The sequence below is a fragment of the Martes martes genome (assembly GCF_963455335.1).
Source record: "Martes martes genome assembly, chromosome: 5".
Taxonomy (NCBI): Eukaryota; Metazoa; Chordata; class Mammalia; order Carnivora; family Mustelidae; genus Martes; species Martes martes.
The window spans coordinates 12,692,009-12,836,187 of NC_137892.1; the positions used below are offsets into that span (position 1 = coordinate 12,692,009).

At 37.0% G+C, this 144,179-nt stretch overlaps 3 protein-coding genes and 2 pseudogenes across 5 annotated transcripts; 2 read left to right on the forward strand and 3 right to left on the reverse strand.

Moving 5' to 3' along the window:
- The first annotated feature begins 13,778 nt into the window (after positions 1 to 13,778).
- On the forward strand, positions 13,779 to 14,631 carry LOC308342687 (proline-rich nuclear receptor coactivator 1-like; annotated as a pseudogene). The gene has a single exon. The product of its transcript is annotated as a proline-rich nuclear receptor coactivator 1-like (transcript).
- Positions 14,632 to 46,347: 31,716 nt separating this feature from the next.
- LOC308342688 (olfactory receptor 2G3-like) lies at positions 46,348 to 47,289 on the reverse strand (the record flags this gene model as incomplete). Its single annotated transcript, XM_080803257.1, has 1 exon — positions 46,348 to 47,289. The coding sequence occupies one exon, from the start codon at positions 47,287 to 47,289 to the stop codon at positions 46,348 to 46,350; it is 942 nt and encodes a 313-aa protein (XP_080659383.1).
- Positions 47,290 to 53,949: 6,660 nt separating this feature from the next.
- Positions 53,950 to 116,487, reverse strand: GCSAML (germinal center associated signaling and motility like; the record flags this gene model as incomplete). The annotated part of the gene is made up of 4 exons (XM_080803258.1): positions 53,950 to 54,186; positions 55,109 to 55,137; positions 87,611 to 87,660; positions 116,459 to 116,487. 4 exons carry the CDS (start codon positions 116,485 to 116,487, stop codon positions 53,950 to 53,952), a joined length of 345 nt encoding a protein of 114 aa, XP_080659384.1.
- On the reverse strand, positions 56,518 to 57,338 carry LOC308343479 (small ribosomal subunit protein uS2B-like; annotated as a pseudogene). The gene has a single exon. The product of its transcript is annotated as a small ribosomal subunit protein uS2B-like (transcript).
- Positions 116,488 to 135,056: 18,569 nt separating the features above from the next.
- LOC308343474 (olfactory receptor 2C3) lies at positions 135,057 to 136,019 on the forward strand (the record flags this gene model as incomplete). The annotated part of the gene is made up of 1 exon (XM_080804495.1): positions 135,057 to 136,019. The coding sequence occupies one exon, from the start codon at positions 135,057 to 135,059 to the stop codon at positions 136,017 to 136,019; it is 963 nt and encodes a 320-aa protein (XP_080660621.1).
- Between the last annotated feature and the right edge of the window lie 8,160 nt (positions 136,020 to 144,179).

Sequence of the window (144,179 nt, forward strand, 5' to 3'; positions counted from 1 at the left end):
GTGTTAGGACTGTAGGAGATGGCAGCTCAACAATACCTGGGCTAGAGTTGAGCATGAAGACTCATAAATAGTGTATTCAGTGTGTGGATCAGGATATTAAATGTAAGTCCTTTATATAGCTTATAAGCCCGTCAATATTTGCCTAAACCTAGCTTCCCAACTTTTGATGCCTCCTTCCAAGCCACAGAAGGAAATACTTCCAGTTCTCCAAACTCAGAGTATGGTCTTCCATTATTAGGTTCTGTCATTGGCTGTGATTTTCATAGCATTCACTCATGGCATCTGCTCAGACATTTTTATGCATCCTTTAAGACTTGGTTCAAATAACACTTTCTGGGAATCTTTATAGAAAAGTCACCTTTTACAGTTCATTTCCACATCGCTCTGTAGGTATTTCTATATACATTGTAGAATTAAAGGATATTGAATGCTATATCTCACTTATCTTGATGACCTTAAATGTAGCATAGTCTCCAAAAAATGATTGTGAAATCAATATGTATATAATATGTGTATAAATAAATGAAAATAAAAATGAAGATTTTTTCACTTATTTCATTATATATGTCTTTTATCTTCCAACATGAATACTGATCTTTTACCTTTATCATGGATTTCATTAAAAATACAATATACAACTAATAATATAATATATAAAATATATTATAATAATAGAATATATAAGAAATCCATGATAAAAATGAAATATCTATAAAAAAGTATGATATGCAGTCATGTGCACATATTTTATTTAAATACATATTAATATATAGCCATATGTACATTATATTATATTAAAATAAATGTAATGAATATATAATATGTATTTTATATATAGTAAAATAAACGATAAAAATAACAGATAATAGATGTAGAGAAATAAAACTTTGGAAATAGCTAAAGAGAAGAGGTTAAAATAGAGAATATAAGGATAAAATAAAATAACACATTTAGGTTAAGGTCTTCCCTACTTTTTCATCACTGTCAAATGTATTTATATATAATTTATATATACATATATATGTATGTAAAATTATATGTGATTGGCCTACACCACTCTATCCTCTGTGGGAGGACGTGTTTTTCCATCTTTTCAACAACAGGTTTTAAGGTACATTATAGATATTAGATGGATAACTATAACTTAACTATTTCCCATTGGACAGTTTGTCAATTAATGTATCCATCAGTATTTATTGGATACATACGGTGTTCCAGGACCTCTGATGGGTATCAGGCATATGATATTAGAAGGGCATGAATTTTGGGGTGCCTGGTTAGCTCAGTCAGTTAAGCATTCAGACTTGATTTCAACTCAGGTCATGATCTCAGGGTCATGAGACTGGAGCCCTACATGAGGTTCCACACCCAGTGTGGAGCCTGCTTGGGTTTCTCCCTCTCCCTCTGCCTCTCCCCCTGCTCATGCACACTCTCTAAAAACAAAATAAAAAGGCATGAATTTTGCTATCAAGAACCTTCTTGGCTATCCAAAACAGAAGGAAACTAAAAATATATAAGCACAATAGTAAGTTTTAAGTGCAACTAAATGGCAAATCTTATTCCATTCTACAATGACTAATAGAAGGGAGAAAAAAGGAGATTAAAGAAAGGCCTCAGAAAGCAGATTTGAGTTTTTAAGATTATGAAGTGTTCTTGAGTTGGACAAGGTTGTCCCAGGAGGAAAAAGCAGTCTTACTGATGATGCAAAGTCTTAAAATAATTGGGCATCATCTTCCATTACTCGTGGAGGTTGTGTGTGCTGCTGGAACTGAGATTATAAGGGATGGAGAGGAAAAAGGGAAGACTAAAACCAACTAAGATTGATATTAGGTCATGCTCTTTAGGACTAGAAATCCAAACAACATTTTACAATGAAAACTATACAGAAAATTTTACCAAAAGGAATGTTACGAAATGACTTTAAAGACATCAGTGGCTGAGTGAGACTAATGGGATCTGAAATAACAGGATGGGAAGGATATGGATATAGGGACTATTGACCTCCAGTTTCATTTCTCACTGTCTCTGACCCAGTGTATGTCTTTTTCTAAAAATAAATGCATCTCATTGCTGCTTTTGAACAGGACATTCTGATATGAGAATTCTGAGTGGGTTTTCTGTTTATCTACCAATATGAACGTCTAGCTCTCCCAACCACATGTAAATAAAATATTAGCCAAGGATGTCACTCTTCAGAAGTTCTAGTAGGAAGGTAATTAGGTGTAAAACAGCCTCGGGTCATTTCTATGAATGCTCCCTGCACCATAGTCACACACAGACAAGTAAAGAAGTATGCAGGAAGGAGAATAAAATTAGGGGGAAAAAGGTACTAGACATAAGGCAAACAATAAAAATGTAACAATGGTTTAACAGGTATCATCAATAGCAGTACAGAGAGAAGAACATATGATACATTTCTGAGAGTTAAACCATAATTTATGCAGTTGTTCTTAAACTTTTTAGGGCTCTTCAAGATACCATAACTAGAAAGCTCAGATTAACAGTTTTTCCCAGCTGTGTACATCAATGTTTGTCTGCATTCCCTACCTAACTCAAATACCCTGTTACATTTTCCTCCTTGCTGGAAGAACATGTGAGTTTATCCAGGGGAGTGCTACCAATTGGGTACAACCCATATCCATTTGGAAAGTGACCTGAAAGCGAAGGGACAGCCTGGTCTGTGTCTGAGGGAAGCAGTCAATAGCATATCCCTCTGAAGTCTGAGGCATGGAGAGAACCTCCAGGGCAAACGTCCAAGTCTAACTGCAAATCAGGCACTCAGAAATAAGCCCAGCACTGCATGTTATATGCCTAATGAGTCAATGACTTCATCAAAAATTAATGAGGTACTATATGTTTGCTAATTGAATTTAAATTTAAAAGAAGAAGAAACCCATTGGTGCACCTCACATTGCTGAACATTTTCCCTCTGCATAACAATGCAGTTTCCATGCTTTGCTGCAGAAATTTTCCACCAGCTTTTACGTTTCTTTTGGGACAGAAGAAAGGTGTTCTGGACTGTTAATGCTGTATTTATCCTGAGAGAATGCTGGGACTACAATCTGTGCTGCTGCCCAGGGATTCACTAAATGAATGATGAGCCATGAATCCATGCTAAGGTTGATTACTGACTCCCTCATTAACCTTGGGAAAGGATTTCATGTCCCTAAAACTAAGTATCTCCCTATGTAAAGCAAGGATAGTAACATCGGTTTCTGCAAGCACTTAAGACATGTTGTCATGAAGAATGATAAATACCTGAGCATCTGCATTGAGAGTCAACAGTCTGGCCCTGAGCTCATGGTGATGTGGTATTAGGCACACTTACAGAGGGCTCAGTCTTCACCTCAGATTCTGCTCCAAGGACCTATCTTCTATGAACCCACTGAATCTCTCCACAATGAAAGTGGGGGTGTTACTATTCCTATCAACACAGATGAGGGAACTAAGACTCTGAGTGACGTTGACTTTACAGGCAAAGCCAGAATCTGAGCCCAGGTGCTTGCATTCCCAAGCCCCTTGCACTTTTCTGGCCTCCTAGATTCCTGCTGAGATGGAAGAAATGGACATACTTATAAATGCTGTGCAAGAACCAGTACCTTCTAAATCATCTCTTTGTCATGCTATTCATAGTACTTTGCTTCCCCGTAAGCTATTTGTTTCAGTGAATGATAGTTCTGATTTGAATTACAGCTTTGAGCTTCCAAGGTTGTGCTGGTCACTTAGAGAGCTCTCAGATATTTCATGTTTAAACACTTGTCATTTATACAGCAAGACTGCAGACAGGACACAGTGTCTCCTTGGTGACGTAGCAATTCTCATTTAAAATACGCATATCCAAATGTGCTGTTTTGGGTTACAGAGAGAAAGAAAGATTATAAAAGAATATATGGAAAAGGCCAGTGACAGCAGAAAAGGAACTAAGGGCATAAGAAATATAATCTTGAAATAACTGGCAGATATAGTTTGCATCTTCTGGAGCTGAAGATACTTGCCTAATCAGCTGAGGAATTCTGGCATGAATAAGGCTTATGTTTAGGGTTTAATCTCAAGGTGTGTATTTAGGTTCAGAAGTGTGCATCACAGGACAATGCTTGGAGAGGGGTGGCAGTCCAAAAAATGTTTCTGTTGTTCCACACAATGGACCCTAATCACAATGTCTAAGCATATTTTACTCAAATTAATATATAATGGGGTTATATGGTTAGATTTTGCAAAATACTTAAACATTACTTATGGGAGAAAGCGGTATTGGAAAAATCAGCAAAGTCAACTCTTGAAACCTAATGATAAAAGACTTCATGTAGGGGCACCTGGGTGGCTCAGTTGGTTAAGCGACTGCCTTTGGCTCAGGTCATGATCCTGGAGTCCTGGGATCGAGTCCCGCATCGGGCTCCCTGCTCGGCAGGGAGTCTGCTTCTCCCTCTGACCCTCTCCCCTCTCATGCTCTCTCACTCTCTCTCTCCTCTCTCAAGTAAATAAATAAAATCTTAAAAAAAAAAAAAAAGACTTCATGTATAATTGTTTCTCTGAGCTTCCCAGTGTGAAGCTCATAGCTGACCCTTGCTGTGATAGGAGACTCTCATCATTCCTGCCAGAAACATTTGGTCTAATCTTAGTAACTAGTTTTCTTCTTTTTTCTTTCTTTCTTTCTTTTTTTTTTTTTTGACCACCCCCCCCTTCTTTCCTTAAGTAGAAAAAAAGAATAGAGAATAAAATTGTGCGAGGACTGAGTTATAAAAATTTAATTCTTTAAACTGATGGTCACCAGAACAGAGGTGAGTGGGCTGGATGCGTTAAATGGGTGAGGGGCATTAGGGAGGGCACCTGTTGTGATGAGCACTGGGTGCTGTACGTAAGTGTAGAATGACTAAATTCTACGCCTGAAACTAATATTACACTGTACGTTAACTAACTGGAACTTAATAAAAATGAAAAACAAAAACCTCAAAAAAAGAAAAAAAGAAAAATTTAATTCCTATCAGAACCCAAACCTAAGCATTCGCCAGGGCAGAAGGAATCTTTGCTACTATCTCATCTAAATGGTATACATTACTATAAAGGACATACAATTTAAAACACAATGTTTTGGAGCACCTGGGTGGCTCAATCAGTTGAGTGTCTGCCTTGGGCTTAGGTTATGATCCTACAGTCCTGGGATCAAGCCCTGCATCAGGCTCCTTGCTCAGCGAGGAGCCTGTTTCTCCCTCTCTTCCCACCTGTGCTCTCTGTCACTCTCTCTTTCTCTCTCTCAAATAAAACCTAAATCAATCAATCAATAAAATACAGTGTTTTAAGCCCACAAAACATAAGAAGAGGACTTTATATTTTCATAAGTTTACCAAGGGAATGGGACTGTGGAAGCCATTCAGTAGGCAGTCTCTCACAAACCTGCTGGCATTTTTCCATTGGAAATGCATTACCCAGTTACCTTTTCTCTGCTCCATGGCAACGTGAATCCAAACAATCTGCCACCAACTCATTGTAGATTCTTAGACTCCTAGTTTCAACTCTCTATGCTTCTGTTTTCAACTCTGGAAAAAGAAAATGAAAATTAAAACAATTTCTGCATATGCTTTAAAGAAAAACTAAAATCATTTCATTTTTAAAACTGCAAAGTTATTGTAACTCAATGAACTACACATTATATATAAATTTATGGGTCACAAATGGAGATTCTGCAAATGCTTTAGAAAGCTGTCTCTGAAGCAATAAAGTTATGATCATAATTTGGTTGCAATTTAATGAACTCCCTCACGTTATCCGACTCTAAAAACATGAAACTTTCCCTTTGGTCAGCACGGTAGTCCAACCAGAAAAATTCTAAGAAACATACTTAAAAGCTATCCTTTCAGATGACATAATACCTAATTTTGAAGAATTTCAAAAAAATGCTACTTTTAGAATAATCCATCTTCAGAGCAGTACAACACTTGTAGTAGGTAATGGTGTCCTTCCTCCTTGATGTTCAGAGGATAGACAAAATTTATTCTGAAAATGTCAATTTCCCTGAAGTGTGGATTCTTGCATACTCTAAAGAGAGGTCATGGGTTGGTCTTCTGGGTACCAGGAACCATTACAGCCTAGGAAATTTCAGTAGTATTTCTGGAAGTGCTCAAAACAATTTAAACACAGGCAGTCTTGCATGCACCCAGCCAGCCAGCTAGCCAATGAGCCCTCTGTCCATCTTGTCATGTTAACATTTCATTTAATGATTTCTCATTAGATTCTAAAATATGCCAAAGGGTTTTTGTTTGTTTGTGTTTGTTTTTGTTTTTGTTTTTTACTTTTGTTGTTGTTGTTTCAAGTTTTTATTTAAACTCTAGCTAGGTGTGGTACCTGGATGGCTCAGTCAGTTAGGTATATGCCTTTAGTTCAGGTCATGACCTTGAGGTCCAGGGATTGAGCCCCACATCAGACTCTCTGCTCAGTGGGGAGTCTGTTTCTCCCTCTCCCTCTGTGCTTGTATGCTCTCTCTCACTCTCTCTCTCACCTGAAGAAATAAAATATATATATACTTTTTTATTCTAGTTAGTTAACATATAGGAGACTATTGGTTTCAGGTGTAGAATTTAGTGATTCATCATTTCCATACAACTCCTATTGCTCAACACAACAGGAGAATACTTTAAAACCTATCACCTATTTAACCTATCCCCACCTCCCACCTACTTCCCCTCCAGCAGCCCTCAGTTTGTTCTCTATTGTCAAAGGTCTCTTATGGTTTGCCTCCCAAAGTTCTGTTTGTTAATAGCTAATGGGAAACAATGCAAATAACCAATAAGACTTCATATTTCTATACAACAAAATATCATTTAACAAATAAAAAGGGAAAAATTATGGATACATCTTAACACAGTACAGGGCCCAGCATGATTTGTCTTAGCTTGCTTACTCAACTCCATTTGCCGGTGTTTTGTGTTGCTTTGTTTTGTTTTACATTTCTCACATTTTAATTTGTTCCTTATTTTAGAACATTTTTAACTGCACTTACTTAACACAAAAATGTTTTTCTCAGTCTATCTATTCTTTACACTTTATTCCTTACATACTTTTTCCATAGTACCAATCTGAAACAAATCTCTTTTTTGTCATGCTCTTTATTTTTTTTAGAGCATCTAAAACAATTAGAAAATTGCCCAACCTGTTTTTTTAAATTCCTGGCTATGATCCTAGATTCTGAACTTTGATATGGTGTCTTAATAATTGTAAAAAAAAAATGCACTAGCATTTAATTGACTGTTTGACACATAGCAGTTGTGCAAAAAATACTCTTAAATGGGATAATCATTTTAATTTACCTTTCTATACTTGCATAATTTCCATCAAAATTTACTTCACATTTGAAATAATTTTATGTAAGCATATATACTTAATAATCATATATACCTTATGTTATTAAAGACAGGTATCATGTCTTACTAATCTTTTAAACTTTCTATAGTAATAAATGCATACTGAATTAAATTGAGTAGCAAATGAATGAAACTGATTCAGGTGTTATGAAGCAAGATTTCATTCCATGGTTATTTCTTGAGTATCTATCTTTTAGTCTCTGCACCAAAAAATGAATATGTAGCAATGAACATGCTCTCAGGCATATCATGGGATAGCAGAAGAAAGATTATATCTATTGTAGAAAGCCAATACAATGTCATATTATCATGTTAAAAAAAAAAAGAACAAAAATTTAATCTAGACTCTAAAAAGACAAAAGAGCTATTTGAAATAGGAATGTTCACTCTGAGTTTGAAAAAAGAAGCAATCCAAAGATATGAGGAAAGAAAGTGAGGAACTGTGCAAGAAAAATATACAGAATGGACAAAATCTCAGAAAAAAAATTAGTTTTCTGCTAGTAGCTTTGCAAGATCAGGGATAAAGGGGCCAGAAAGATAGTGTATGTATAGAAATGTGGATAAATACACAGGACTATAGGAAAACATGACAGATTAAGAGAATAAATTTATCACCCACTTTCCATGATAGTAATTAAGACATTTTAAAATTTTAACCAAAAAGCTCAAGGAGAAGGGAGAAAAAATTTTAGATTTAATATAAAATATAACAAGTTTTATTTTTATTTATTTATTTTTTAAGATTTTATTTATTTATTTGACAGAGAGAGAGAGATCACAAGTAGGCAGAGCAGCAGGCAGAGAGAGGGGGAAGCAGGCTCCCTGCTGAGCAGAGAGCCCAAAGTGGGGCTCGATCCCAGGACCCTGAGATCATGACCTGAGCTGAAGGCAGGGGATTAACCCACTGAGCCACCCAGGCGCCCCTAACAAGTTTTATTGACACATGACAAGGTAATTCTAAAAGTTATATGGGAATTCAGTAGGATGGAAAAAGTCAAGAAATTTTTGAAAACACAGAACAATTCATTCACAAAAAAGAAATTCATTCTACCATATTACTAAGACCTCTTAAAATAGTAATCAAGAGTTTGCAATATCAGAGCACTGATAACTAAATAGGTCAACAGAAGGAAGAAAAAACTTAGACACAAGAACATGCATCCACGATATGTTAAGTGCACAATGGAGATCAGTAAGGGATTTTTTTTTATCCTTTGAATGAATAGTTCTAGTCCCATTGGATACATAAATAATAATGAAATTGCTAAAAAGTTTGTTTGGAATGATGAAAAAGTCTGGAAAAGGATGGAGATAATGGTTGCACAACATTGTGATTTTTCTTAGTATCACTAAATTATACACTTATAAATGTACATTTCTTATTTATATATACTTTACCTCAAAAATTTTATTTTGTAAATTTTACCTTCATAAAAATAAAATTGCACAGCTATCAACAGTATGCCTAAAATACCCTATATAGCTATAAATCTGAGAGAAAATGCAATAAATACAACAAATACTAGAATTTATTATTACATTTTATTTATTAAGATTTTAAAAAATAATAAATAAACTGAGATTGAGACATTTAATGACAGGACAATCAAGAAATTCTGCTCATTAAAAAAGTTAAAGGAAAGCTATTTGACTTGATATTTATAACATAAATACACAGCAAATGACTTGTATCCAGCATACATAAACACATCCTAGAAATCAACACAAACATAAAATCCATAGGAAATATGTTCCAAATAATTAAATGTGTACTTTGTAAAATAAATCAATCAATAAAATAAAGGTCTTCAAGGGAAATATCATTTAAAATAGGAACATGATCTATCTATAATATCTATCTAAAATATCTATCTAAAATAGGAACATGATCTATCTATAATATTTACCAAAAGTTAAAAGACTGACAACATGAGGGGCAGACAACAATGTGGAGCATCCATCAAAAATGTGATATAATGATACTGAGACTTACTATGGCCATTTAGGAATCATTTAGGCATTTTCTAGTATAGTTGAACATTGGTAAACATGATTGCCCAGGAATTCTATATCTAAGAGTCCTAGAAAAATGTGGCCACATATGCACAAGAATACACATGGACACATTTATAGCAGGATTGTTCAAAACCATTAAAAACTGGAAAAGCCAGTTGTTTATCAAAAGTTGAAGGGATAGGAGCTCTGATTCAAGATGAAAATTAAGAAGGTCCTGAACTCACCTCCTCCCACAGACATACCAAATCTGTCACTACACATGAAACAATTTCCTGTAATATAAATCTAAGAACTAGCTAAGTGATGCTTACACATTGGGCAAAAGAAAGAAAACTCACATCACAGATGGTAGGAAAGGCTGAAACAAAGTCATAAATCTCATCCTTGCCCTGGTGACCCACAGTTGGGGTGAAATTCACAACATCTAGGTTTTTCCTGATGACTGAAGGGTTTTAACCTCACATCAGACACCCCAAATTTTAAGACATGCATCCAAAAGATGGACTTCTAAAACATCTACCTTTGAAAGCCAATAGGGTTTGCATCCATGAGATCCACAAGGTTTTAGTAAACAGAGAAGCATTTCTTAAAGCATTGCAGCAGACTCACCCTGGCCAACCTCTCAGGACACAGCACAGAGGCAGCTGCATGTAGTTTTCCTGTGAAAGGGACTCTTTGCTTATCTCAAAAGTTTTGGCATAACAGACAAGCATGTAATTTAACACATATCTAGAGACCAACTGAAATATTTTCTAAAGACTGCAAAGCCCAACAGAACCATGTTCATACTTTCCCTCTGTCTTGCTCCAGGTCACATGTGTTTCATAGTTGTGGCCGGAGAGACGGGTTTCTAATTAAGCACACATCTAAAGGCCAAGGGTAATCCTCTCCAGAGACTTTGGAGGACAGATACCATCTTCACATTCTTCTTCTGCCTCACCACAGGGTACCAGTATTTCCCAGAAAGGAGCTTATACACATTCCAGAGTCCTAGTGTCTGCAGCTGCCACCCAAGGAGTACCCATTAATTGCCTGACTCTAGTGGCCAATGAAGCTTTTGTTTATGGTCCCTCAAGACTGAAACAAACAGAATAACACATCTTAACCAGCTACTACCTCAGGGCACAGCACAGAGGCAGCAGAAGAAATGGGGTCTTCCCATTTCTTACCTTCATAGCTGTACCTTCATAGCTGTAGTTTGAGCAGGAGGATTCTAATTAAACACACATCTAGGGATTAAACATATATTAATTAAACACACATCCAGAAACTGGGAAGGCCAGTAGACACCATCTTCATGTTCTCTTTCTGCTCTGCCTCAGGTTACCAGTGTCTTCAAGAAAGGAGTTTGTGTGGACAGTGGGTGACACAGTTTTTGTGGGTGCCTCCCAGAGGACACATCCTTTAATAGCCTGGTTCAGATGGTTAGTGGGGCCTGTGTTCACATGTTTAACAAGATGGTAGCAAACAAATAGTTCATAACTGGCTATCACCTCAGAAATTAGTGCAGAAGAGAGAGGAAAACATCCTTCTTAAGTCTTTCTTTGAAAGAATATTTGCATACCTTAAAAGACAATGCATGAGGGTCCAGTTTTCAGTTAGCCTGAAGCAAGGTTCTCACTGAGATTCTCTCCTTTGGCACACCGAGTAGTCTTCGCATATCCCCAGCTACTGAGAGCCAGTAAATCAAAGTAAACTGCTTGGACAATTACAGTGGTTTGAGAGACAACCAAAGTTAGGGCAAGGTTGAATATTAAGATTCACCTTCTACATGAGGCCATTCCTCATAAGACTACGGAAAAGGGCTGCTTTATCTAGTACACAGAAACAAACACAGATATTAAATAAAAATGAAAAACAATATAAAAGAATATGTTCCCAAAAAAGATTTTAAAAACCTCAGAAAATACCTTAATGAAATGGAGATAACTAATAAACCTGATAAGGGAGTTCATAAAGATCCTCAGAGGCCAGATGAACAATCACTTTGATTCAATGAACTGAAAAATTCGATTCAAGACAAAGTGAGAATTTCAATAAAGAGATAGAGAATATGAAGAAGTACCAAACAGAAATCATAAAGTTGAAGAATAGAATAACTGCACTGAAAGAATACAATAGAGGGTTTCAAGAGCAGTCTAGATGAAGCTGAAGAAAAGAGTAATGAGTTTGAAAACATGGCAGTGGAACTCATTCAATCAGAGCAGAAAGAGAACAAAAAAAAAGATTAAGAGGGGCGCCTGGGTGGCTCAGTGGGTTAAAGCCACTGCCTTTGGCTCAGGTCATGATCCCAGTGTCCTGGGATCGAGCCCCGCATCGGGCTGTCTGCTCAGCAGGGAGCCTGCTTCCTCCCTTCTCTCTCTGCCTGCCTCTCTGCCTACTTGTGATCTGTCAAATAAATAAATAAAATCTTAAAAAAAAAAAAGATTAAGAAAGAGTTAAAATAGCTTAAAGGATTTATGGAACAACATGAAGAAAGCCAACATTTACTTTATAGGGATTCCCAAAAGGAAAAGAGAAAGACAAAATGGGCAGAAAACTTATTTGAAGAAATAATATCTTAAACTTCCCAATGTGAGGAAGGAAACTGACATCCAGATCCAGGAAGTTCAGAGTTCTAAATAAGATAAACCCAAAAAGGCTCTCACAAAGACATTGTGCTTAAATTGCCAAGAGTTAAAGGCCGAGAATCTTAAAAACAGCAAGAGAAAAATAATTTGTGGTAAGGAAACCCCCAAAAGACTATAGGTTGACTTTTTAGCAGAAACTTGACATGCCCCCAAAGAGTAGCATAATATACTCAAAGTGCAAGGAAAAAAAGAAAAATTTCCAACAAAAAATACTCTATCCAGAAATGTTGTCCTTCAGAATTGAAGGAGATATAAAAAGTATCTTCAAGTGAAAGTGGAAAAAATTATCTTTGAAGGAGATACAAAAAGTATCCTCAAGCGAAAGTGGAAAAAAATTATCATCACTAGACTGGCCTTACAATAAATTATATACAGACTATTTAAGCTGAAAGAAGGATTATAATTTGTAACAAAAGAAAAAAAATGTAAGTGTAAATGTCACTAGGAAAGGTTACTATATAGAAAAAATAGTGAATTAATCACTTGTAAGTCAAGTATGAAGTTTAAATGAAAAATGTAGCGAGAATAACTAGAACTACATACTTTGTTGAGAAATATGCAAGGTAAAAGGATGTAAAGGGTAACATCAAAAACAAAAAAATATGGAGGAATAAACCAAATATAGAGATTCAGAATATATTCAAATTTATGTTGTTATTAACTTATGTAGTCTGTTATACATACCAGTTGTTACAGGTAAGACTCATTGTAACATCAAAGCAAAATCCTAAAAGATAGAAAGGACTCTAAGTATACCACTAACTAAATAAAAATATCAAACCACAAAGAGAGAGCAGAACAATAAAACAAGAGTTAGAAAGTACAAAACATCCAGAAAACAATTAACAAAAAAGCAGTAAGTACAGGCTTATTAGTGATTATTTAAATGCAAATGGAGTAAATTGGACTTTAGAAAGACAAACAGTGGCTAAATGGGATAAAAAAAAAAAAAAAGATGCTGTTTATAAGAGCCTTAGAGTGGAAGATACTCCATACAAAGGGAAAACAAATGAAAGCTGGGAAATGTTTATAGCAGACAAACAGATTTTGGAAACAAGGACTGTAGAAACAGATTTGCCTCTCCCCCAGTGCCAGAACTGCGGTCTGCCCTCCCCTTGGGCTCTCTTAGCAGCCCTGCTGGGGGTGGTCTCAGACTTCGCCTCTCCCTTCTCTCCCTGCTGAGCTTTCTCCTGGAGCTAGTGATGAAGTTCTAGAATATAGGTTGGGTTCGGTGGGGTGAGGTCCGATGACCAAGAAAGAATACTGGAGACATCTTTGGTGCAAAATGGTGGTTTATTAAAGCAGAGGGACAGGACTCCTGGGCAGGACGAGCTGCTGCCTGGGGTTGTGAGAGGTAGCAGGTTTTGTACCATGGGGGTGGGGGAAGTAAGGAAAAGGGAGGTTTCAATAGAACTTTCATATGCTAAAGAGGACCTGCAAGATACTGGATATGAGAGGCCTTTCCAATACCAAAGTCCTTTTGCCCTCTAGCAAGGTATTAACATTAAGATGGGTGGGAGATTCCTAAAGAACGTCACATATGTCCCACCCAGGAGTGGCTGGGTAGGGGGTGGGGGATGGGGGGTTGAAAGGTATCAGCTTTCGCTTTGTTCTCAGCCAGCCTTCTGTCCCCTCATCACTAGGACTGTCATCTCTGTCCTGCAGCACAGTGGGAGCTGCTTGTCTGGGTGGCTGCCTGGTGTCCCTGGCCTTTCCCACCCATGGTTACTTCGGGGCCCTCCTGATGGTGGCCATGGACCCGCCACCAGGACCCTGAATCCTGGACCTCTGGTCACTGCCCGGCACCCTTTACCTCTCTCGCTTCCTAGGGTGAGATGGTCCCGGGCTGACCCCACAGTCTCGTGCCCCTGCAGCTCTGTCCAGCTGTATTCTAGCTCCAGTGGGAGGTACGCCTCAGGCAGCGCAAAAGAAGCGGTGGAAGAAGAGGGTTGGGGCCAGCCGCTTCCATCAGTACCATGGGCACTGGCCAGTCCTGGAGGGTGGGCAGAGCCCCTCAACCGGCCTAGCGCAGCACAGGAAGTCCCACACCAGCTGGCCAATTTAGCCCCCGGTCCAGTCCTACAGCAGCAACCCAAATTGAGGAAGTGAGCCCTTTTCCCTGGGCAGCTGCTGCCCGCCGCGCCCAGCCAACCCTCGTTTAGAAGAGAGGTTTTACATTAAAAAATGGGAAAATTGGATAAAATTGCCATTCCCTATGTCCAGTTTGTTCATGGTATACACTTGTGTGAACAGCCAAAGATAAGCAGACAGAAAAGCAAATATAACTTACCACTAACCAAAATCACTATTCAAAAAGAAATGAAAATAACTTTTGGCAGGATTCTGCTTCATCTGACAACTCCAGAAGCAGGAAAAAAAGAAAGCCTTTTAAAAATACTGAGAACATTAAAAATACACATTTGAGGAAATCAGCATTTCTAACTGAAGTGAACCAAAAGGAAAATTATGCTGGGGCAAAATTTAGTGATCAGACTTCTCCTAGTTTTCTTCCAAAGGCTCCCAGTCACTGGATGGGAAACACTATTGGAAATTCTAACCAAAATAGGGAGTTGATGGCCGTATACTTAAAAATGCTCCTAAAGGGGTGCCTGGGTGACTCAGTGGGTTAAAGCCTCTGCCTTCTTCTCTGGTAATGATCTCAGGGTCCTGGGATAATGATCTCAGGGTCCTGGGATCGAGCCCCGCATGGGGCTCTCTGCTCAGCAGAGGGACTGCTTCCCCCTTCTCTCTCTGCCTGACTCTCTGCCTACTTGTGATCTCTGTTTTTCAAATAAATAAATAAAATCTTTAAAAAATGCTCCTAAAAGTTCACACTTAGATCTCAGATCACAGTATGTCCTGTAAAACAGTTTTTTCAAAATCTCTGGACTCTTGAAAATTGGTACAGAAATGGAAATTTGCGGGGCACCCGGTTGGCTCAGTGGGTTAGAGCCTCTGCCTTCGGCTCAGGTCATGATCCTGGGGGCCTTGGATCAAGCCCCGCATCGGGCTCTCTGCTCCGTGGAGAGCCTGCTTTCTCCTCTCTCTCTGCCTACTTGTGATCTCTGTCAAAAAAAAAAAAAAAAAAAAAAAAAAAACAACTTCCCTTCTTTAAAAAAAAAAAAAAAAAAAAGAAAGAAATGGAAATTTGCCTTGTAACATACAAGTGCAAAAGATGAGTTTAAAAAATTGTAAACAAGTTGTATTACATTTTATATTTTGTAAATACTGTATACCATGTATTATGGGTATATTGTTCATACTTGAGAGATATATTATAGTTTTGTTATGAAAGTATGTATTTTGTCCTACCAATTGGTAAGTGTTTTGTATATATACAATGAAGAAATTTTAAGTGTGCCAAGGTACATGGAAGATTGACTTATTTGCATAAGGTATGGAGTTTTGTTTTGTTTTCTTTTATTTTTTAAGAAACAGCTATCTAATTGATGTCGGAAACAAAGGCAGAAGAAAAGTTATTAAATTCCTTACTATCTAGAGCCCACTGAGAAGTCCTTGAAACAGGCAGAGTGACATTCCTTTAGCGACTCACCTGCCTCTACCTTAATACTTTGCTAAGGGCAAAAGGCAATCTTAGCCTGACTGCCCTTCACCCCCAACCAGGATCCTGTAAGTCTACTTTAACATACAAAAATTCCTTTGGAAACTTACTTTATCTCTAAACCCTCCAAGATACACGCTGGCAATCATCCCTAAGCATAGGGCCCACCGATATATATCTGAAGGGTCTCATGACTAAAGTTTTATTAGACAGCAATAAATGGCATTTTCCCAACAACAGCTAGCCCCTCAAGGTTCTGGAAACCTTGCTTCCAAAATTCCTTAGAGATCTATGCTATTCCTAACCCCCCCCCCCAACTTGCAAGTATATAATGGATCACTTCTCACAAACCTGGGGTGGCAGCGGCAGCAGCAGCAGCGGCAGCAGCAGCAGCAGCTCTCTCTGCCCATGGGTCCTGTCCCTGTGCTTTAATAAACCACCATTTTGTACCAAAGGTGTCTCAAGAATTCTTCCCTGGTCATGGGCTCTGGACCTAACCCCACCAAACCTCACCTATATTCTAAAACTTCACCATAATCTCAAGATGAAAATCTAAATGTGAAAAGTTTACTAATACACTACTGAATTTTAAATCTGTGGCACAATCATTGTAAACATGGGGTTTGTCTGTGTTTCTCTAAATTGATTTCTGGCTTCTAATCTGTAATTACTGGAAAACTAGTCCCATTTTTACCAAACTTAATTTCTGGTTTTTGGTTTATCCATTCAAATTTAAAGTAACCTCTAATTTTAATGCCAACAAAATTGGTTGTAACCATATTTTTAAGTAATAATATAATAATTTGCCCCCCTTTAAAAAAAAAACAGATAAAGAAGGGTATTGTATGATGTTAAACAGGCCAATCCAAGAAGATACAACAAATGTATATATATATATATATATATATATATATATATATATGCACCAAACATAGGAAATCTTAAATATAGAAAGCAAATCTTTACAGACCTAAAAAAAGAAATAGATAGCAATACAGTAATAGTAGGAGACTTCGATACCATACTTACATTAATGAATAGATGTTCCAGAGAGAAAATCAATAAAGAAACATGGCAGGGAAGGAGCTTGGGAAGATGGCAGATGATCTCACCTGGTCTTATGTTCACAATGAACTATCATCCACATCCAAGTCAAAAAACCAGAGAGTGACCCAAAGACTGGCCAAACAAAACCCTTTCTCTAAATAAATGAAGCTGCCTCTGAAAGGCAAGGAAGGTCAGAAAGGCAGAGGAAGTTGCATGCATGCAGAGGGCAAAGAAAACATCCCTTGCACCAGACAGCCCACACATGGAAGACTGATCCCCATAATATTTGGCTTTAAAAACCAGAGGGGCTGAATTCCATGAGTTTGTAAAACCAGTGGGACTTGGAACCTGGAGCATTAAAAATAACTTGACTTAGCACTGGGTCACCCAGGAGGGTCAGTGATAGGTGGGTCACTGCCCTTAAAGACATAGTAGCCTGCCCAAAGAGAAAACATGAAAGTGACAGTTTGCAAAACATCAAGGGTAAACAGGAAATGGATCTGTTATACTGATTTTAGAGGATGTTGGGGGAATTCTTTGAAAATGAGGGAGCTGGAAGACTCTGTTTTCCTCCATTGTCAACAACACAAACACAGAGACACCTTCTAGAGATGAGTGTACAGACACTTACTACAGACCTGCTAGAAGTGTTTCACACCCATGAATTCTCCTGAGGACTTGCCCACTCCAAACCTGCTAGCCTGGGACTTGGGTTCAGTACAAATTTTGTTAAAACTGTGTGTGCACACCATGAAGATGCTGGGTCCATAGCTGTCCCTGTGTGCTGTACACATCTGCTGTGCAGGGCTCAGGTATGTGTCCCCAGCCATCACTGCACAATGCACACACCTTACAGGTACACAGCTGCTGGTGTGTGCCATGCCCAGCTGACCTGCCAGACCAACCCACTGCATAGAGCTCAGTCATGGGCCATCAAACAATGTCGTGCAACAGGTGCAACAATACCCAGCCATCATTTTATGCTGTGCCAAGCTTCATGCCCTCATCTACCCCAACATGTAGCCCCCAGCTGACACAGAGATTCAGAGGATCCTGCATAGGACTAGTGGCCCCAAGGAAATTTTTTTAACACCACTGCCTTGCATCCAGCTTCCACAGCAGTCTTGCCTTGTCTGCCTCCTACAGAGAACAAAAATATCCCATGACAAGCAAAAAATCAGTGCAAAAAACCACACTGAAAGTAAAAGAGAAACAAACAAAATAGCACAACATTCACAGCACTTGTAGGATATTCTCCAAAAGTGTCGGGTTCTGTCAAAGAGGGGAAACTGTACTGCAGGGCAATCCAGTACCTCTTCATCATAAAATCACTAAATTCAGGAAAATAAGACAAAGCTCACTTTCTTTTTTGCTTTCTTTTTCAAATTTTTGTTTAAATTTTGTTTAAATTCTACTCAGTTAACGTATAAGTAACAGTTAACATACAAGTCAGTTAACATACAAGTAGAATTTAACAATACTTCACTTACATATAACATCCAGTGTTCAACGCATGTGCCCTCCTTAATACCCATCCCCCATTTAGCCCATCTCCCACTTAGCCCATCCCCCACCTGCCTTCCTTCCATCAACCCTCAGTTTGGTCACTATAGTTAAGAGAATGTTTCTTAGTTTACTTTCTCCTCCGCCCCCCCTTTCCTTATGTTCATCTGTTTTGTTTCTTAAATTCCACATTATGAGTGGATTGCATGGTATTTTTCTTTCTCTGACTGATTTATTTCACTTATTTCACTTATTTATTTTAATATCCACTAGCTCTATCTACGTCCTCACAAATGACAAGATTTCATCCTTTTTGATGGCTGAAATTATATATATATGTATATATATACACACATATATATGTATACATATAATTATATATATACACACATACGTATAATTATATATATACACATATACATATATACACACATATACATATATATACACATATACATATATATGTGTGTGTGTGTATGTATACATACACACATACTCATACATACTCAGAAGACGTGGTGTACACCATAGTACACTACACCTTCTTTATCCATTCATCAGTCAATGGACATCTGGCCTCTTTCCATATTTGAAAAAACATAGCATCCATTCTTGGTAAAAATTTCAACAAAGCAGGGATGGAGGGAACATACCTCAACATCACAAAGGCCATATATGGAAGACCCACAGGTAATAAGATCCTCAATGGGGAAAAACAGAGCTTTTCCTCTATGGTCAGGAACAAGACAGGGATGTCCACTTTTATCACTGTTATTTAACAGTGGAAACTCTAGCCTCAGCAATCAGACAACAAAAAAAAAGTAAAAGACATCCAAACTGGCAAAAAAGAAGTCAAACTTTCAGTCAAAACCTGAAAGACTCCATCAAAAAATTACTAGAACTAACACATGAATTCAGCAGAGTATAAATATAAAATCAACACTGACTTTCTACCTGCAGAAACACACAAAGGCAGAAATTTAAGCAGACAGAGAAATTTACCCCAAATAAAAGAAAAGGACAAGGTCACAGCCAGAAATCTAAGTGAAACAGATATAAGTAACATGCCTGATAGAGAATTTAAAGCAATGATCATAAGGATACTCACTAGACTTGAGACAAGAGTAGAAGACATAATTGACACTTAACACAAAGATATCAATAACATGGCATATATAAAGTGCACAATAAATGATATGAGAAACCCACTTGATGGAATGATGAGAAGTCTGGAAGAAGCAGAGTAGTGAACTAGTGACCTAGAAAACAGATTAATGGAAAATGAACAAGCTGAATAAAAGAGAAAGAAAAGAGTTAAGCAGAATGAGAGTAGACTTAGGAAGCTCAGTGACTCAGATGTAATATAATTCGTATTCTAGGAATCCTAGAAGGAGAGAAAAGAGTAGAACATTTATTTGAAGAAATGATAGCTGAAACATCCCATATCTGGGGAAGGAAGCAGACATCCAGAACTAGGAGGCACAGAGAACTCTTGCTAAAATTAACAATACCAAACCAACACCAAGACATATTGTAATTAAATTTGCCAAATATATTGATGTAGAAAAAAAATCTTAAAAGCAGCTAGAGTTGTGTAATAGTTAAGATGGCAAAGTAGTAGGGGAACACTATGCTTGTACTTTCCCTTGAATACAGCTAGATAATATCAAATCACTCTGAGAACCCCAAGAAGTTGATCTGAGAACTGAGAGAACAAACTACACAACTAGAGAAATAAAAGAGGCCACATGATGGAAGGTAGGAGGTGCAGAGAGGTGATTGGGGGGAGAAAAAAAAATGAGTGCTTCGGAGGGAAAGAAACCTGGATCAGGGGATAAGAGAGAGAAAAAGAGGGAGAGAGATTAACATCCTGGGGATTGCACAAGAAAAACACTTCCCCAAAGCCATTGACAGGGAAAATAAGTAAAGCTGATTATTCCAAGTTTTTATAAGTGCCAGAGGTCAAAGTTCAAAGTTTAGAAGTCTGCACTGCTGGGGTGTGCCCCGGCAGGCACAGCAGTACTCCTATGGAAAAGGAGGACAGGTCCCAAGGAGAAGACAGTGTTGTCTGAGTCCTCTTCAGAGTGTGTGGGTAATTTTAACTAAGTGTGTTTTGGTCTGCTTGTTTAAAGAGGCTAGATCCCATTTCCACTAGAGCTGAAGTTGAGCAGGACTCTATGACAGTAGACATGGTGCATGTGTGTGTAGGGGGTGGTGGTGGTTTCTGATGGTCTTCTGGAGAAGGGGTCTCTTGCTGTTTTGGCTCTCAGGCTGAGTTTCCCTAGTTAAAAAGCACTTGCAGAGTGAAGGGGATAGGGCTTGGTATAAGCAGCTCAAGCCTCCATTATGGGCACTGTACTGGTCATTGAAGTCGGTCTGTACTGACTGGCAGGGAATAAAAATGGTATTAGCCTGTTCTATCATCCCTGGAGAGGGGAATTTGCATCCACTGCTGTTCAGGAAGCCCTCAGAGAAGAGTGAACTATCTCCCCTTGTGTGTTCCAGGTATCCCTCGTATCCCTGCCTTCATCCTGTCTTTATCCAAGCTATCTGACCACCTGGTGGTGCTGTGTCCCTGTGTTTTATGTCATGTGTGCTGGCTATGTTTCAAAACCCTAAATTTTAGGGACCCAGCATGGTGTGGACCTGCACTGATCCTCTGGGCAAGGGTCTCTCCCTTCTCTGGTGGGTGCTAGTTTGTCCCAGAGTGGCAGCAGCACGAATGCTCAGGGGCTTGGAGTTTATAGTGAAACACACCAAAAAGCCAGCATCCAGGCTAGTTGTCCTTAGCAGTGCCTCTGAGACTATGCTAATGAGTGGGTTAGGTCAATGGCACTCAGTAGCCTTCTTGTCCCCTGAGAGGCAGTGCCACCCCTCCTAAATGCCCTCCAAGAAGGGGAACTGTTTCTCCCGAAGTGACCCAGACTATTGTACAACTTCAGCTCTAGGGGAAATTTTGTCTACCCTCTTTTAACACGCAGACCAAAACACACCTAGTTAAAATCCCCCCCCCCCCACTCTAGACAAGGTCCACACACTTCCCACTGTGGGCAAGGAAAACTCTGAAGAGGACTAATCTGACGGCTAGAACACCCAAAACATAACAGCAGAGAACACAGAGCATATACCAGAAACACATTCTTATGCCAGACCTTTATCAGTATATGACATCTTTGTAATATAGACATTATGCTCAAGAGTAAGAAATACAGACTCTCTTAACACACAGAAAACAGACCTAGGCAAAATGCCAAGACAGAAGAATTCATCCCAAATGAAAGAATAAGAAAGGGCACAGCCAGGGATCTAATCAAGATATAAGTAATATGCCTGAACCAGAATTAAAAGAACAACCATAAGGTTACTAACTGGGCTTAAGAAAGGCAAAAAGACACCAAGGAATCACTTAGCACAGAAATAAAAAGACATAAAAACTAATGAAGCTGAAATAAAAAGTGCTATAACCGAGATGTGAAATTGATTGCATGTAATGACCACAAAAATGGAAGAAGAAGAAGAGGAATTAATGTGATACAGAAGATAAAATTATGGAAAATAATGAGGCTGTAAAGGAGAAGGTAAGAAAAATATTAGCTCATGAAAGTGGACTTAGGGAACTAAGCAACGCCATAATGCATAATAACATTCATACCATATAGTCCCAGAAGAAAAAGATAGGAAAAAGGTTTGCGTGAGCAAATTTTAGCTAAAAATTTTGCTAACCGGGGAAGGAAAGAAACATCCAAATCCAGGAGGCAGAGAAGACTCCCATCAAAATCAACAAAATCAGGCCAACACCAAGACATACTGTAGTAAAATTTGCAAAATACTGACATAAGAAAAACATCCTGAGACAGCAAAGGAAAAGAAATCCCTAAGTTACAAGGGAAAACACATCAGGTTATCATCAGATTTATCCAGAGAAACTTGGCAAGCCAGAGAGAGTGGCATGATGTATACAATGTGCAGAATGGGAAAAATATGCAGTCAAGAATACTTAATCCAACAAGGCTATCATTCAGAAAGAAGGAAATATAAAGAGTTTCCCAAAGAAAAACTAAAGGAATTTGTGGCCACTAAACAATCCCTACAAGAAATATTAACGGGGACTCTTTGAGAGTGTGTGTGTGGTTGGGGGGGGCAGTCAGTAGCCAAAAGCAACAAAGACTAGAAGGGAACAGGGAAAATCTCCAGAAACAATGAATTTACAGGTAATACAATGGCACTAAATTCATACTTACCAATAATCACTCTGAATGTAAATGGACCAAGTACTTCAATTGAAGACTTGGGTGCCAGAATGGACAAAAAACAAGACCCATCAATATTCTGGATATAAAAGACTCATTTAGGGACACCTGGGTGGCTCAGTAGGTTAAGCGGCTGCCTTTGGCTCAGGTCATGATCCCGGTGTCCAGGAATTGAGTCCCACATCGGGCTCCTTGCTCGGCAGGGAGCCTGCTTCTCCCTCTGCCTCTGCTGCCACTCTGCCTGCCTGTGCGCTCTCTCTCTCTCTCTCTGACAAACAAATAAATAAAATCTTAAAAAAAATAAATAAAATAAATAAAAAGACTCATTTAGACCTAAAGTCACCTGCAGATTGAAAGTGAAGGGATAGACAAATATTTACCATGGTCATATATGTCAAAAGAAAGAAGAGTAGCCATCCTTATATCAGACAAATTAGATTTTAGACCGAAGATGTAACAAGAGATGAAGAAGGACACTACATCACAATAAAGGGGACAATCCAACAAGAAGATGTGACAATTATAAATATTTATGTCCCAAACTTTGGAGCACCCAAATGCATAAATCAATTAATAACAAACGCAAAGAAATTCATTGCTAATAATACCATAATAGTGGGGGACTTTAACATCCTAGTTACACCAATGGACAGATCATCTAAACAGAAAATCCATTAGGAAACAATGGGTTTGAGTGACACACTAAACCAGATGGAATTAACAGATATATTCAAAACATTTCATCCTAACGCAGCAGGCTACACATTTTTTTCAAATATACATAGCATATACTCCAGAATAGATCACAAACTGAGTCACAAACTAGTCCTTAACAAATACAAAAAGATTTAGATCATAACATGCATATTTCAAGACCATAATACTACGAAACTAGAGTCAACCATAAAAAAAATTTTTGGAAGGACTATAGCACATGGAGTTTGAAGAACATACTACTATAGAATGAATGATTTAACCAGACAATTAAAGAAAAAATAAAGAAATACATGGAAACAAATAAAAATGAAAATCCTACTGTCCAAAACATTTGGGATGTAGCAAAAGTGGTCCTAAGAGGGAATCAAATAGTAATACAGGACTCAAGAAGCAAGGAAAATCTCAAATAAACAGCCTAACCTTATACCTAAAGGAGAAAAGGAAAAGCAAATAAAGCCTAAAGCCAGCAGAAGGGAAATACTGAAAATTAGAGCCAAAATAAATGATATAGAGATGACAACAACAACAACAACAACAAAACAGTGAATCAGATCCATGGAACTAGGAACTGATTCTTTGACAGAATTAATAAGAAAGGTAAATCCCGGGGCGCCTGGGTGGCTCAGTGGGTTAAAGCCTCTGCTTTCGGCTCAGGTCATGATCCCAAGGTCCTGGGATCGAGCCCCGCATTGGGCTCTCTGCTCACTGGAGAGCCTGCTTTCTCCTCTCTCTCTGCCTGCCTCTCTGCCTTCTTGTGATCTCTCTCTGTCAAATAAATAAATAAAATCTTTAAAAAAAAAAAAAAAGGTAAATCCCTGCCAGATTTATCAAAAAGAAAAGAGAAGGACCTAAATAAATAAAATCACGAATGAAAAAGGAGAGATTACAACCAAAACCACAGAAATACAATTATTAGAAAACATTATAGAAATTTTATGTCTGGGAGAAATGGATGAATTCCTAGAAACATATTAATTATCAAAACTGAAACAGGAAGAAATGGAAAATTTAAATAGACATAGCCAGCAAAGAAATTGAATCAGTAATCAAAACAACAAACAAAAGTCCAGAGCCAGATGGCTTCCCAGGGGAATTCTACCAAATATTTAAAGAAAAGTTAATATCCTATTTTTAGCTTCTTGAGGAACCTCCATTGTTGCATGTCCACCAACAATGTAAGAGGGTTCCCCTTTCTCCACATCTTCATCAACATTTGCTGTTTCCTGGCCAAATTGGCTGCTGTGAGGTGGTATCTTAGTGTGGTTTTGATTTGTATTTCCCTGATGTCAAGTGATATGGAGCATTTTTTTTCATGTGTCTGTTGGCCATTTGTATGTCTTCTTTGCAGAAATGTCTGCTCATGTTTTCTGCCCATTTCTTGACTGGGTTACTTATTTTTCAGGTGTTGAGTTTGGGAAGTTCTTTATAGATCTTAGATACCAGTCCTTTATCTATAGTGTCATTTGCAAATATCTTCTTCCATTCCATAGGTTCCCTTTTAGTTTTGTTTAAGGTTTCCTTTGCTGTGCAGAAGCTTTTTATCTTGACAAATTCCCAATAGTTCATTTTTGCTTTTGTTTCCCTTGCTTTTGGAGATGTATCTAGTGAGAAGTTGCTGCACCTGAGGTTGAGGAGGTTGTTGCCTGTGTCCACTTCTAGGATTTTGATGGATGTCTGTCTCTCATTTAGATCCTTCATCCATTTTGAGAGTATTTCTGTATATGGTGTAAAGGAATGGTCTGGTCTCATTCTTCTGCATGTGGCTGTCCAATTTTCTCAGGAACATTTATTGAAGAAACTGTCTTTTTTCCATTGGATATTCTTTCCTGCTTTGTTGCAATGGAATATAACTCTTACCATGTGCATCGACATGGATGTAACTGGAGGGTATTATGCTGAGTGAAATAAGTCAATCAGAGAAAGACAATTATCATATGGTCTCATGAGAGAATATAAGAAATAGCACAGAAGATCATAGGAGAAGGGAGGGAAAACTGAATGGGAAGTCAACAGAGAGGGAGAAAAACCATGAGAGACTCTTAACTATAGGAAAAAACTGAGGGTTCCTGGAGGGGAGGTGGATTGGGGGATGGGGTAAATGGATGATGGACATTAAGGAGGGCACATGATGTGATGAGCAGGAGGTGTCATATGAACTGACGAATTATGGAACTCTACTTTGAAACTAGCCAACTAATACGTTGGCTAATTGAATTTAAATTTTAAAAGTGAAACAAGGAAGAAAAAAAGAAGAGTTAATACCTATTATTCTCAAGTGTTCTGAAAAATAAAAATGAAAGGAAAATTTCCAAATTCAATCTACAAGGCCGGCATTATCTTGATGCCAAAACCAAAGAGCCCAATAAAAAGAATTACAGGTCAATATCCCTGATGAACATGGATGCAAAATTCACAAGATACTAGCAAATCAAATCCAACAGTACATTAAAAGAATTATTTGGGGTCAAGTGGGGTTTATTACTGGGCTTTAGGGATGTTTAATATTCAACAAAATACTTAACATGATACACCACATTAACAACAACAAAAAAGGATAAAAGCTAAATGATCCTCTCAATAGATGCAGAAAAAGGTTTTGACAAATTACAACAGCCATTCTTCATAATAAGCCTCAACAAAGTAGAGATGGAACAAACCTTAACATCATAAAGACCATACATGAAAGACCCATGGCTAATATCATCCTCAATGGGGAAAAACTGAGAAATTTTCCTCTATAGTCAGGAATAAGATAGGGATGTCCTCTCTCATCACTGTTATTTAACATAGTACCAAAGTCTTAGCCTTAGCAAGTAGAAAACAAGAAATAAAAAGTACCCAAACTGGCAAGGAAGAAGTCAAGTTTTCACTATTTGTTGACAACATGATATATATACAAAACCCAAAAGACTCCATCAAAAATTGCTAGAACTTGGGGTGCCTGGATGGCTCGGCCAGTTGTGTCTACCTTCTACTCAGCTCATGATTCCAGGGGTCCTGGAATCAAGCCCCACATCAGGCTCCCTGCTTGGCCCCTCTGTCTGCCACTGCCCCTGTTTTTGTGCTCTTTCTCTGTGTCAAATAAATAAATAAAATCTTTTTTAAAGAAATTGCTTAAAATGGATATAAAATCAACATACAGAAATCAATTGCATTTCTATATACCAAATATGAAGCAACAGAGAAAGAAATCAAGGAATCAATCTCATTTACAATTCCACCAAAAACCATAAAGATACCTGGTAATAAACATAACCAAAGATATAAAAAAATCTGTACTCTGAAAACTACAGAATACTTATGAAAGAAACTGAAGATGACACAAAGAAAAAGGAAAACATTCCATGCTCATAGATTGAAAAAAAAAATTTTGTTAAAATATCTATACTACCCAAAGCAATCTACACATTTAATGCTTTCCCTATCAAAATATGACCAGCACTTTTCACAGAGCTAGAACAATCCCAAAATTTGCATGGAGCCACAAAATACCCCAAATAACCAAAGTAATATTGGAAAAACAAAGCAAAGCTGGAGGCATCATGTTTCTGGACTTCAAGTTCTACTACAAAGCTACAGTGATCAAGACAGTACAGCTTGGGCACAAAAACAGGCACATAAAACAATGGAACAGAATATAAAACCCAGAAAGGGACCCACAACTATAGGTCAACTAATCCTGGACAAAGGAGTAAAGAATATCCAATGGGAAACAGTCTCTTCAGCAAATGGTTTTGGGAAAGCGGGAAAGCAATATGCAGAAGAATGAAACAGGACCATTTTCTTATTCTATTCACAGAAATAAATTAAAAATGGATGAAAGACCTAAATGTAAGACAGGAAACCACCAAAATCCTAGAGGAGAACACAGGCAGCACTCTCTTTGACCTCATTTGTACCAGCTTCTTACTACACACTTTTCCAGAGTCAAAGGAAACAAAAGCAAAAATGAAGTATTTGGACTTTATCTAGATAAAAAGGAAACTATCAGTATAATTAAAGCCATCAGATAGGATGAATACCTATCATTTGCATTGACATGGATGGAACAGGAGGGCATTATGCTAACTGAAATAAGTCAAGCGGAGAGAGACAATTATCATACGTGGAGCATAGGAAATAATGCAGAGGACCATAGGGGAAGGGAGGGAAAACTGAATGGGAGGAAATCAGAGAGGGAGACAAACCATGAGAGACTCTGGACTCCAGGAAACAAATTGGGGGTTACAGAATGGGGGGGCGGGGGTGGGAGGATGAGGTAACAGGGTGATGAATATTAAGGAGGGCACATGTTGTGATGAGCCCTGGGTGTTTCACTATATGTAGCCTAATTGAACTTAATCATAAAAATTTTTTTAAAAGAACACCATTAAAATAATATAATGTTGTCTGGAACATAGTAGATTAATACTTATTGATCATCTTAATATAATAAAATATAAAATATGCTTCTAAAGTACTGATTTGAAGGGACACATGCATCTTGATAGTAGCATTATGGCAATAGCCAAATGATGGAAGAAGCCTAAATGTCCACCAACTGATGAATGGATAAAGAAGATGTGGTATATATACAGAATGGAATATTACTCAGAAATCAAAACTGATGTAATCCTGCCATTCACAATGACATACATGGAGCTGGATTGTACAATGCTAAGCAAAATAAGTCAGTCAAAGACAAATATGATTTCAGTTATATGTGTAATTGAAGAAACAAAACAGATGAACAAAGGGGAAAGAAAAATAACGAGAGGGAGACAAACCATAAGAGACTCTTAACTACAATGAGCAAACTGAGGGTTGAGAGAGGGCGGTGGGATAAATGGGTGAAGGATATTAAGGACAGTACTTGTGATGAGTACTGGGTGTTATATGTAAGTGAGGAATCACTAAATTCTACTCCTGAAACTAATATTACACTATATTTTAACTAACTAAAATTTTAAAAAAACCTTGAAATATTGGTAAGAAAAATAAAGCATAAACATTAGATCACTTATGTGATAAATATTAAAATCATAGGTCTGGGTCACCTGGGTGGTTCATTCAGTTAAGTGTCTGCCTTTGGCTAATATCATGATCCCAGGGTCCAAGGATTGAGCCCCACATCGGGCTCCCTGCTCTGTGGGGATTCTGCTTCTCCTTCTGTCTCTGCTCCTGCTTGTGCTCTCTGTCCCTCTCTCAAATTAAAAAAAAAAAAAAATCTTATTTTTTCCCCTTTACCTTTAATCTTTGACATTTTAATTATTATGTCATTGTTTGGATTTCCTTGAGTTTATGGTACTTGGAACTCACTGCACTTCCTAAATTTGGATGTCTCTTTCCTTTTCCAGGTTAGGGACATTTTCAGCTATAATTTATTCAAATCTCTTTGGTACTTCTTTCTCTCTTCTTCTGTGACCCCTATAATGTGAATGTTTTTTTACTTGATATCATCCAAATGTTTCTTGGCCTAGTCTCATTTTTATTTTTTATTATTATTTTTTTTCATTTTGCTGTTCTGCTTGGGTGTTATTACCATGTCTTCCAGATCACTGACCTATTCTGCATCTTGATCTGCTGATGAATCCTTCTAGTGTATTTTTCATTTCAGTTATTGTGTTCAACTCTGTTTTTCTCATATTTTTAATTTCTTCTTTAAAGTTCTCACTGAGTCCTTTCAGTCTTCTTTCCAGTCTAGGGAACGTCTTTATGATCATTTATAATCATACATCTTCACCTCGCATACTGTTCATCTCTAATTCACTTAGTTATATTTCTGAGGTTTTATCTTGTTCTTTCATTTGGAGCATATGTTTCTATCTCCTCATTTTGCTTGCCTTTCTGTCTTTGTTTTTTCATGAATAAGGTGATACTGCTATTTCTTCTAGACTTGGAGAAAATGGGGTCTATAGTCACCCCCTGCTTAGACTGTGCCTGGGGACTTTGGTTGGCTAAATGGAGCTGTGTCTGATATGAGCTGGGGTTCCTGGGGTTCCCAGGACACTCTATGTCAGAGTTGCCATGGTAGGGTGGCCAGAGGTAAAGTGGGCATAGGCCAGTGTGGTTGCTGGGCTGTCCATGCAGAATACAACCTAGCAAAACAGCTAAAGCTTGTGCAGATGCAAGCGGGGGAACCCAAGGATCTGTACAGAGGGTACCTGGCAAGATAGCTGAAGGAAATGTGGGTAACAGCTGTAGTTCCTCGATTGTTCCATATAGGGAACATATGGAGATTCACTGGGGCTGAAGCATGATGTGGGCTAGGGCATCATGAGATGCTCTTTGGGTGGGGAACCCTGCCAGGGTGGTTGGATTCGAGATGGATTAATGTCCTGGGGGTCCCAGTACACTCCACATAGGGGGGTGCCCTGTGGACAGCACTTTACCAAGTGGGTGGAAGCAGGGGTGGTCCCAGGTCTCTTCACACGAGGACACCCTGGAAAAATAGCTCACGTTGAAGTGCATGCACACTGTGTTCAGTGCAGTGAGCACCCTGGCATTGTGGCTGGTACTGGAATTGGTGTGGGCTGAATGCATGTGTGGTGCTGGGGGCACCCTGGTATTGTGGCTAAAGCTGAGATGGACAAAGGTTGGAAATATGTGGGGTGCTCTGAACATTGTCTAGAGCTGAAGCAGGCATAAGCTGGGAATACCCTGAGTGCTCTGAGGAAGGGATGCCTTAGAAAGATATCTGGAGCCTAACTGGTGCAGGCCTGGAGTGTTTCAGGGTGCTTTGCACATTTGTCACCTTGGCAAGAGGGTTGGAGCTATAGTAGGAACTGACCAAGTGTGTCCCTGTATGCACTATGCTAAGGATGGCTGGGTCTGGTATGGGGTAGTATTCTGAGGCTTACTGAGGTTGTAGGTGAAATAGAGCATCTGGACTCTGCTCCCATCCATGCTGTCAAAATCATAGGAGAATGTAAATCATACCACTCACTGGTTCCTCTGACCCAGAGTGAGTTCCAGCCACTCCCCTGCCATTTGTCAGAGTTTGGGGCTGGTTCCTTCATAGTGTAGTTGTTCTTTTAATCCATGGCTTTCTCTTTCTGTCTTCCAAGGCATCTGAGGCTGCTATGGTCTAGAAGCCTAGAGTTTGCTTACATGGCATGCTGCCCATAGCATCCAGATCCTGCTCCTGTCTGCACTGTCAGTATGGAAGGGGAACATAAACCATCATACTCACCAGCTTCTCTGACCCAGAGAGAGTTTAAGTAACTCCTCTACCATTTGGCAGAAATCTGGAGCTGGGTCTTTTTGTTGTTGTTGTTCAATTGTTCTTTTAAACCATGGCTGTTTTCTGTGTCTCAGGGGAGATGAATCTGCTCCTATTCTATCAGTACTATCACTCCCCACTGTAGTTTGCAGCAGGCGTGAGCATTCCCTTTGTTCCTGTGTCTCCATCTCTCCTCCTATTCCTTATGCAGTCTCTATCTCTTTTGTTGAGCAGCTGTTCAGTTGATTGGTTCTTCTTCAGGAGGAATTGTTCTATAAATAGGTGTATATTTGATGTTTCCACAGATGATGTTAATTCAGAGTTTTCCTACATCACCATCTTGGATCAGGATATTTGTTTGTTTGTTTGTTTGTTTTTCAATCAAAGTACATAGTTTATAATATCATTTGCTCTTGGTATTGAATTTTGACAAATATATAATAACATTCATCACCATTATAATATTCTGCATAATAGTTTGCAACCCCCCAAAATATCATGTTTCACGTATACATCCCCCTGTCTCCTTACCCCTGGAAACTACTGATATTTCATTGCCTGAATATTTTTCCATAGTATCATGAAATTAGAATCACAGTAGTGTAGCCATTACAGACTGGCTTCTTTACGTTGTAATACACATTTAAAATTCATCCATGGTTTTCATGATTCGATAGTCATCTAATTTTAGCACTGAATAATATGCCACTGTCTAGATAAACCAGTTATATATCTTTTCACTTACTTGAGGACATGTTGGTTATTTCCATATTTGCACTACTAAGAACAAAGTGGTTATAAACATTTCTGTGAAGGTTATTCTGAGGACATGTTTTCAACTCCTTGGGTAAATATCAAGCAGCATGATTGCTGGGCTGTATGGTAAGAGTATGTTTACTCTTGTAAGAAACTGCCAAATTGTCTCTCAAAGTGGCTATGTCATTCTGAACTTTTATCAGCAACAAATTAGAGTTCCTGTTACTCTACATATTCTCACAAGCATTTTGTATCATCCATATTTTGGATTTTGCCATTCTAGTAAGTTTGTAGTGGTACTCATTGGTGTTTTAATTTGCAATTATCTAATAATACATCTAATGATGTTGAGCATCTACCCCTATATTTTCTATCTAAATGCGTGTCTCTTTTTTTTTTAAGATTTTATTTATTTATTCCAGACAGAGAGTACGAGAGATAGAGAACATGAGTGGTGGGGGAAAGGACAGAAAGAGAAGCAGAAAGCAGATTCCTTGCTAAGCAGGGTCTCTATCCCAGGAATCTGGGATCATGACCTTGATTGGGGAAAAACTATACTCTAAAATGGCTGACCAAACAAGCAAGGGAATTCTAGTCCCTGTCTCAAAGCCCTTCCAGGTTCTTCTTTCCTACCCCTTTTCCCTGCGCTTGCCAAAATACCAAGTATGTGGAAGTAGAAGGGTATAAATCCCCCTCCCTACTTGTGCTCGGGGCTCAGACCTTTGGAGAACAACCTCGTCTGAGCCCACTGGTGTTAAATAAACCAGTGATCCTCCAATACTCCAAAGTCTCCAAGTACCACTTGGTTCTTCGGCCAGCATCCAGTCCAGGTTCTGCAACAACCTGAGTCAAAGACAGACGCTTAACTGACTAAGGCACCCAGATACCCCTATGTACATGCATGTCTTCTCTAGTGAGATGTTTGTTCAGATCTTTTACTCACTTTTTTTATTTGTCCAAGTTTTTATTTTAATTCCAGTTTGTTAACATACAGTGTAATATTAGTTTCAGGTGTAAAATTTAGTAATTTAACACTTTCATACAACACCTGGTGCTCATCACAAGTGCACTCCTTAATCCCCATCTCCCATTTAACCCATCCTGTCATCCCCCACCCCTCTTGTAACCCTCAGTTTGTTCTATATAATTGAGACTGTTTCTTAATTTATGTCTCTCTCTCTCTCTTCTCCATGTTCATTTGTTTTTTCTTAAATTCCACATATGAGTGAAATCCTATGGTATTTGTCTTTGTCTGTTTGACTTATTTCACTTAGTATAATATTCTCTCACTCATGCACATCATTGCAAATGGCAAGATTTCATTTTTTATGACTAATATTCCATTGTATATACCACATCTTTATCCATTCATCAGTCAATGAACATTTGGGTTCTTTCCATAATTTGCTATTGTTGAAAGTGCTGCTATAAACACTAGGGTTCTGCTTATTATTTTTTTAATTAGGTTGTTCATTGTTTCATTTTGAAAGTTAATGGGATGCCTTGGTGGATCAGTTAGTTAAGCATCTGCTTTGGCTCAGGTAATGATCCCAGGATTCTGGGATCAAGCCCTGTATCAAACTCTCTGCTCAGTGTGGTGTCTGCTTCTCTCTCTATTTATGCCTGTCACTCTCCTGATTGCACTCACACACACACACTCTCTCTCAAATAAATAAATCTTTAAAAAAAAGAAAGAAAGTTAAGAATTGTGTGTGTGTGTGTGTGTGTGTGTGTGTGTGTTTTAGAAAGCAGTGCTTTCTTTACCAGATTTGTATTTTGGAATATTTAGAATATTGGCCTCTGGCTTATGCCCCCATACTCTTGAAATTACCTCTTACAAAAGACAAGTTTTTAGCTGCAATGCCAATCATTTTTTTTTATTCAGAAATCGTGACTTGTTATTTTACCTAAAATGTCATGGATAACCCAAAGTCATCTAAATTTTTTGCCATGTTAAACTCAAGGAGTTTTATAGTTCTGCATTTAATATTTAGATCTATGATCTGTTTTGAGTTAATTTTTATAACAAGTATTTCAGTCTACATTATTCTTTTTACATATAGATAACCAGTTCTTCCAGCACTATTTGTGGAAATGACTATCAGTTTCCATTGATTTAGCTATATTTGTATGGGTCTATTTCTGAACTATCTTCTGCTCAATTTATCTATTTTACCTATTCTTTAACCAACACCCAACACCACACAATAACTCTTTATTACTATAACTCTATATTATGTCTTAAAGTTTTATAATGTGAGTCTGCCAGCTTTTTCTTTTTCCTTCGAGATTTGTGACCTTCCTGGGTCTTTTGCTTCTCAATATCAACTTTAATCAGTTTGTTGATATCCATAAAACAATGTGGTGAGATTTTTATTTAGATTGCTTTTAATATATATACCAATTTGGTAAGAACTGACATCTTGATGGGCTGGTTCAACCTTTTAAAAATCAACTAATACAATGCATCATATCAAGAAGCAAAAGAAAAAAAGTCAAAAAATTACATAAAATGATGCAGGAAGGGGCACCTGGGTGGCTCAGTGGGTTAAAGCCACTGCCTTCGGCTCAGGTCATGATCCCAGCGTCTTGGGATCGAGCCCCACATCAGGCTCTCTGCTCAGCGGGGAGCCTGCTTCCTCCCTTCTCTCTCTGCCTGCCTCTCTGCCTACTTGTGATCTGTCTGTCAAATAAATAAATAAAATCTTTAAAAAAAAATGATGCAGGAAATAAAAATACACTTGACAAAACCAAACACCCATTCCTAATAAAAACTCTCAGTATACAAGGGATACAGGAAAAGTTTCATTACTTTATAAATAAAATCTATGGATTAAGAGTCTCTTAATCTCAGGAAACATATTGAAGGTTGCTGGAGGGGAGGGGGATGGGAGACATAGGGTGACTGGGTGATGGACATTGGGGAGGGTATGGTCTATGGTGAGTGCTGTGAATTGTGTAAGACTGATGATTCACAGACCTGTAGCACTGAAACAAATCATACAGTATATGTTAATTTTTTTAAAAAGTATATATGGAAAATCTACAGCTAACAGTCTACTTAATAGGTAGAAACAAGAAACTTTCCTACTAAAATTGGGAACAAAACTCTGTTTAAACATTGTACTGGCAATCCTAGGTGATGCAATAAGGCAAGAAAAGGGAATAAGAGATGTAAGCCTTAGAAAGGAAGAAATAAAACTTTCTTTGTTTGTAAATGACTTAACATCTACCTAAAAAATCCAAACAAATTAACAATAAGAAAAAATATTCAAAAAGAAAAAACATCCCCCTGGAACAAATAAGTGAGTAGAGCAATGTTATAATACGCAGGCTAATATACAAGTCAAACACTTTCCCCTAAACCGGCAATGAAGAAATATAATTTAAAATTCAAAAGACAATCCCATTTATATTAATACCCCACAAAATGAAATACTTAAGTATAAATATAAGAAAATATATACAAGATTTATATTTGGAAAAGTTCATTAATAAAAATTTGTTTTAAGTGTATTAAAAATGTAAGTGGGGGTGCCTGGTGGTGCAGTTGGTTAAATGTCTGACTGTTAGTTTCTGCTCCAGTCATGATCTCAGGGTCATTAGATTGAGCCCTGCATAGGACTCCACTTAGCACAGTCTGCCTAAGTTTCTCTCTGTCTCCCACTGACCTTCCCCCCACTCTCTTTCTAAGATAAAAATAAATAAATCTTTTAAAACGTAAATATAAGATCTAAAACCATAAAACTACTCAAAGAAAACATAGGGAGGAATTTCCTTGATATCAATCTTGACAATTACTTTTTGGATATGGCTCCAAAAGCACAAGCAAGAAAAACAAATTAAACAAGTGGGACAATGCCAAAGTAAAAAGTTTCTACATAGCAAAAGAAACAATTAACAAAATTAAAAGGCAATCTACAGAATTGGGGGAAAATTTGTAAACCATGTATCTTATAAGTGGTTAATATCAAAATGTATAAGGAAATTATAGAACTACATGATGAAATAAAGAACTCATTTAAAAAATGGTCAGAAGACCTGAATAGATATTTTTTTTTTCTCAAAGAAGTCATCCAAATGGCATATAGGTATATGAATATTTGCTCAACATAATTAATCATCAGGGAAAGCCAATCAAAATCATGAGATACGACCTGACACCTGTTAGTATTTCTATCATCATGAAGAATAGAGATAATTGTTGACAAGAATGTGGAGAAAAAGGAAACTTGATGTCCTGTCAGTGGAAATGTAAACTGGTGCAGCCACTATGGAAAATAGTATGGATATTGTTTAAAAAAAAAAATAGAACCACCTATGATCCAGCAATCCTATGTCTAGGTATTTATCTGGAGGAAATCAAATCATTATCTCAAAGAGTTCTGTACACTCCTAACAAATAGATCATATATTATATATTTTATATATATAAATATATATATAATATATATAATATATAAATAATATATAATATATAAAATAATATATAATATATAATAAATAATATAATAATATAATATATATATATAAATAAATACAGAACTCTCAAAGAGTTCTGTACACTCCTAACAAATAGATCATATATTATATATTCTATATATATAAATATATATAATATAGAATATATATTATATATTCTATATATATACTATTCCATTGTATATATGCAATACATGTTTTGTGTGTGCATGTGTATATGTATATATATATGTGTATATATATATGTATATGTATGTGTATATATATATACAAAATATATATTATATATAAAATATATTTTATATATATTTTATATATATACTTATATATATAAAATATATAATATATGATCTATTTGTTAGGAGTGTACAGAACTCTTTGAGATAATGATTTGATTTCCTAAATTTATATATATATTATCATATAATAAATATATATTCATATATTCATATATATTCATATATTATATATATTTATTATATTGTATATATAATATATATGGACACACACACCCACACACACACATATATATATACATATACACATGCACACACAAAACATGTATTGCATATATACAATGGAATAGTATTCCACCATAAGGACAAAGGACATCATGCCATTTGTGACAATATGGATGACAATATGGATGAACCTTTAGGGCATTATGCCAAATAAGTCAGAAAAAGATGAATACTATATGATCTCACTTATTTGTGGAATTTTAGAAATCCGATATCAGAGTCTTAGTTTAAATATTTCACTAAATCAATATAGAAAGGAACCTGGGAACTTGAGTGGGAGGACCCTGAGCTCAACCTGTCCCACATTTATAAGTAGATATCCATATCCAAATCAAGGAACCAGAAAGTAATCTGAAGACTGGAAGTACAAACTCCACAACTAAATATAAAGAAGAAGCTGCATTTAAAAGGTAAGGAAGATTGGGGAGCCTAGGTGGCTCAGGCAGTTAAGTGTCTGCCTTCTGTTCAGGTCATGATCCCAGGGTCCTGGGATCAGGTCCTGCATCGGAATCCCTACAGAGGGAGCCTGCTTCTCCCTCTGTTCTCTCTCTCTTTCTGTCTCTCATAAATAAATAAATAAAATCTTTTAAAAAAAAGCGTTAGAAAGGTCAGAAAGACAAAGGGAGAATGCTTGAAGGAGGGAGGGAGCTGCATGCATGGAAAGAGCAGAGAAATGGGCCCTCACACCAGGGAGCTCACTTGGAGAGGACTAATTCCATAAGATAAGACTTCAGAAGCCAGAGGGGCTGAATTCCATGATTTTGTATATCCAGTGGGACATGGAGCCTGGAGCTTTCAGTGTCAGCTGACTCAGCAGTGGGCAAGCAGAGAGGGTGAATGAGAGCTAAGTTACCATTCTTAAAAAGATAGCAGCCTGCGCAAGGAGGTAACGTGCAAACAGCAATTTACACACTATTGGGAGCAAATGAGAGACAAATCTGTCTTACTGATTTTAGAGCTTGTTGAGGTCTGCTCCAAAAATGAGGGAGAAGGAAGGCATCATTTTGCTTCCCTGCCCCCAGCATAAACACAAGACCATAAGTAGTAAATGGTACTGGACAGACTCTTGCTACCTATCCTGCTAGCACTATGTCACATCCACAAGTGTTCCTAGGAACTCAAATACTCCAAGCTTGATAGCCTTGGGCATGGGCTGAGGACAAATTTTGTTAAAGATATGTATACAGCCCAGCTGCCAGGTATACTGCTGTCACCACATGCCACACCAAGACTCCTGTGCCAGGCCACCTAGTGTGTAGCTCCCAGCCACTGCAGCACCTCAGGGGATCCAGCATAGTACTGATGCCCCAACACAAATTTTGTTAACATTGAAGGCCTTCTTAAAAGTTCCCCAGCAGGCACACCCTCCAAGAGTAGATATAACTGGGTCCCATTAACATCACAAAGGGCAAACAGAGACTGAAACAAGCAAAGAATCAGTGCAGATTACTGCTCTGAAAGAAGAAATGACTCAGACACAGCAGCAGGGTGTAAACAACACACATAGCATACTTTTCTGAAGAGCTAGTTTCTGATAAACAGGAGCCACTGCACTACAAAGCACTCCATGACCTCTTCTGCATAAAATCTGAACTTTCAAGGCAGAAGACACAGTTGAATTTCTTAACACAGACAAAGACACAGAGAGGCAGATAAAATAAGGAGACAAATTTATCTTAAATGAAAGAATAAGACAAGGCCATGAGAGATCTAAGCAAAACAGATATAAGTAACTAGCCTGACAGAGAATTTAAACCAATGGTCATCAGGATACTCAAAGGACTTGAGGAAAGTGGAAGACATGAGTGAGACCCTTACCACAAAGATAAGGAATAATGTAACAGAGATAAAGAGCTCAATAAACAAACTGAGAAATAAACTTGATGGAATGAGTAGTAGGCTGGAAGAAGCAGAGATTTGTGGTCTAGAATATAGAACAATGGATAGTAATCAAGCTGAAAAGAAGAAAGAAAGAGAAAAACAATTTGTAAAACAAAAATAGAGAACTCAGTGACTCCACCAAGTATAATAACATCCATACTATAGGAGTCCCAGAAGAAGAGAGAGAAAAGGAGGCAGAACATTTATTTAAATAAATGTTTCATGAAAACTTCCATAATCTGGAGAAGAAACTGATATCTAGGTCCAGGAGCCACAGAGAACTCCCATCAAAATCAACAAAAGCAGATTCACACAAAGATATATTACAATGGCAAAATGTAGCAATAAAGAAAAAGTTTTAAAGCAGCAAGACAAAAGAAGATAGTAACTTAGAAGAGAAAACCCATAAGGTTAGCTGGAGGTTTCTCAACACAAACTTTGAAAGCCAGAAGGGAGTGGCATGATGCATTCAAAATGCTGAATGGGAAAAATTTCCAGCCAAGAATATTCTATCCAACAAGCACATAATTCAAAACAGAAGGAGAGATAAAGAGTTTCCCAGCAAACAGAAACTAAAGGAGTTCATGACCACTAGACCAGACCAGCAAGAAATATTAAAGGGGAGTCTTTGAATAGAAAGGAGAGTCCAAAAATGACAGAATAAAATTAGGAAACACAAAAGAAGTAAAAAGAAATACTTCTGTAAAAAATCAGTCAAGGAACTTATGAAATAAAAGAACATAAAAATAAATGTAAATTAAAATGTTTTAAAAATTATAAAATATAATAACATAAAATGTGAGAGGAAGAGTAAAGAATGAGTTCCAATTTAAATGACTATCAACTTAGTATAGACTAATAAAGGCAGAAAAGTTTATGTACAAACCTAATGGTTACCATATATCAAAAACTACTCATAAAATACAAAGAATAAAGAGAAAAAAAATCAAAATATATCACTAAAGGAAATCGCCAAATATGAAAGATAGAAAGACAAAAAAGAATCAGATAAAATCTTCAAAACAACCACAAAACAAATACGAAAATGAGAATAAATGCATATCTATCAATAATTACTTTTAATGTAAATTGACTAAATACTCCAATCAAAAGAAATAAGGTGGCAGAATAGATAGAAGAAGAAGAAGAAGAAGAAGAAGAAGAAGAAGAAGAAGAAGAAGAAACAAACAAGGCCCATCTATATGTTGCTTACAAGAGACTCATTTTAGACCTAAAGACATCTGGATATTGAAAATGAGGAAATGGAGAAACATTTATCATGAAAATGTACATAAAAAGAAAGCCAGAGTAGAAATACTTATATTGAACAAAATAGACTTTAAAACAAAGACTGTAACAAGAGAAAAGAAGGACACTATAAAATAATAAAGGGGACAATCAAACACGAAGATATAGCAACTGTAAATATTCACACACCCAACATAAGAGCACCCAAATATGTAAAACATTTAATAACAAACATAAAGGAACTAACCAATAGAGTGTTAGGAATTTCAACATCTCACTTACATTGATGGACAGATCATCTAAACAGAAAATCAACAATGAAACAATGGCTTTGCATAACCAATTAGACAAAATGGACTTAACAGATATATTTGGAACATTCCATCCTAAAGCAGCAGAATACACATTATTTTCAAGTGCACACAGAACATTCTCCAGAATAGATCACATATTAGCCTGAAAAACCAGCCTCAACAAATTCAAAATCAAAGTCATCTCATGAATCTTTTCTGATCATAACACATTGAAACTAGAAGAAAAACCACAAAAAAAAATCTGGAAGAACAATAAATAAATGGAGGTTAAGTATCATACTACTAAACAATGAATGAGTCAACCAGGATATAAAAGAAAAAGTTAAAAAGCACAATGGTCCCAAAACTTTGGGATGCAACAAAAGTGGCTCTAAGAGGGAAGTACATAGCAATATCAGTCTACCTTGAGAGAGAAGAAAAATCACATGTAACAATCTAATCTTGTACCTAAAGCAGCTAGAAAAATATTAACAAACAAAACCCCAAACCAGTATAAGGAAGGAAATAAAGATTAGAGCAGAAATAAATTATACAGAACTTTTTTTAAAAAATCAACGAAACCAGGAGGTGGTTCTTTGAAAAAATTAATAAAATTGATAAGCCTGTAGCAAGATGTATCAAGAAAAAACGAGAAAGAATTTGATTACACATGACAATATGCTAACAAATTGGACAACTTAAAAGAAATGGATAAACTCCTAGGAATGTATAAACTACCAAAACTGAAACAGGAAGAAATAGAAAACATGAACAGATCAATAACTAGCAAAGAAAATGAATGAGTACTCAAAAATATCCCCAACAAACAAAAACCCAGAACCAGATATCTTCACAGGAGAATTCTATCAAACATTTAAAGAAGAGTTAATACCTATTATTCTCAAACTGTTCCAAAGAATAGAAAAGGAAGGAAAACCTCCAAATTCATTCTATGGGCTAGCATTACCCTGATACCAAAACTGACAAAGACTCCACAAAACAAACAACAAACAAACAAAAACTACGGGCTGATAATCCTGATGAACATAGACACAAAATTTCTCAAAAAAAAAACTGGCAAATCAAGCCCAACAATACATTAAAAACATCATTCACAATGATCAAGTGGTATTTATTCCTGGGTTGCAGAGGTGGTTCAATATTTGCAAATCAATCAATGTAATATATCACATCAGTAAGAGAAAGATAAGAACCACCTGATCATTTCTATAGAGTAGAAAAAGCACTTTACAAAGTATACCATCCATTTATGATTTAAAAAAAAACTCAAAAAAGTAGATTTAGAGGAAACATACATCAACATAATAAAGGCCATTTGTGAAAACCCACAGCTAATATCCTCAATGTGAAAGGAATGAGAGCTTTTCCCCTAAGATCAGGAAAAATGCAAAGACATCCACTCTCACACTTATATTCAACATAATAGTGGAAGTTCTAGCTCCAGGAATCAGACAAATACATAAATAAAAGGCATCTGAAACAGTAAGGGAGAAGTAAAACTCACTTTTTGCAGATGACATATGATATATGACACTATATAGAAAACCTGAAATTTTCCACCAAAAAACTGCTAGAACTGATTAAAAAATTCAGTAAAGTTGCAGGATATAAAATCAATGTACAGAAATATGTTGTGTTTCTATACACCAATAATGAAGCAGCAGAAAGAAAAAATAAGAAAACAATGCTATTTGCAATTGCACCCAAAATAATAAGATACCTAAGAATAATCCTAACCAAAGAGATGAAAGACCTGTACTCTGAAAGGTAAAAAAAATTGATGAAAGAAATTAAAGATGACACAATGGAAAGACTTTCCATGCTTATAGATTGGAAGAAAAAAATTTTAAAAATTCTATATTAGCCAAAGAAATCTACACACTTAATGCAATCTCTAACAAAATATCACCAGCATTTTTTCCACAGAACTGGAACAAACAATTCTCTAAGTTGTATGGAACAACAAAAGACTCCAAATAGCCAGAACAACCTCAAAAAAGAAAAGCAAAGCTGGAGACATCACAATTCTAGACTTAAAGGTATATACAAAGCTGTAGTAATCAAGATAGTATGGTACTGGCACAAAAATAGACACATAGATCAATAGAACAGAATTTAAAAAAAAAACAGAAAGAAACACACAACTATATGGCCAATTAATCTTCAACAAAGCAGGAAAGAATAACAAAAGGAAAATAGTTTCTTCAACAAGTGGCGTTGGGAAAACTGGAAAGCAACCTGCAAAAGAATGAAACTGGATGACTTTCTAATACCATACACAAAAATAAATTCAAAATGAATGAAAGACCTAAAACCATTGAAATCCCTGAAGAGAATACAGGCAGTAACTTCTTTGACATTGGCTGTAGCAACTTCTTTCTAGATATGCCTCCTGACACAAGGGAAGAAAAGGAAAATAAAACTATTGGGGCTTCATCAAAATAAAAAGCTTCTGCATAGTGAAGGAAACAACAAAACTTAAAGTCAACCTATGGAATGGGAGAAGAAATTTGCAAATGACTTATCTGAGAAAGGGTCAGTGTCTAAAATACAGAAAGAACTTATACAACTCAATACCCAAAAGCCAAATAACCCAATTTAAAAATGAGCAGAAATATGAACAAACATTTCTCCAAAAACATACAGACACCTGAAAAGATGTTCACCATCACTTTCCATCTGGGAAATGCAAATTTGCAAATGCAAATTTGATGCAAATCAAAACCACAATGAGATAACACTTTATATCTGTCAGAATTACGAGAATCAAAAAGACAAGAAAAAACAAGTGTTGGGGAAGATGGGAAGAAAAAGGAATCCTCATACACTGTTGGTGGAAATGCCAGATTGGTGGGCCACTGTGGAAAACTGTTTTTCCACTTGGCCTTATGTCATTTATCTTCCTTTCTTTAATCTCTCCTCTCTGCTAGGGAAATGCCGCTTCCAGTCGGTGAATGGGAGAAGAATGAGGCACAAACAAGTCAGCTGCAAGACAAAGAGAGCAGGGGACAACAGTCGAAAAGACAGTTGCCCCGAGCCACTCCTCAGTCTCGCTTTTATTAGACAGAAACAATAACCAACAGAAGAGCTGATGAAGGTCAAACATTAGTCATATGCCTTGTAGACAAACAAGAAGGAGGGCAAAATATGTCTGTACAAGAGGTATAAAGTTTATAGTTGAACAAGCACATTCAAAGAACTTATCTAAGTAGCCACAGGTGCTTTTGGGAGGAGAAAGGGGAGATAACAAACAAAAAAAAACAACCAAAAAAAAAAAAAAAAAACGCCCCCCACCCCTGAGCAGGCCAGGCTTTCCCAGCTGCTCAGCTTCAAGGCTGTATATTGTGCTCTCCCCCAAAGGCCTGTTGCCAGTATGTGTTTTTCTTAAGGCTGTATCTAAATGTGCTTGGTAACTAGTAAAATTTCTCAGGGGTTATATTTTAAGTAATACATTGTTCTGAGGGGCAGTTGCAGGAAAGCTGATCCCTATGGACTGTATCTCAGATTTACCTTCTTACTGACTTCTATTTGGAGCTCCTGAATCTAAGCAATTCAAAGCACTAGGAAGACATGAACAAATTTAGAAGGAAAGCCTTCAGGATAATTTCTCCCGACTCTGTCTCTGTTTAAATGCATCTCTGAGAGTGGCAACATTCCTACAGCATGCTCAAAGCAGCTCCATCCACAATTCTCAGTAGCCCTCTACATGGATGACTCTTTCTCCCTCCATTTGTCTTTCAGACATTATGGACCATGCTTCCCCCTGAGCCTAATTTCTTGATCCCTTATCATCCCTTTTCTATTCCCAGATTCCCACTCAAATTTGTAGGTATATCTTCATTGGACATTAGATTCATTTTATCTAAACCATCCAGGATGATTTATCTTATATGTAAAGTCCCTCTCCCCTCCATACTTAAATGATTTCTAATGATATCATTGAGCCACCAACCTTCCAGACTACTTTTTTTTGCCTAAGAAACATAGCCCATCTGACATTTAAGCTGTAATTGCACAGATTTCCTCTTCCTTGCACCAAAACTCACTCCATTGTCCTATACAGGTTTTATATTAAATGCAACTTCTCTGGGAATAAGTTCCTCTCAATACTGTCAGTTTTGCATTGCCTGTAAACCCCCATTGTAATCTCTCTCTCTCTCATTTGAATTGTCTTCAGAAATAGATTGTTCTTGGTATTCTTCACTGATCATCAAAATTGTATTTCAGAATAATAACAAGCACTTATTAACACTGAAAATTTATGAAAACATAAATAAAATATTTATGAATCGAGGTAAACATTTTTAAATTATTATCAAATAGAGTTTATACAAGCTTTCCAAAGATGAGTCATTCACAGTAAATATAAGAATATAAAGCAGGGAAAAGCATCTGGTAGAGTTCAACAGCAACATGTGATTTTTTTTAAATCTCAGAGAACCAAAATTGAAAAGGAAATTCTTATATCTATTAAGAATTCTATGCCAAAACCAGCTTTTAATAATATATTTATTGGAAAAAACTTGAATGCGTTAAAGACTTAAAAAAAAATTACCTGCCATTACTGCTCCCTACAAAGGCCCAGGTCAATATAAGATAAAGAAAAACATGGTTAATACACAATTCAAAATTATGAAATAATTGAGTTTTACCCTTAACTTTTTATTGCTGACATATAAGGAGGAGTGTGTTTAACATAGCACTGTTATATAGATGATTATTTATGTTTAATATAGCATTGTTACCTAAGCAATTTATTGAAGCTAAACATTATTTATTTGAATCATTCAATTATTCAGCAAGTATTTGTACAGCCTATTGTAAGCAAATGACACTCTTTTAAGTTAGACTAGATATGATGGTAAACTAATTTGAGGAGCAATAAGGAGACATATCCATGGATATAATGGTTGATTGGATATGGAAAGTGGGAAAAGAGAGGACTCACAGATGTCTCATATGTTTCCAATTGAGGCAGCCAAGCGGAAGAAAATTTCAAGTGTTTTTTCTTGCTTTATTGTGTATTTTACAGGGACGTAATATAATGGTTTCTATACTGAGAAAGAATACTTGGTGGGAAAGTGACAAAAGGACTTCAGTAATATGTGTAGTCTTCAGAGTTATGAACAGTTCTGAAAGTACTATTTCTATGGAGTAGGGGTATAATTTATAATGGCCACTGCTTATTCTTAGTGGATGTGGCAGATTACTGTCTGTCAATGATATTACAGCCATTTTACTTTCTACAGAAACAGAGAGGAATGCCTATACGAATTAAGAAAGTAACCTCACAGTTTTTAAATCAGGTTGGCTTTTAGCAAAATATATTCATGGAATGTAAAATACAAATTCAGCCTGCCCTACTATGTCCATATAAATCAACTTGATCAAAAAGTTGATTTGTTGAAGCAGATTTTTCAAAAATTTTAATTAAATTTAAATATAAATACTAGGATTATGAGAAGAGTTGGCATCATGATACCAAAGAAATAGTTTAAATGATTATGCATTCATTGAAAGAAGTTTTATACCAAGTGCAGACAATCCCTGACTTACACTGATTTGACTTACAAATTCTTGAATTTACAATGGTGCCAGAGTGATTCATAGAAACCATATTTCAAAATATTTCACATTTCAAAACCCATCACCAAGGACACATACAGCTGACCAACACAGTCACCAAAGCTTATTGGTATTTATCAGGATAACAACATGTGGTACATTAGCCTCATGATGCTGGGCAGAACAAGAAGTCAAGGCATAGCTTGTGGCATAGAAGCCAGTCAGCCTTGTGATCATGAAGGTAAAGAACTGATACACTCACAACTGTTCTGTACCCATATAATCATTCTGTTTTTCACTTTCAGTGTAGTATCAAATAAACTACATGAGATATTTAACACCTTATTATAAAATGGGCTTTACGTTAGATGATTTCACCCAGTTGTAGGCTATTGTAAGTGTTCTGAGTGTGCTTAAGGAATGTTAGGCTAAGTTATGATGTCCAATAGTGTCCAATACGTTAAATGCATAAAGTGCATTTTTTACTTAAAATATTTTCAGTTTATAATGGATTTATTGGGGTGTAAGCCCATCATAAATTGAGGAAGATTTGTGGTTTATTCCATATGTTGAAAATGTTTAGGTAAAGGGAAGATTATATTTTCAAGAGATTTTTTTTTTTTCTGGCTTTGCTAGCCAAAGGCCAAATCAATAAGATTGAATTCGTAAAAAGGCAAATATCAAGCTTAATCTAATTAAAAAAAAAAAAAACACCTTAATGAGTATATATTTCAAACTGTGGGTTATATACCTTGGATAAAACAGATTTTGTGGGAATATTGAAACAAACTTGAATGACCACTACTCAAAAGCATTTGACAGGGATTTTTATACTAGATAAAGCCAGATATACTCTAAGGCCCCTACCAACTTGAAGATTGTATACTTTTAAATAAACTATCTAAAACTAACAGTAATCCCTCCAAATTTTATGTAAGATAACTTGTGTTTTATATTTTCAGGTTATAAAACATTACTTTGTCTAACTCCATCTTCAAAATAGACTCTCAACTCAATAGGATGGGTATTTTCATACCCATTAAAAATAATAATGACAATAAAAGAAATTACAAGTTGAGCATTTTTATGTAGCTAGTAGATAGTAGAGTGAAGGTAGATGTAGCTAAACTCATTTACCTATTCCTTGTAAATAAACTGTAAAAATACAACATTATAAAATGCATTCTGATACAGGAGTTTGGCTAATCAGAAATAAAATAAACTTGGTCATTTCTTCAGAATTAAAAACATCTCATGAATCATTTGCATTAAGCAATTCTCCAGTTTCCATCATTTCTTTCACACTCTTTTTAAAAAATCCTCCCCTATCATCTTCATTAGTGCCTCTTTCACATCTTTGTTACGTAGTGTGTAGATGAAGGGATTTAGAGTTGGCGTGACAATTCCATAGAGTAAGGCCATGAACTTGCCCTGGTTCTGGAAGCTATCTGCAGTGGGCTGCAGGTAAGTGGCCATAGCAGTGCCATAGAAGAGAAACACCACCACCAGATGGGAAGAGCAAGTCCCTAGGGCTTTTTGGCGACCTTCAGCAGACTCGATCTTCCACACAGCCTGGGCAATGCAGCTGTAGGAAATAAGAATGAGAGTGAGAGGCACCAAAAGTAAAAGTGCACTGACCAGGAAGAGTTCCACCTGATTAAATGTGGTATCCACACAAGCGAGTTTGAGGAGAACTGGTACTTCACAGAAGACATGGTCTATGATGTTCCTTCCACAAAGGGGAACCTGTGTGGTGAGCACAGTCTGTACCAGTGAGCTAACCAAGCCAGTCAGCCAAGTGGTGGCTGCCAGTTGCCAGCAGAGGTGTGGATGCATGAGAACAGTGTAGTGCAAAGGCCGGCATACTGCCACATAGCGGTCTACAGCCATGACTGCGAGGAGGATGCATTCTGTGGAACCCATCGCCAAGGACACATACAGCTGACCAACACAGCCACCATAGCTTATTGTCTTTTCTGGGCCCTGCAGGTTAAACAGCAGCTGCGGGACTGTGCTGGTGGTATAGCAGAGGTCCATTAAAGACAAGTGGGTGAGGAAAAAATACATTGGGGTGTGGAGCCGGGGATCCAGATGAGCCAGTATAATGATGGCCATATTGCCAAGCAGAGTCAGCAAGTAGAAAACCAGAATGATAGCAAAAAGGGTCATCTCTAGCAGAGGCTGCTCAGAGAAGCCCAACAGGAAAAATCCACCAAAGGAGCTGGCATTAGGAATAACCATTACTTTTCATTGCATCTATGAGACTGAATAGAAATCTATACCATCATCATCTTTCCTGGGTGCCAACCTAAAACATGCAAAGAGAGCACATTCCTTTCTGAACCATAAATAATCACTTAAAATTTAAACCCTCACCCTTCTCTTATGCCTACATTAATATTTTCTTCCTGCCTTCTTTAGAATTTTCACCATTTGCTTATTTAATATATTTCCATTGTCTGGAAGCTTGACTACTCCCATTTTTGTTACCTCTACCTTCAAACATGCATCTATCTCCCCTATTTTGAAAATTGAGAACAGAAATTTTCATTCTGAACCGAGATAATGACTTCATACATGTTGTAGCATGCTTGGAGCTTTGTCGGAAGGTTCCATCTGTCAGATCCTTACTGCCAAAGAAATTCCTTAAGCATGATCATAATATAGAATAGGCAGGAGAATGAAAGTGCATTTGGCCACTTTAAAATGTATTGTGTTGGTATACTCACAATGAACATCATCCATATTTTAATTTCCTAATTTTTTTAATTGGCTTATACTTTCTGAAAATTTAATTGAACTATGTGTTGTATGACACATTTTGTCTACATAATAACATTCATATACTGGAAAAGGACAGAATTATTGAAAATATTTACATGAAATTCAAGTAACATTGTTTTCAAGTTAGCACTTCCTCCATGACAGAGAGTGAACAAATTGGTAGTTTTGGATCTATGTGCAAATAATTCATTCAATTAACAGACATAAGAGAAACATATATCTGTCTAGTAAAATACTGAAAAATAATCATATTAGCTTCCCTTAAATCTAATAAACAACAGAAAACTTTATTCAATTATGTATTTATTACAAAAGAGCCATAAAAAATATTGCTTTATATTCCATAGAGCCTCTTGTTGCAAGATCAATGGACACATACATATGAAGAGAAATAAGGGCATTGTTATTGACACTGTTACCTGAGGTCAAAAAGCAGACACCAGCAAAGAGAAAATGAGTCTACTCCTGGAGTCTACTCCAGTAGACTCTCCTTTGTTTCTAAAATGAGAATATAAGGAAGTAAGGAAGAGGGATATATAGTATTGTTTACTTGGCTGAGGTCACAGGGGCAAAGAACCCCAAGGAAGTAATTAAGATATGTGCTCAGTAGTGTATAGTTCATCAGGAATCGCTTGGGGAAAAGGATGCCTGTAGGATAGAAATTTTTGTCAGTCTAATCTTACTACTTAGCAATGTATTATTGGATTATGGATTATTTGCAGTTTTCAGCATCCAAATAAGTGACCAACTTATTTCACTCTGCACTATAATTTCTAGAGCTATCATGTTGTTGCAAATTGCAAGATTTCATTCTTTTTTATGGATTTTATATATATATATGTATATATGTATATATCATATATACCATATGTGTATATATACATATACACATATATACACATACACATATATACATACACTGTATATATACATATACATATACACATATACATACATGTATATACATACATGCGTGTATATATCATATACATGCATGTATGTATATATGTATATATACACATATGATATATGATATACACATATACATATATGTATATATGTATATGTGTGTATCATATATATACACATATGATATATATGATATATACATATATATATATCATATTTATCCATTCATTTATTGATGGATGGACGCTTGGGCTGCTTATATAATTTGGCTATTAAAAAAAATGTAATAAACATAAGGGTGCACATATCTTTTCAAATTAGTGTTTTTCCACTGGGTAAATACCCAGTAGTGGAATTACTGGATCATATGGTATTATATTTTTAGTATTTGAGGAAACTCTATACTGTTTTTCACACTGGCTACACCAATTTCCATTCCCACTGACAATACATGAGATTTCTTTTTTCTTCACATCCTAAACACTTGATTCCTTTGTGTGTGTGTATCTGTGTGTGTGTTTTAGCCATTCTGATAGGTGTGTAGTTTTAATTTACATTTCTCTGATGATGACTGATGTTGATCATCTTTTCATGGTGCCTGTTGACCATCTGTACATCTTCTTTGGAGAAATGCTTTTAATGTCTCTATCAAACACCCTGTCTGTTAATTGGAGCACTTAGTTCACTTAGATTCAAAGTAATTATCAGTAGATATGTACTTATTGTAATTTTATTTCTGGTTTTGTGGTTGTTTTGTAATTCTTCCCTGTTCTTTATGTTGCCTTGCTATTGTCTCTTCTGGTTTAATGGCTTTCTTTAGTGATGTGCTTGGAATCCTTTAATTTTTTTTGTATTAAAGATTTTATTTATTTATTTGACAGACAGAGATCACAAGTAGGCAGAGAGGCAGGCAGAGAGAGAGGAGGAAGCAGGCTCCCTGCTGAGCAGAGGACCCCCCCCCCCCAATGCGGGGCTTGATCCCAGGACCCTGAGATCATGACCCGAGCCGAAGACAGAGGCTTTAACCCACTGAATCACCCAGGCGCCCCTAAGAATCCTTTAAAATTTTTATGTATCTGTTATAGGTTTTTTTTTTTTTTTATTTTTGTTTACCATTATGTTCACATGTAACATCTTATGATGATAGCAGTCTATGCTATGTTGATGGTCACTTAAGTTTGGACTAATTTTAAAAGCATTAAATTTTTACTCCCTTCCCCATCTTCTATAAATATAATCTCATAGTTTATGTTCTTTATTTTGTGCATCCTTGACTGATTTTGTATTTATAATTGATTTTACTGTCTTTGTGTTTTAACCACCTACTGATTTTATAATCATTAGTCTACTACTGTTTTTTATATGTCTGCATAACTTTTTAAATATTTTCCTTTTATAATACTCTTACTCCTGGTTATGGTCTTTTCTTTCTACTTAAATAATCCACATTAATTTTTTTGTGATTCTGGTTTAGTGGTGATAAACCCCTTTAACTTTTGTTTGTCTGGGGAACTTTATGTCCCCTTCTACTCTCATAATGACTTTGCTGGGACTTCTTGGATGCAAGTTTTTTCTTTTACTGTTTTCTTGGGGGGGGGGGCACTTTGAACCTATATGCCACATTCTTTTTGCTATAAAATTTTTGTTAAAAGATCAGTTGATAACCTTATGGGTTTTCCCTTGTTTGTAGCTTTTCTCTGTTGCTTTTAGAGTTCTCTATCACTACTTTTTAAAAAAGGTTTTATTTATGTATTTATTTGTCAGAGACAGAGAGCACAAGCAAGGGGAGTGGCAGGCAGAGGGATAATCCCAGAACCCAATGTGGGGCTCAATCCCAGGACCCTGGGATCATGACCTGACCTGAAGGCAGATACTTAACCAACTGGACACCCAGGTGTCCTCTATCACTACTCTTTACTAGTTTAATTGTTACATGTCTTGGTGTGGGCCTCCTTGGGTTGATTTTGTTGGAGGCTCTCTGTGCCTCCTGGATGTGGGTATCTGTTTCCTTCTCCGGGTTAGGGAAACTTTTAGCTATTATTTATTTAAATAAATTTTTTGTCCCCATATCTCTGTCTTCTCCTTCTAGGATGCTAATGTTATTAGGTTTGATGATGTCACCTAGCTCCCTTAAAATTTTTTTTTTAGTATTTTTTTTTTCTATTTGCTATTCAGCTTTATTACTTTCCATTACACTGCTTTCCAGATCACCAATTTGCTCTTTTGCTTCCTCTAATGTTTTGTTGATCCCCTTTAATGTACTTCTCAAAAAAAATTTCAGTTATCATATTCTTCAATTCTAGTTCATTTTCATATATTCTTATTGAAGATTTCACTAAGATTCTCCACTCTTAAGTGAGTGAGTACCTTTCTGACCATTACTTTGAATTATTTATCAGGTATATCCTATTTCATTTTGCTCTTTTGTTGTGGCTTTGCCCTGTTCTTTTATTTGAGAAATATTCTTGTTTCTTCATTTTGTCTAACTCTCTGTTTGTTTCTACGTATTAGGAAAGTCAGCTATGTTCCAGATCTTGAAAATGGTGGCCTTATAAAGAAGAGATCCTATGGTGCCCTGTCATACAACATCCCCTATTCACCAGACTAACCATTCAAGGTGTGTCTCCTATGTTGTATGTGCCTAACTCTTGTGGCTGAGCCATGTTTATTTTATTTATTTATTTAGCCACTCTTGTGGCTGAGCCATGTTTATTTCAGTCCAGTTGGCTGCAATGGCCTGACACACTAAGCAGTGTTTTGTTCCTGTTCTGTTAATGGGCCTGTCTGGAGCCACCATGAGCTTGTGGTTGCCATGTCACCTGTCAGAGCTGATGCCTGTCTCAGCCTGTTTGCTGGGACTGCAGTCACACTGAACTGCAGGACTCTCTCACTATGCCGCCCCCTAAGAGACTTTTGTTGCTGGGCTAATCTGGCCATTAGACCAGATGCCTACTCCCAGTCCATCTATTGGGACTGCAGTCACACCATCTTGAAGATTGCCTTTCCTGATATTGTGGCCTGAAATTCTTTCATTGCTGGGTGGAACCAGTCAGACCAGATGCCTGCCCCCAGTTCATCCACCAGGGCTGCAACTGCACGGATTAGCAGTATGCTCTCTCTGTGCAGCCAGCTATAAGATTCAGCTGCTTGGACTGCTGGTGCACTGGTCTGATTATCTTTCCCTCTCCCCAGGGCAGGAGTCCCTTCCAAATGGTGCTGGTCCCTGTTGGGGTTGCTTCCAGGGTATGTTGTGGCAGTAGTCACTTTGGAGGGAGGCCTACAGAGTGGGGTGGGTTGAATGGAGTGCATCTACAGGGGAAAATGTGGGTAAGGTGCATGGTGTTAGCAAGGTAGGTGGAGAGCATTCCTGTTGATCCTCAGAAATGTCTGGCTATCTAGAATATGATGCCTTTTTGTTCCTGGAGAAGTATTTATTTACTGGAGATTAGAAAATAAATATCCTCTTGTGTATTCCAGGCACTTTTCAACCTGCTGCTTCTATGCTGTATCTCAGCAGGGTTACTTAAGGGTGGAGACTCAGTTTTCTATTGTCCTCCAGCTCTCCTGGAGCTAAGTCCACTGTTTTTTTAAAGTTCCTGGAGTTAAGGACCACTCACAAATTTAGCCCCACTTGTAATTAAGGCCCAATATCATGGGGGCTGGTCTTAGTGTAGGTCCCCCATACCTGGAGTGCCTGGTGTGGAAGTCTTATCTGCTTGCTTTGTTAGGTCTGTAATCAAAGGAGCGAGACTGATACAAAGTGAAGGTCAAGCAAAGCTTTATTTTGTGCCAAGCATCGAGAATCAAACCGACCCACCGGGGCTGTCTCTTACAAAGAGGCAACCACTCCTAGACTCATAGACTAATTTTTATACAGCAAAGGCCATGTGGTTAAGCCTGGCCACACACAGGTGGCCAATGAGATTGCAACACACAGAGAAAACTGCACACTCATGCTAGGTCACACACAGGTGGCCAATTGAATTTCAATTTACCTTAGTAGGTATTTGAACTAGCCTATCACCTTGGTCAGAATTGGCACCCAAAAGGCGGGGCCCACTCTCCTTAGTAGCTAGGGAGACAGTATGCACTCCCCACTGATTGGATGTCTCCACCTGGCCTAACCCGCCCTTGTATCTGGGCTTTGCTACTTAGAACTGGTTTCCCGGACTTGCTTTTAAGTAAGTTCCTCTGGGAGGGGCAGGGTCAATCTAAGTTTACTGCGTAAACTACAAAATGGCTCCCTCTGGCTAAGTAGGCCCTTACAGTTTCACCATACTTTTGATGCCTTCTTTGTTTGTGGTTAGTCTTGCCAGGTACTTATTTCCCAATGTATCTGCCCTTCCTACCTTTTCTGATATGATCTTTTCTTGATAATTAACTATGGAAAATTTGTTCTTCCAGTTTCCAGGTCCTTTTCAGAATTAGTTACACGAATGTGTCTATTATCTCAGTGTATTTGTGGAGTGAGGTGATCTTCCTACACTACCATCTTCCCAGAACTCCCAATATGCCTGAATTTTAAGACCAAACACTCTTGACAATCCTTCAGCAGAGTTAACTAGTAATAGATTAAATTAACTAGTATGTTGTAAACAAAGTTGTATGCACAAAATTTACTTTTTTATTGGTTTGTTTGTTTGTTTTTACTAATCTTTTAACAGAATCCTCTGATTCACCATTGGAGAAAAAGACAGTGGGTAACTAAATTTGGCGCATTTTTTCGTTTTTTTAATGACTTTCAACTTCCCCTCTCAGGAAGGTCAGTATCAAAACCTATTGATTCTTGGAACTCTTACCACAATTTACAAACAAGAATTACTAATACATGAAAAACATCAAAATTTAAGTAAAAATCAGGTTAACAAGGGTCTTATATTTTAAAAGTTTATTGAGTAGATTACACCTCAAAAGTGAAATGGAAAATTATGAGTGGAAATATTAGGCAATTGAAATTTGGGGAACTGTGTTGGAATTGGATATTAGGTCATATATCTATGGATGTACATTGCCCTAGGAGGTTCCACCATCTCCATGTCTTTAAACCTTATAAACAAAAAGATATAGAATACTCTATGTATTTTTGTCAATTTATATGGCTTAACCCAAACCACAGAGTTGTCATGTTCCAAAGATGCAGAAGCAATACCCTGGAGGTCAGTATTTTGTATCATTTTTATTAGTGTAAAATGATGATGCATGAGATTTCTAGTGGGGAAGCACAAGTTCATAATCATGCTCGAGGGTACAGGAAGAAGGCCTAGTAACACAAGTCATCTTAACAAGGGCATATTCTGTTTCTGACCCATTTCTAAATGGCTTCACTCTTTTTGTGGTAGAGTCAATATTTTCATAACCATCATCATTGGAGCTCAGGGAGGGCCTCCGACAAGGTCTGTGACTAATGATGGAGTAGCACAGTTCCTCAGAACCATTTTCATTTTCCTGCCAAGCACAAAAATAATATTAATAATATAAAATCAAGGATCTAGGACCATCCATCAAATTTGAATTAAGTGACTGCTCCTCCTTTCTTCTTGTCTGACAGTGATTTTACACATCGAGTGTCCAAAACCCTTTCTCCAAATCCTGATATCTTACAGACTTCATTTTAACAAATATGTACTGTGCTCCAAGCTACTATTCATTATGTTTTCATTTCACTTCAAATAATAAAAGAGAAAAGAAGGATATTATTATCCTTCTGAATATCTAAAAAAAAAGTAGTTGTTTACATTAAGTCACACATATTCAGACATAATATATGCAATAATCATACCTCAAATAAGTAATTAATCAAACTACATAAAAATAAAGTTTTATAAGACAAATTAAAATTAAAATTTTGAGCTTAAATGCATTCTCAGCTGCACTGACCATAAAAGAAAAATGAAAACATTAAGATACTCTACTGTAATTAAATCAATACAATGCTTGTGATGTACTATTAAAAGGAATAAACATTTTTATGTCTGTTAATTTCCACCATATTTGTAAATATAAATGCTAATTCCTGGGCTTAAATATTAGAAGGCAACATGGAAAACTGAAAAGAATTAATGTTTTATGGTCATCAAATTGTAAGTGTAAATTTATTTAATTTTATTTTTGTTATGATAGTTTTGAAAATTAAAATCATAAACTTCAGTAGAATTGGGTCAACAATAAGAATTTACTCGTCACTAAAATCAGTTAAAATACTTTTTTTTTAATTTTCTCTATTTCTCCATTAAAATTATAAAGAAAATTATTTAAAGCATAAAATACTTTGATAAGCTCATTCAGAAATTAAAAGAAATCTTGCAGCTATCTTTAAATTAAATGATCTATATTTTGACATTTATCACACAAATTAGTTTTTTATTACCTGATTAGAAGTAGATGAAACATCTTTACCTGAAGGATTAAAAAAAAAAAAAAAAAACCCTAAGACAGATATATATATATATATATATATATTTTTTTTTTTACTATAACAAGTTGAGGAAAATGGGGAAAAGGATAAAATACAGTGATAAAACTGCAAGGAAGTCCACCATTTAAGCATGTGACATCTCATATTATTTTGACATTCTCAAGCTGAATGACAAAATCAGGAAAGAAGATATGTGAATATATGTGAATATATGTTCAGGAAGCATTAATGTCATGTTTCTGTGTAATTTGCTAAAATAAAGTAAATTTGCCAAATAAAAGCAGATTTCAGAATTGAGTAATGAAATTTTCTTCACAAACATGTCATGACAATAAAGTGTGGCAAGTTCAAAGAAAGAACAATCGCATATGTAATTTATGATAGAAATTCTATAGAGCTATCATAGGAAAGTCTTAATTCTTAAAGACAATCATTACAGAGGTAGATACTGAAGTAACGAGGTTAACTATTTCAAATTAAATACAAATATAAAGATTCAGGTTAATAGCATCTATAAGTGCTAAAGTAATTTATATTTTTGTTATTAATCTGAAATACACTACTAGTAATTTTTAGATAATTATTTATTTGTTCATATCCATTGTTTAAAGTTTATTTTCTTTTTCATTTCCCTTGCCTCAGGAGACATACTTAGAAAGAAGCTGCTATGGACAATGTCAAAGAGGTTAGAAAACTTAGAAGGCATATATGGAATCGTAGAAGATATTTGCAAATGACATATTTGATAAAGGGTTAATATTTAAAATATATGAAGAACTTATAAGACTCAAAAACAAAATAAAAATAATAATCTAATTACAAATGGGCAGAAGATATGAACAGAAATTTGTCCAAAGAAGACATGTAGATGGTCAACAGACACACGAAAAGATGTTCAACATCACTCATCTTTAGCAAAAAGCAAATAAACACTACAGTGAAATATCACCTCACACTAGTCAGAATGGCTAAAATCAACAACACAAGAAACAAAAGGTGTTAGTGAGGATGTCAAGAAAAGGGAACCTTCTCTCACTGTTGGTGGAACTGCAATCTGGTGCTGCCATTGTGGAAAACAGTCTGGAGGTTCCTCAAAAAGTTAGCCTTCATTTTAAAGTATAGTTTGTCCAGTGTAAATATTGCTACTCTGGCTTTCTTCTGACATGCATTTGCATGATAAATGTTTCTCCAACCCCTCACTTTCAATTTCCAGGTATCTTTAGGTCTAAGATGAGTATCTTACAGGCAGCATATAAATAGGTCTTTTGTTTTGGTTTGTTTTCTCACTTTTAGAAACTATTTTCTGTCAACCTTATTTCAATTTTGGCTTTGTGGAGGAGCAGCTTAAGACCACAAAGTGTTCATACCCACTCAGTGGTCTGAGCGGTGGGAGGTGCACACCAGTCTTCAGTGGCAGGCTGAGTGCTCTAGTTCTCAGTAGGGAACTGCTGAACAGGAACAGTGGGCACCTGCATGCCTTCAGACCAGTTTGGGACCTCAGGATGAGTAGTGATGAACTCAGGAACTGGAACAGTGTGTTTAACCCTGAAATTCCTCCTTGGTCACAGCCTTTTCAGCAGTGGCCTGATCTTTCTTTTCAAACTCTTCAGAATCTCTGTAGAGGTAGAGATCAGGCACGGGCTTCCATGGTGTTCATGGGAAATGGTGCCACATATGTGCAGAACTTCCCCAGGGCCAACATCCCCCATATCAACCCACCAAGTGAGCTCCACTGTTGTTGTAAGGGATGGCAATGTCCACATAGCACAGAGGAGAGTCTGTGTTACACAGGGCAGCTAACATAAGGTACCTCTGTGAGGGGCTTGGTGGTCAGCCCTGGGATCTGTAACCACCAGAAGTCTCAGCTCCCAGAAGGCTGCCTGGATCTGGTTAGTGAAAGTTCCAGGAGTGAAACCACCAGAAATAAAAGTGGCTCTGGTAGCAGCAGCAAACTTCAGCATAGCTCACTGGCCAGTATTCCTGGATGTTAAGACACTGACATCAGCTGGGTTTTCAATGGCAAAATAGGCTGAGCTGCCAGGAGAAGCCTCTTCCATGTTCTCCTCAGATTCATGATGTAGATGTCATCACTTTTCCTTTTGTAGATGTACTGTTGCATTTGGAAATCAAGGTTGGTGCCACATAAAAGGGTTCCCATTGCAAGGAATTTGAGGACATCTTCTTCATTTATTTTCAGACATCAAGGGCTCTGGTCTTTGTGAATTTTTCCCTGTAAGTTATGGTGGGAACACAGACAATGCCATAAAGACCCCTCCCTGGGTACTGTGGAAAGGGATGGGGCTTGTTTTTTTTGTTTCTGTTTTTGTTGTCATTTTGTTCTTTTTTAATATTCCAACACCTATGTCTTTTGATTGGAGCATTTAGTCCATTTGCATTCTAAGTAATCAGTGATAGATATGTATTTAGTCTCATTTATTACTTGTTTTGTGGTTGTTTCTGGAAACTTTCTCTGATCATTTCTTGTCTTTCTATTTTTTAGGCTTTGCTGATGTTCTCTGATTGATTCATTTTTATGCCTTTTGTCTCTGTGGTAATGGTCTCACTGATATCTACTATTGTTTTCTCAACCCAGTGTGTATCTGTATGATCATTGCCTTGGATCCTCTATCAGGCATGTTGCTTGTATCTATTTTACTTAGATCTCTGGATAAGTCCTCACATTGTTCTTTCCTTTGGGATAAATTCTTCTGTCTTTGCATTTTGTCTAAGTCTCTGTCTTCTTTTGTTTGTTAGAAAAGCCAGTTCTGTCTCCTGCTCCTGAAAATAATGGCCTTGAGAACAAGAGGTCATGTAGCATCTGGCACTTCATGAAATGTCTTTGGTGTGTGCTGTGTATGCTCTGCTATTCTGTTCTTGGCTGCTCTGTCCTATAGGCCAGTTGCCTGCAGAGGCTCTCCTTGCCTGTTGTGGGCAGTGTTTGGTCCCTGACTTGAATATGGTGAGTTTTAACTGGGTGTGCTCTAATCTGCTTGTGTAATGAGACTTGACACCGCCTCCACTGGAAGTGAGGCCCTGCAAAATTCTCTAGTTAGGAGACATGGTGTGGGGAGGGGTTTTGCTGGTCTTTTGGGGAAGAGCCCACTGCACTGGGACTGAGGTAAGTGTGACTGAAAAGTGCAGTTCCACCAGAGTACAGGTGTATGGGTCTTGGGGTAAGCAAGTTAAGCAGCCTGCATTGGGACTGCTCTGCTTCCCACAGATAGATCTGTATGTATGTTGAGGTGCAGAGGACAGAAATGGCACTGACATCCTCCATTTTCCCTGGAAAGGTATGTCCATGAATGCTGCTTCTCAGGGAAGTGCTAGGAGAGGAGCAAATAATCTCCCACCTGTGGGCCCTAGGTGTTCTCCAGATTGCTGCTTCCATGCTGTCTGCTGCCCAGTTATTTGCCTGCCTTCTCTTCAAGAGCAGCACAGTGTCTGCCAGTTCCAGCCTAGACTTGGCCTTTAAAACTCCAAGCTTTAAGCCTTGCTGGTTGCAAGAACCTATGATATTCAGGTACTCCCGTTTTCCAAGCCAATGGCTTTGGGGAAACATTCTTCTTGTGGGTTCCTCTATTTGATCCTCTCTCTCTCTTGCCCTTGTCTATGACCATGGCCCTCTCCCTTCCACAGCACCCATGATCTGTTTCTTCCCTAAACTACATCTTTGCACTTCCTATCTTCTTAAAGGTGGCTTCTTCCTTCCTTTTAGTTGTTGAATTTGTCCCATCAGTGTTCAAGTCTATTTCTGGGGTATTTAGGATGATTTGCTTGTTATCTAACAATTGAGAATGAGGGTTGTCACAGAACACTAAATACAGCAAAAATACCAATTTGTAAGAGGAATATTGAGTAATTCTGAAATTTACCATTAATAACCTTGATAGTGACCCTCTGTATATACTAGATAAATTTAACAGATTCTGTAAAACAACAATATGTTAATAATTTCTCATAGCTCACTATTTTTAAAAAATAAAATGTCATGTTCCATGCACCCATTTCATATATGGGACTGACTGATTTATTTATTCATTTATTTATTTATAAATGTATTCATATAAAATGATTTAATTAAATAAAATGTCAATATTAATATTGTTTTATAACCATAAATTGAAGGATGTTCAATCTCACCTCTTATTCAACATGGTATTAGAAGTCTTAGCTGCAATAATCAGACAAAAAGAAATAAAGGGCATGCAAATCAGTAAGGAAGAAGTAAAAGTTTCACTACTTGCGGATAATATGATGTTCTACATAGAACACCTGAAAGACTCATCCAAAATTCTGGTAGAACTAATGAACAAAGTCAATAAAGTTACAGGATACAAAATCAATGTACAGAAATTGGTTGCATTTCTATACATTGATAATGAAGCAGCAGAATCAATCTCATTTACAATTTCACTGAAATAAGATTGCACTGAAAATAAAATACCTAGGAATAAACCTGACCAGAGAGGTAAAAGATCCGTACTCTGAAAAATACAAAATACTGATGAAATAAATTGAAGAGGACAGAAAAAAATGAAAAGACATCCCATCCTCATGGATTACAAGAACAAATATTGTTAAAGTGTCTATACTGCACAAAGCAATCTACAGAATTAATGAAATCCCTATCAAAATAACAACAACATTTTTCACAGAACTAGAACAATTTTAAAATTTAAATGGAACTGCAAAAGACCCTGAGTTACCAAAGCAATCTTGAAACAGCAAAGCAAAGCTGGAGGCATCACGATTCTGGACTTTGTTGTATCACAGAGCTGCAGTAATCCAAGTAAAATGGTTTTGGCACAAAAATAGACACATAGATCAATGGAACAGAACAGAGAACCCAGAAATAAGTCTGCAATTATATGGCCAATTATTCTCACAAAATCAGGAAATAATATCTGATGAGAAAAAAACAGTCTCAACAAATGGTTTTGGGAAACTGGACAGCAACATCCAAAAGAGTAAACTTACCAGTTTCTTATATCATACACAAAAAATAAATTGCAAAATGGATTAAAGACCTAAATATGAGTCCTGAAACCTAAAATCTCTAGAAGAGAACACAGGGAGTAACTTCTCTGACAGTTGTTATAGCAAATTTTTTCTAGGTATGTCTCCTGAGGAAGGGAAACAAAAACAAAAACTATTGTAACTTCATCAAAATAAAAAGCTTTTAGACCTACCAAAGAACTCCGATCACCCATGAAATCAGCCTGAGATCAGAATTATACACGTCTGGATCTCTACAGGGGCCAGAAGACGCCAGTGGGCAGGTAAAGTCGAGTGGGAACGTTGGACTGATATCGGAAGATAAACAAAAGGGGGAGGGAGCCACCAGAGGCGACCGACTGGAAAATAATACCCCAATACGAGAGTGCCCGGCATCTGGGGACCAGCATTAACTTGGAGTCTTGTTGAAAGCACTCAAAAGAGCAAAGACTCGCGCGGGGAAATTGTGGGAATCGGGGCGGATAGGGATAGGGATAGGGGCTTAAGTCCCCAGACCCAGGGCAGCATCCCCTGGCGCTGAGCCGGAGAGTGCGGCGGAGAAACCTGGTCTTTGTCCCGGAGCCGCCAGTGCGCCCGAGAACGGGTGGAGTCCGGCTCCCGTGAGGGGCTGGGAGCCACACCAGACGGCAGAACGCGCACCTTACTGGAGATGCACGCGTGCCTCAACCTCCCCTGAGAGAGGTGCACGAACACCCAGCCTGGTGTTCTGGGACCCACGCGGTGATAGACCCACGCGGCGATAGAGCTGATAGAGCTGGAGGCGCCGCGCCCCAAACCATCCCCTGGGAGAGGTGCGCGCAAGCCCTGAGCTCTCAGCCCCAGCCAGCGGGAAAATCTCAGTGTGCGATTGCTGCTTGGAACCTCTCTGGCGGTCTGGAGCTGCCCAGACAGCCACAGCTGCCTTGGTTTTGCGTACAAGCAGGAGATCCTGCGTCCCCAGGGACCGTGACTCAGAACCTGCTCTGCCAGCGGCCCAGCGGCTGCAGCACCTGCAGGGGAGCAGACTGAGGCTTCTCTCTGAGAGGGAGGTTGGGGTGCAGTTTTCTTTCCTCTAAACCTCCAAAAACCATCAAAAGCTGTCAAGGCGAGAGAAAAGAAGTGAACAAACATAAAAACCTCCAGAGAACAAAAACCTGAAAAAAACGTTTTTCTCAGAGCCCACCCCCTTGAGGGGGTCGGGAGGACTTAACTCAGAGAACATCATTGACTGAAAACCCACGTGGGAGCCCCCTCCCCCAGAAAACAAATCAGGAAAAAAAAAAAAAAGACTACAAGAGAACAACCACCACTACTTCATAGATACAACTTTTATTTTTAATTCTTTCCCACTATTCTGGTTCATTTTTTTTCTTTTTTTATATAGATAATTTTTTAACCTATTTACCATCACAGTGAGATGTCCAGTACATCAAATTCCATGATAAACTTCTAACCTGAATTTTGTTGGTACATAAACATGTGTTTTTCTTTTGCTTTTCTATTTTCTTAATTTTTAAAAAAATTTTTAATTTAGTTTAGTCCAGTTTATTCCTTTTTTATTTTTATTTTCTAATATTCATATAGAGTTAAACTTCAAGGTAACCCCCTTTCTCCAAGCAATGCTACCCCTATAGGTGAACCAATTTTTAATCCCCCTTTTTCTTAGGAAAGTTGAGTCCTTTAACAAAGATATCAAGATACATCCAGGAAGAATCAAAATAACCTTCCTCGCCCACACCGAGAATCTATAACCATGCTCCCATCTTTTTCTTCTGCCAGTGTCTCTGTGTATTTATGTTTGTCTGGATAGTATATAAATCTTATACTTGGGGTTCTTCTTGACGAGGCTCCTCCTTTTTTTTCCATATATATTTTTTTTTTCTCTCGTCATATACTTTTATCAGTCTTTTTGTTTGTCTGTTTTTGTTTGTGTACGTCATAAACCTTACCCTGGGGCCCATTTGGGCTGAACCTTCTCTTTTATCTTCCCTTTTTTTCCTGTCTCTCTCTCTCCCTCTTTTTTCTTTTTCTTTTCTTTTTTCTCTCATTTGGGTGGGGAATCCTGAGTGCTCAGAAGCATTCCAGGGTGCACCTTGACTACACCACGGTCAATACATCCAGCTACATCTGTCCAGTCATCTCTCACCAAAATGACTAGGAGGAGGAATCCCCAACAGAAGAAAAATACAGAGGATGGGCCTTCTGCAACAGAGCTAACGGCTATCAACATAGACAATATGTCAGAAAGAGAATTCAGGCTAACAATTATCCAGGCAATAGCTAGGTTGGAGAAAGCCATGGATGACCAAACAGAATTGATTAGGGCAGAATTGAAAGCGACCAGAGAGGAGGTTCATAATGTTAGGGCAGAGCTGAAGGCCACCAGGGATGAGGTTCACAACGCTCTCAATGAGTTCCAATCTAATCTACATTCTCTAAAAGCTAGGGTAACTGAGACAGAAGATAGAATTAGTGATCTGGAGGACAAACAGATAGAGAGAAAGGATCAGGAGGAAGCCTGGAACAAACAGCTTAGAAGCCACGAAAACAGAATCAGGGAAATAAATGATGCCATGAAACGTTCCAACGTCAGAATTATTGGAATCCCTGAAGGGGAGGAGAAAGAAAGAAGTCTAGAAGATATAGTGGAACAAATTTTTCATGAAAATTTTCCCAATCTTGCGAATGGAACAAGTGTTCATGTACTAGAAGTAGAAAGGTCCCCCCCCAAGATTATAAATTCAAAAAAAACATCCAGGCACCTCATAGTAAAATTGAGGAATCATAATTGTAGATACAATCTCTTGAAAGCCGCTAGGACAAAGAAGCTCCTTACATACAGAGGAAAGCCCATCAGAATAACGTCAGACCTGTCCACAGAGACCTGGCAAGCCAGAAAGGGCTGGCAAGATATATTCAGGGCACTAAATGAGAAGAACATGCAGCCAAGAATACTTTATCCAGCAAGATTGACATTCAAAATGGATGGAGAGATAAAGAGTTTCCAAGACCGGCAAGGCTTGAAAGACTATGCAACCACCAAGCCGACACTGCAGGAAATATTAAGGGGGGTTCTATAAAAGAGGAAAAATCCTAAGAATAGCATTGAACAGAAATATAGAGACAATCGACAGAAAGAAAGACTTCAAAGATAACACAATGTCAATAAAAACGTATCTCTCAATAATCACTCTCAATGTGAATGGCCTAAATGCACCCATAAAACGACACAGGGTTGCAGATTGGATAAAACGACAGGACCCATCCATATGTTGTCTACAAGAGACCCATTTTGAACCTAAAGATACACCCAGACTGAAAGTGAAGGGATGGAGAAGCATCTTTCACGCCAATGGGCCTCAAAAGAAGGCCGGGGTAGCGATTCTCATATCAGATAAATTAGATTTTAAACTAAAGACGGTAGTCAGGGATACAGAAGGACACTACATCATTCTTAAAGGGACTATCCACCAAGATGATCTAACAATTGTAAATATCTATGCCCCCAATATGGGAGCAGCCAATTACATAAGAAAACTATTAATCAAGATAAAGAGTCATATTGATATGAATACATTAATAGTAGGAGATCTTAACACGCCTCTCTCAGAAATAGACAGATCATCGAAGCAGAAAATCAATAAAGAAATAAGAGCATTGAATGACACATTGGACCAGATGGACCTCATAGATATATACAGAACATTCCACCCTAAAACAACAGAATACTCATTCTTCTCAAGTGCACATGGAACCTTCTCCAGAATAGACCCCAACCGATACCAAAAGACTGAGATGATTCCCTGCATATTCTCAGATCACAATGCTTTGAAACTGGAGCTCAATCACAAGGAAAAGTTCAGAAGGAACTCAAATACCTGGAAGCTAAAGACCACCTTGCTTAAGAATGCTTGGATCAATCAGGAGATCAAAGAAGAACTTAAACAATTTATGGAAACCAATGAGAACGAAGACACTTCACTCCAAAACCTATGGGATACAGCAAAGGCGGTCCTAAGGGGGAAATTCATAGCCATCCAAGCCTCCCTCAAAAACATTGAAAAATCCAGAATACACCAGCTGTCTCTACACCTTAAAGAACTGGAGAATCAACAACAAATCAAACCAACTCCACACGTAAGAAGGGAAATAATCAAGATTAGAGCAGAGATCAACGAGGTAGAAACCAGAGATACAGTAGAACGTATCAACGAAACTAGAAGCTGGTTTTTTGAAAGAATCAATAAGATCGATAAACCATTGGCCACACTAATCCAAAAGAAAAGAGAGAAAGCCCAAATTAATAAAATTAAGAATGAAAAGGGAGAGATCACAACTAACACCAAGGAAGTAGAAACAATCATCAGAAGCTATTATCAACAGTTATATGCCAATAAGCTAAGCAACCTAGATGAAATGGATGCATTCCTGGAAAACTATAAACTCCCAAAATTGAACCAGGAAGAAATTGACAACCTGAATAGACCGATATCTAGTAACGAGATTGAAGCAGTGATCAAAAACCTCCCAAAAAACAAGAGCCCAGGACCTGACGGATTCCCTGGGGAATTCTATCAAACTTTCAAAGAAGAAATAATACCTATTCTCCTGAAGCTGTTTCAAAAAATTGAAGCAGAAGGAAAACTTCCAGACTCTTTTTATGAAGCCAGCATCACCCTGATCCCCAAACCAGGCAAAGACCCTACCAAAAAGGAGAATTTCAGACCGATATCACTGATGAATATGGATGCTAAGATTCTCAACAAGATCCTAGCAAACAGGATCCAACAGCACATTAAAAAGATTATCCACCATGACCAGGTAGGATTCATCCCTGGGTTACAAGGATGGTTCAACATTCGCAAATCAATCAATGTGATAGAACAAATCAATAAGAGAAGAGAGAAGAACCACATGATCCTCTCCATTGATGCAGAAAAAGCTTTTGACAAAATCCAGCATCCGTTCCTGATTAAAACGCTTCAAAGTATAGGGATAGAGGGAACATTCCTGAACTTCATCAAATCTATCTATGAAAAACCCACAGCAAATATCATCCTCAATGGGAAAAAGCTTGCAGCCTTCCCATTGAGATCAGGAACACGACAAGGATGCCCACTCTCACCACTCTTGTTCAACATAGTATTAGAAGTCCTAGCAACAGCAATCAGACAACAAAGAGAAATAAAAGGTATCCAAATTGGCAAGGAAGAAGTCAAACTCTCTCTCTTCGCAGATGACATGATTCTTTATATGGAAAACCCGAAAGACTCCACCTCCAAACTACTAGAACTCATACAGCAATTCAGTAATGTAGCAGGATACAAAGTCAATGTCCAGAAATCAGTGGCTTTCTTATACACTAACAATGAAAATACAGAAAGGCAAATTATAGAATCGATTCCATTTACTATAGCACCAAAAACCATAAGATACCTCAGAATAAACCTAACCAAAGAGGTTAAAGATCTGTACTCGAGGAACTACAGAACACTCCTAAAAGAAATTGAAGAAGACACAAAAAGATGGAAGACCATTCCATGCTCTTGGATCGGAAGAATAAACATCGTTAAAATGTCTATACTGCCCAGAGCAATCTATACTTTTAATGCCATTCCAATCAAAATTCCACCAGTATTTTTCAAAGAGCTGGGGCAAATAATCCTAAAATTTGTATGGAATCAGAAGAGACCCCGAATTGCTAAGGAAATGTTGAAAAACAAAAATAAAACTGGTGGCATCACGTTACCTGATTTCAAGCTTTACTACAAAGCTGTGATCACCAAGACAGCATGGTACTGGCATAAAAACAGACACATGGACCAGTGGAACAGAGTAGAGAGCCCAGATATGGACCCTCAACTCTATGGTCAAATAATCTTTGACAAAACAGGAAAAAATATCCAGTGGAAAAAAGACAGTCTCTTCAATAAATGGTGCTGGGAAAACTGGACAGCTATATGTAGAAGAATGAAACTTGACCATTCTCTTACACCGTACACAAAGATAAACTCGAAATGGATAAAAGACCTCAACGTGAGACAGGAATCCATCAGAATCCTCGAGGAGAACATAGGGAGTAACCTCTTTGATATCAGCCACAGCAACTTCTTTCAAGATATGTCTCCAAAGGCGAAGGAAACAAAGGCAAAGATGAACTTCTGGGACTTCATCAAGATAAAAAGCTTCTGCACAGCAAAAGAAACAGTCATCAAAACAAAGAGGCAACCCACGGAATGGGAGAAGATATTTGCAAATGACAGTGCAGATAAAAGGTTGATATCCAGGATCTATAAAGAACTCCTCAAACTCAACACACACAAAACAGATAATCATATTAAAAAATGGGCAGAAGATATGAACAGACACTTCTCCAAGGAAGACATACAAATGGCTACCAGACACATGAAAAAATGTTCATCATCACTAGCCATCAGGGAGATTCAAATCAAAACCACATTGAGATACCACCTTACACCAGTTAGAATGGCCAAAATTAGCAAGACAGGAAACAACGTGTGTTGGAGAGGATGTGGAGAAAGGGGAACCCTCTTACACTGTTGGTGGGAATGCAAACTGGTGCAGCCACTTTGGAGAACAGTGTGGAGATTCCTCAGGAAATTAAAAATAGATCTTCCCTATGACCCTGCAATTGCACTGCTGGGTATTTACCCCAAAGATACAGATGTAGTGAAAAGAAGGGCCATCTGTACCCCAATGTTTATAGCAGCAATGGCCACGGTCGCCAAACTGTGGAAAGAACCAAGATGCCCTTCAACGGATGAATGGATAAGGAAGATGTGGTCCATATACACTATGGAGTATTATGCCTCCATCAGAAAGGACGAATACCCAACTTTTGTAGCAACATGGACAGGACTGGAAGAGATTATGCTGAGTGAAATAAGTCAAACAGAGAAAGTCAAGTATCATATGGTTTCACTTATTGGTGGAGCATAACAAATAATATAGAGGACAAGGGTAGATGGAGAGGAGAAGGGAGTTGAGGGAAATTGGAAGGGGAGGTGAACCATGAGAGACTATGGACTCTGAAAAACAACCTGAGGGTTTTGAAGGGGCGGGGTGGGAGGGTGGGGGAACCAGGTGGTGGGTATTAGGGAGGGCACAGATTGCATGGAGCACTGGGTGTGGTGAAAAAACAATGAATACTGTTACGCTGAAAATAAATAAAAAATTTAAAAAAAAATATTTGTTTTAAAAAATTAAAAAAAAAAATAAATAAAAAAAAAATAAAAAGCTTTTACACAATGAGGGAAACAATCAACAGAAGTAAAAGGTGATCTACAGAATAAGAGAAAATATTTGAAAATGACACATCTAATAAAGGATTAGTACTGAAAATATATAAGGAACTTATAAAACTCAACACCCAAAAAACAAATAATTCAATTTAAAAATGAGTAGAAGACATGAACAGACATTTCTGCAAAGAAGACATCCAGATGGCCAACAGACACATGAAAAAATGCTACACATCACTCAGCACCAGGGAAATACAGATCAAAACCACAATGAGATACCACCTCACACCAGTCAGAATGGCTAAAATTAACAAGTCAGGAAATGACAGATGTTGGTGAGGATGCAGAGAAAGGGGAACCCTCCTACACTGTTGGTGGGAATGCAAGCAGGTGCAACCACTCTGGAAAACAGCATGAGGTTCCTCAAAAAGTTGAAAATAGAGCTACCCTATGACCCAGAAATTGCCCTACTGGGTATTTACCCTAAAGATACAAATGTAGTTATTAGAAGGGGGATGTTCACCTGAATGTTTATAGCAGCAATGTCCACAATAGCCAAACTATAGAAAGAACCTAGATGTCCATCAACTGATGAATGGATAAAGATGAAGTGGTATATATATATATATATGTATATATATATATATATACACACAATGGAATCTATGTTGCCATCAAAAGAAATAAAATCTTGCCATTTACAAGATGGATGGAACTAGTGGGTATTACGCTGAGTGAAATAAGTTAATCAGAGAAAGACAATTGTCATATGTTCTCTCTGATATGAGGAACTTCAGAGGATGGGGAATAGTGGTAGGTAGGGAAGGAAAAAATGGAACAAGTTGGGATCAGGAGGGAGACAAACCATAGAAGACTCTTAATCTCACAAAACAAACTGAGGGTTGCTGGGGGGGTGGGAGAGTAGGAATAGGGTGGTTGGATTATGGACATTGGGGAGGGTATGTGCTATGGTGAGTGCTGTGAAATGTGTAAGTCTGATGATTCACAGACCTGTACCCCTGGGGCAAATAATACATTGTATGTTAATAAAAATAATTTAGAAAAGATTAAAGCAGAAATTAATGATATAGAAATAAAAACAAACAGAATAGAACAATAAAACTAGGAGCTGGTTCTTTGTTTTTGTTTTTGTTTTTCTCATTTCTTTTATTTAAATTCTATTAGTTGGAGTGGGATCTCTGAGAGAATTAACAAGATTAATAAACCTCTAACCAGATTTATCAACGAGAAAGGACCCAAGAAATAAAATCATAAATGAAAGAAGAGAAATCATAACCCACACAAATACAAACAATTATAAGAGAATATTATGAGCAATCATATCAACAAATTAGGCAGTATGGAAGAAATGGATACAGTCTTAGATACAAACTACAAAATTGAAACAGGAAGAAATAGAAAATCAGACCCATAGCCCACAAAGAAATAGAATCAATAATCAATAAAAATCTCCCAACAAACAAGAGTCCAGGGACAGATGACTTTGCAGAGGAATTCTACCAAACCTTTGAAAAAGAATTAATAACTATTCTGAAACTGTTCCAAAAAATAGAAATGGAAGGAAAACTTCCAAACTCATTCTATGAAGACAGCATTACCTTGACCCCCAAATGAGACAAGGGCCCCCACCAAACAGGAGAATTACAGACACATATCCCTGAAGAACATGGATTAAAAATTCTCACCAAGATAATAGCTAATGGGATCCAACAGTACATTAAAAGGAATATTCACCATGACCAAGTGGGATTTATTCCTGGCTGCAGGGATGGTTCAACATCCTCAAATAAATGTGATACACCACATAAATAAAAGAAAGGATAAGAACCATATGGTCCTCTCAATACATGCAGTAAAAGCATTTGAGAAAAATATAGCATTTTTTTCATTATAAAAACTCTCAACAAAGTTGGGATAGAGAGGATACATACTTCAACACCATAAAGGCCATAGACAAAAGACCCACGACAAATATTATTCTCAATGGGGAAACCTGAGTGCTTTTCCCTTAAGGTCAGCAACATGATAGGATGTCCACTTTAATCACTGTTGTTCAACATAGTACTAGAGTCCTAGCCTCAGCAATCACATAACAAAAAGAAATAAAGACATCCAAATTGGCAAAGAAGAAGTCAAACTTTCACTCTTTGCAGATGACATGATACTTTATACAGAAAACCCAAAAGACCTCAGCCCCAAATTCCTAGAACTGATACAGAATTTCAACAAAGTTGCAGGATATAAAATCAACACACAGAAGTCTATTGCATTTCTATACACCAACAATGAAGAAGCAGAATGAGAAATCAAGGAATTGATCCTAAGTACAATTGTACCAAAAACCATAAGATACCTAGGAATAGACCTAGCCAAAGAGGTAAAACATCTGTGCTCTGGAAACTATAGAAGAATTATGAAAGGAATTGAGGAGGACACAAAGAAGCAGAACAACATATTGTGCTCATGGATTGGAAGAACAAATATTGTTAAGACGTCTATACTACCCAAAGGAACCTACACATTTAATACAATCCCTATAAAAATAAAAGCAGCATTTTTCACAGAGCTAGAACTAACAATTCTAAAATTTGTATAAAACCAAAAAAGACCCCAAATAGCCAAAGTAATGTTGAAAATGAAAACCAAAGTTGAAGGCATCGCAATACCAGGCTATCCAAACCATATTACAATGCTGTAATTGTACAAAGCAGACACATAGATCAATGGAACAGAATAGAGACCCCAGAAGTGGACCCACAACTCTATCATCAAATAACCATCAAAAAAGCAGGAATGAATATCCAATGGAAAAAAGACAGTATCTTCAATAAATGATTTTGGGAAAATTGTATGGCCACATGCAGAGGAATGAAAAGAGATTACTTTTTCACTCCATACACAAAAAATAAATTCAAAATGTATGGGAAAGACCTAAATTTGAGACAGCAACCCATCAAAATCCTAGAGGAGAACACAGGCAACAACCTTTTCGACCTCAGGTGCAGCAACTTCTTACTAGACATGTCTCCAAAGGCAAGGGAAACAAAGCAAAAATGAACTATTGGATTTCATCAAGATAAAAAGCTTTTGCACAGCAAAGGAAACAATGAACAAAATTAAAAGACAACCTATGGAATGGTAGAATATATTTGCAAATGACATATCAGATAAAGGGCTAGTATCCAAGATCTATAAAGAACTCGTCAAACTCAACACCCCAAAAAACAAATAATCCAACCAATAAATGGGCAGATGACACAAAAGGACATTTCTCCAAAGAAGACATACAAATGGCTAACAGACACATAATAGTTGTTCAACATCACTCATCATTAGGGAAATACAAATCGAAACCACAGTGAGATATCACCTAACTTCTGTCAGAATTGTTAAAATTAACAACTCAGAAAACAAGAGATGTTGGGGAGGATGCAGAAAAAGGGAAATCCTCTTAAACTGTTGGTGGGAATGTTAACGGGTGAAGCCACTCTGGAAAACAGTAGGGAGGTTCCTCAAAAAGTTTAAAATAGAATGACCTTAGGACCCAGCAATTAGAATACTTGGTATTTATCCATAGGATACAAATAGTGATTTGAAGGGGCACATACACCCCAATGTTTACAGCAGCAACATACACAATAGCCAAAATATGGAAACAGCCAAGATGTCCATCAACAAATGAATGGTTAAAGAAGATGTGATGAATATATACAATGAAATACTACTCAGTCATTAGAAAGAATGAAATCTTTCTATTTGCAATGATGTGCGTGTAAAAAATATGCTAAGATATTATGGGTATTAATGCTAAGCAGAATAAGACAGTCAGAGAAAGACAAATACCATTTGATTTCACTCATATGTGGAATATAAGAAAACAGAGGAACATGGGGGAAGGGAAAGAAAAATAAAATAAGATGAAAATAGAGAGGGAGACAAACTATTAGAGACTCTTAACTATAGGGAACAAATTGAGGGTTGCTGAAAGGGACATGGGTGGAGGGAAGAGGTAATTGGATGATGGATATTAAGGAGGGCACTTGATGAAATAAGCACTGGGTATTTTATGCAGATGATGAATCACTAAACATTAGCCCAAAATTAAAATACACTATATGTTGAGGAGGAGGGGGAAAATGGCAGAGAAGTAAAAGACTCTGTTTAAACTGCTCCCCTAAACTGAGCTAAATATCAAACAGAACACTCTGAACACCCAGGAAATCAGCCTGAGATGTAAGATTATACACTTCTGGATCTCTACGGGGGCAGAAGACATAAGTGGAGAGGTAAAGTAGAGAGGGAACACTTGGACTGATATCAGAAGATAAACAGATGGGAAGGGAGCCACCAGAAGTGAAGTGACTCATTGGAAAGTAATACATCAATACAAAAGTGCCCTGTGGTTGGGGACCAGAATTAACTTGGAGTATGGCTAAAAGCACTCAAAAAAAGCAAAAGATCTTAAGAGCTAACTGGTGGAATCGGGTGGTGATGGGCATGGGCTTAAGCTCAAGCTTCCATGGAAGCCTTTCTTCCATGGGAGGCGGTCTGGGACGAGCAGGCTGCAGGTCAGCTGCCCTCAAAACATCCACCATGGATCACCCCCTATTTTTTTTTTATTAATTTTTTTATTTTTTTTCAGCAACAGTATTCATTGTTTTTTCACCACACCCAGTGCTCCATGCAATCTGTGCCCTCCCTAATACCCACCACCTGGTTCCCCCAACCTCCCACCCCCCGCCCCTTCAAAGCCTTCAGGTTGTTTTTCAGAGTCCATAGTCTCTTATGGTTCACCTCCCCTTCCAAGTTCCCTCAACTCCCTTCTCCTCTCCATCTACCCTTGTCCTCTATGTTATTTGTTATGCTCCACAAATAAGTGAAACCATATGATACTTGACTCTCTCTGCTTGACTTATTTCACTCAGCATAATCTCTTCCAGTCCCATCCATGTTGCTACAAAAGTTGGGTATTCGTCCTTTCTGATGGAGGCATAATACTCCATAGTGTATATGGACCACATCTTCCTTATCCATTCATCCATTGAAGGGCATCTTGGTTCTTTCCACAGTTTGGCGACCGTGACCATGGCTGCTATAAACATTGGGGTACAGATGGCCCTTCTTTTCACTACATCTGTATCGTTGGGGTAAATACCCAGGAGTGCAATTGCAGGGTCATAGGGAAGCTCTATTTTTCATTTCCTGAGGAATCTCCACACTGTTCTCCAAAGTGGCTGCACCAGTTTGCATTCCCACCAACAGTGGAAGAGGGTTCCCCTTTCTCCACATCCTCTCCAACACACGTTGTTTCCTGTCTTGCTAATTTTGGCCATTCTAACTGGTGGAAGGTGGTATCTCAATGTGGTTTTGATTTGAATCTCCCTGATGGCTAGTGATGATGAACATTTTTTCATGTGTCTGGTAGCCATTTGTATGTCTTCATTGAAGAAGTGTCTGTTCATATCTTCTGCCCATTTTTTAATATGATTGTCTGTTTTGTGTGTGTTGAGTTTGAGGAGTTCTTTATAGATCCTGGATATCAACCTTTCGTCTGTACTGTCATTTGCAAATATCTTCTCCCATTCTGTGGGTTGCCTCTTTGTTTTGTTGACTGTTTCCTTTGCTGTGCAGAAGCTTTTGATCTTGATGAAGTCCCAAAACTTCATTTTCGCTTTTGTTTCCTTCACCTTTGGAGACATATCTTGAAAGAAGTTGCTGTGGCTGATATCAAAGAGGTTACTGCCTATGTTCTCCTCGAGGATTCTGATGGATTCCTGTCTCACGTTGAGGTCTTTCATCCATTTCGAGTTTATCTTTGTGGATCACCCCCTCTTGTCATTTACTTTTGTCGGTCTTTTTGTTTGTCTGTTTTTGTTTCCATACCTTATAAATCTTACTTTGGGGGCTCATTCTGCCTGGGTTTTCTCTTTCTTTCTCTCTCTCTTTTTCTTTTCTCTTTCTTTTTTGGCAGTGACTTCCAAATGCTCTGAAACGTTCCAGGGTGCACCTTGCCTGGATCATGGTTAATATATTCAGCTGTAGATCCCTTCAACCACCTCTCACCAAAATGCCTTGAAGGAGGAACACCCAACAGAGGAAAAATTCAAATACTGTGCCCTCTGCCACAGAACTGGTGTATATGGACATAAACAGTATGTTGGAAAGGGAATTCAGAGTAACAATTATCCAGGCATTGGCTAGGTTGGAGAAAACCATTAGTGATAACATAGAATCTTTAAGGGCAGAAATGAGAGCTGACCTGGCAGAAGTTAAATACACTATCAATGAGATCCAATGTAATCTAAATACTCTAACAACTAGGGTAATCAAGGCAGAAGATAGAATTAGTGATCTAGAGGACAAACTCATAGAGAAAAAAGAACAGGAGGGGGCATGGAACAAACAGTTTAGAAGCCATGAAAACAGAATCAGGGAAAGAAATGACCCCATGATACATTCCAACATCAGAATTATTGGGATCCCTGAGAGGGTGGAGAAAGAGAGAAGACTAGAAGATATAGTTGAACAAATTCTGGATGAAGATTTTCCCAACCTGAGGAGTGAAACAAACATTCAAGTCATAAAGGCAAAAAGAACACCCACTGGATCAACGAATCTGGAAAGACCTCAACACATTTGATAGGAAGAATCACGAATCATAATTTTAGACCCAAAGCGCTTCGAGGGCATCTAGGGAGAAGAGATTTCTTATGTACAGAGGAAGTTCCATCAGAATAATGTCAAACTTATCCACAGAAATCTGGCAAGCCAGAAAGAGATGGCAAGGCATATTCAGGGCACTAAACGAGAAGAACATACAGCCAAAAATACTTTATCCAGCAAGGTTGGCATGCAAAATGGATGGAGAAATAAAGAGCTTCCAAGACCAGCAAGGTTTAAAAGAGTTATGTAATCACCCAGCTGGATCTACAAGAAATACTAAGTGAGGTTCTATAAAAGAAGAAAGAACCCAAGAGTGACATAGAACAGAAATTTACAGAGATAATCTACAGAATCAAGGACTTCTCAGGCAACATGATGTCAGTAAAAACTTATCTTTAAATAATCACTCTCAGTGTGAAGGGTCTAAATGCTCCCATAAAAGGGTACAGGGTTGCAGACTGGATAAAATGACAGGACCCATCCATATGCTGTGTACAAGACACATGTAGAACCTAAAGAAATATCCAAACTGAAAGTGAAAAGATGGAGATACATCTTATACATCAACAGGCCTCAAAAGAAGGTTGGGTAGTGATTTTTTTATAACAGATAAATTAGATTTTAAAATAAAGACTGTAGTCAGAGATACAGAAGGACACACATCATTCTTAAACGGTCTACCCACCAAGAAGATCTAACCATTGTAAATATTTATGCCCCCAATATGGGAGCAGCCAACTACATAAGACAACTGTTAATCAAGATAAAGATAAAAAATACATATCATATTGATATGAATGCATTAATAGTAAGGGATCTTAACACACCACATTCAGTAATAGACAGATCATCCAAGCAGAAACTCAATAAAGAAACAAGAGCTTTGAATGACACATTGGGCCAGATGCACTTCAAAGATATATACAGAACATTCCACCCTAAAACAACAGAATACTCATTCTTCTTGAGCACACATGGAACGTTCTCCAGAATAGACTACATACTGGGTCACAAATCAGGGCTCAACCAATACCAAAAGATTAAGATTATTCCCTGCATATTCTCAGACCTACAGTGCTTTGAAGCTGGAACTCAACCATAAGAAAAGGTGTAGAAGGAATTCAAACACTTGGAAGCTAAAGGCTACCCTGCTTAAGAATGTTTGGATCAACCAGGAAATCAAAGAACTTAAACAATTCATGAAAACGAATGAGAATGAAGACACATTGGTCCAAAACCTATGGGATAGAGGAAAGGCTGTCCTAAGGGAGAAATACATAACCATCCAAGCCTCCCTCAAAAAAAATTGAAAAATCCAGAATATACCAACTGTCTTTACACCTTAAAGAACTGGAGAACCAACAACAAATTAAGCCAACCTCACACACAAGAAGGGAAATAATTAAGATTACAGCAGAGATCAATGAGATAGAAACTAGAAATACAGTAGAACGCATCAAGGAAACTAGAAGCTGGTTTTTTGAAATGATCAATAAAATTGATAAAACATTGGCCAAATGAAGCCAAATGAAAAGAGAGGGGGCACAAATTAATAAAATAAATAAATAAATAAAATAACAAAATAATAAAATATAATAAGAAATGAAAGGGAAGAGATCATGACTAACATCAAGGAAAAATAAATAATTATCAGAAATTATTATCAACAGTTATATGACAATAAGTTAACCTACCTAGAAGAAATGGATGCATTCCTGGAAACCTACAAACTTCCAAGACTGAATCAGGAAGAAACTGACAACCTGTGTAGACCAATATCTAGTAGTGAGATTGAAGCAGTGATCAAAAACCTCTCAAAAAACAAGAGCCCAGGACCTGATGGATTTCATGGCAAATTCTATCAAACATTCAAAGAAGAAATAATACCTATTCTCCCAAGCTGTTTCAAAAAATAAAAACAGAAGGAAAACTCCCAGAATCTTTTTATGAAGCCAGCATTAGGCTGATCCCCAAACCAGGCAAAGACCCCAGCAAAAAGGAGATTTTTAGACCAATACCTAATGATATTATCTATGTAATATCTAATCTCTATCTAATGGCATTATCTATCTAATATCTAATTATATCTGATGAATATGGATGCCAAGACTCTCAATAAGATTCTAGATAATGGGACCCAGCAGTACATTAAAAAAGATTTTCCACCAAGTGGGAGGAGACAAGATGGCAGAGAAGTAGGAGGCACTGTTTCAACCGGTCCCCTAAAGTGAGCTGATTACCTACCAAAGAACTCTGATTACCCATGAAATCAGCCTGAGATTAGCATTATACACTTCTGGATTTCTGTGGGGACAGAAGACACCAGTGGACGGGTAAAGTGGAATGGGAACATCGACTGATATCTGAAGATAAACAAAAGGGGGAGGGAGCCACCAGAAGCGACTCAGTGGAAAGTAATACCCCAATATGAGAGTGCCCTATGATTGGGGACCAGCATTAACTTGAAGTCTGGTTGAAAGCACTCAAAAAAGCAAAAGATCTTAAGGGGAAATTGGTGGAACTGGGAGATTAGGGACAGGGAATAAAGCCCACTGACCCAGGGCAGCCACCATTGGCAGGGAACCAGAGAATACAGTGAAGAAGCCAGGTCTTGGTCCCTGGGCCACCGGCCTGCCTGAGAGCATCTGGGTGGCAGCACCTGTGAGGGAGTCTGGTGTGGACGCCAGCCGGCACTCTCTAGAACCACAGCCTTTTGCGCTGTACATGTGTGTTGTGAGACCATGGTCTGAGTCGTGCTCCACATCCTCCCCTGAGAGAGGCCCATGCAAGCGCTAGCCAGTGCTCTCTAGGACTGGGAGATTCTGAACACTCTCAGCCCGGGCCAGCATGAAAATCTCAGTGTGCTATCTCTGGTTGGGACCTCTCTGGTGGTCTGGACTTGCCCAGAGAGCCGCAGCTAGTATTTCTTGTGGTTTTGGGTACAAGTGGGAGTTCCTGTGACCCCAGAGACCATGACTGGGGATGTGCTCTGCCAGCGCAAGAGGGGAAATTTATGTGCTCTGGAGCACCCAGAGGGGAACAGACTGAGGCTTCTCTCAAAGAAGGAGGTCTGGGTGCAATTTGCTTTCCTCTAAACCTCCAAAGAACCACCAAAACTGCCAAGAGGAGAAAAAACAAACAAACAAACAAACAAAAAACCCTCCAGGGAACAAAAGCCTGAAAAACCGGTTTCCTCAGAGTCCAGTCCCTCGATGGGGGTAGGAGGACTCAACTCTAGCAAGACTCCCTGAAAACCCATGCAGCAGGCCCCTCCCCCAGAAAGCCAGCCAAAACAAACAAACCAACCAACCAAAAAAAAAAAAAAACAAAAACAAAAAAACAAAACAAGAGGACAACCACCACTACTCATAGATACAACTTTTATTTTTAATTCGTTCCCACTATTCTGGTTCTTTTCTTTTTTTTTTTAATATAACATTTTAACTTATTTACCAACACAATGAGATGTTCAGTACATCAAATTCCATAATAACCTTTTATTTTTAAGATTTCATCTATTTATTTGTCAGAGAGATAGAGAGAGTACAGGCAGGCAGAGTGGCAGGCAGAGGCAGAGGGAGAAACAGGCTCCCAACAGACCAAGGAGCCCGATGCAGAAATCAATCCCAGGATGCTGGGATCATGACCTGAGCCGAAGGCAGCCACTTAACCGACTGGCCACCTGGGCATCCCCCATAATAACCTTTTAACCTGAACTTCTCTTATACATATACCTGTGTTTTTCTTTTGCTTTCCTATTTTTCTATATTTTATTTTATTTTATTTTATTTTATTTTATTTTATTTTACTTAATATTCATATAGAGAAAAGCTTCAAGGTAATCCCCTTTCCCCAATCAGTGCTAAACCTATATGTAAACCAGTTTTAATCCCCTTTTATTTCAAGAAAGTTCAGTTCTTTAACAACAATATCAAGATACATCCAGGAAGAATCAAAATAAAATTCCTCGCCCACACTAAGAATTTATAACCACTCTTCCACCTTTTTTTCTGTCAGTGTTTCTGTGTATTTGTTTTTGCTCTGGTACTATATAAATCTTATACTTGAGGTTCATTTTGACTGGGTTTTTAAGTTGTTTTTTTTTTTTTTTTCTTCTCTTGTCATCTACTTTTGTCGGTTTTTTTTTTTTTTTTTTTTTTTTTTGGTCTGTTTTTGTTTGTATACTTTACAAATCTCACCTTTGGGTCCCATTCGGGCTGGGCCTTCTCTTTTAATTTTTCTTTCTTTTTTCCCCCTGCCTCTTTCTCTCTCTCTCTGTCTCTTTTTCTTCTTTCTTCCTTTTTGGTGGGGACTCTCGATTGCTCAGAAGCGTTCCAAAGTATATTTTGCCTGCACCACGGTAGATACATTCAGCTACACATCTGTTCAGCCGTCTCTCACCAAAATGACTAGGAGGAGAAATGCTCAACAGAGGAAAAATTCAGAGACGAGGCCCTCTCCATCAGAGCTTTTGGATATGGACATAGTATGTTGGAAAGGGAATTCAGGCTAACAATTATTCAGGCAATAGCTAGGTTGGAGAAAGCCTTTGATGATAAAATGGAATTGATTAGGGCTGAATTGAAAGCCACCAGGGATGATGTTCACAATGCTCTCAATGAGTTCCAATCTAATCTAAATTCTCTAAAAGCTAGGGTTTGAGGCAAAAGATAGAATTAGTGATCTGGAGGACAAAGTGAGAGAAAAAGGATCAGGAGGAAGCCTGGAACAAACAGCTTAGAAGGCATGAAAACAGAATCAGGGAAATAAATGACACCATGAAACATTCCAAAGTCAGAATTATTGGAATCCCTGAGGGGGAGGAGAAAGAAAGTACCAGAGGATGTAGTTGAACAAATTCTCCATGAAAATTTCCCAGTCTGGCAAATGGAACCAGCATTCATGTTCTAGAGGCAGAAAGGTTTGCCCCCCAAATCATAGAATCTAGAAAGATGTCAAAACACCTGATAGTGAAAATGATGAATCATAATTGTAGGCAGGAGCTCTTGAAAGCAGCTAGGGGAAAGAGATTCCTTGCGTACAGAGGAAAGCCCATCAGAATAACACCAGACCTGTCCACTGAAACCTGGTAAGCCAGAAAGGGCTAGCAAGATGTATTCAGGACACCGATGAGAAGAACATGCAGCCAAAAATACTTTACCAGCAACACTGACATTCAAAATGGATGGAGAGATAGAGTTTCCAAGACTGGCAAGGTTTAAAAGAGTATGCGACCACCAAACTGGCACTGTAAGAAATATTAAAGGGGGGAGTTCTATAAAAGAGGAAAAAACCCAAGAATATAATTGAACAGCAGCATATGGAGACAATCTATAGAAACAAAGACTTCACAGATAACACAATGTCAATAAAAGCTTATCTCTCAATAATCACTGTCAACATGAATGGCCTAAATGCATCCATAAAATGGCAAAGCATTGCAGATTGGATAAAACGACAGGACCCATCCATATGGTGTCTACAAGAGACCCATTTTGAACCTAAGGATACACCCAGACTGAAAGTGAAGGGATGAAGAAGCATCCTTCACACCAATGGGCCTCAAAAGAAGGCCAGTGTAGTGATTCTCATATCAGATAAATTAGATTTTAAACTAAAGACTGTAGTCAGAAATACAGAAGAACACTACATAATTCTTAAAAGGACTATCCACCAAGAAGATCTAACAATTGTAAATATTTATGCCCCAATATGGAAGCAGCCAATTACATAAGAAAACTATTAATCAAGATAAAGAGTCATATTAATATGAATACATTAATAGTCGGAGATCTTAATACGCCACTCAGTAATAGACAGATCCTCCAAGCAGAAAATCAACAAAGAAACAAGAGCTTTGAATGACACATTGGAACAGATGCACCTCAAAGATATATACAGAACATTCCACCCTAAAACAACAGAATACTCATGCTTCTCGAGCGCACATGGAACCTTCTCCGGAATAGACCACATACTGGGTCACAAATCAGGGCTCAACCGATACCAATAGATTGAGATTATTCCCTGCATATTCTCAGATCACAACACTTTGAAACTGGAGCTCAACCAGAAGGAAAAGTTTGGAAGGAACTCAAACACCTGGAAGCTAAAGACCACCTTGCTTATGAATGCTTGAATCAACCAGGAAATGAAAGAAGAACTTCAACAATTCATGAACTTCAACAAACCAATGAGAATGAAGACACATTGGTCCAAAACCTATGGGATACAGCAAAGGCGGTCCTAAGGGGGAGATACATAGCCATCCAAGCGTCCCTCAAAAAAATTGAAAAATCCAGAATACACCAGCTGTCTCTACACCTTAGAGAACTGGAGAATCAAAAGAAAATTAAGCCAACTCCACACACAAGAAGGGAAATAATCAAGATTAGAGCAGAGATCAATGATATAGAAACTAGAGATACAGTAGAACACATAAATGAAACTAGAAGCTGTTTTTTTGAAAAAATCAGTAAGATCAATAAACCATTGGCCAAACTAATCCAAAAGAAAAGAGAGAGGACCCAAAGTAATCAAATTATGAATGAAAAGGGAGAGATCACAACTAACACCAAGGAAATAGAAGCAATCATCAGAAATTATTACCAACAGTTATATGCCAATATGCTAAGCAACCAAGATGAAATGGATGCATTCTTGGACAACTATAAACTTCACAACTTGAACCAGGAAGAAATTGACAACCTGAATAGACCGAGAGCCTTCCCTTTGAGATCAGGACCATGACAAGGATGCCCACTCTCACCACTCTAGTTCAACATAGGATTAGAAGTCCTAGCAACAGCAATCAGACAACAAAGAGAAATAAAAGGTATCCAAAATGGCAATGAAGAAGTCAAACTCTCTCTCTTTGCAGATGACATGATACTTTATATGGAAAACCCCAAAGACTCCACCCCCAAACTATGAGAACTCATACAGCAATTCAGTAATGTGGCAGGATACAAAGTCAATGTACAGAAATCAGGTGCTTTGTTATACACTAACAATGAAAATACAGAAAGGCAAATTAGAGAATCGATTCCATTTATTATAGCACCAAGAACCATAAGATACCTGGGAATAAACCTAACCAAAGATGTAAAGGATCCGTACTCGAGGAACTACAAAACACTCGTGAACAAAATTGAAGAAGACACAAAAAGATGGAAGACCATTCCATGCTCTTGGATCAGAAGAATAAACATTGTTAAAATGTCTGTACTGCCTAGAGCAATCTAAACTTTCAATGCCATTCCAATAAAAATTCCACCAGAATTTTCCAAAGAGCTGGAGCAAACAATCCTAAAATTCGTATGGAATCAGAAGAGACCCCAAATTGCTAAGAAAATGTTGAAAAAGAAAAACAAAACTGGGGGCATCACGTTACCTGATATCAAGCTTTACTACAAAGTTGTGATCACCAAGACAGCATAGTACTGGAATAAATATAGACACATAGACTAGTGCAACAGAGTAGAGAGCCCAGATATGGACCCTCAACTCTATGGTCAAATAATCTTCTACAAAACAGGGAAAAATATCCAGTGGAAAAAAGACAGTCTCTTCAATAAATGGTGCTGGGAAAATGGGACAGCTATGTATTAGAGAATGAAGCTTGACCATTCTCTTATATCATACACAAAGATAAACTTGAAATGTATAAAAGACCTCAACGTGCGGCAGGAATCCATCAAAATCATAGAAAAGAACATAGGCAGTAACCACTTTGACATCGGCAACAACTTCTTTCAGGACACGTCTTCAAAGGCAAAGGAAACAAAAGCAAAAATGAACTTTCAGGACTTCATTAAGATTCAAAACTTCTGAGGGTGCCTGGGTGTCTCAGTGTGTTAAAGCCTCTGCCTTCACCTCAGGGTCCTGGGATCGAGCCCCACATCAGGCTCTCTGCTCAGCGGGGGGCCTGCTTCCCCCTCTCTCTCTGCCTGCCTCTCTGTCTACTTGTGATCTCTCTCTCTGTCAAATAAATAAATAAATGGATAGATAAAAATATTTTTAAAAAATCCAAAACTTCTGCACAGTAAAGGAAATAGTCAACAAAACAAAGAGACAACCCACAGAATGGGAGAAGATATTCGGAAATGACACTACAGACAAAGGGCTCATATCCAAGATCTGTAAAGATCACCTCAAACTCAACACCCAAAAAGAGATAATCATGTCAGAAAATGGGCAGAAGGCATGAACAGACACTTCTCCAATGAAGACATGCATATGACTAATGGATACATGAAAAAAATGTTCATCATCATTAGTCGTCAGGGAGATTCAAATAAAAACCACATTGCAATACCACCTTACACAAGTTAGAATGGCCAAAATTAACAAGACAGTAAACAACATGTGTTGGAGAGGATGTGGAAAAAGGAGAACCCTGCTACACTGTTGGTGGGAATGCAAGTTGGTGCAGCCACTTTGGAAAACAGTGTGGAGATTCCTTAAGAAACTAAGATCCTACAATTGCACTATTGGTTATTTACCTCAATGATACAGATGTAGTGAAAAGAAGGGCCATCTGTACCCCAGTGTTCATAGCAGCAATGGCCACAGTCACCAAACTGTGGAAAGAACCAAGACGCACTTCACTAGATGAATGGATAAAGAATATATGGTCCATATATACAATGGAATATTACACCTCCATAAGAACAGATGAACACCCAACATTTGTATCAACATGGACGGAACTGGAGGAGATTATGCTGAGTGAAATAAGTCAAGCAGAGAGAGTCAATTATCATATGGTTTCACTTACTTGTGGAACATAAGGAATAACATGGAGGTCATTGGGAGAAGGAGAGGAGAACGGTGTTGGGGTAAATTGGAGGGAGAAATGAAGCAAGAGAGATTGTGGACTCTGAGAAACCAACTGAGGGTTTTTTGGCAGGGGTGGTAGGGTGGGGGGTGGGGTGAGCCTGGTGGTGGGTATTAAAGAGGTCTTTTATTGCATGGAGCACTGGGTGTGATGCATAAACAATGAATCTTGGAATACTGAAAAAACAAAGTTAAAAAAAAAAGAAATAAAATACACTATATGTTAACAAGCTTTAATTTAAATAAAGCAAAATTAATTAATTAATTAATTAATTGCAAATAGTTAACATGCTAATGTGTTCCATTGGTTTCATGTATACGATACAGTGATTCAACACTTCCTTTCAACACCTGGTGCTCATCACAAGTACACTCCTTACCCACCAACTTCTTCATTTAATTTCCCCTTTTGGACAGTTTCACAAATTTAAATGGCAAATTCAATCACATTTACTATTGTGAATGGGTGTGTTTACTCGACTAAAGTAATATAATGACAGACATCTAAGATGCCTTTATTTTACAGGAAGAAACACAAGCACAGCTATAGTAGTGTTTTTTGGGGCATTGTCCATTTCTGTCTCTCTGTCAAAATCTGCTTTGCAGGAATATTGATCATTTCATATATCCACAGGACATAGTAATGGTCTACTACATGGAGATCATAAACTAAGTCCAGGTGAACAGCAAGGAGCAGGATCCCTAGCCTACTTTAAATACACAGCATGTCTAAGGAAAATTAAAGTGTCAGCACGTCAGTGAAGTTTCAGGTGATTTAGTAGTCTGAGGTATTTCAGGGTAGATCCATCCAAATCAGTTTGCATCTCCTTTTCCTGTAAAACAGCACAGTGTTTGGGGAATCTCGTAGAATTTGAGTAAGCCATATACCAGTTGGAGTTGGACCTGAAAAGAGATTCTCCTGTGATAGAGAACTAAAAAAATCAAAATTTGATTCTGTAAAAATATGAATGAAGTGAATGAACTCTAGCAAGACTAATTAATTATAAAATAGAAAACACACACACACACACACACATACATTCACACACACAGAAACAATGTTAGGAATGAACAAGAAGGCATCACTGTAGATCCTCAAAACATTAAATACATTCAGGGATATAATGAACAATTTTAAGTCTTAATACTTTAAAATTTTAATTGAAAAGGACAAATTTAATGAGAAATGGATCTTGTGAAACAAGATGAAACATAAAATAGTAATTGTTTGTAACTAGAGAAGTATTTTCATCTGTATATTAAAAAAATTTCTTAATAAATGTCATCTCCCCTAGATAGCCTTACCAGAAAATCTTATCAGAGATTAAAAGAAGAAAGATTAATCAGACACAAATTCTTTGGGAAAGTAGAAAAAAACCCAAGCCTGGATTACTGAGGAACACCAGCACTTTAGGTGTCTGCCAAAAAAAGGGCAAGTCAGGTATCAGAAAAGTGGCTGTGACCTAGGACATAAACAGTAACATGTAGAAGTCAAAGAAATGGAGAAAGAAACAATTTTAGGAAGGAGATATTGAGCAATATTTGTAAGTGCTAGAGACAGGGTAATTAAAATTAAGATTAACAACTGTCTTTTAGAGTCTGTGGTTACATTTTGGCAGAGGTGTTTTTGTTTTTGGTTTTGGTTTTGTTTTAAACTAAACCCACAGTTAGAAATATATTTTCTACCATGCTTTAGTACAATAATATTCGCATAAATACAATCAATATAATTGTCTTATGTGAAAATTTAATGTGCAATAAGCTATGATGCTTTTAAAATATATTTTTCTGTTTATGGATGTGATGATGTTTGGTGAAATACCTTTACTGCATGGCCCATGAAATGTGCTCAATGAAACCGTAGTGCCAGAAGCAAGCCACCATGAGATGAGAGGTGATAAATGCAAAGTTCCAAATAATGAGGCTACACATTTTTTCAATACACCTTGCTGTAAGATGAGAAGACAGTTGAAGCAATAGCGATAAGAAGAGAGTTTCTTTCATATATGTCTGTCCCCAGGAAACAAACATTGTTGTTCATAATTGCTCATTCTGGGTAATTACATGATTACTACACCTGGTGACTATGTAAAAAAGGTGGGGGGGAGTGCTAGAGCAGGAAAAAAAAAAGAAAAAAAGAAAAAGAGTAAGGAAAGGAAAGGAAAGGAAAAAAGAAATAATTAACACAGCTAATTTTCAAAATGGCCCTATTTATTTATTTATTTATTTACGATTTTCAAAATTTTTATTATGTTATGTTAGTCACCATAAAATATGTCATTACTTCTTGATGTAGTATTCCAAGATTACTTGTTTACATTTAACATCCAGTCCTCCATGCAGTACATGTCCTCTTTAATCAAAACATCTATATAAAAATTTTTATTTATAAAATTTATATTTAAAACATCTATATTGAAATTTAAATAAGCAGTATTTGGGTTAATTCCTTCCATGGGAGTTTATAAGGTGTTGCTCAAAATAAATCACATACATTAGTTTAATTTTGCTTTGTTTCCTTTGCCAAATAAGACATATCTTTAGGGATGCCTGGGTGGCTCATTCAGTTAAGCATCTGCCTTCACTTCAGGTCATGATCCTGGGATCCTGGGATCAAATCCCTCATTGGGCTCCTTGCTCAGCCAGGAGCCTGCTTTTCCTTCTCCCTGCTCTGCCTGCTCCTCCTCTCTCTGACAAGTAAATAAATAAAATATTTTTTAAAAAAAGATATATCTTTAAAAAAAATGCTTCTACAACTGATGTCAAAGAAATTACTGCCCATGTTCCTTGTAGGACTTTTATGTTTCAGGTCTCACATTTTGGTGTTTAATTCATTTTGATCTGTGTGTTGGGGATGGGGTGTAAAAAAAGGTTTCAATTTCATTATTTTGCATGTTGCTGTTCCATTTTCCAGACACAATTTCACCATTTGTTGAAAAGACTTTTTCCAATTACATATTCTTGCCTCCTTTGTCATAGATTAATTGACCATAGAGTTGTGGGTCCATTTCTGATTTTCCTATTCTGTTCCATTGATCTATGTGTCTATTTTTGTGCTAGTACCATGCTGTTTGGATTACTATTGCTTTGAAGTACAACTCAGAATCGGACATTGTGATATTTCTGGCTTTGCTCTTAACTTCTCTGCTCTCTGGCTCAAAATTTCTCTGGCTCTTCAGAGTGTTTTGTGGTCCATGCAAATTTTAGGATTATTTGTTCTAGCTCTGTGAAAAATGTTGGCATATTGATAGGGATTGCTTTGAATCTGTATGCTGCTTTAGGTAGTGTGAAAATTTTAATAAATTGTTTCTTGCAATCCATAAACATAGAATGTCTTTCCATTTATTTGTGTTGTCTTCAGTTTGTTTCATCAATGTTTTATAGTTTTCAGGGTACAGATTTTTCACCTCCTTGGTTCAGTATAATCAGTATTTTATTCTCTTTGATGCAATTGTAAATGAGATGATTTTTTAAAATTTCTCTTTCCTCTACTTTATTATTTGTGTATAGAAATGCCACATATTTCTGTATAGTATTATTTTTTGCAATTTTACTGAGTTCATTTATCAGTTCTAGTAGTTTTTTGGTGGAGTCTATAGGGTTTTCCATGTATAGTATTATGTCATCTGCAAATGAAAGTTTTTCTTCTTCCTTACCACTTTGATGCCTCTTATTTCTTTTTCTTCTTTGATTGTTGTGGCTAGGAATTCCAATATAATGTTGAATAAAAGTGGTAAGAGTAACTATTGGGACTACACCAAAATAAAAAAGTTTTTGCAGAGCAAAGGTAACCATCAGCCAAACAAAAATGAAGTCTATTCAATAGGAGAAGATATTTGCAAATGATATATCTGCTAAGAAGTTAATATTTAAAATGTGTTAAGAACTTACACAGCTCAGAACATTATTCAGCAATAAAAAAAGAATGAATCTTTCATATGCAACATGAATGGAACCACATAGTATAGTGCTAAGCAAAATAAGACAGTCAGAGGAATATAAGTACCATATGATTTCACTCATATGTGGAATTTAAGAAACAAAACACATCAACAAACTGATGGTTCTGAGAGGGGAGTTGGAGGGGATTGGGTGAAATAGGTGATGGGGATTAAGGAATGTATTTGTGATGAGCACTGAGTAATGTTTTGAATTGTTGAATCATCATATTATACATCTGAAGCTAATATAACATTTTATGGTAACTATATTAAATTAAAATAAAAACTTAATAGATAAAAATGTATAATTCACAAGAAAAAAAGAAGAAATTCAGGCTGCCCAGGAAAGAATGGAATATTTCTAATAGGACAAATAGCTAAGAATCTAGCTTCTTTCTTTTTCTGTATTTTACATATCATCTGGTTAACACTCTATTGAGTTATTAGATTTTTTAACAAGATAAATAAATTATTACCTCTAACAAAAAGTGAATAATAGACTTGTAAAAACTTAAAAATTTAAGGAAAATAAAATAAATCACACACAGATATTACTTTCATGCAAAAAGCAATGAGATCAATTTTGTTAGACAAAAATAAAAATGAAGGACTAAGACATCCCTATAAGGGCTTAAAGCTGTGTTTCCTTCAAACCTAAGATAGTATCAGAACTAATTTAGATGTTAAATTTACAAATTCCCTTGTATGAAAAATATTATGAAGCAATGACTTACTTTTCTTATCCTGTACTTGATTTTGTCTCTCAAATGTAGTCATTTCCTGCCTGCAAAGGAAAGAGATAATAACATGACACAGCCCAGTCATCTGAAGCTGAAAACACACTTGAAAGAAAGATTTCATTGCTATTAACCTAATGTCATTGGTAGACTTGCAATTCAAATGTTAATTAAAATTAAAAGCCTCCTTACTCAAGTTGATTCTGAAAAACCATGAAATATAGTTGATAACACTGTGGGAGTCAACCTGATGAGGGGAATTCTACTCACAAAATATACATATATCACCACATCCACCTTAAATATTTTAAAATTTTATTTGTCAATTATAACTAAATAAAGATAAAAAATAAAAATCTAGAAAAAGAGGGGTGCTTGAGTGGCTCCATCAGTTAAGTGTCCAACTTGATTTAACTGAGGTCATGATCTCAGGGTCATGAGAGGGAACCCTGCAGTGGGTTGGGTGTGAGGCCTGCTTGAAATTCTCTCTCCTTCTCCCTCTGTCCTTCCCCCCTTTCTCTCACATGTGTGCACTCTCTCTTTAAAAATATCTAAGAAAATAATAAGAAGCATAGAATAAAATTCCATACTTTATGAAGCTGAAGGAATTACTAGATTATCATACTATGTACAATACCATGTGTATGAAGAAGAGATGTGCAATATAATAAAATTTGAAGCAATTTACTTTTTTAAAGATTTTAATTATTTATTTGACTGGGAGAGAGACAGTGCACTCACAACCAGGGGGAGCTGCAGAGGGAGAGGGAGAAGCAGGCTCCCCACTGACCTGGGAGCCCTACATGGAGCTTGATCCCAGGACCCTGGGATCATGACCTGAGCCAAAGGCAGACACTTAACTGACTAAGGCACCCCTAAAATTTGGAACAATTTAATGGAGAATATTTAAAGTCAATTTATTTTTCTGCTGTCCTTGATGAGGGTGTCTATATCTTTAAAGGTAAATGAGAAAATTCCAAAAATTCTAAACATGAATTTACAGTGACCAATATTATTAAGTGTAGGCTGGTGATGAGAGAAATATAGATTATCTCTACATGGACACAATTCTACACCACAACAGCGAGTGAGTGGTTAAGAGAGGATGGAGTAGCCAACATGTCAGCTTTTATTTCTGCATCCCAGACTCCCAAACTTGAGGGGAAAGATAGACAAAGAATCTTCTAATGGCCTGCCCACATCAAAGAGGGCAATATACATGGAAAAGAAATGTTCCCACTGCAGAGGGAAGACAGTATTTGGTGAGGAGGTAGTCTGAGACAACACACCAAGAGCAAAACCTGAATCTTTTTTTTTTTTTTTAATTTTTTATTTATTTTCAGCGTAACAGTATTCATTGTTTTTTCACCACACCCAGTGCTCCATGCAATCTGTGCCCTCCCTAATACCCACCACCTGGTTCCCCCACCCTCCCACCCCGCCCCTTCAAAACCCTCAGGTTGTTTTTCAGAGTCCATAGTCTCTCATGGTTCACCTCCCCTTCCAATTTCCCTCAACTCCCTTCTCCTCTCCATCTACCCTTGTCCTCTATATTATTTGATATGCTCCACCAATAAGTGAAACCATATGATACTTGACTTTCTCTGTTTGACTTATTTCACTCAGCATAATCTCTTCCAGTCCTGTCCATGTTGCTACAAAAGTTGGGTATTCGTCCTTTCTGATGGAGGCATAATACTCCATAGTGTCTATGGACCACATCTTCCTTATCCATTCATCCGTTGAAGGGCATCTTGGTTCTTTCCACAGTTTGGCGACCGTGGCCATTGCTGCTATAAACATTGGGGTACAGATGGCCCTTCTTTTCACTACATCTGTATCTTTGGGGTAAATACCCAGCAGTGCAATTGCAGGGTCATAGGGAAGATCTATTTTTCATTTCCTGAGGAATCTCCACACTGTTCTCCAAAGTGGCTGCACCAGTTTGCATTCCCACCAACAGTGGAAGAGGGTTCCCCTTTCTCCACATCCTCTCCAACACACGTTGTTTCCTGTCTTGCTAATTTTGGCCATTCTAACTGGTGTAAGGTGGTATCTCAATGTGGTTTTGATTTGAATCTCCCTGATGGCTAGTGATGATGAACATTTTTTCATGTGTCTGGTAGCCATTTGTATGTCTTCATTGGAGAAGTGTCTGTTCATATCTTCTGCCCATTTTTTAATATGATTATCTGTTTTGTGTGTGTTGAGTTTGAGGAGTTCTTTATAGATCCTGGATATCAACCTTTTATCTGTACTGTCATTTGCAAATATCTTCTCCCATTCCGTGGGTTGCCTCTTTGTTTTGATGACTGTTTCTTTTGCCGTGCAGAAGCTTTTGATCTTGATGAAGTCCCAGAAGTTCATCTTTGCCTTTGTTTCCTTCGCCTTTGGAGACATATCTTGAAAGAAGTTGCTGTGGCTGATATCAAAGAGGTTACTCCCTATGTTCTCCTCGAGGATTCTGATGGATTCCTGTCTCACGTTGAGGTCTTTTATCCATTTTGAGTTTATTTTTATGTACGGTGTAAGAGAATGGTCAAGTTTCATTCTTCTACATATAGCTGTCCAGTTTTCCCAGCACCATTTATTGAAGAGACTGTCTTTTTTCCACTGGATATTTTTTCCTGTTTTGTCAAAGATTATTTGACCATAGAGTTGAGGGTCCATATCTGGGCTCTCTACTCTGTTCCACTGGTCCATGTGTCTGTTTTTATGCCAGTACCATGCTGTCTTGGTGATCACAGCTTTGTAGTAAAGCTTGAAATCAGGTAACGTGATGCCACCAGTTTTATTTTTGTTTTTCAACATTTCCTTAGCAATTCGGGGTCTCTTCTGATTCCATACAAATTTTAGTATTATTTGCTCCAGCTCTTTGAAAAATACTGGTGGAATTTTGATTGGAATGGCATTAAAAGTATAGATTGCTCTGGGCAGTATAGACATTTTAACGATGTTTATTCTTCCCATCCAAGAGCATGGAATGGTCTTCCATCTTTTTGTGTCTTCTTCAATTTCTTTTAGGAGTGTTCTGTAGTTCCTCGAGTACAGATCTTTAACCTCTTTGGTTAGGTTTATTCCGAGGTATCTTATGGTTTTTGGTGCTATAGTAAATGGAATCGATTCTCTAATTTGCCTTTCTGTATTTTCATTGTTAGTGTATAAGAAAGCCACTGATTTCTGGACATTGACTTTGTATCCTGCTACATTACTGAATTGCTGTATGAGTTCTAGTAGTTTGGAGGTGGAGTCTTTCGGGTTTTCCATATAAAGAATCATGTCATCTGCGAAGAGAGAGAGTTTGACTTCTTCCTTGCCAATCTGGATACCTTTTATTTCTCTTTGTTGTCTGATTGCTGTTGCTAGGACTTCTAATACTATGTTGAACAAGAGTGGTGAGAGTGGGCATCCTTGTCGTGTTCCTGATCTCAATGGGAAGGCTGCAAGCTTTTTCCCATTGAGGATGATATTTGCTGTGGGTTTTTCATAGATAGATTTGATGAAGTTCAGGAATGTTCCCTCTATCCCTATACTTTGAAGCGGCAAAACCTGAATCTTAACTTATATTCTTCTCTGTATCTTCCCCAAACAAATACACAAAAGTATGAACACACCACTTTATCTCATCTACTTCCAGTCAAAGTACTAAGCACAAAGTTGTAAACAAGAACTAGATTAAAAAATAATAATATACAAAACAGAAAAATGTATTAAAGGCATATAGATGTAATCATCTGTTAACAGTTATTGTTAAAAATAATAATAAATGGAGAAAGTGGTTATCATAAAGCAGGAAAGCAATGGAAAGGAATGATAAAATCTTCAGAGATTAAAACAACATTAAAAGCATCCATAAGTAACAATTCTTTCTTTTTTTTTCTTTCTTTCTTTCTTTCTTTCTTTCTTTCTTTCTTTTTATTTTTTTATTTTTTTGGTTAGTTTAGAAGTAGAATTTAGTGATTCATCAGTTTCATAAAACACCCAGTGCTCATTAATTCAAGTGGCCTCCTTAATGCCCATCACCCAATCACCCCATCTCCCCACCACCTCCCCTCCAGCAACCCTCAATTTGTTCCTTATAGTTAAGAGTCTTATGGTTTGTTTCCCTATTTTCATCTTGTTTTATTTTTAGTTCCTTTCACCTATATTCTTCTATTTTGTTTCTTAAATTCCACAAATGAGTGAAATCAAATAGTATTTGTCCTTCTCTAACAGACTTATTTCACTTAGCATAATACCCTCTAGTTCCCTCCATGTCATTGCAAAGGGCATTTCTAAAAAGCTGGCAACATGTAATGCATGCTTGAAGTGAACACTAAGTCATAGAAAATGAGAATGTAGTATGGTTAGAGAAAGAATAATAAAATGGAAAGAAATCATCATATACACAGTTGTTAATCTTGGAGATGAGAACTACATAAATGAAACAAAAGTACTGAAAGGTGTAATAAGATACCTGAAATAAAGACTTCAATCTGAAAATGTATTTCATGGGGGAAAAAACCCTGCAAATCACATGGAACCTTGAGATATGTAATAGCTTCTGAACTTCAAGAATAAATAATAAATTCTAAAACATCCATGAAGAAAACACTTACTGTGAAACTAATTCATCAATGAGCCTAGCTTAAGGTAGCCCAGACTTCCCATCTGAAGTCAAGTCCACAAAGTGGTGAGGAAAATAGGATGACAACATGAATTCTATGACTCACCAAGAAGTGAAAATGTACTGTCAAGGACATTAGTACCAGGAATTATAAAACCTATGAGTTCTTTATGGAAAAGAACAAATCAGAAGATGACTGTAAACTTCATTTGAATATTAGAATGCAAAGTCATGTTACAAAGAAGTTGGTGCATGATGAATCTAAACTTGCTCAGCCAGCTCTGTCATTGGGGATCTGGTCATAAAAATCCAAATCTGTCTAAATTCATGCTGTGGGTTATCACTATCTCCTACTGACTGCCTGTCTTAAACACAGTGAGATAGTTTTGGGAACTGTGGCTAGCTGTAACTTGCAGACTGGAAATATCCCTGGATTGATTGATTTTTCCTTTCTTTCTTTTTCTTTCTTTCTTTCTCTTTCTTTCTTTCCTTTGTTTTTCTTGCTTACTTTCTTGTTTTCTTTTCCTGTTGTTGTTATTTACTGACCTATGTTATGGATTTAAGGGTGTATTCCTAGATTAATACCTAGTATCTTGGAATGTGACTGTTTTTGGAGACAGGGCCTTTACAGAGGGAATTAAATTACAATGAGGTTGTTGAGGTGAGCCCTCATCTAATTTGAGTGTTGCCCTTATAAGAGGAAATTTGGACACAGACAGGCATAGAGTAAGATGATATGAAGATGCAGAGAGAAGACAGGCATATAAGCTTAGGTGAGAGGTCTTATAAGAGACCCACCCTACCAGCACTTTGATCTTGGACTTAGATCCTCCAGAACTGAGAGAAAATAAATTTCTGGTAAATCTTCCAGTCTGTGGTACTTTGTTAAGGCAATCCAAGGAAACCAATGCAGCCTTATATGTAAAAACTAATTCAGACAATATTATGTTAGTATGTTAATCACCCTCATTCTCTTTGCTTCCTGAAGGGGAGTTGTCTGCCATTCCCCCACCTATCTTGACCCTTCCACCACATTGGTCTTCATACACATTGGAAGATAAAGACTAACAAATTTCCCTCCTCTCATTTCAGAACAAAGATGGACAGGAGAAGACATGATAAAGACAAAACCACAAATGCCTGCAACTCTTATGAAATGTTATTTACTGAAATATTTAGAATCAATATGAAGCAAAGAAAAAAATGAACATTAACTCAAATGAAATAGTAGATTAATTTCTCTCAAACAGTAACAAAAAGTAAGAAAAATAAGGACATAGAATATCTAAAATACATAATTAATCAGGTTTCCCAAATAGATAAATTTCAAATTATGATCCTTAAAAAAATTATCATTGGAACTTCCAAAGTCTATGGAACATAATAGACAAATTGCTAGCTTACACTTATTAAATTCTGGTTGCATCCAAGGATGTGCTAATGTCTGAATGTTAATTTTTAAAATGTTTCCTTTACAACCACAATCTAAAGTTGCAGTATTTTTAATTGTAAAACTATTCTCCATATGAAGAAGCAACAATTTAAAGACTATAAATAACTTATTTTGAAGTCAATGCACAATATATGACAAAAAACCTCAATAAAATTCACAAACAGAAATAACATAGATACTGATACTGATAATGCAATAAAATTAGAATTTATTATAAAAATATTTTTTAAATGTTTGGAATTAAAAACAGTTCAAGTCCAAGAAAACACAAAAAGCAAAATAACAAAATATTGGACAATAATACTATTTTCTTTAACAACACATGGGATAGAGACAGAGTGGATTACTACTCACCCAGCAAAAATAATGAAATATTGCCATTTGCAACAATGTTTCCAACTACCACCCAGGAGGAAACTGTGCCATTTGGGGTTGTGCAGAACCCTCAGAGCAGGAAAAACCTGCATGCTCCCATGAGGCCACCCCCAGTGTAGGCGCCCCCCAGGACCACCAGCCAGGGACCTGATTATCCTCCAGACACCCGCCCTCCACTCAGCCATTGGGGGAGCCTGCCTCAGCGCTGGCAGATTAGATCTGTCATGTCCCTAGGCCTTAACCCTAACCCTAGGTTGGGTTTTCAAGCTTCCATCCCCAGAGGCCTAGCCCCCAAGCCCTCCAGATTGGGGATCCCTGATTCACAACCCAGGACTCTGGCTGCCACCCAGGAGGAAAACGTGCTATTTGGCACTGTGCAGAACCCTCAGAGTGGGAGAAACCTGCATGCCCCCTGACTAGAACTAGAGGGTATTATGGTCAGAGAAATAAGTCAGTCAGAAAAAGACAAATGCCATATGATTTCACTCATATGTGGAATTTAAGAAACAAAATAGAGGAACATAGGGAAAGGGAGGGAAAAAGAATAAGATAAAAACAGAGAGGAAGACAAACTATAAGAGACTCTTAACTATAGGGAACAAACTGAGGGTTGCTGGAGGGGTGGTGGGTGGGGAAAGGATTAATTGGATGACATGCATTATGGAGGGTACTTGAACTAATGAGCACTTGGTGTTGTATGAAATTGATGAATCATTAAATTCTACTTCTGAAACTAACAAAAAGAAAATAAAGACTTGGTTGTACTTATTGATGCTTTCAATGTTGTTTTAATCTCTAAAGATTTTATCATTCTTTTCCATTGTTTTCATTCTTTATGCTAGCCACTTCCTTTCTTTTTTTATTAAGTATTTTTAACAATAATTATTAAGAGATAATTACATCTGACTTTAATAGATTTTTTTCTGCTTTTTGTATTATTATTATTTTTTTAATCTAGTTCATGTTTACAACTTTGTGCTTAGTACTTGAATGGAAGTGGGTGAGATAAAATTTTTAATGTTATATAGTTACCCTATAACCCAACAATTGCACTTCTAGATATTTACCCCAAGGATGAAAATGTAGTAATTTGAAGGGGCACATGCACCCCAATGTTTATAGCAGCAAGGCCCACAATAGCCAAAATATGGAAAGAGTCCAGACGTCCACTGACAGATGAATACATGAAGAAGTAATATATAGTGGAACATTACTCAGCCATAAAAAGAGTAAAATCTTATCATTTGCAACAATGTGGATGGAACAAGAATGTAGTATGCTAAGTAAAATAAATCAGCTAGAGAAAGACAAATATGTCATAATTTCACTTATATGCAGAATTTAAGAAACAAAACAGATGAACATAGGGGAAGGGAAGGAAAAACAAAAGAAGACAAAATCAGACAGAGAGAGAAACCATAATAGACTCTTAACTATAAGAAACAAACTGAGGGTTGCTGGAGGTGAGGTGAGTGGGGGTATGAGACATTAAGTGAGTGGCAGTAATGGACATTAAGGAGGGCACTAGATGTAATGAGCACTGGGTATTATATGCGACTGATGAATCACTAAACTTTACCTTTAAAACTAATAATACACAATATGTCAATTAAATTGAATTTAAATAAAAAAAATAAAAGAGAAACACTGTTGGAGAAAAAGTTATATTTTTACATGTCCCCATTTTTAAACAAGAAAAAACTGAAAACACAAAAATTAAGTTTCAATTTAAAGTAATTAGAATAGCAACAATGAAAAAAACTAAGGACAGAGAAAATAAGAACCTAATAAACATAAAAGCAATGATACTGTGACATCCTGGAAAAAAAGCAAAACAGAAATCAGACCAGTGGTTGCCAGGGGTTGTCGGTGAAGGAAGGGTGACAAAAATATTCCATATCTTGATTGAGATGGTGGTCACATGACTGTATGTTTTTCTAAACCTATGAAATAATTTACCTAAAATGGATGAATTTTACTGTGCTATATGTCTATAAACCTAAATTTTAAAAGGCTAAATGACTTGAAAGAGCTCACACAATACCTTTGGTAAAGATGTTTAAAATCATGAACTAATTGATAATATTCTAGTGAAAATGAAATAACCAAAACTGACTCAGGAAGATATAGCAAAAGTAACTTTATTCAAAGAACATGATCCAATCAAATTAGCCAAAATGAAACTGAATTTAATTCTAGCCCATGTATGTCTTACATATATTATTGATTGCAATTGACTCAGGTAGTCAGAAGAGTTGAGTTCTTCCTCACCAAACTAACTGGTTAAAAATCTGTGAGTCCCATTCATAAAATTAGCAGCCACTGGGGGAAAACAGTATGTAGATTCTTCAAAAAGTTAAAAAATAGATCTATCCCATGATCCAGCAATTTCACCACTAGGTATTTACCCAAAGGATACAAAAACATTAATTCAAATGGATAAATGGATCCTGGTTTATAGCAGCATTATCAACAATAGTCAAATTATGGAAAGAGCCCAAATGTCCATCAGTTGATAAATGGATAAGGAACTGGTTTATACACGATGGAATATTACTCAGCCACTAAATAGAATGAAATCTTGCCATTTGTAATGTTGTGGATGGAACTAGAGTCAGTCAGAGAAAAATGCATATCATTATGATTTCACTCATATGTGGAATTTAAGGAAGAAAACAGTGATGCCTGGGTGCCTCAGTCAGTTAAGTCTCCAACTCTTGATTTCAGCTCAGGTCATGACCTCAGTGTTGTGAGATTGAGCCCTGGGTCAGGCTTTGTGCTGGGAGCCTGCTTCAAATTCTCTCTCTCTCTCTTTCCTCCTCTGCCCCTCTCCCACTGCTCATGCTTTCTCTATCTAAAAAAAAAAAAAAAAAAAAAAAAAAAAATTAAATTAAATAAAGATTGTTTAAAAAGAAGCAAAAAACCAAGCAAAGGAAAAAAAAAAAAGAGAGAGAGGAACCAATATATAGACTCTTACCAGTAGAGAACACACTGATGGTCACCAGAGGAAAAGTGTGAAGGGACATGGGGGAAGTAGCTGATGGTGATTAAGAAGTGCAGTTACCATGATGAGTACTGGGTGTTTTATATTAAGTGTTGAATCACTAAGTTGTATACCTGAAACTAATATAATATTGTATGCTAACTACACTGAAATTAAAATAAATTTTTTTTGAAATTGTCTGGATAGGGACACCCTGGAGACATTTAATTTCTCATTTATTTCCTGTCTGTTTTTAATAAAGACTTGGTTGTATTTGGCAATGTCAACACTTCAGCTCCTTTAAAAGGGAAGAATTGAAGAACATCGCCTAGCACAGATCTGATTTTAGATGCAAAAAAGCAAAAGCCAAGTTTAAATGACTTTATATTGTACAGAACTGGTTTGCGGCAGCCTGAGAAAAGGACCTTGGTTCAATAACATCACCTCTTCAGCCACACATTGTAAAGGGGAGTTAGTTACAACGATGGCATAGCCACCCCACTGTCTACCTTTTCCTTTCTGCCGAGAAAATGTAAGTAAAATACTTCGGTAATGGCTGATCCCTGCAAACACCATTTCATATCAGCGATAAATATGGACCTTCCCTTCAATCCCTCACCCTTTCACATTTAGAGAGGAAGAACCATCTCAGATTAAAAAAAAAAAAAATTCTTGAGATGCAATGATTAGGAAAGAGGTTGAGTGCAAAGATATAGAAATCCCATAGTCAGCAAGCAGGGCAGTGTTTATCTGAGCTGGGGTAAGATATCAGTGTTCAGATAGCTGTTGTTTTTCCACTTTTTTTTTCTTTTTTTTCCATTGAGTATCTTGTAAGGGTTGGGCAACAGATAGGCAAGTCAAGCGGTGGTCAGAGCCTCAAAGACCACACAGTCTATAAAGCAAGATGAACTATAAAATGCTAAACTAACTAATAAAAAGTTACTAGATGATAGAAAGACTTAGTGGGCAGTGCAGGAAATCCATGGGGTGTGGAAGCAATGTTTTCATATTGTGTACTCAGGGATATTTGCTGGAGGAGACTGTGAGAGTCAGAATTTCCAAGAAGAGATGCTATGAAGCATAAGCATGGAGAATAAATATCATGAGTGCTAAAAGAGCAGTGCGCACTAGGGCACTGAGTTCAGGCTGAGCTTAGTGGCTTCAAGAACATGAAATGACGCAGAATTCCTGGAAAATGGTGGGTGAGGATGGAGGGTGTGGCATAAAATCAGAGAACTATGCAAGGGTCAATCCTTTCAGGATTGTAGTCCCCAGGGAAGTTTGGATTTTTTCTGGATGCATTGGAGAACAATTGAAGGGTCTCAAGGGAAAGACATGATGAGATTTATATTTCCCAAGGATTATTCTGTGAGGAATAAATTGGAGGTGTGGCCGTTGTAAACAACCAACCTAAAATAAGCACCCTTTATTTCACTTATAGGTTTGTACATGTATTTTATATAACCATGAAGCAATGAAACATGTGCACTAATAGCCTATTTCTTTTGTTTAGAACCTCCAACTAACCTTTTCCCAAGTCTTAGAAGTAATCACCAAAGAATTCTGTGATTGTACCTCTATGAGGTCTAAAATAAGATGCTAGCTTTTATGAGAGACTCTCAGTCCCTTGTGAGACAGAGGTAATCTCAGAGAAAAATGCTATGATACACTGTGTGCTTACCGTTTTCTTTCTACATCTTGGTTTACTTTCTTGAGCTTCTTTTGGTTGTTTCTCAGGCAACTGGATGGAAAAAGAAAAGAAAGTCTTATTTCCTTCACAAGTTTTTATCCCCTTTTCTTGCTTTCCTTACCATTAAAGCAAAGCCTGCTTTTTCTTTTTGCCAAACTTCTCTGTCCTTCAGAGCTGGCAGGCAGTCACAAATATAGAGGCAGTTCACAAATTAACCATAGAGACCAGGCTCACAATGGTTTGGAATGCCTATACTCTGACCTCTCCAGAAGAGGTGGGAGGGGTCAAGAATAGCGAAAGATCTTAACAACAAGAAGGTATGTCTTCTCCAGTGAGCCCAGAGGAGACCAGGAGCTCCCATGCATCCATCCCCATGGAATACTTGTCCCATTAACTTTGGACCTCTGAGCCAGAGCAAGATTGTTTAAACCCTGCTGTTTGACCATCCATGCACATATCAAACACTATAACCCACACCTACATATAGAGAAGTTTGTTGTGTGTATTACTCTTGGTATTGTCCCAACAATTATTATCTTATAAGGAAGAATCAAGCAAGCACTGAGTGATGGAATTGAAGCTAGTGAAATCAGGGGGTTTCAAGATTCTACAAAAGTGAGCTACAGACCCAAGCACATGATTGCATTAATCAAATTTGTCACTACACTGGTTATCCAAACAGTACTTTTTTGAGTGTTATTTTTCTTCTATTATTGCATTCCCAACACTTGTCTATTCTCCTGCTTCTATGTAGGATTGCATGCAAAATATCCTGACTATGAGCCTCACTTATCCTCACCATCAGTATTTGGAGAAGACATTTCCTCAGTGTTGGTGTTAAAAGTTCAAGAACACAGTTAGATATTGATGTATTGGGCCAGGAAGGAAAGAAAATAATTTGCTAAATATAAAGTAAATCAAATTTGAGGAGGAAAGGCCCCTTTTTTAAAAAAAAAAGATTTTATTTATTTATTTGACAGACAGAGATCACAAGCAGGCAGAGAGGCAGGCAGAGAGAGAGAGGAAGGGAAGCAGGCCCCCCGCCGAGCAGAGAGCCCAATGTGGGGCTCGATCCCAGGACCCTGTGATCATGACCTGAGCCGAAAGCAGAGGCTTTAACCCACTGAGCCACCCAGGCACCCCGGAAAGGCCCTTTTTGGAGATGAGTTCAGATGCAGAGATTTCTGGATAATATTCACAAATGATTAAATTTGGATGTAATGATTACTTCATAGCGTAGATTGTAAATCAAGCAAAATCTAATTTCAGTGTCCCATGTGTTCTCTTCTAGTTCCCTAGCATCCAGCTTTCTCAATATTCCATTTTTTTAAACTGGTCAATGAAAACAGAATATGCTAAAATAATTCTCCTTGGAGTTATTGATTCACTAACTTCCCCTTGAAAGGGATGTTTGTATTTTAAAGTTAAAAGCAGGAACATAGGTGGAGCCTGGGTGGCTCAGTGGGTTAAGCCTCTGCCTTTGGCTCAGGTCATGATCTCAGGGTCCTGGAATTGAGACCCACATCTGGCTCTCTGCTCAGTGGGGAGCCTTCTCCCCCCCCCGCCCCCCCCGCCTGCCTCTCTGCCTACTTGTGATCTCTCTCTCTGTCAAATAAATAAATAAAATCTTAAAAAGAAAAAAAAAGCAGGAACATAAAATCCTTAACATTAGTAGGAGCCTAATTGGAATTCCATGTCATTATTACTGAATATAAATGGACACTAAATTCTGCTGTACACAAAGTAATTTTTTTATCAGGCAGAACTCAAACAATGTCAGGTCATAGGTGATGTACAAATATTTGTTGGCTGAATTAATGTATCATCTTATATTCTGTCATTAAAACAATAGACATTAAATGAATCTTAAAAACGTGTTTTGGCCAAGGTGTTGAGATCATGGGTGATTTTTCTAAACTTCCTGCCTTTTTTTTTTCCCAAAATTTTTTTTTTAACTTAAGACATTACAAATTCACAAAGGAAATCTAAATACCAAAAAATCAACAGTTTACATTCTATTTCTTTATCAAGTAATAAAACTGAAAATCAACAATGAAGTACCTAAAAATGCACATGTGTCTAGACATTAAGTAATATAATAAGTAAACCTTATTTTATTTTATTTATATATATATATATATATATATATATATTTAGTAAACCTTATTTTAAGGAAAGAAACATAAAGCAAATATCCTAAAACTCTAATAAAATGATAGTGAAAGCCACAGAAGATAATTTTCAAGATATAGATAGAGGGAAATGTGAAGAAAATGAGTTGTTTTCATAAGAAAACACAAATGATTGGCAATGACAAAGTAAGCATATATCTCTGCTTGGGACAAAAAAAAAAAAAAGGAAACAAAGAAAGTTATAGGCAGAAATGAATGTGAGAACCAAATATTAGAAAAGAGTAATATTGGCAAGATGGGCAAAAATCAGGCAGGAATATTCAAGTAAAAAGAAAAAGGGAACAAATCTAACATCAAAACCAATTTCAGCGTAAGTATTACAGAGATTAAAAAAAAAAAAAACAAGTACTATGAAGAGTTACATAATAAATCTGATGACTTAAAATCTGACAAAAACAAAATGCAAAAGTTGTCACTTGAATATCATCCATACCTCAAAATATTCTAGCCAACATGTTTCCGTATAACGTCTTACCAAACTTCATTGACAAATATATCCTCTTATGAAAGGTGTTTCAGAAATAGAAAAACAGAAAATGTCAGATCCACTTAATGAGATTAGAAGACTCTTTGGCCCAAAATTAAATAAGTGGGAGAAAAGAATTGCAAGTTCAATTTACTCATGAAAATAGACACAGTAATCCTCAATATGAATTAACTAATTCTAAAAGTTCAGTAAAAACAACACACACATGGCAACTGAGTGGGTTTTATCCCTGAAATTAAAAGATAAGTCATCAACAACAACAAAAAAAACCCATTGCCATGATTTGCCACCTTAGAGGGCTAAGAGAAAAATTACAAGGTTATCTTAATAGTTTCAAAAAAAATGTATTTGATGATATCTAGTCCCATTAACAATAAAAATTAAACAATAAAACTTATTATAAGATGAAATTTCCTTATTGTGATAAGATCAATATACCAAAAACATACAGCAAACTTAATGGAACAATTCAGGAAAAAAAAAAAAAATCTAAGATTATTCACAAGGACACCCAAAAATATTGATAGCTTAAACATAATAATGACATAAAACAAGAAAAAAGGTATTAGTTGTATGATGAGAAAGGAGAGAAAAAATTTTATAGAAAATATGTTAACTATATAGAAAGTCCAATAAAATTAACAAAGTATTAAAAGAAACGAGGTCAACAAGGGTGGTAGATACACAATAATCTTACAAAACTTAGTAACATTTCAACAATAGTAGTCTAGAAAATAAAAGAATGACTGTTATAAGTGACTTCTAGGAATCAACCTAACAATGTAAAACAAAAATTATCACCCTACTAAAATACATGGGGGGAGACTTGAATAAATGCCATTAAATAATTGTTTTTATTGAATAATGTATTTGTGTATATATAGCATTTTTCCTTCAAAATAATCTGTATAGTCAGAGTAATCCCAATCAAAATTAAGCTTGTACTTTTGATAAAATAAAAAAATTCAGTTTTAAATAAATGTGGGAAGGGAAAGTCCTCAAAAAGCTAAATTAGTTTTGAAACAAAGAACAAAGAAGCATGTCCTGGAAACTGTTAACAGGCAATGTCAATGTCCATTCCACGCTCTTTCTTGTCAGAGAGGAAAGCAACAGCTAGCTAATTTTCTCTGACTCACTTGCAGTCAATATTCAGGCTGCAAATTAGGTGCTGTCTAAAGTACCCAGAGGACTTTTGTGGCTTTTCCTCTGACAGTCAGGCTCAGAGTGTAAGGGCCTGGTTGGCCAGAGGGAGTCATTTTGTGTTTATGTAGTGAACTTAGATTGACCCCGCCCCTCCCAGAGGAATTTACTTGCAAAGCCTAGATACAAGGGCAGCTCAGGCCAGGTGAAGACATCCAATCAGTGGGGCGCACATATATCTACTAGGGTAAATTGAAATTCAATTGGCCACCCATGTGTTACCTAGCAGTTTTTCCTGTGTGTGGCAGACCTAGCATGACTGTGCAGTTTTCTCTGTGTATTGCAATCTCATTGACCACCTGTGTATAGCCCAGCTAAACCTCTATAAAAGTTAGTCTGTGAGGCTGGGAGGGGTCGCCTCTTTGCGAGAGATGGCCCTGACTGGTCAATTTGATTCTCAATGCTTGGCACGAAATAAAGCTTTTCTTGACCTTCACTTTGTATCTGTCTCGCTCCTTTGATTATGGACCCTAACATCAGAGGTGGGAAGTTTTTCTGCATCAGCATTCTGTTTTCCATTCTCCAACCTTGCAGACATTGCTGGTGGTGAATTCTTGAATGTGGAGTCACTCAAAAAGCCTCCTGGGCAGCAGTAGCTTCCTAGATCAATTCTGTAGGGTGAAGATATCTTTACAATAGCCCAGCCTCAAACCTGCACCCTCAGCAATTCCAGTGATTTTGTAAGCACATAATTCTTTATATTGAAACCATCTTACTTAAAAAAAAAAAAAAAATCTGCCATGGTTTATATCTCCTGTGCCAAGCCTCTGTGATGTCGTAGAGGATGACAACACACCAGATACCAAATGATGCTGTAAAGTCATAATAATAAAAACAGTATGCTGCTAGTAAAGACAAACAAGAAATAAGTCAATATACAGGAATTGAGTACAAAGAAACAGATCTATTTACATATATCTATATGTAAAAACTTGATATATAATAAAGAAGTAACCATAAATCAATGGGAAAAGAGTGTATTTTTAATTGATGAAGTTGTAAAGTCTGACTCACTATTTGGAGAGAGGGGGAAAAAAGGAAACCCCCTACTTCATGCTATATTCAATGGGGAATAAAAATCTAAATAAGAAAGTCAGTCACAAAAAATTTAGAGAAATATCTTTGTCACATAACAGTAGAAGAAAATGTAGGAGCCTTCACAAGAGGATGGAGACCCAAAAAAGTGACCAGAGAAGAAAGCTTTCATACCTTTTAGACAAAGAAACAATAAATTTGTGAAGAATTGACAAGGCAGAGGGGTTTGCACTAGAGGTGGTAAATGGTGAATTAACAAGGTTTGTTTATGCAGTCTTCTCAACCCTAAATTCCCTGTCTCTGGTAATGAGGATGTCTCCTCTCCTTCTGGTACAGGAAGAACACCCTTTATGTGGGAGATTTATCATGTGTTTTCAGGGAGAGGGATGAGGGGCTAGGGAGATCAGAGTGACCTTTCTGCTTCTGCCATTTCTCAAACTCCTTCAGTGTAAGATATTCAGTACAACAAGGCACCATATTTAGGGGTAGTGGATCCTGAAATCCATCAATGGATATATGGAGAGAAGAATTTATGCATTCTACATGTAATGTGTATACAAGCTGTAGGTTTCTAGAAGAAGGAACATTCCTCATTATTCATTTAGTGTTGAATCCCATAGATGAGCAGGAGTTAGAACACTGCATTGCATCCCCTCAGTCCCCTTTGAGAACAACTAGAAGGTCCTGGGAACAGCATGAACTCACTTTCAACTTGGAAAGGAGTCCTATAGAAGACCTCCTTAAGTAAATAGAGAAGGCCAGTGAGCTTTGGAATCTTGCTTGTTTCATGTCTAGTGATTTAAATTACCTTTTCTTATGATGAAACTACAATCTTTTAACCTAAATTTCAAAACTTGCAAAAATTGGAATAACAATGTCTCCTTTATAGTATAATTAGGAGGATTAAGGCCAACTACATAACATGCTTGGCACCCTTCAATAGATTCATAAATGTCATTTCCCTTCCCCATTAATTCCACTGGACTGGAATGTCTGAGAATAAAATCTGGAGAGTCTTTGGTACAAGTCTTGTGGCTCTTTTGTTGTTTGGCTGACCCCGCAGGGGTACTGGTTAATGGTTAAGTCTGGAGACAGTGAAATATTTTATCGTAGTAAAGGAAAGTGACTTGTGATGTAGAGTGAGTGTCTATATCTTATCAGTTCTGTTTCCTCCATCTGGTATACTTGTTGAGGATCTGATGGCCAAGGAGGAAACTGGTAATTTCCCAACTCAGTATCACCTCACATAAAACCCATTCCTGCTTTCCCTGCTTCTGTGTCTCCTCTATCTCCTTATAAGTACAGTATATTCCAAGATTCTCTAACAATGGAGAGCTCTCTGGGAGATACCAGGAGTAACTTTAAATTTCATTTGGGGAAATAATCTTAGCCTTCTCTTATAGCACATCTGTGATCCAAATGACAAACATCAAGATGAATCATTGGATTCACTGATGAATATGGATGCTAAGATTCTCAACAAGATCCTAGCAAACAGGATCCAACAGCACATTAAAAAGATTATCCACAATGACCAGGTGAGAGTCATCCCTGGGTTACAAGGATGGTTCAGTATTCGCAAATCAATCAATATGACAGAACAAATCAATAAGAGAAGAGAGAAGAACCACATGGTCCTCTCAATTGATGCAGAAAAAACATTTGACAAAATCCAGCATCCGTTCCTGATTAAAACACTTCAAAATATAGGGGTAGAGGGAACATTCCTGAACTTCATCAAATCTATCTATGAAAGACCCACAGCAAATATCATCCTCAATGGGAAAAAGCTTGCAGCCTTCCCTTTGAGATCAGGAACACGACAAGGATGCCCACTCTCACCACTCTAGTTCAACATAGGATTAGAAGTCCTAGCAACAGCAATCAGACAACAAAGAGAAATAAAATGTATCCAAATTGTCAAGGAAGAAGTCAAACTCTCTCTCTTCGCAGATGACATGATTCTTTATATGGAAAACCCCAAAGACTCCATCCCCAAACTACTAGAACTCATACAGCAATTCAGTAATGTGGCAGGATACAAAGTCAATGCACTAACAATGAAAATACAGAAAGGGAAATTAGAGAATTGATTCCATTTACTATAGCACCAAGAACCATAAGATACCTTGGAATAAACCTAACCAAAGAGGTTAAAGATCTGTACTCGAGGAACTACAGAACACTCATGAAAGAAAATGAAGAAGACACAAAAAGATGGAAGACCATTCCATGCTCTTGGATAGAAGAATAAACATTGTTAAAATGTCTATACTGCCTAGAGCAATCTATACTTTTAATGCCATTCCAATCAAAATTCCACCAGTATTTTTCAAAGAGCTGGAGCAAATAATCGTAAAATTTGTATGGAATCAGAAGAGACCCCGAATTGCTAAGGAAATGTTGAAAAAAAAAAAAAAAACGAAAACTGGCAGCATCATGTTACCTGATTTCAAGCTTTACTACAAAGCTGTGATCACCAAGACAGCATGGTACTGGCATAAAAACAGACACATAGACCAGTGGAACAGAGTAGAGAGCCCAGATATGGACCCTCAACTCTATGGTCAAATAATCTTTGACAAAACAGGAAAAAATATCCAGTGGAAAAAAGACAGTCTCTTCAATAAATGGTGCTGGGAAAACTGGACAGCTATATGTAGAAGAATGAAACTCGACCATTCCCTTACACCGTACACAAAAATAAACTCAAAATGGATAAAAGACCTCAATGTGAGACAGGAATCCATCAGAATCCTCGAGGAGAACATAGGCAGTAACATCTTTGATATCAGCCACAGCAACTTCTTTCAAGATATGTCTCCAAAGGCGATGGAAACAAAAGCAAAAATGAACTTTTGGGACTTCATCAAGATCAAAAGCTTCTGCACAGCAAAGGAAACAGTCAACAAAACAAAGAGGCAACCCACGTAATGGGAGAAGATATTTGCAAATGACAGTACAGACAAAAGGTTGATATCCAGGATCTATAAAGAACTCCTCAAACTCAACACGCACAAAACAGACAATCATATTAAAAAATGGGCAGAAGATATGAACAGACACTTCTTCAATGAAGACATACAAATGGCTACCAGACACATGAAAAAATGTTCATCATCACTAGCCATCAGGGAGATTCAAATTAAAACCATATTGAGATACCACCTTCCACCAGTTAGAATGGCCAAAATTAGCAAGACAGGAAACAACGTGTGTTGGAGAGGATGTGGGGAAAGGGGAACCCTCTTACACTGTTGGTGGGAATGCAAGTTGGTGCAGCCAATTTGGAAAACAGTGTGGAGATTCCTCAAGAAATTAAAAATAGAGCTTCCCTAGGACCCTGCAATTGCACTCCTGGGTATTTACCCCAAAGATTCAGATGTAGTGAAAAGAAGGGCCATCTGTACCCCAATGTTTATAGCAGCAATGGCCACGATCGCCAAACTGTGGAAAGAACCAAGATGCCATTCAATGGACGGATGGATAAGGAAGATGTGGTCCATAGACACTAAGGAGTATTTTGCCTCCATCAGAAAGGATGAATACCCAACTTTTGTAGCAACATGGATGGGACTGGAAGAGATGATGCTGAGTGAAATAAGTCAAGCAGAGAGAGTCAATTATCATATGGTTTTGCTTATTTGTGGAGCATAACAAATAACATGGAGGACATGGGGAGATGGAGAGGAGAAGGGAGTTGAGGGAAATTGGAAGGGGAGATGAACCATGAGAGACTATAGACTCTGAAAATCAACCTGAAGGTTTTGAAGGGGCAGGGGTTGGGAGGTTGGGGGAACAAGGTGGTGGGTATTAGGGAGGGCACATATTGCATGGAGTACTGGGTGTGGTGCAAAAACAATGAATACTGTTACACTGAAAAGAAATTCTAAAAAAGGATGAATTATTGGAAATGTGTTTACTTTTACTGAACCTTTTTTTTTAATTAACATATAATGTATTATTTGTTTCAGGGTACAGATCTGTGAATCATCAGTCTTCAACAATTCACAGCACTCACCATAGCACATACCCTCCCCAGTGTCCATCACCCAGCTACCCTATCCCTGTGCCCACCCATCCCCCAGCAGCCCTCAGTTTGTTTCCTGAGGTTAAGAGTCTCTTATGACTTGTCTCCCTCCCCAGTCCCATCTTGTTTCATTTTCCCCTCCCTTCCCCCCATGACCCCTCACCTTCCCTCTCAAATTCCTCATATCAGAGAGATCATATGGTAATTGTCATTCTCTAATTGACTTATTTTGCTTAGCATGATACCCTCTAGTTCCACCCATGTCATTGCAAATGGCAAGATTTTATTTCTTTTGATGGCTGCATAGTATTCCATAGTATTCCATTGCATGTGTGTGTATGTTTGTGTGTGTGTGTATATATATATACACCATATGTGTGTTTCTGTATATATATATACACCACATCTTCCATATATATATATATATATCACATATATATGTTATATATATATATATATATATATATATATATATATATATATATATCACATCTTCCCTATCCATTCTTCTGTTGATGGACATCTAGTTTCTTTCCATAGTTTGGCTATTGTTGAACATTTTTTTTTTTCATTTTGGTTGTTCTTGCCACATCTCAGCTCTTTACAATCTATTGCTTGCTATATTTTAAGTCTCTTAACTTGTCCATTTTTGTCTGCCATTCCATCTAATGCACAGAGGACAGACATTTCTCTCTAAAATATGAGCCACATTACATCTTTCCCCAATTCACAAATATCCACTGAATCACAAGTTCCTTTGTGCCTTTGAAGACTGCATCATCAACCAAACCTCATTTCCATCTCCTTTTTTCCTATTGGCTCTATTCTTGAACAATATGCTTGGAGCCACCAGATATTTCAAACTCTTATACATTTTCACATATTGTCCCTTCAGTTTGGAAAGTCTTTTCTGAATTTCGTTGGTTTGTTAAACAGTCCAGCACAATCCATACAACAATTCCTCAAACATGACCTTCCTTTAAGCCATTCTGGATCACAATTGCACTCATTTTTTCCTCTTGTTTCTACACCACATTCTTTACACTTCTACCTAAAATACATTAAGTTCTTCTTTTTTTTTTTTTTTTGCCCTTCAAAGATTTTATTTGTTTATTTATTTGAGAGAAGAGAAATAGAGAAAGCATGGCAAAGGGCAGAGGGAGAGGGATAGGAAGAGGGAAAGAATCCCAAGTAGACTCTGTGATGAGCATGGAGTCCAACCCTGGACTCAATCTTGGGGCCCTAAGATCAGGACCTGAGCCAAAGAAACCAAGAGTTGGACACTTACCTGACTGAGCCAACCAGGCATCCTGTGCCTTGCTCTTTAATCTTACTACATCTTTCAAAGAACAGAAGTTTCAAATTTTGCTCATCTCAATTATCTATTTTTTTTTTGGGTGATGGGCATCAACATATTAACTTCTGCCCTATTTGAAAAAGAGGCTATTGTGGTACAGTGGAAATGACATGTGACATCAGAAATTTTACCCCCATACTCGGTTTATAGTATATTACATATTATATTAAGTTATCATGCCATAAACCCTGAAAAAAAGGGGAAGACAGAAATTACACTGTAACTTCAACACTTAATAGAAAAAAGAGCTTGGTAAGTTTTTATTTTCTCTTAACTTTGTAATTTTTCTCAAGCTACAACACAGCAATTAAGTGCAGTGTTTCTTGAAGGGGCTTTTTATTATTATTATTATTTTATGTATTTTTATTTTATTATTAATTAATTAATTAATTAATTTTATTTTTTAAATCAACATTCACTGAAGTCTCTTTTCAGTTTAATTTTTTCCTTAATGCCAAGAGTGTTCAGATGGGTTTTCCAAAATTATTGATTAACCATAAAGAGAGGAAAGCATTTTCCATAAAAATACATGTTTGAATTCAACTCTTTTTTTTTTTAAAGATTTTTATTTATTTATTTATTTGACAGACAGAGATCACAAGTGGGCAGAGAGTCAGGCAGAGAGAGAGGAAGGGAGGCAGGCTTCCCACTGTGCAGGAGCCTAATGTGGGTCTTGATCTCCACCTGGAGATCCCCGGACCCTGGGATCATGATCATCATGAAGGCAGAAGCTTTAACCCACTGAGCCATGCAGGTGCCCCTGAATTCAACTCTTTAAGCAAAATTATGTTTCCCTCCATCTCCAAGGAAGACATACAGATAGATAGCCAACAGGTACATGAAAACATACTCAACATTAATAATTATGAGGGAAATGAAAATTGAAACCACAATGAGTTATTATTTCACACCTTTTAGGAGGGCTGCCATCCTAAAATTTAAAAATAAAAAAATAATAAAATAATAATAAAAATAATTTTAAAATAATAATAAAAATAATAATGAAATAAAAAATTAAAAAATGGGTGTTGGCAATGGTATGAAGGAATTAAAATTCTTGTGCACTGTTGGTAGAAATGCAAATGGTACAGGTACTATGGAAAACGTCATGAAGCCTCAAAAATTAAAAATAGAATAACCATATAAACTAACAATCCCGCTCCTAAGTATATATCCAAAGGATCAAGATCAAGATCTTAAAGACCAACCCACATGTCCATGTTCACTATAGCATTATTTACTAATAGCCAAGATGTGGAAACAAACCAAATGTCTTTCCAGAGTTCAATGGATAAAGAAAATATTGCATAAACATACGGTGGAATGTTAGTCAACCATAAAAAAGAAGGAAATACTACCATTTGCAACTACATGAGTGACCCTTATGGATATTATGCTTAAATGAGATAATCTAATAACTGGGGAACAAATACTGAATTGCCTCACTTATATATGAATTTGAATATAATCAACTCTTAGAAGCAGAAAATGGAGTGGTAGCTACCAGGGACTAGGGAGCTGTTGCCCAATGTATACAAAGATTTTTATGTCACATGAATAGTCTCCAAAGATCTGCTATATAACATAGTGCCTATAATTTAGAACACTGTGCACTTCAAAATACATTAAAAGGATAGATTTCATGTTGAGTGTTCTTATCACACACACACACACACACACACAAACACAAGGAAATTGCAAGTAATGGATATGTTTAGTACCTTGATTGTGGTGATTATATCACAGGAGTTCACATATGTCTAAACTTAACAAATGTATACTTTAACTATGAGTAATTTTTTGTGTGCCAATTATATCTTAATAAAACTTAGAGGGAAAACAACAACAAAACAATTAACAACAACAACAACAAAAAAGATAACCAGCTCTGGGTTGTGGAACGGCCAAGTAATGAACCAACTCATTTCATTAACCTCATGTACTCTTGTCCTTTTTGTCCCACTACACTCCATGCTCAGACCCTTCTCAGGGTCTTTACATATGATCTTTTGTCTGGAAGCTAATTCCACAGATCTTTGCCTAACCTGCTCACTCTTAATTATACAGGTCTTTCTGCAGAAGTCAGGTCTCCATAATATCATACCCTTCCTTCTGCTTTATTTTGTAGTACTTATGACCAACTGAATTACATGATTTATATAACATTTTGCAACTCCTTCATCCTGCTAGAATAAGTTCCATGAGGTGGAATTTTTCCATCTTGTTCTCAATCATATCTACAGTGCATTGAACGAGGTTCCTTGAGAACCACATAATTCCTATGAGTGGTTCATTGAAACAAAATATATAGTTCAAGAACCTGAAAACAAGCTCAACTTCAGAGCACTATAAGTAGTTAAATAACAGCTAATACTGATTAATCGCCTACCATATTCTTGCTAACATAAATACATTGTTTCATTTTAGCTTCACAAAATCAAGGATCTGGAAATATTCATATTCTTACTTAGGGCATGGGAATATGGAATCAGAGAAACCAAGAAATGTATCCAGTGCTACAGGAAAAGCAGGTTGAGACTTCCCAAGTGAGCTTTTAATGGAAACTATCCATTTCCCTTTTATCTAATTGTATGAGCTCCAAGCAATGCTGCTAACCTGCCTTCCAAAGTTCACCAATAGTTTACTCAAAGAATAAAAGTACACTAATTCAAAGGGATACATGCCCCCCCCCTGTTTATTGCAGCACTATTTACAACAATCAAACTATGGAAGCAGCCCAGTACTCATCAACTAATGAATGGATAAAGAAGATGTGGTATGTATGTACAATGGAATATTACTCAGCCGTAAAAAAGAGTGAATTCTTGCCATTTACAACAACATGAATGGAGCTAAAGAATATAATGCTAAGCAAAATAAGTCAGTCAGAGCAAAAAAATAACATATGATTTCACTCATATGTGGAATTTAAGAAACAAAACAAATGAGCAAAGGTAAAAAATATATAAATAAATAAGAGAGACGAATCAAGAAACAGATTCTGAATTCATGTTCTTAATAAGAGAACAAACTGATGGTTACCAGAGGGGAAGTGGGTGAGGGGATGGGTTAAACAGGTGATGAGGATTAAAGAAAGCACTTGTCATGAGCAAAGGGTGATGTATGGGAATGCTGAATTACAATATTTTACACATGAAACTAATATAACACCGTATGTTAACTAACTGAAACTAAAATAAAAACTTTTAAAAAATCCAAACAATATCAATATATTCCAGTTAATTAATAGCTGCCTAAAGTCCTTTTAAACTCTAGGATTTTTTTTCCCCTCTTGTTTATCTTCCTTGGAATTTTTCTGTTGAACAAATGTTCTGGATTTTTCTGGTTGCATTTACGTGCTATTGTTTCAAATATGGTTCAAATAAAAATTTCAAACTGTTTCAAATATTCTTGTAAGTCATGATTGATTCTATCTAGATACTTGATCAAGTTCAGTGTTGAGTTGGGGGAGAAGAATATTCCATAGGTGTTTGTGGACTTTCCTCAGAAGACACATTATTTTTCCCCTACTTTATTAAGATATAACTGACAAATAAAATAGTTTTATAATATAAAAAAAATTACTGGGGACCAATCAAATAATGATAATAATAATAAGGTTCACCAAAGAAAAGAGTGCTTTGGACAGAAATTATTCATATTTTACATACTGGGAATAAAATATCTCTATCACCCATCAATAAACATATCCAACTATGCAACTCACATTTATTTATTTATTTACTCACTTATTGATTGATTCTACAATTATAGTACATGAGAGTAATAGGAACAACCATGTCATATAATAGTTGTGGAAAAATAATGAGACAATCTTGTGAAATTCTTAACATTATGTGTTCAGAGAGAAAGCCTGAAATAATCATCACTTGTTATTATCAATGAAAGTTGAATATTGTGTTCAGCCCTGTGAATTCTTTGAGTGTCACTGAATTTGACTGCTGTAAAGTGTGTGGAAAATGCTGGACCCTGGAGGTCTCATTCACAGATACCCACAGTGAGATCTCCTAAGTCAATGTCCTCTTCTTTCCTCTTTGTATCTGTATAGATTTTAAAATAGAACTGAAAATGATATCATACTGTATGTTAACTAATAAAATTTAATTTAAACAAATTAAATTTAAATAAATAAAATATATTTTAAATAAATAAAATATACTTTATTTATTTTAAATATATTTAAATAAAATTTAAATTTAAAACTTAAATAAAAACTTAAAAAACAAATAAAACCAAAACCCATCAAATGGACTTCTCCAGAAAGTCAGGCCTAGAATTTTAAGCAGAGAGCAATGGCTAAAGAGCAGAATGAGAAGGAGGTCTTTGCAAGTGAAAATGTGACCAAACCAAAACATTTCCATCTCTCTGAGTCTAAATGGCTTCACTACAGCATGGTTGAATTGAAGCAACATCCTCCTACTGCTTTAATACTTATAAAGTAAAAGTCCATGACTGTTTCCAAAGACTGTCATCTCTATCAGAATATGGTAGCAGATGTATGTCAGAAAATTTAACTTAATCAATTCAAAAAGGGATATAATTAAAAATGGAAAGTTCCTTTAAGTCTCAGTACTACAAAGCAGATCATTTTGACCTCTACTTCCCTCAAATAAGAACTATATAGGCTTTTTTGTAATAGCAAAAAACCACTTATAGAGAACTTTCTTTCCATAGAGCATAAGCACAAGTTTCAGGGATGCTCAAGTTTTAAAGTATTGTCATTGTAATCGAAGGATCCATAATCTAAAAGACTTGTATATAAGTAATCATGACACTAGGTAGAATGTGGCTAGTGTCATAAATGCATATAAACCATTTATAACTCATAAAAATGTGAAAGAATAATTTCTGGTAAAGATCAGGAAGATGTCACATTAGGCCAGGGCATTGCAGAATGAATATTTTGACAAGTAAAAATGGTTGGAAAAGTACTCAGGAGTAAGAGTTTTGATAGCCAGTGCACACAGGCTTGAAATCAAAAGATGAACCAGTGGTCAAATTGATAAGGGTATAAAGTCCATGCAACATACTTATGGTAGAAAGGGCAGAAAAAAATATATTTAACCAAATTAATTTTACTTTATTTAAATCCCTGCTTTGTGTTAAGTTCTAGGGAGATATAGGGACTGCAAAAATATATTCAAGACATCTGTTATCCTTGAGAGATTCTCTACTAAACTGAAATAATTGATCAGAGGCTCATTGCTAAGCCATGCAGTGAAGGCAATGCCCCAAGTGAAAAGAAAACAAGAAGGAAGGAGTTATTGTTATTATTATTTTATTTTATTTCATTTGTCAGGGAGTTATTAAAACACAATGTATAAGACCTTAAATTCCAAAATAAGTGGTCTACACTTCATATGTTAAGTAGTGGGAAATGGATGTACCCTGAAACACAGGAGTAATGTGAATAGAGCTCTGTCATGAGCAGATGAATCTAGTTGTGTTAAAGAACATAAATGAATAGCCAAAAGTATACTAAAAGGTGTTCAACATCACTAATCATCAGGGAAATGCACATCAAAACCTCAATTAAATATCACCTGGTGCCTGTCAGATGGCTATCACCAAGAAGAGAAGTGGTATGAAGTGTTGGCAAAGATGTAAAGAAAAGGGAAACATTTTACTATTGGTAGAAATATAAATTGATCTAGGCACCATGGAAAACCATTTTTAAATTAAGAACGGAACTACCATATGATCCAACAATCCCACTTCTGGATATACAGCCAAAGAAAATGAATACAAGATATCAAAGAGATATCTGCACTACCATGTTTATTGCAAAATTACTCACAATAGCCAAGATATGGAAACAATCTAAGGGTCTGTCAATGGATGAATGAATAAAGAAGATGTTGCAAATAGATGATAGATAGAGCAGATAGATGATAGATTGATAGATAGATAATAGAAAGATAGATACAGATGATGGATAGAATAGGTCCGTACATACTATTCAGCCATGAGAAAAAAGAAATCCTGCCATTTATGACAACACGGCATGGCATGAACTTGAGGGTATTATGCTAAGTGAAATAAGTCAGACAGAGAAAGACAAATATCACTTCTATGTCGATTTTAAAAAGGTGAACTCTTAGGAACAGAGAGTAGAATGGTGGTTATCAGGGCTGGAGGTGGAGAAATTAGAAAGCTATTGTTTAAGGGTACAAACTTGCAACTACTAGATAGTTAAGTCTTGGAGATCTAATGCACAAAGTAGTGACTATAATCAACAACACTGTATTATAAATTTCAAACTTGCTGAGGAACTAGATCTTAATTATTCCAATTACAAAAAAGAAGTGATAATTTATGTGATGTGATGGATGTGTTTGGCTAATACTATGGTAGTAATCATATTGCAATATATAAATATATCAAATCAACAAGCTGTGCACTTTAAGCATATACTGTTATATGTCAATTATATCTTGCTTTTAAAAATCTTGTCTTATTATGTAACATAATATAATAAGATTGGAAGGAGTTAAGGTAAGTAGGTGGAAGAGTGGGGTGCTATAAAAACAGTCCTTTAAGATTAAGCAAGCTGTAAGAAGAATAATGTCTGTTATCCATATCTATTCTACAACTTCAAAAGCATTCAAGGTACACCTGGGTGGCTCAGTCAGTTAAGTGTCTTCCTTTGGCTCAGGTCATGATCTTCCTGGGATCAAGCTCTAAATTGGACTTCCTGCTCAGGAGGGAGCCTGCTTTTCCCTCTCTCTCTACCTGCCACTCCTCCTGCTTGTGCACTCTCTCTCTCTCTCTCTGTGTGTCAAATACATAAATAGATAAATAAATACATAAAATACTTTTTAAAAAGTATTAGAAGGTGAAGAAGGCTAAAAATCACCAAGAGAAGGCACTAGTTAATTCAAAAGCATTTGAGTACATTATTTTGCATCCATAATTTTCAAGAACCTGACTGTTTGTTCTCATCCAGACCCCATGAAGTTGAAGAATGGGAAGATAAACTGTATACCCAGATGAGGATAAAAAGGTATAGAAAAATTCAAGTGATTACAGACTAGGGTTTCTGGATAAAATGCAAAATGCACAGTTAAATTTGAATTTCATTTAAACAGCAATTTTTTTAGTATAAGTATGACAGTGCAATAATGTTCCAAAATTGCATAAGGCATATTTACACTTAAAAAAAATGTTTATCTGAAATTAAAATCTAACTTAAAAACCTGTATTTTTATTTTCTAAAACTGGCAACCTACCGTGGTTCCAAAGAAAGTAAAAGGGCTGAGTAAACTGAGGTGGTGATGGGACACTGTGTGTTCTTAAAAATGCTGTCATCAGATTCAAACCTCTTAAAACATCACTGTGTCACTGTTCCAAATGCATACACCCAGTCTACCTCTCCCTGTTTTTCCAAAAAGGACCCCTGCCCAGCTTCAGACTCACCTGAATTCTCTCAGGAGATAATTCCCCATTCTCTCACTGTGACTCTGCTTTTCAGCTCCTGAGTTTCACTCCACTTTTGGCAATGATGGGCACAATATGAGACAGGATGTTGCATCTGACCACTGGCTTGTGCTCCTACTAACCATGAGCTGCCAAGGGATGGGCATGGTAGAGAAGGCAGGAAACATTCTGAAGGGGAGGGGAAAAGAAAGTCACATGGAAAAAAAAAGAGAGAGAGAGAATAAATCTAACAGTCTGGGTTCACTTTGCTTTCAAGGAAACTCCAGGATTGGAGAATCAGAAGAGACAGGGACTTTCTGATTCTTCATAAATCTTTGATCTCCAGAATACCAATATTTTGTCCTTTCCCAAACACACAAAAAGAAATCCTCTTGTAGAGAAACTTTAAAAAAAAAAAGTTAGAAATAAAATGTGTTTTTCCCCCAGGTTATAAACATTAAATCAAGTGTAAATGTCTCTCCTAAAACGTCTGATACTTCAAAAAATAATAATAATAAAATGGGAAAGAAAGAGAAAAAGAGTATGGAAATAGAAGAGTATTGATGTTATACAAGCTAGGTAAAGGACTAATTGTTCTTCCTGTTGTTGTTCCAAGGCTACCATTGCAATGGGGAAGGAGATGGGGTCTGACAGACCCATCTCCACCATCTGGTCCCCCACTTCCTCCCTTACGCTACCCGCCAGAGCCACAGAGGGCAAGGTGGCCTCAGTGATAATTTCATGCCGGCGATTAGCTGACTGCTGACCCTGAGTTGTTGCTGTTAGGGGAATGAAACAGTTTATTCATATTGTCTCTCACCCAATGGAGTGCAGAACAGATTAAAACTTCTTCACTTTTCATCCAACATGAAATTGATTTGATGAAGTCAGAATTATATGCTTATCTATCCCATTGTTTTGTTTTGTTCTGTTTTTAAACCAAATGGAGATACCAAGCCTGAGGAAGTTTGTTAGTGCTCAGGGGTTTCAAATGCTTTGCAGTCATTTCTGAAATTTGTATTACTATTTTATGTTTAATCACAGTATGGGAAAAAATATTTGAAGGAGGAGTGTCACAAAACCATGCTGGGTTTATGATTAATCTAATTCATATTTGAGAACCTACGTACTAAAACCCTATGTCCCAAACTTTCACGCCTTACTGATCCTCAGAGGACTCTGTTAAATGCTAATTCTCAACGTTCTGCCTTTCTAATAAGCTCCCAGGGTATATCACTCCTGCTCTTCCTTTGAGTAGCTAGACACTAGGCCAGCCATCCTTAAAGCATGGTCCCAGACTGTCATCATCAGCTTCACCTGAACTTATTAGAAATACAAATCCTCAGGTCCTAATTCACCCACACCTACTGAATCAGAATCTCTGGGAGCAGATTCCTCCTGTTGCTTGTTAAAATTTGAGAAGCACTGCAACCAGCTTTTGCTTGTTCTGATTACTCATGAATAAAGTCATTAATCCACAAAGGCTCAGTTAAGTAGGTTCCTGTTGGATCTAAGACACTAAATGACAGAAATATGTTACTCAGAACATTTCTAGTTTCTTCATCCTCTTTAACTCCCCTTTCTGCTCACACTAGCATGAATCTATCTGGAAAAGGACAAAACGTTAATTCCACTACCAATGTTTAACCACTGAACATCCTGGAACTCATCTTCTTCTGTAAGATAGATAAGATATAAGGAAGTGGGTTTTAGCATACTGAAAGTATTCACAGGGATGGTGGCAGTGACTATTCATTAACCACAATAGACAGGCACATGTCCAACTCCATTTGAACTCTCAGTGCCATATAGGAGAAAAAGAAGTCCTTTCAATACCAGTGTCTCATCCTACCCACTGGATGCAAGAGTTTTATATCTCTACAGGAGCTCTCTGCTAATACCCTCTACTTGTTTGCTATCTATTTGGTCTCACTACTTAGCCTTCTGCCTATCAACAAGTTCAGGTTTTACACAAAAAACTATCTGGTGACTCTGATACTCAAAGAACTATCATCTCAGTTTGGGCTTTTAAAGTCAGGAATTTTGAATGGGAAAAATCTGTAGCCAAGAACACACTATCCAGCAAAGCTGTCATTCAGAATAGAAAGAGACATGAAGAGTTTCCCAGGCAAACAAAAACTAAAGGAGTTTGTGACTGCCAAACCAGCCCCTCCAAGAAATACTAAGCAGACTCTGAATGGGAAAGATTAAAAAAAAAAAAAAAACACCAAAGACTACAAAGGAACAGAGAAAGCCTGTAGAAACAAAGAAAAAATAAGTAATAAAATGACACTAAATAATCATCAGTAATTACTCTGAATATAAATGGACTAAACGCCCCAATCAAAAGACAGAGGCTGTCAGAATGAATAACAAAACAAGGCCCATCCATAAGCTGCCTGGAAGGAATTCAAGTTAGATCTAAAAATCTTAAATAAACAACCTAACTGTGTACCTAAAGGAGCCGAAAACAGCAACAACAAACACCTATGGACAGCAGCAGAAGAAAAATAACAAAGATTAGAGCAGAAATAAATGATATAGAAATAAACAAAAATAACAAAAAACCTACTGTAGAAGAGATCAATGAAACCAGGAGCTGGTTCTTTGAATAAATAAATAAATAAATAAATAAATAATAAAATAGATAAACCCTAAGCCAGACTTATCAAAAAGAAAAGAGAAAGCATCTAAGTAAATAAAATCACAAAGGTAAAAAGAGAAATAACCAACACCACAGAAATACAAACAGAATATTATGAAAAATTATATGCAAACAAATTTGACAATTTGGAAGAAAGGGATAAATTCCCAGAAACATATGAACTTCCAAAGCTGAAGCAGGAAGAAATAGAAAATATGAACAGAATAATAACCAGCAAAGAAATTGAGTCAGTAGCCAAAAATCTCCCAACAAATGAAAGTACAGGACCAGATGGCTTAACAGGAGGAATTATACCAAATATTTAAAGACTTAATACCTATTCTTCTCAAAATTTTCCAAAAAATAGAAAAAGAAGAAAAATTTCCAAATTCATCCCATGAGGCCAGCATTACCTTGACACCAAAAAACAAAGACTCCACTAAAAAAGAGAACTATATCCTAATGAACATGGATGCAAAAATTCTCAATTAAATACTAATGAATCAAATCAAACAGTACATTAAAAGACTTATTTACCAGGATCAGGTGGATTTATTCCTGGGTTGCATGGGTGGTCCAATATTCACAAGTCAATATGATATACCATATTAATAAAAGAAAGGATAAAAAAAATATTATCCTCTCAACACATTCAGAAAAAGCGTTTGACAAAGTACAGCATCCATTCATGAAAAATCCTCAACAAAGTAGGGATACAGGGAATATACTTCATTATAAAAAAGGTCATATACAAAAACCCAGAGCTATAATCATCCTCAATGGGGAAAAACTGAAAGCTTTACCTCTACAGTTAGGAACAAGACAGAGATGTCCACTCTCACATCTGTTAGTTAATATAGTACTAGACGACCTGATCTTAGCAATTAGACAACAAACAGAAATAAAGGTGTCCTAAATGCAAGGAAGAAGTCAAATATTTTGCAGATAACATGATACTCTGTATAGAAAACTCAAAAGACTTCACCAAAAAATTGCTAGAACTGATACACAAGTTCGGTAAAGTCACAGAATACAAAATCAATGTATAGGAATCTGTTGCATTTCTATATATCAGTAATGAAGCAGGAGAAAGAGAAATCAAGGAATTGATCCAGTTTACAAAAGCACCAAAACCATAAGATAACTAGGGGAAAAAAAAACCTAACCAAAGGAGTAGAAGATATGTACTCTGAAAACTATAAAACACTGATGAAAGAAATTGAGGCTGACACAACAAAATGGGAAGATATTCCATACCATGGACTGGAAGAACAAATATTGTTACAATGTCTACACTATCCAAAGCAATCTATACATTTAATGAAATACCTAACAAAATATCACCAATATTTTTCACAGAGCTAGAACCAACAATCCTAAAATTTGTATGGAACCATAGAAGACCACAAATAGCCAAAACAATCTTTAAAAAAAAAAAAGCAAAGCTGGAGGCATCACAATTCCTGACCTCAAGCTATATTACAAAAGCTGTAATCATCAAGACAGCAGGGTATTGGCACAAAAACAGACACATAGATTAATGAAACAGAATAGAAAACCCAGAAACCACAACTATATGGTCAACAAGTCTTGGACAAAGCAGGAAAGAATATCTAATGGGAAACTGTCTCTTCAACAAATGGTGCTGGGAAAACTGGACAGCAATATGCATAATGAAACTGGACCACTTTCTTATACCAAACACAACAATAATTTCAAAATGGATTAAAGACCTAAATTTGAGACAGGAAACTATCAAAATTCCCACTTCTGTTCTCTTTCATCTCAAATAAATAATTTTAAAAAATCAGAAGACTTTAATAGACATTTTTTTCAAAGAAAACATATAGATGGCCAACAGACACATGAAAAGATGCTCAACATCACTGAACATCAGGGCAATACAAATAAAAAGCACAATGAGATACCACCTCACACAAGTGAGGAAACAACTCAGGAAACAACAAATGTTGGTGAGGATGCAGAGAAAAAGGAATCCTCTTACACTGTTGGTGGTAATGAAAACTGATACAGTAGTTCTGGAAATAGTATGGAGGTTTCTCAAAAAGTTAAAAAATAATGGGCAAAAGACATGAACAGACACTTCTCCAAAGTAGACATACAAATGAATAGCAGACACATGAAAAAATGTTCATCATCATTAGCCAACAGGGAGATTCAAATCAAAACTACACAGAGATACCACTTTACACAAGTTAGATTGGCCAAAATTAACAAGACAGGAAACAACATGTGTTGGAGAGGATGTGGAGAAAGGGGAACCCTCTTACACTGTTGGTGGGAATGTAAGTTGGTGCAGCCACTTTGGAAAACAATGTGGAGAATCCTTAAGAAATTAAGAATAGAGCTATCTAAGACCTTGCAATTGCACTACTGGGTATTTACCCCAATGATACAGATGTAGTGAAAAGAAGGGCCATATGCACCCCAATGTTCATAGCAATGTCCACAATAGTCAAACTGTGGAAAGAGCCAACATGCCCTTCAACAGATGAATGGATAAAGAAAATATGATCCATATATACAATGGAATATTATGCCTCCATCAGAAAGGATGGATACCCAACTTTTGTATCAACATGGATGGGACTGGAGGAGATTATGCTGAGTGAAATAAGTCAATCATGGGGTGTGGTGGATCAGTGGGTTAAAGCCTCTGCCTTTGGCTCAGGTCATGATCCCAGGGTCCTGGGATCCAGCCCTATATCGGGCTCTCTCCTCAGCACGGAGCCTGCTTCCCTTCCTCTCTCTCTGCCCGCCTCTCTGCCTACTTGTGATCTCTGTCTGTCAAATAAATAAATAAAATCTTAAAAAAAAAAAGAAAGAAGTCAATCAGAGAGAGTCAATTATCCTACGGTTTCCCTTATTTGTGGAACATAAGGAATAGCATGAAGGACATCAGGAGAAGAAAGGGAAAAATGAAAGGGGTAGAAATAAGAGTAGGAGATGAACCATGAGAGACTATGGACTCCAGGAAACAAACTGACAGTTTTAGAAGGAGGGGGAAAGGTAATGGGTGAGCCTGGTGATGGGTATTAAGGAGGGCACTGATTGCATGGAACACTGGATGTTATAACAAACAATGAATAATGGAACACTACATCAAAAATTAATGATGTACTGTATGGTGACTAACATAACATAATTTTATTTTTTTAAAGTTAAAAATAGAGCTACCCTCTCATCCAGAATTGCACTACTGGGTATATACCCAAAGGATACAAAAATACTGATTCAAAGGTATATATGCACCCTGATGTTTATAGCAGCACTATCAACAGTAGTCAAATTATGGGAAGATCCCCAATGTCCATCAACTGATGAACAAACTGATTGTTACCAGAGGGGTGGGGGATGGGTTAAACATGGAATGGGGATTAAGGAGGGCACTTGTGATGAGCACTGAGTGCTATATGTAAGTGATGAATCACTAAATTCTACTCCAGGAACTAATGTTACATCGTATGTTAACTAACTGGAATTTAAATAAAAACTTAAAACAAAAAAAAAAAGGGGGGGGGATTTAAATAAAAACTTGAAAAAAAAAAAAAGGAAGAAGAGGAAGAAAATAAAAATATAAGACAAGTTTGTAAGATAGCCTGCCATTTGTACTCCTAAAAATGCTTTCTAGCTTTAGGAGTTTCCTGGATTTTTTTCTTTCACATTTTAAATTATTATAAAAGCTGGGGGACCTGGGTGGCTCAGTCAGTTAAACATCTGACTCTTGGTTTTAGCTCAGGTTATGATCTCAGTATTGTGAGATCAAGCATCACATCTGGCTCCACTATGTGGGGTGTTGGGGGTGGGAAAAATAGGTGAAGGGAGTTTTGAACTTTTTGAGGAACTTCCACAGTTTTCCAAAGTGGCTGCACCAACTTGCATTCCCACCAACAGTGTAAGAGGGTTCCCCTTTCTCCACATCCTCTCCAACACTTGCTTACTGTCTTGTTGATTTTGGCCATTCTAACTGGTGTAAGGTGGTATCTCAATATGGTTTTGATTTAAATCTCCTTGATGGCTAATGATGATGAACATTTTTTCATGTGTCTATTAGCCATTTGTATGTCTTCATTGGAGAAATGTCTGTTCATGTCTTCTGCCCACTTTTTTGGCATGATTATTGGTTTTTTGGGTGTTGAGTTTAAGAAGTTCTTTATAGATCTTGGATATCAGCCCTTTGTCTGTAGTGTCATTCTCAAATATCTTCTCCCATTCCATGGGTTGCCTCTTTATTTTATTAAAGTCACTACTTTAAGGAGCAAAAGATGTAGCTGACTTTCTTAACACAATGAAACAGACACACAGAGGCAGACAAAATGAAGAGACACAGAAATGTATCCCAAATGAAAGAACAGGACAAGGCCATACACAGAGATCTATGAAAAAAAAAAAAAAGATATAAGTAATATGGCTGATAGAGAATTTAAAATAATGATCATAAGAATAGTCACTGGACTTGAAAAGAGTGGAAGACATGAATGAGGCCTTTATCACACAGATAAGGAATACTATGAGATGAAGAACACAATAAATGAAATGACAGACAAACTTGATGGAATAAATAACAGGCTAGAAGAAGCAGAGGAACAAAATAGTGATCTAGAAGACAGAGTAATGGAAAGTAATCAAGCTAAGCACAAGAGAGAGAAAAGAATTACATTAAATGAGAATAGGCTTAGAGAACTGACTCCATCAAACATAATAATATCCATATTATAGAAGACCCAGAAGAAGGGAGAGCAAAGGGGCAGAAAATTTATTTGAAAAAATAATAGCTGAAAACTTCCTTAGTCTGGGGAAGGAAACAGACATATGGATCCATGAGGCAGACAAGTCTCACCAAAATCAAAGAAAGCAGATCCACATTGAGATATATTAAAATTAAGCTGGCAAAATATAATGGTAAAGAAAAAAAAATCTTTTTTAAAAAATCTTAAGAGCAGCAAAACAAAGGAAGGCAGCAACTTACAAAGGAAGGCCCATGAGGCTAGCTGAAGATTTCTCAACAGAAACTTTGCTAGCTAGAAGGAGTGCCATGATCTATTCAACATGCTGAAAAAGAAAAATCTGCAGCTAAGAATATTGCACCTGCAAGGCTATCATTCAGAACAGGAGAGAGAGAGTTTTGCAGACAAACAAAAACCAAAGAAATTCATGACCAGTAACCCAGAAATGCAAGAAATATTAAAGAGAACTCTTTGAATGGAAAGGAGAGATCAAAATTGACAGTATAAAGGTAGGAAACATAAGAGCAATAAGAATGAATATTTCTGTAAAAAATCAGCCAAGGAACTCAAAAGGATACAAAATATAACAACATGCCTAAAATTTGGGAGAGAAGTAAAGAATGGGTTCACATAAGAGACTGAGGACTCTGAGAAACAAACTGAGGGTTTTGGAGGGGAGGAAGTCGGGGGTTGGGAGGGCCTGGTGGTGGTTATTAAGGAGGGCATATATTGCATGAAGCACTGGGTGCGGTGTATGAACAATGAATCTTGGAACACTGGAAAAATAAAATTAAATTAAATTTTAAAAAAAAAGGTAAAGTTTGGAGGGGCTTGGAAAATACCTTTGGCATTGAATAGATCTGCCCTAAATAAGTGTAAAACCAAGCTTACACAAAAAATAAATAAACAAATAAATAAATATCATTATTTAAAAAAAAAAGAATGGGTTCAAACTTAAACCTTAACCATTATTGTATTACATTAACAATTACAATTACAATTACAATTAACATTACATTATTGTATTACATTAACCATTATTGTATTATTGTAGCCCTAAACCTAACCTTAATTCTAGTTCTGAGGGGAAAAAAAAAAAAAGACTATATATATATATATATATATATATATATGTGTGTGTGTGTGTATATATATATTCTATATATATAGAATATGTAGAAATATGTAGAAAATATATAGAATATATATAGAAAAAAAGACTATATATATAGAATATATATAGAGAATATATATAGAATATATAGTTTATATAGAATACATATATATATAGAATATATATAGAAAAAATATATAGACTATATATATAGAATGTAATATTCTATGTATAATATTCTATGTATATATATAGAATGTAATATTCCTCAGCCATAAGAAAGAATGAAATCTTGCCATTTGCAAACATGGACGCAGCTCGAGAGTTATTATTCTAAGTGTAGTAAGTCTGTCAGAGAAAGACAATTTTCATATGATTTCATTCATATGTGGAATTTAAGAAAACAAAGGAGCAAAGGGGGGAAACAAGAGAGAGCAAGACAAACCAAGAAACAGACTGTTAACCATAAAGAACACACTGGTGGTGACCCAAGGGGAGCGGGTAGGGGGATAGGGGAAAACAGGTGATGGGGATTAAGAAGAGCTTGTGATGAGCTGATGAGCATGAGTTACTTACTGTATGGAAGTGTTGACTCACTATAGTGCATACTTGAAACTAATATTACACTGTATGTTAAGTGACTGGAGTTAAAATAAAAAATTTAAAAATAAAGTAAAATGTTCTACCCCAAATTCCCCCACCAAAAAAAAAATAAATAAATAAAGTATACAACTTGATGATTTTGATATACATACACATTGTGAAATGATCAGTGAAATGAAGTAAATTATCACATCTATCACTTCATGGAGACTTTTCTTTTTTTTTGTAATGTGAACACTTCAGATTTACTTTCAGCAAATTTCAAAAATACAGTGCAGTATTACTAACAATAGTCACTGTGCAGTGCATTAGATTCTCAGAAATTAAATATTTAATAACTAAAAGTTTGTACCCTTTGACCAGTATGTCCCCATTTTTTCCCACTCCCCAGCTCCTGGAAACCATCATCCAACGCTCTGTTTCCAGAAGTTGAATTTCTTTCTCTTTCTCTCTTTTCTTTCTCTTTCTTTCTTTTTTCTTCTTTCTTTCTTCCTTTTTTCCTTCTCTCTTTCCTTCTTTCCACATATAGATGAAATGATGTAGTATTTTTCTTTCTCTGTATGACTTATTTCACTTAGCATAACACACTCCAGTCTCACCCATGTTTCAAATGAAAGGATCTCATTATTTTTATGACTGAATAATGTTCCATTTTATCTTTATCCATTCATCCTTCAACAGACACCTGTTTTTTTTCCATATTTTGGCTATTGTGACTAACACTGCAGTAAACATGGAAATACAGGTATTAGCCAACAGGTACATAAAAAGATGTTTAATACCACTAGCCATCAGGAAATACAAATAAAGACCACAATGAGATGTCATGTCACAATTTTCAAAATGACAAAAGATAACAAAAGACAGTAAGGATTTGGAGAAAAGGGAACCTGTATTGGTGGGACTGCTAATTGGTATGGCCACTGTGGAAAACAGTGTGGAGATCCCTCAGCATTCTGAGTTTAAACCTCAATTTATTCAATAGAACCTTATTAGTTAAGTAAAGCAATAAAAATAAATAAATAAATAACCAAGTCAAGTAACATCCTGCTTTTGTTTTTCCCAAACTGCCAAGTTGCTCTGATGGGATTTTTGTTATGAATTTTACTTTTTTTTTAAAGATTTTATTTATTTATTTTTTATTTGACACAGATGAAGAGACAGACAGACAGAGTGGGAGGGGCAGAGGGAGAAGCAGACTCCTGGCTGAGCAGGGAGACTGATGTGGGGCTCAATCCCAGGACCCTGGGATCATGAGCTGAGCCAAAAGCAGACGCTTAACCAACTGAGCCACCCAAGCACCCCTAAATTTTACTTTTTTAAGACTTTATTCATTTATGTGAAAGACACAGCAAAGCAGGGGAAGCAGCAGGAAGAGGGAGAAGGAGAGGCAGGCTCCCCACTAAGCAAGAAGCCCTATGCGGGGGGGCTGGATCCTGGGATCGTGACCTGAGACAAAGGCAGACACTTAATGACCAAGCTACCCAGGTGCCCCCTGTGGTATGCATTTTAATGTGTATTTCAAAACTTTTCTAAGTTCTTTTGTATTTTTGTAGGTAGCCTGAATCAGTCAGTCTGAATCAGTCTGAATAGTCAGTTATTAAACTGTTTTAGCAAGTGTGTTTCGGTATGTGTATGTGTGTGTGAGCATATGCAGCTGTTCACACAGATGTCATGCATCTTTGCCTAAGCAAAGTATCAGGAATGGCTCTGGAAGGCATGTAAGAGGTGGCAGGCTAGCCTACAAGATGCTCTTTGTGACTCTGTTTCTGTATTGCAGAAAAAGGAGTTTTAGATCTTGTCAGAGCTAACTGAATTAAGGGTATAAGCATTCAGCTGGAGGATTAATAAGTTCTGGGGAAGTAATATACAACCTGGTGACTCTAGTTAACAATAGTGTGGTATATACTCAAAATGTGCTAAGAGAATAAATCTGTTCTCACCACATACAACGGAAGAAAGGTGAGGTGATGGACAGGTTAATTAGCTTAATTGGGGGCATCATTTCACAATGTATACATAAGTAAAAACATCACTGTGTACATATTAAATATATACAATATTTGTCAATCATACCTCAATAAAACTAAAAAAAGAAGGAGTCAGGGAAGAAGTTAAATGAGTTCTTCCCTGTTAGGGCATTGACCATAGTTCTGAACTTTCAGAATAGAAAAATCACAATGCTTTGGACTGAATTATGACCTCACCCTATTCATATGTTGAAACCCTAATTCCATTACCTTAGAAAGCATATTTAAAGATAGGCTCTTTAAAGCAATAATTAACTTAAAATGATGCCATTAGAGTAGGCCCTGTTTCAAAATGACTGGTGTCATAATAAGAGGAGATCTGAATACACAGAGACACCAGGGATGCACAGACATGTGAAGACACAGAAGTACCATCTACAAGCCACGGAGAGATGCCTCAGGAGAAACTAACCCTGATGGCCCCTTGATCTTTACAAAACTGTATCCTCCAGAACTGTGAGAAATAGATTTCTGCTATTTTAGCTACACAATTGTGTTGCTTTTTTTGTTTTGTTTTGTTTTGTTTTGTTGTATTTTGCTATATCAGCCTTAGCAAACTAATACATTTGTTTCCATCACAACTTGCCACACACACATTCACTAACAGACACAAACACATGAAAAAAGAAAAATTAAAAGTGTATATCTTTCACCTGTTGCAGGGAGTCACATTGGAGATTGAGATTTCAACATATAAATGGAGAGGACACAATTCTGTTCATAACGGTACAGGCAATTAGCTATAGAAATCTGAACTTTGTGATAGAGGTGCTGACCATAGATATAACACGGAAAGTCTTCTGGATTTAGTATTTGAACCCATTGGACTAGAGGAGGTCAATAAGGGAATGTGTGAAATAGGAAAGGAATGCTACTTAGGAGCAGAAACTAAATGCCATCCTTGTCCTGCCATTTTGTAGACATGACCTTGAGCAAACCCACTCAAAGCCCTACTGACCTCATCTTTAAGGTGGCACTCATAATAGCTCTTTACAGAGTTAATTAGGAGTAATATTCATAATTCAGGGATAATTCAAAATTTAGATAAAACTATAATTGGTGTAAAATGACTCATATTGGAATAAATTATGTCAAATACATATTCCAATGTCTGCATCTCTATGTTATATCAAAAGCATCATATACTCATTAACAGAATAGATTTGAAATCTTTCATTCATTGAATAATAATAATAATAATAATAATAAATATGTATTGAGTGTTGTCAATATGCCAGGTATCATATCAAGACATATATTGGGACAATGGAAAATATAATAGTTACCAGGATAGACACAGACCTTACCTTTACCGAGGTAAAAATTAGAATGATATTCTGCAAATCTTTTAACGTGCATATTAAAAAATAGAAGATAAGTAAATTTAAGAGACTTGACTAATAGCCAGAACTAGCTAGTTCCAGTGCAATGTGCAAACTAGGTCTTGACAAATTTCAAAGGCCAAATTCTTAGTAATTACACTTGCCCAAATCTTTACACAAATTAAAGAGTAAATTAATCATGGCTCAATTAGGGACCAGTGCTAGAGGAATAAGAAATACTATCTAGTGAAGTTATTCCAGAATATATGTAAAAATGTACAGCTGTTAACTAAAGACATTGAAGGAAAGAAAATTGCAGGCCAATGTACTTTGTGAATATAGATACAGAAGTCATCCAAAAAAATGCAAATCAAATCCTGCAGAGCATATTAAAAGCATTATACACGATGACAAAGTGAGATTTAGTATAGGAGTGCAAGGACAGCTCAGCATACAAAAATCAATTTCTTGTAATTCAAGAAGGAAACTGTTTGAACATGGTAAGGTGGTATAATTTTAAAAACCCACCTAACATCTCAATTGTGAAAAACTAAGATTACTCCCTAAAATCGGGGACAAGTCAACAGCATCCACTTTTACCACTTCTATTCAACATTATGCTGAAGTTCTAGCCAAAGTAATCATGCAAACAAAAGAAATAAACACTCTCAAAATGAAAAGGGAGTAGTAAAAAGATCTTTATTCACAAATGGCATGATTTTTAATGCATATAATCCTGAAAAATCCACAAAACTGTTAGAGCTAATAAATTAATTGACCAAAGTTGCAAGACGTTTAATCAAAACACAAAATACAGTTGTATTTTTGTACATTAGCAATAAATATCCCAAAAGGAAATTAACAGAGTAATTCTATTTATAATAGCATGGAAGAAAGAAAATACTTAGGAATAATTTAAGAATGTTTAAAACTCATGCACTGAAAACAATAAAATATTAATGAAAATATTGACGACCTAAATAAATAGAAAGACATCAATGTCTCTGATTGGGAAGACCTAATATGGCTTAGATGGCAGCATTCCCCAAAGTGATCCATGGATTTAATGCAATGCCTATCAAAACCCCAATGTTTTTGTTTTCATTGTTGTAAAAACAGAAAAGCCAATTCTCAAATTCATTTTTAATTACAAGGGACCCAGAATACCCAAAACAGTAATGGGGGAAAAAAAACAAATAACAGACCTCATATTTTCCAATTTCAAAACTTATTACAAATCTACAGTAATCAAAATTGGTCCTAACATAAAAATAGATCAGTGCTACAGAATTGGAAGTACAGAAATAAACTCATACATCTGTGGCAATTGATTTTAGACAAGGGTGTCAAGACTATTCAATGGGGAAAGAATAGTTTCCTCAGCAAATGTTCCTGGAACAACTGAATATGTACCTATAAAAGAATGAAGCTGAACTTCTATCTAATACCATATTAAAACATACATACATACGTGGTCAGGGACCTTATTACAAGGGCTAAAATTATGCAACTCTTAAAAGAAAATACAGAAAGAACACTTCATGAGTCTGGATTTGGCAATGGTGTCCTAAATGTGATACCCCAAACAAAAGAAACAAAAGATAAATACATTAGACTACATGAAAGAAAAATTTCTTTGTCAAAGGACACTATGAAATATGAAAAAAGTGAAAAAAAAACAGCACACAGATGAAAGAAAATATTTGCAAATGATCTGGCTATAAGGGATCTAATAATCAGAATATATAAAGAACTCTTTTCTTAACAACAACAACAACAACAAACAAATAACGCAATGAAAATTGGACAAAGGATCTGAATAAATCCTGCTCCAAAAAAGATCTCCAGAACTTTGATTCTCCAGAATCACAAAAGCACAAAAAATCCAAAAGTGTATAAACAGATGCACAATATCATCAGTCTCTAGGGAAGTACGAATCAAAACTGTGAGGAAATATGTCTTCATCAGCAAATGAATAGGTAAATATAATACAGTGAAGGCACACAACGGACTAGTATGCAGCTACTAGAGTGAGTGAAATATTGACACGGGCTACAAGGTGGATGAAGAAGACATTATGCTAAGTGAAAGAAACCGAATACAAAAAGCCACAAAATACATGATTTCATATACATGGAATATTCACAGTAGGTAGATCCTTAGAGAGAGAAAAGAGATTAGTTGTTGCCAAGGCCTGGAGAAAGAAAGCAAATGAAGAGTGACTATGTAGGGGGTATATCTGGAGCAATGAGAAAGTTCTGGAACTAGATGGTGATGGTTGCAATATTTTGTGAATGCACTTAATTTCACTGATTTGTGTATGTAAAAATTGTTATGCTAAATTCATTATGTGTATTTTAATACAATAAAATAAGTTCATTTTAAAGAAAAGATGTTAGTTCATTGCTGTGTTGGACACCAATAATTATATGATTGAATTTTGAAGAAAATCTGTGAGCACTGGGTGATATACTCAATTAATGAATCATTGAACATTATACTAAAGCTAATGATGTATTATATCTTGGCTAATTGAATTTAAATAACAAAAATAAAAAATAAAATTTTTAATGTCTTCTTCTCTCTTGAGAAAAAAAGAAGAAAATCTATAGCAACATGTACCAAAAGTACTGTAATGAGCAAATATTTCAGACTCTCTTCCACTGCATGATAAATCTTTGAGTAGAGCCTTGATTTCTATGTTCTGTAAGCAGTGTTTAGCAGTATAAAAACTTAAAATGGTGTTTTATTCATAAAAATAACCATTTGTTTGATAACAATGAAATTATAATTATCCAATAGAAGAAAAAATCTCCAAAGCTTCCTTCCCACCAATTTCACTCCCCTGATACATACATCACCTTCTTTCTCCCTCCTGAATGCTCCAGAGGATAAAATGAGTGTCTTGTGATTACACAGGTTTTATGACACACTAGGTCCTTTGAGAGTGGGTATATATTTCTCATTCTGGAAACACTATGAGCCATCCTCTTTTTGCTAACAGTTTCCATAGGAAAAAAAAAATAGTGTTTCTCTCTAACTAAAACCTATTCTGATTTTAAAATTTAAGAAAGTGTTCTTTAGACATATATTTGAACAGAATCTAACACATCTGCCACCAACGACTTGGAGATTTCCAATATTTTCAGGACTTCTCAAATCCCATGGCTACCTTCCTACTTTTTAATGTCACATCCAATGAATTCATGGGTTTTAACAATATTTGAAATAAAATACTCTGCATTATTTGATATTTCCACACCCCTACAGGGAGATGCTGCTGCTAGCTCACCATCAGTAAGTGACATTCTTAGGTTTGCTTATTTGTTTGTTCATTTGTTTGTTTTTTATGGTATTTATGATGAACTGGGATCACAAAGTTTCTGGTAATTCCAGTTAATTTTGATGAACACGGATGCATTTCAATAATCTGACTTGCTCTTCTTGAGGTCTTTGGTATTTTGGCAGGTTACCTACAGCCAGGAGTAGAGTTTGTGACTGCATAATTGATTTAAAATTTGAACTCAAAACGTTTTCACAACTGTCTCCATGCTATCTTTCTTTGTCATGATGTCACAGGACTTGGGGTGAGATCACATTTTCAAGAATAATTATTTACTGTGACAGTTTTGGTGAATCTCTGAGAATGAGAAAACCTCCTCCTTTACTTAAAGGGAATGTTATTTTTGTACTAAGAATCTGAATGCCTTGGGTATAGCTCCAGTGCCGGCACTGAGCATCTCTGGGACTTTGGGTAAACCACTGAACATTTCTAGAAATAGATCAGATCTCCACAAAAGTCTCTACTTCCTCAAAAATTCTACCTCATGACTGACCTTATGGTGGCCATCTCTTGGTGACATTCCTACATTTTCTTCGTATGTGAGCCCACAAAATGTACATATCTCCACAGAGGGGGTGATTATATCCACCGGGGACAATATGGTTTTGGGTTTTGCCTTTTACTTTTCTATGTCATCAGCTCATCTGAGATGACTCTCAATATGGGGTAATCACCTCATTGTGTCATGACTCAGTTGCTCATATCTGTCCTCATTCACTTCTCCTCTCTCACATCCACATTTTGAAGCCACCCATATCCTTACAGCTCTCCATGTTTCCCCAGGTTACAGGAGGTCAGAATTCATTTCCCAGATGCTTTTTCAGAGCATCAGTGCTGCACTGCTCTGCTACATGCAAAGCAGACAATTGTCTCAGCATTGTGGCTCAGTGAGGTCCACACTGGTACAGCTTCTATGTATAAATTTTGCAAATGTCTGAAGCCCTCTGAGCCCCATTTTTACATATGCATGATGGAAACTCTACACATATTTTGAAAATCTGTGAAAAAACATGTGTGTTCAAGTCTATTTTCCTTGGTCAACTTCCCGTTTTAGAGATGAATGAATTACACTCCCTGGGATTTAGAAAGGCAGACCTTTGAGTTTATAGCTGCTCTGTTCTTCACACCTGGATGGGTTCTAATTATGATGAATTTACTCTTCCTTTTAAAAGACAAGGGAGAAAAAAATCAATGTATTTGTAAGAAGGACCCCAGAGCTTTTCAAGGACATCTGAAGGACACTAAGATTGTACATATGTATATTTTTTTTTCCATGGGGATTTCTGGTGTATCACATTGTCCCACAGTTTGTTTTTTTCCACCTCATAAGAGGATGGAATAATCTGGGTCATGAGTGCATGACTCTGAAAGTTCCAAGAGTTCTTTCCTGATACCACTGCTGTGAGATTACACTGAGCATTCCTTAACTATGCCTTTATATTGTTCTGCTCCATGTACCCATTATAATGACCTTTTTCACAATTTGCTCATTCAGTAACTGTTGATGAAAGGATTTTTGTGTACCAGACATGAGCTAGGCACTGGGGACCCAGAAGCAAACAAAGTAAACAGAAAGCTAGGAGTCCATGGAATTTAAACTCTAGCAGAGTGAGACAGTTACAAACATAGTAACTTAGTATAGCATATTTGTTCCTTAGTGATAAATACTCTGGATAAAAACAAAACTGGAAAGGAAGAGAAGGGAGTTGGGAGGGGTTTCGAAATTAAATAGCACATTTGCTTCAGTGTATGGAAGTGTTCAGTCGTTACACTGTAGGCTAAATGGAATTTAAATAAGCACTTTAAAAAATACTATTTTTTGTTCAATGAAAGACAACTTCTAAACAATAACCTGAAGGAGGTAAGAATTGAGTTTGTGGATGGATGTCTTGGGGGAAAGTCACTGAAAGCCTTGCTATAAGACAACAGGGCTGTTAAGAGCAGTATGATCATACTGTATCCTAAGATAATCTTCTAGTTTCTGTGTTGGGAACATTCTGAAGGGAACAAATGGGGAAAGCGGGAAGTCAACTTAAGATACTAGATCAATAATCCAGATGATAAATGATGGTGATGTAGGCCAAGATGGTAGCAAGGAGCTGCAAGAAGTGATGAGAATATGAATTTAATGTTAAAGCAAAAATTTGCTGGGGGTGCCTGAGTGGCTCAGTGGGTTGAGCTTCTGCCTTCAGCTCAGGTCATGATCTCAAGAGTCCTGGGATTGAGCCCCACGTCGGGCTCTCTGCTCAGCAGGGAGCCTGCTTCCCTTCCTCTCTCTCTGCCTGCCTCTCTGCCTACTTGTGATCTCTGTCTGTCAATTAAATAAATAAAATCTTTAAAAAAAATTTGCTGATTGTGGGATTTAAAAGGGAAATATCATAGTGGACTCCATGTGGCCATTAACTGAAAAAGGGAGTAACATGGGCATGATTTTATTGCCTCTGCAGTGTTTCATCACATGAAATCTTTTACCCAAGAAAACCTCACCACTAAACATTCAGGCTGACTCCAGATGTTGCTACTATAAGTAATATTTCAACAAAATAATCAGTACCAAGAACATTGCATGAATGTCCGTTTTCCCCAGGCTATGCATATTCTCATGCCTCTCCAAACTGGCCTTCAGGAAGATGATGCAACATCATGCATGGAGCAGTTGAGTACGTGCTTTCAAGAAAATGGGTATAAAATTATGTCTAAATTCTGTTAACTGATATAGTCACTTGAGGCCCCATATTCTGTGCCCCCCACTCACCACAGGTGGTCTTTTTGTCCCACTCCTGGCTACACATGATGATGGAAATAGACAATGTAAGTTCTCCAGAAGTCTTTGTACTCCTGGGCTTCTCCACACGACCCTCGCTAGAACCTATCCTCTTCATCCTTGTTTCAGGGTTTTATGTGGTGTCTATCTTGGGCAATGGCATCATCATTCTGGTTTCCTGCATGGATGTGCATCTCCATACCCCTATGTACTTCTTTCTTGCCAACCTTTCCTTCCTGGACATTAGCTTTACCACAAGCATTGTCCCACAACTCCTGGTCAACCTCTGGGGACCACAGAAAACCATAAGCTATGGAGGGTGTGTGGTCCAATTCTATATCTCCCACTGGCTGGGGGCGACTGAATGCGTCCTCCTGGCAGTCATGTCCTATGACCGCTATGTTGCCATCTGTAGGCCACTACATTACACTGTCATCATGCATCCACAGCTTTGCCTCAGCTTGGCCCTTGCCTCGTGGCTTGGGGGTCTGACCACCAGCATGGTGGGCTCCACACTTACTATGCTCCTGCCACTCTGTGGGAACAATCACATTGACCACTTCTTCTGTGAGATGCCCCTCATTATGCAACTGGCTTGTGTGGACACCAGCCTCAATGAGGTGGAGATGTATGTGGCCAGCTTTATCTTTGTTGTCTTGCCTCTGGGTCTCATCCTGGTCTCATACAGCCACATTGCCAGAGCTGTGATGAAGATTGGGTCAGCAGAAGGACGAAGAAAGGCCTTCAACACCTGCTCTTCCCATGTGGCGGTTGTGGCTCTGTTCTATGGGAGCATCATCTTTATGTATCTCCAGCCAGCCAAGAGCAACTCTCATGAACAGGGCAAGTTCATAGCCCTCTTCTACACTGTTGTCACCCCAATGCTGAACCCCCTGATTTACACACTACGGAACAAGGATGTGAAGAAGGCTCTCAGGTGCATTGTGTTAGAGAATTGTTGTGGCTTTACAGGGTCAAGGGGGAATATTTAGAGACTTTAGTAATTTGTGAGGAGAAAGAAAAGATTGAAAGATACCAAAATTGATTTGAGGGGCAGGATACTTGGGAAGTAGTTTCTCTTCCAATATTGCTTGAGTTCAAGGTAGGTGACAATCTGACATGAATGTGCTCATGCATCATTTTTCAGGCCAAGGTAAAAAGAAAGTATTTTCTGTTTTATTTTTTGCTAATAATCCTATTGTTTTGTTAGTTGTTCATATTGATATACACATGTAATATATATGCTGTCTTATTGTTAATTGGTTGTATAGTCAAATATCTTAGTTATTATTTTGTTCATTGTTTAGAGTAATTGCCTTTGGAAATGATCTGTGTGAAGTCTTTTACATTTTTTCCCTAATATGTATAACTCCACAAGGCAAATATTATTAATCTCATAAAGGTTAACCGATTATAAAACTATTAATATTTTATGCTGAGATTTAACTCTAGATCTATCTATCCATACACGTAGTCCCCATTTGCCTGTGACTCCTAGTAATATCATAAGGAATATATATAAATTCACTCTTTTTGTCTGATGGCACAGAGTTTCTAGGACTCTTGGGATTTCCTGAGTGACATGGGTGAGAGGTACATCTTTTGTTATTCATGATGAGGCCATTTCTACCATATCTGATTTATATCAATGAGCCCTCAAACTTTGGGGTGGTCTGTGCTAACTCTGAGTATTAGTGTCAGAATTTCATTTAATATAGGCATCCAGAGAGTTGGAAAGTTAGTTTTTGGTGGGAAAAATCTCACACATTTAGTGTCGGAAGTGTTGGGAGTAAAACAGTTCATACCACTTTCAGAGGAGGAATTGGAAAATACAAGAATCTCAAGAGTAGAACTGCAATCAGATTTCCAGAAAATCAGTGGTTTCATCAATAATATGCTACACTGATTAATCTGTAACTACTGAAATATTGATTTTCCTGTTCAATCCTATGCCTTCCTTTTTAGGATATGTAAAGATGTTTTCATTCACTCACTGGTACATTTGCTTACTTTTCTCTTACGTCCAAGCATGCATGCATTCATTCTTTTTTTTTTTTTCTTTAAGATTTATTTATTCATTTGAAAGAGAGCAGGCATGTGTATGAGTGGGAGGGGGTGCAAAGGGTGAAGGAGAGAAAGAATCTCAAACAGACTCCCTACTGAGCTTGGAGCCTGATGTGTGGTTTGATCCCAGGACCCTGGGACAACGTAGCTGCTTAGTATTGCCAAGCACATTTCTAAAAAAATTACCTGGCTTCACTCACTTAATTTTCACAGTGAAGTTATTGATTAGGCACCATCATTGTCCCCATTTTATAAATGAGGGAACTGAGGCCAAAATCAACAGAGCTTGGATACAGGAAGCTCATATTTTAATCCAGACATCAGCTTCAGAGTGCCCTGCTGCTTCTTAAGTACTTTCTACATTAAATGACATAAAATGTTCACACTGAGTCTCATGATGTTTTATGAAAATAATATGTAACAATCTGATCAGTAGGTATTTTTTAATTTCCAGCTCTTTCTACTTGTAGACATTCTGGCTATTTTTATTTTATGTTTTGTTGTTATGGAATGTATGCAGGTTTCTTTTTTATACTGAATCATTTTCTTCAAATACTCTACAGAATATATATCATGGGGGGAAATATTACAAGAAGTGTATTGTTTTTACAAACATTGCCCACACACTAGCAGCTGGGGACGGAAACATATTGTTGATACAATTCAATTTATTTTACAAATCTGCCTGAAAAAATGAAATCCACCTGCATATCAAATATTACATCATACTCATTTGTTTTCATTGATTCTTTATTTCATATTGTACTACATTATACTTCTCTATAAAGCACTTCAGGTACCAGACTCAGGAGTGGTACTCAGGTACTACTTCTCCCTCTGAAATGAAGAAGAGGGTGTGTACTCCTCTTCCTTAAGTTAATAAGGTAATGGAAACCAAAATGGTCTTGCAGCTAACCGGCAACAGCCACCCCACCACAGCTATGAGGAAGAATGGAAATGAGTCTGGATTTGAACCAAAAGAGCTGGGTTTATAATTAAACTTGTCAACCAATTACAGGGAAGTTATATTAATCAGGGTCTCATTGGGGAACAGGTATAAAAGTGGGGCAATTTGAATAATATTTAATAAAGAGAAAATCACCTACATTGTAGACAGACTCTAAGGAACTTTCCAGGGGTAGTACCAGTGGGTATGATTGCTACTTGTTGACAAAGGCAAGAGGAGAGGAGCAGTTACAGGAACCTGCAGACAGAAGAGCTGTGTGGGGACAGATGTTCAACAGTAGCCATATTTTTTAGGGGAGAAAAACATCCAGATGCACTCCTAGGAAGAAAAAACAGGAGTCAAGATGTTGACCTAACTCTACTCCATCCTTACTACCACCTGGCATGGCCCCCCATTGGCTGAATGCAACCACAGAATAAAAGCTGAATGCAACCACAGAATAAAGGCTTGTCCCTGCAGATGGAGCACAGAGGAATTTGGAGAAAGTAGAGAGAAAATCTACTGGGGCAGAGTCCATATCCATTGCTCTCTATCTCTATCCTGGTCTTTTGGTAAAAGTTCACATCTCCAACTTCAGGGACATAGAAACTCCTATTGGCTACCATATCACAAGAAGTGTTATCAATTTAGGAATAAGCCCTTTGAGATCTAAAAGGTTAGCTACCACCATTGTTTTTTTTTGTTTTTTTTTTTTTGTTTTTTACATAAATTAGTAAAATAGAAGGGGGGCAATAACTTAAGATAAAACATAGCTGCTAACAATTCCCATTACTCTTGATAAGTATGAGCTAAGAGCTTTTAATCACAACTATTTTCTTCCACCACCCTAACTATGTCCCCCTAACCTCTTTCCAGCATCTGAACTGGAAAGGGATTCTTTACCTGGTGAGATGAACCCTACCTTCATCCTTTTTAATTCCTTTGAGATTTGAGTATATGAAGTCATTGGCCATTGGTAATTGGTTCAACCTCCAGGCACTATACCCACCCCAGATATCAGGGCTGAGGTAGAGACTGAAAGTTCCAATTTTCTGATCATGTGAGTGAGTCACCTGGCAATGACCCTGATTTGGTGTTTGTCAAGAGTTTTTTTAAAAGTCATTTCATTATCATAAACTCAAGTGTGGTTGAAAGGGATTTTTTTAATATAAATAACAAATGACAGCCATCGAACTTTTATCATTGTAAATATTTCAAGAACCAAGGGTAAAAAACAATTTCATAATGAAAGATTATTTCTCTAATCACTGAGGAAATTACAAGGGTTTGAAGAGTTATATTCAAGGAATTGTGGACTATAGACAAAAACCAATATATATGCTTCTTATTACATCATAATATCACAATTTCATTCATCTCTCTGACACCCTTGGGCCATAGCTCTTAGTTATGGTCAAATCCATCTTTGCCCTTGCCCTGCATCCCTGCTCTTAGGGATCACAGAACAACTCCCCTAGTCACAGGTGCTGCCTTGAGGACACCCACACTAAGGTGTTTTCCTCAATCTCAGTACACAGCAATTTGTCTTCCAGCTTGGGACAGAACAGTGGGTAAAGTGTCAGGAGGCAGATGTTATGAAAAATTTGAAGGTTAAAAATTATAAGCACACTCAGCATAACAAGCTTGTCATTCCAAGAGGAGAAGGCAAGAATTGAGAAACCAAACCAGAGAAGAGCAGGTTGAGGACCTCCTGGCAATTTTTGTTCTGACAAGATCATCAATGTATTTTTCATATCAATATATGTTGTGCACATGTATCCTGAAAACCTAATTACCAAGGGCATTTCTCCCATTTTCACCATTACAAATGAAGCTGCACATGTTAAAATCCTTGCAAACTTAACTACTAGTTCTAGAAGATGGATCTTAGAATACTAAAACAAATGATGTTCATATATTTTGTAGACATCTTTAAATTTTCCTTCAGAAACCATAAATTTATACTTTTACCAACCACATTTAGAAAGGCATATAGTCACAATTTCACTAACATTGGATTGTAAATCATTTCAGTCTTTGCTTGTCAATCTTACATATTATCAATTTACTTGATCAAGAGTGAGTTTTAACACCTTCTGAAATGTTCTGTGGTTATTTGTACTTGATTAATTTCTTTTCTTTTTTCTTTTTTTTTTAACTTTTGCTGTATGAATCTATTCTGCTATGTCATTATATAAGTAATGAATAATCTTTCCAGTGGGATGTTTATCCTTTGGTTATTTTTGTTTTATTTACTTTGTGGTACAAAAGTTTTCATTTTTTGCTTCAAACTTTGTCAATCATGCATGTGTGACTTTCTGTGTTCTTTATTTCATTCAATTCAGTGAATTATTATTATTTGAACATATTTTATATATGCGGCTTGTCTGGAGATGCAAGAGCAAAGAAATGATGTCACTGTTTTTAAGAGATGTACAAGTTTCACCAAGTGAGCAAGCTGATGGAGAATATAGGTGAAGAAGACCAACAGTCTAAAGGGTGAGACTAGAGGAAGTAACAAGAGATCTGGGAGCTGCTATGTGAGCTCTCCCTGATGAAATGAGGGAGAGAGACACACAACTTGGGTGTAGAGGAAATCACAAGAGGATGGAGTGCAAAGAGTTTAGAGGAAAAAGAGATTCATATGTGGAAAGGTCTCGTATGGCTGGGAGGTAGTGAAAAGAAGAGTGGTGAGAAGTGAGTTCTGAGGGATCCCAGTGGTCTTAGGTAATAAATGGTCTTAGAGACTCCAGATGAATACTGTTTTGTGTTTTCAGACTATTTGGGAAAGGACATGATTTTATAGATTGATGTCTGAAGATATACTTAGAGATTATGTTTATCTTGTTCCTTTATAGTTTTCTGTTTTATGCTTAACTTTTTAATCCAGTCCATCTACAATGACTGAGAGAAAGAAGAGATAATATTTAATATTTCTGAATTTTACTGAAGAGTTCCCAATTAATTTTATTAACTATATTTTCCCCACTGTCCTGAAACTATACCTTTGCCACATACTAAATTTCCAATGTATATACATTTATTTGGGAGAATATAAATTCTGATCATGTAATATTTGTTAGTTTCTATATGAGTAACATGCTTTTAGTAACTGTAGATTTATAGGATATTTTAGATTTATAGGATATTTTATCATTTAGTAGATCAAAGAATGGATCATTGTTCTTTCTTTTTTTTTTTCTTTTTTCAATTTAGACTTTTTGTGGTAGTTACAACGTTTTGTTTTACCAGATTAAATGTCCTAACAGGATGCCTTACCACTAACCTCAAAAATGTTTCACTGGAACTTTGATTTTTTGTACTAAATTTGTAAATTAATTTGAAGAGTATTCACAGTTTTATATGACCAAGACCACTGTGTGCATAATGAAAAAAGGCCATGGAGCATATGGCTTGAGAGTATGGCGTCACGTCAGGTCATACTTGCTGTGGAATCTGGCTCCTTAGTGACTATGTGTTCTCAGTTAATAAATCCACCTTGTTGAACCCTGTTCTCTTCATCTTCAATGTGGGGCAATAACACCATCCTCATAGGATTGCTCGAAAGAATTAAGTAAGGAGAAGTGGGTAAACAACTCAATATAGTGTATGACAAAGTTTTAAAAAAGTGATTATGATTTTCTGTAAATGAATGTAGCCCTTTATTTCTTCGGAAAATGTTTCTTCATCTAGGTTTTTATTAGTATTTAAGGTATAAGTTGCACTGTCAATATGAGCAGTAAGTGGCTCAAGGTTGATAAAGTTTGAGTTTGTACAGGTGGAAAGGGTGTCTCTGATGTACAAGATTGAGAGCCACCAAGGGCAAAGCAAGAACTACTGACAAGTAGTAGATGTAGGTTCCTTAACTGGCAATTAACACTATTTCTAAAATACAAACTTAGATGTGACCACTGTCAGATTACTCTTAGTCTCTAGAAAAGATCACTTGATCCTTGTTTAGATCATATACTTGACATTTCACTCACTCCACACTTCATGCTCCCACTTTCCATGGGTTTTCCTTAATGCCAGGCCCAAATATTATGTGGTTTGGGTGACTTAAGAAAGAAAAGAAGGTAAAAGAAAAGGAAATGAAATGAAAGAAAATGAAAGGAAAAGAAAAGAGGAAGAAAAGAACAGAAAGGAAACCTTGTCCCATGAACACACCTAGATATTAACCACATTGGTGCAACTAACCCAGAAAACAACCCAAAGACTGAGAGAATAGACCCTCCAGGTTAATCACAGAGGAGGCCACACTGGAAAGGGTATAAGGAGGAGCAGAGACCCTGTCAGGAGCCAAACTAACCTGTAAGACTAACCACAAATGGGAGGGACACCACAAGCACGGAGAAGAGAAATTGTCCCCACAGCAGGTGCACCAGCCTCAGAACCCCTGCACTGGAAAGACAGGTCCCCTTAACATTTGGCTTTGAAAACCAATGAGGCTTAACATCATGAGTTTTTCACAACCACCTGAGCTTAAATCCAGGTACTTTAAAAAAGTACTTTAAAAAATCCAAAGTAGCAGTTTGGAAAACACCTGGGGTATACAGAAAGATTTATTACTAATTTTCTACATGGTGGAGGGACAGAGATCTTTAGGAGATGCTTTTAAGAGTAAAAAACCTGGTACTGTCATTTCTCCTCCTACCTTAGCCTAGATACCTGGACCTGTAGGAACCAGCACAAACACTCCCCATCTAACTTACTAATACCTCTTGCTCAGTCCCTGCTTTGTCCTATGGGTCTACCCCATTCAACCCACTCACTTTGCAGGAATCCTTCCAAAGCACCTCCTGACACACCTCATCCTGCAAGCAGCCCTGACAGGGAGCAGCAGCACTCCAAAGTGACAGCTGCTCTCGGGGGAGGGAGAGATAACCACACACATCAGTTTGACTGCAGTCCCAGCAGTGGGCTGGAAGCAGACATCTGATCTGACGGCTGGATATACATACCAACAAAAACCTCACAGTGGGTGGGAGACAAGATGGTGGGGAAGTAGGAGGAGGCGCCATTTCAACCTATACCCTAAAGTGAGCTGATTACCTACCAAAGAACTCTGATCACCCATGAAATCAGCCTGAGATCAGAATTATACACGTCTGGATCTCTATGGGGGCAGAAGATGCCAGTGGGCAGGTAAAGTGGAGTGGGAACATCGGACTGATATCGGAAGATAAAGAAAAGGGGGAGGGAGCCACCAGAAGCGACCCATTGGAAAGTAATACCCCAATACGAGAGTGCCCTGCAACTGGGGACTGTTATGCCCCAATAACGGGTCCGTGACTAAAGGAGCGAGACTCATACAAAACAAAGGTCAAGCAAAGCTTTATTCCGTGCCAAGCATCAAGAATCTAACTGAACATTCGGGGACACACCTCTTATGAGAGAGGGCGACCCTTCTCTGTTTCACAGTCTAGCTTTTAAGGGCAAAGGCCATGCCGTTGGGCCTGGCAACACACAGGTGACCAATGAGATTGTAACACACACAGGAAACTCCACAGTAATGCTAGGTGACCAATTGAATTACAATTTACCCTAATAGACATTTGAACCAGCTTATTACACCTTGATTAGGATTGGCGCCAAAAAGGTTCCCAAAGGGCGGGGGCCCATACTCCTTGGTAGCTAGGGAGACAGTATGCAACCCCCCCACTGATCGATGTCTCCACCTGGCCTGACCCACCCTTGTATCTGGGCTTTGTTACCTGGAGCTGGTTTCTGGGAATTGTTTTTAAGTGAATCCCCTGGGGGAAGGGGAGCAGGGACAGTTTAAGGGTAAAACAACAAGGTTTTTGTTTAACCTCAATGAAAGCCTCTTGCTAAAATATAAAAATATAAAATAGGTCCTTACAGGGACCGGCATTAACTTGGAGTCTGGTTGAAAGCACTCAAAAAGAGCAAAGGATCGTGGAGGGAAATTGTGGGAATCAGTGGTTAGGGACAGGGGCTTAAGGTCACCGACCCAGGACAGCCACCACTGGCGCTGAGCCAGAGAGAGTGCGGTGAAGAAGACAGGTCTTGGTCCCTGAGTCGCCTAAACGCCTGAAAGTGTTTGGGTGGTGGCTCCCATGATGGTGAGGGAGCCTCTCCAGCTGGCAGAACCACAGTCTTTTGTACTCTCCATGCAGGCACC